Source organism: Hemitrygon akajei, unplaced genomic scaffold, assembly GCF_048418815.1.
Source record: "Hemitrygon akajei unplaced genomic scaffold, sHemAka1.3 Scf000084, whole genome shotgun sequence".
NCBI lineage: Eukaryota > Metazoa > Chordata > Chondrichthyes > Myliobatiformes > Dasyatidae > Hemitrygon > Hemitrygon akajei.
Window position 1 is genome coordinate 1724266 of NW_027331970.1, and position 144179 is coordinate 1868444.

General features: G+C 44.3%; 1 protein-coding gene and 1 long non-coding RNA gene across 2 annotated transcripts; both read left to right on the forward strand.

Moving 5' to 3' along the window:
• The first annotated feature begins 14097 nt into the window (after positions 1 to 14097).
• Positions 14098 to 82333, forward strand: LOC140722686 (uncharacterized). The gene is made up of 10 exons (XM_073037388.1): positions 14098 to 14116; positions 64032 to 64106; positions 65092 to 65166; positions 69326 to 69376; positions 73380 to 73445; positions 74053 to 74098; positions 78171 to 78282; positions 80580 to 80701; positions 81413 to 81561; positions 82198 to 82333. Exons 5-10 carry the CDS (start codon positions 73387 to 73389, stop codon positions 82331 to 82333), a joined length of 624 nt encoding a protein of 207 aa, XP_072893489.1. The 5' UTR covers positions 14098 to 14116; positions 64032 to 64106; positions 65092 to 65166; positions 69326 to 69376; positions 73380 to 73386.
• A 261-nt stretch (positions 82334 to 82594) lies between these two features.
• Positions 82595 to 88139, forward strand: LOC140722685 (uncharacterized). The gene is made up of 3 exons (XR_012097715.1): positions 82595 to 82689; positions 83769 to 83801; positions 87280 to 88139. It is a non-coding gene; the product is annotated as an uncharacterized lncRNA (long non-coding RNA).
• The last annotated feature ends 56040 nt before the right edge of the window (positions 88140 to 144179 follow it).

Here is a 144179-nt window from a genome sequence, read left to right on the forward strand (position 1 = left end):
TAACTTAAATATTTTTATTCATCATGTATGTGAAGGATGTAGGAAACAAAGTCAATTCAATCGCAAGGGGAGGAATGACGTCCGGACTTTTCGGGTTCGATGTTTCAAAATGCTTATAGTCAGGTAAAAGAGAGTAAAGGGAAAGCCCTTTAAAATCAAGGAAATTGTGATCGTATCACAGCTGCGGAAAGGGAGGATACTGCCTTTCAGTTGACTATGAGTGGAACTCTAAAGTAAGAATGGAAGAAACACTCGTTTGAGAGTATTCTGTACAGAGCTCCCATCACTAAAACGAAAACAACACCCAGAGACCGTGACAGATGGGGAAATAACTTTTGCACAGGTGATAAATGAACACGGCTTCACTAATATTCACAGGCAATTCCTCCTTTTAAAATGTTTAGATTTGACAGAATTTCTCAGGTGTTTCTAGGAAGGAGACCTGGCACAAGTAGCGGACAGGTGGACGAGTTGGTGTTGATAATAGGAAGTGAAGTGGGTCAGGTATCTGATCTCTCCGCGTGTCAGAATTCAGAACGATGGAGTACAGCTATTCGACAAACTTTACACTGGGATAGGAGCAAACAGTATAGAATGTATTTAATTGACACTGTTTGGTAGGAACGTGGGAGTCGAATTAAGGAAGCGATTTGTTCTTTGAAATGCACAAGAGAAATATGGAGATTGTCAATGGAGCACTTGACTGGGGTTCAGCATTGGCTTCTTTCCTTGAGGCGGGAATCGGATAGCCCCATAAAGTAACGCTGATTGATAAAAGGTATGGAAATACTCTTCAAGGAGAAGAAATAAATATACTTAAGGTTTTGGAAGGAAGGATCAGGCAGGGCAATGGAAAGTCACAATGTAGCCAGGTGGGATTTCACAATGGACTTAGAGAAATAAAAAAAGGGGACCTGAGAAGGCATGGGAGGGCCGCATTAGGGTAGCTGAAAGACAGGAGAATGAAGAGAAAGAGAGAGAGTTGGAGAGATCAGAGAAAAAAGAGGAAACATGAGTCTGGAGTGCAAGGAGTCAGTAAAAGTCATTTTATGATACTTTGCTTCGGTATTCACCAGTGAGGGAGACCTTGATGAATGTGGATACAGCGGAAAAAGGCAGGTGTGTTGCGGCATGCAGGTGTTTATAATTACGAGCTGGAAGTTGGTATTACAGGAATATAATCCATTTCCCGGTGCTAGAAGGTATGCAATCCAGGTAATTTGAGAAAGCGAGCAGAGATATTGCTGCGCTTTTGGACATGACATTTGCGTCATCACAGGCCACAGAGGTAGTACGGGAAGTTTGGAGAATGACAAAAGTTATTTCTTTGTACAAGAGAAGTAATAGGGATAGTCATGACAATTACAGGTCAATGCGTCTTCGGTCAGTAGTGGGCAAGGAACTGGAGAGGCTTCTTAACGGAAAAACGTATTCTGCTTGGGGACAGTCAGTACGGCTTTGTGTCCCTTATGAGCCAGAATAAATCATATTGAAAAGTGAAAAAAAGAACAGGCAGATGAAGGAGAAGAATCAATGTGGGATATATTATTTTTTGTGACGTATTAGACTGGGTTCCCGATGATGCACACTTTCAGAAAGGCAGGTGGCCTGGGATCTAGTGAAACCTGGCTGCATAGATTCTGAACTGTCGAAAGAATGAGAGGCCCATTAGTTCGTGGATGGAGTGTATACTGCCTGGTGGACAGTGGCTAGTGATGATCCGCAAGGATGGTAGAATCTATTACACACTTTACAACTAGATCTAGAGTCTGCTGTTATAGTGTTCTGAGAGACTTTAATTTGACCATTCTGCAGCATTTGGATAATTTACTAATTTGGGGCTGAGTTTGAAATCAAAGATCTGAATCCGGACTGAAACTGCACCCTATCTAAACTGGAATCACGTTTAGTTATTACTGGGTAGATACTACAATTGCATCAAAACATATTTTTTCCAATGGAACCCTGCAACTCAAAATCAGCATTCCAAAATATTCAGAAGCTTCACTTGATGCTTCCCAAGTGAGCCAGCCACCCGAAATTCCCAATTCTAATACACACAAATGTGTCTTAAATCAATTTACATTTGAATAGCGGGATTATCTTACCCGGAACAGATGCACTCATATCGCGATCCATTTAACTTTCATTTCTCATGCCCAGTGTGGAATCCGTTTCTCGCTTTGAATCAAATCTAAAGCAAACCGACACAAGAATGCAATCAAAATACGCAGGTAAGGCGAAACAAAAATCTTAGCTCCAATGTTTCTTCCTGCAAAATTGTTGCTGAAAACTGGCGTATATAGAACCAGCAGTTAATTCCTAGAATGAAAATCCTTCTCAAATATTCTAAAGAACAAAGGGAAATCAGATGTGGCGATTGAGGCTCTCATACATAAACTTTAGACAATTTCGGAAAAAGAAGCAGTCTCTGATACTCAAATGTTCCTGCAAATTTATTTCAAACCATGAAGCGTACATTTGCAGAAAGGGTAATACGAAAGATTGATTCAAATATCCGTTCAATACAATGCTAACAATCACACGACTGCCTTCCGTTCATTCACGCACGCATTAACACTGTTTCTCTTTCAACTGAACTCACAAATGTTCAGTCCTTGTGAAATATTCGATATTCTCAATCTGTTCACAATCTAAACAACTTTTAAGTGTTGAACAGTGATCAAGTAATTTATAATTAAAATCATACAACATTTAAGAAATCTCTTCGTGTCTAAAGAAAATGGACGCTGGAATTCATGTATCTTCCGCAGGTTAATATTCAACCTATTTAAAAATGGCGTCACCGCGTCATTAAATCTCCAGCGGCGTCCACTGTCTCTCACCAATCTCTGACCAAGGAGAGCATTCAGAGTAAATTAGCCTTTTGTTGCACAGTATCAAACTTAATGATCTCCGTCCCCACCACTTGAATGAATAGGTTTGGGCACTGTACTGGGAAAATTGCCCCACCAAAATCCAGTCCGGAATTGCTTTACTGATGGAGCGAAGGTATATTATTTAATGCGTTACCCCCCTTATAATCTCACACAGCACTTTGTAGTGTACACGTTATAACTCTTTACTGCGTCTCAATACCTCATTGTGTGTAAGGACAGAGGGATCAAACAATATTAAAGGCATTCCAGATTCCTGTGTGCTGCGAGGAAATCCTTTCCAGTCTAAGACAAATGGATGCTGTAAGTTATGTACTGTCCGCAAATTATTAGAAAAATATCTAGAAGATGACGTCACGATGTCACCAAATCTCCAACGACTTAAACGTTTTCTCACTCCCAATGACTGACCAAAGATAGGATTGCGATTAAATGAACAAATTCTTGTATATTATCAGCTTTCATAATTCCCATCACCACCGTTGAAGTAACATATTCGCACACTGTACTTGTAGCCTGGCCACAAGCGCTCCCCCCCCCCCATTCGTAACGATGGTCATTACTGCCTTAAAGATGGAGTGAAGGTAGTTTCCTTTATTATGTTACCTCCCTTATAATCGAAGGGAGGAGTTTAGGATGATAGCGCCTAACGAACAGTCTTTTGCTTGCATCTTCTGATTCAGCTCTATTTCTATCTTTAATATCTTTCTTCTTCCTCTTCTGAGTTCATTTGAAGACTGTGGCCTGGAGTTATAGGACATAGAAACATATGAAACCAAGAAAGGAATGGATAAGATAGAGGCAGGAAAGTTGTTTCCACTGGTAGATGAAACCAGAACTAGGGGACACAACCTCAAGATGCAGAATGTAGATATTGGCCAGAGATCAGGAGGAAGTGTTTTCCCAGAGAGTGGTGAATCGGTAGAATTCTGTGCGCAGTGAAGCACTTCAGACTACACCAAGAAATATATATAAGACCAGGTCGGATAGATTTTTGCAAAACAGGGGAACTAAGGGTTAAGGGGGAAAAACAGGTAGGTGGCGATGTGTCCATGGTCAGATTGGCCATGAACTTATTAAATGGCGGAACGGGCTCGATGAGCTAAATGTCCTCTCCTTGTTCCTATAAGTTCTTCTGTTTTTATGCTTGCCTCTTGCATGGTTGCGTTTGGTTAGCACGGCTAGCGGTATCCTCTGCTAACATCCAAAAGTAACTTAACGGATTCTTTCATTCTTCACTTAGTCCTCAATCCTTGTATTTTTGAAAAAGTAGAATGTTACGAATATAATTCTGACGCTTCATTAAGCAGCTATGTGCTGTGGTCTTTCGATATGTTCACATAGGGTCATATGTACCTTGACATTACTCTGCTCTCTAGTCATCAGTTGCCTCTAACAGCTCACTATGATTATCCGCGGGTAGTAATGTCCCAATATCATGATCAATATTCCTCAGATTCTGAGGGAAAAAAGGATGTAGTGCATGTGACATTATTCATTCAGATTTCTGCCCCTTTCTCTCTGATTGCAAATGCGGAAGGGGTTCGGATTAGTGACAATAGTACTAGGTTCTTTGGTTGTATGCTGGCAGGAGATGTTTGGAAATAGGCTGACTTTCATTACCATAGCCATTCGGAGCTGCGTCGCTGCGTCCACCACTGACCTCCTGTTTCAAATCCAGACCTGCTTATTATTTCTCTGTAAATGGTGATGTTGGCCCAGCAGCTTTCTTATCGGCTGCAGACTCTTCATTTGATCTTCAGTTTTACGTTCCTTTTCTGGTAATAAGTTCGATATTACACTTAGAATGAGTGTAAATCAGTAAATATTTTACTCGTCCTTCCACTTCGCTGTGAACTTTATTGCTTCTTATCACTCACTCTTTTCTTCCACAAGCACTCTAAAGCTGATTCAAATGCATTATTTCCACGGTCCTTGCACCCACCTTCCTCACAAATATGTAAACTTCTAATTAATGTTTACAACTTCTCTTCAAGACGGTTCATAACATCATGGCAAACATTATTGCTTCACTAATCAGTCCCGCTGTAATTTAGCTTGCTGCTGCAATTCTACCCAATTCTCAGTTAAACATACTTTTGCTCCGGCTTCGTTTCAGCTCCTTGCCTCACATCATCCCATGGGTAATCATCGAGGTCTTTATCACAGCGTTTTTATTTTCCTTCATACATTAATGACCAGCGATATCTCCGCACTGAGGAGAATTCCACATTACCGTGTAACAAACAGGATAGAGATCTCAGTACGGAAGCTGTTGAACTTTTCGGAGCAAGTTATTATTTCATTGTTTCATCATTTCATTCTAGAAGTTTTGTTGGGGATTATGGTAATATAATATATATATATTTACAGTATTTTTTTCAGAAGAAAGAAATAAGATTTACAGAGTGTAGCACATAGATACACCTCAACATAAAGTGTGTACATTCATATATTGTAATAAAATTGATCAAAATATTATAGCACATCCCATAAAGGTATGCCACTCCGTAATCAAAAATTTAAAGATAGGTTATATATCATAATAGAATATTTTATATAAAAATCAACTCACTATCAACTACCAAAGAAAAAAGCTGATGGATGATAATGGATAATTAGAAAAAAAACATATTTTCTTAAGAAGACAAGATAGAAATATACATAAAAGTCTGTGCACTGTTGAGCTTTATAAATTGGAAAAGTAATTTAGGAAAGGTCCCCAGATATCATAAAAAGGATTGTTTCGAATGTAAGACTGAGCAGCGGATCTTCTCTAAATTTAAAAAAGGCATAGTATCACGGAGCCATTGAAGATGTCTAGGAGGGATAGACTCGTCCCATTTAAGCAAGATTGCTCTACTTGCTAAAAGAGAGGTAAAAAATAAAACCTGTAGGTAAGGAGTATTTAAAGTTATATCTTCATTTGCAATAATTCCAAACAAGGAGGTAAGGGAATTTGGGTCAAATTGGAGCCTAAAAAGTCGTGAGAAGGCTTGGAATACTTCCCGCCAACACTTTTCAATTTTAGGACAAAACCAAAACATATGAATTAAAGAGGCATCAGCAGAGTTGCATTTATATCCAAGTGGAGAAACGTTCGGATAAAAACTGGACAGCTTCTGTTTAGAAATGTAAGCTCGATGAACAACTTTAAATTGTAAAGGGAATGACGAGCACAGAAAGATGATTTATTAACCCGTTTATGAATTTTATTCCATCTTTCATCAGAAATCTGACAATTTAGGTCATCCTCCCAAGCTTTTTTTTATTTTATCTAAAAAGTCTTGCTTAAAATCAATCAACAAGTTATAGATATCGGTAATAGAGCCATTAGCAAAAGTTTTTTTTAATTTAAAAGATCGTCCAGTAAATTTTTATCCCGACCTATAGGAAAGTAGTTGATTGGAAACATAAGAAACCTCTAATGTGAAGGTATCTGTAAAAATGTGCCTTTGTCAGTGCAAATTTAGTTGACAATTGGTCAAATGAAGCAACAGACCCTGAGATAAACAGGTCCCAAAACACTTAATACCTAGTTCATCCCAATCCTTAAAGACTTTGTCCGTCATGGAAGGGATAAAATAATTAAGGAGAATGGGAGGTGATAATGGAAAATACACTGAACCAAAAACATTTTTCAATTGAGATTAGATCCTTAAACTTTGCTTAACAATTATATCATCTGTTGTTTTACTTACTGTAAACGAAGAGTATGATCCAAGAAGAGAGACAATAGAGGAATTTTTTACAGAATTGACTTCTAAGGAGACCCATGATGGGCAATCTTAACGATAAATATAATAGCACCTAAAAGTAGTATACCTTATATTGGCAGCCCAATATTGTGTGGGGCTAATCCACCCATCTCTTTATTTCTTTGTAGGTAAACTTTACTTAAACGAGCTTGTTTATCATTCCAAAGATGTTAAAATTGAATCCAAAAAATCAAAGTAGGTCTCAGGAATAAAAATATGTACTGCCTGAAAAAGATACAAAAATTTAGGAAGAATCTTCATTTTAATCGAATTAATTCGGTCAATTAGGGATAACGAAAGAGAAGACAATTTAGAAAGATTCTTTTTCACATAATTCAATAAAGAGTTTAAGTTTTCTTTAAATAAATTCGTTAGTTTTTAGTAATTGTTACAAGTCAATATGTAAATTGACTTGTAACAACTTGGAACGAAAATTTGGCGTTTGATGACATTAGTTCATTTAAAGGAGGTAGCTCACTTTTATGTAAGTTCAGCTTATATCCTGAAAAAAACTAAACTGGAAAATTAAAGAAAGAAAGTTTCAGTGTTAGAGATAAAAAGTCAAATATCATCAGCGTATAACGAAATTTTATGAGTCATACCTTCCCTTGCCATGCCAGAAATGTCCTTAGATTCTCGAAATGCTATTGCTAAGGGTTCTATAGCTAAAGCAAAAAGTACTAAGAGGGCATCCTTGTCTAGTTACCCGCTGTAAATTAAAGGGCTTAGAAATTTGAGAGTTAGTAATAACCTGGCAGTAGGAGACAAGTGAATTAATTTAACCCAACGAATACAATTAGGCCCAAAATTAAACTTTTCTAAGGTCTTAGAAAGATATTTCCACAAAATGCTATCGAAGGCTTTTTCTTCATCTAAGGACAATATGCATTCTGATTTTTTTGGATGGTGAATATATCACATTCAATTACTGACGTATATTAAAATGTGAGCAACGATTTTTATTAAATCCTGTCTGATCATGTAATAGATGTTAAAATATTTTCAAGTCTTCGAGCTAAGAATGTGGATAAAATTTTTGCATCAATATTTAATAAAGAAATCGGTCGGAAGAAGAACGTTCAGCTGGATTTGTATTCTTTTTAAGAATAAGAGAAATAAAAGCTTCATAAAAAGATTGATGGAGTTTACCTAATTTAAAGGTCTCTGATAAAACAGAGGATAATAAGGTGTAAGTAACGTCGTGAAAGTTTTATAATACTCCCCAGGAAAGCCATCAGGTCCTGGGGTCTTACCAGAATGTAAAGCACGTATAGCCTCAGCCACTTCTTCATTAGAAATAGGCTGATCTAACTGTGTTACGCTATCAGCAGACAATGTAGAAATATTGATATTACTGAAAAAAAGCATTCATATAGGTATCATCTGAAGAAGAGTCAGACTGATACAACTTAAGGTAAAAGTCTTTAAATACGTTGTTAATTTCAGAATGGTCGGATATCTTAGTACCATTATCTATTAAAAAATCTGTGATTCGACGATTAACTGTCAAATATTATAAGCGATTGGCTAATAAACTACCTGTTCTATCCCCGTGAATGTAAAATCGAGTTTTATCTATCAACAGCTGTCGTTCAGTTGGGTAAGTCAGCAGAAGATTATATTTGGATTGGATCTCAATACGCTTATTATATATACTTGGATCTGGAGATAGGGCATACTTTCGATCAAGATTTTTTAATATCGCTGCTAGGTCAGACCTTTCTTTGTCAGCTTTTTTTTCTTTATATAGGTACAGCAAGAGATAATTTCTCCACGAATATATGCTTTAAATGTATCCCAGACTATAGTACTAGCAGTATCTCGTTTAAAATTTACTTTAAAGAAAAAATTAATATGGTTTTCCAAAAACTTTAGAATTTTTTTATCAGATAACAATGTTAAGTTAAAACGCCAACTTCTATTTGATACAGAGTAAACAGGTAATCTGAAAGCCAGAAGCTCCTCTTCTCATAGGATACCATTCACTTGAGGCCTTATCGTGCGGATAATGTTACAGCTATATAGAACCCTGGTCAGACCCCACTTGGAGTACTGTGCTCAATTCAGTTCGCCTCACACAGAAGGTGCGCAGGGGAGATTTACAAGGACATTGCACGCATTGGGGAGCATGCCTAATGAGAATAGTCTCAGTGAATTCGGCCTCTTCTCCTTGGAACCACGGAGGATGAGAATTGATATGAAGAGGTATATAAGATGATGAAAGGCATTGATCGTGTGAATAGTGAGAGGCTTTTTCCCAGGGCTAAAAAAGCTAAACCGAGAGGGCACGGTTTTAACATGCTTGGAAGTAGGTACGGAGGAGATGGCAAGGGTAATTGTTTGTTTTGATTTTTGTCAAAGAGAGTTGCGAGTGCGTGGAATGTGCTGCCGGCGATGGTGGTGGAGGCGGATACGATAGGGTCTTTCTAGAGACTTTTGGATATCTACATGAAGCTTTGAAAAATATAGTTCTATAGGTAATTCTAGGTAACCTCTAAACTAATTAGATGTTCGGCACAGCATTGTGGCCTACATTGCGCTGTAGGTTTTCAGCTGTTCTGTATTTCTAACCCAGCATGAGGATGCTCTGTAAGTTTCTACGCTGTTACAAATTAGTACTACGAAATCACAGACTGTATCCTTCATATGATTAAAGAAATTACATTTATGAATCTTAACTTAAGGATTAGTTTTTAAAAAAAGTGAACGATAAGGGCCCGCCGTAATTCAGCAAAGAATTGTGCAAAACTTGGAACTCACCTTGAACTTCACGTCACTGATGAACTAAGCCCTCAGTCAGCGTGAAAGCTCACACCACCTTCCGAACGTTACTCGTAATATATCTCGAACAATTGCTTCCCCAGCAGATCGTGTCCTATGACTGATTCTTTCTAGCGCCTACTCCCTTCTTCTGCCGCCGAACAAAATCCCCAAGACCAACCTTAGTGCTACTCATGTAAAAACTTCCCCACCTCCCCAGTTCTTCTACATCATATTTGAAGGCACACTTTCCACATTTTCGTTCTTATGATAATTTCACTCCGTTCTTATGGACCAGATAATTGAAAAACCTACATCATAGCAGTAAATATATAAACCAGGGCATTACATAATAAAAAAGTATCTCCCACCCCCCCCCCCCCATTAGATTGCTGAGTTTTAAAGCCATGCATAAGGTTAGGAAGGAACTCCAAATGCTCTGACTGTGACTAAGTCGTTGAAGAAATTGCAGGGATTAGTGGATTTGAATAGCTTTTCTCATCACTACAAACAGACATTTTTTTGGTGACCCTCTTGGTGGAGTCACCCAAACTCAAACCACAGCAGGAGTTTATACTCTTCAGGGCAATGGTAACATTAAGTGGTTCAATACGATTTCATAAGCTATAATTAATTAATTTAGTTTAATACTGTGTGTCTGACAATTGGTTTCTTGGAAGTATATATTTACAGTAGAAACACATTTAGTCGATAAGCCACCGCAAATGTTCAGACATCTTTGTTGAGACAAACTAACTCACTCAAATGGTTAAAAAAACAATTCATTAATTTAACCACATTCTATCACCACGGGAATTATTTCTCTGAAGTAATTGGTTTGCAAATAATTTAAGAATCTTCGTTTGAAACTCTTTCGAAAACTGTCCCTGTGGATTACCCAAATGTTAATTCAAAACCCCACGCGTGTGCTGTCTCATCTTTTCATTTCGGGAGATCGCCTGTAGCACAGGGGACACATCACTGGACAGAAAATGCCTGTAATGTTGGATAGGTACTTGAACCTGGAGAAAATACTGTTCGTGTTTATTGCCGTCATTGGAGTTCCTGGTAAGTAACTGCAACAATTCCTGCTTTGGTATTTCTGTGTATTAACCGGTTTGATCCTCTTTATGGGCATTTTACCAGTTTGCAACTTAATAATCATTGAACAAATGTCGGTCAGAGATATCGATCCTGTAAATTCAACATTCTGATTTTACATGCTTAATGAAAATGAAATTAACCCCCTGTCTCTCCTCTAACTCATGGGAGCGACTCGGTCGTTTCCCTGCCTTTAATAACAGGAACCAATGTTTGTGACAGGCAGCTCTCAGGAAAGGTGTGCACTCTGTGTTCACTGCTTCTGAGTTATTGAACAGAATGAACCCCTGTTGGTGTGTTTCACGTTTCCGTGTGCTGACTGTCACTGTCAGATTCTACCGTTTGTTGGTCAATAATTGCATCTGTTCACATGAACCACTGGCAAGGATCTGCTGCCGTGTGTTATCGAATTGAGCTGCGCTGGATAATTAAACCAGCATAACAGAGACACTCAGCCTCTGATTACTGTTGTCCGCACTGTCGCTCTGAGATCCGCCGAAAATTGAGGTACTGCTTCGTTCTGAAGAACGGTCTCTGCATGAAACGATGAGTACTTGTTGATTTCCATGAACCCTCCTGGATCTGATGATGTCCTTCATTATTCCGAATGTGTGGTTTCCCTCTTTATCCATTCTCGGCCCCAGCAGATGCTGAGATTGCAGAGCCCGGGTCGGTCACGATAAATTCAATAAAACTGTTCCCACCAGCGGCAGGAATCGGAATTGCACCCTTCGTTGCATTTCCCGCAGAACGCATTTATCCCCGTCAATTACCCACTTATCTTACCTCCACAAGGAAGAAGGCCGTTCACTGAGAGGGCGGCTCGAGAATTTTACTAGATTAGCAGCCGTTCACCGACTCTAGACTCCTGAACTGTAGCTGAAATCGGATCTCGTGTTACTTACAGGAAAATGTGTTCAGTAAACTGCCGTGTCAGTTTTCTTCTCTTTCTTGCTGTCCTACACACCCACACACGGACACACACACACACACACACACACACACACAAACACACACACACACACACACACACACACACACACACACACACACATACAAACACACTCACTCACATACTCTCTGACTCATCTCTTTTCAGTGAATGTAGTGGCGATTGTGATTCTGCTCCGGGGAAAGTGCGGTCTCTCCACCTGCACCACTCGCTACCTGGTGGCCATGGCAGCGGCGGATCTACTGACCATTATCACCAAGGTGATTATGTATCGAATCAGTTGGCATTATTTCCCGTGGAGTTTTCTGCGCATCACCCCGGTGTGCAGCGTCATCGATGTTCTGACGTACACATCCACACACTGTTCAGTCTGGTTTACCGTTATTTTCACATTTGATCGATTTGTCGCCATTTGCTGCCAGAAACTGAAAACAAAATATTGTACCGGAAAAACTGCGGCTGTGGTTATAACATCAACAGGCGTACTGTTTTGTCTGAAAAACGTTCCCCGGTACTTCGTGCGGGAACCATGGGTAATCATCGACAACGTACCGTGGGGCTGTGTAACCATGGGCAATTATTTCAGTGACCCTGGATGGGTTGTTTATGATTGGATCGATATGGTTTTAACCCCCTTCCTCCCTTTCGCTGTAATCCTGCTGCTCAACACTCTGACAGTTCGGTACATTTTAGTAGCCAGCCGGATTCGTAAAGGTCTGAAGGGTCAGAACAAGAGGGAGGACCGCAGTGACCAGGAGATGGAGAGCAGGAAGAGGTCTATAGTTTTACTCTTCACTCTCTCCGGCAGCTTCATCCTCCTGTGGATGACGTGCGTGGCAAACGTTATGTATTACCAGGTTTCTGGAAAAGGACTCGATTTCAGAGATTCTGAGTGGATCTTTCACTACGTGGCGTACTTGCTGAGGGATTTCAGCTGCTGCACGAACACATTTATCTATGCAGTGACTCAGTCGAAATTCAGGGAGCAGGTTATCGGCGCGGTGAAATATCCGGTCACATTGTTGCTTCCCAATCACTAACAAAGACGCATCCTGAGCTGAAGCCAAAGGGATCAACAGTGACTTTAATCCGGACTCTAGCTCCACGCGTGCCAACATAATTCCTTCCCTTCTTGCTTCAGCCCATCTTCCATAAACCCAACTGTTTTGTGTATTCTGAGGAGGTATCTTTCATTATGCACATTATCCCACAATCAATTCCATGAACTCACACTTCTTAACACTACAAAACTCCTCAGATTCCCATTTCCGCAGTGGCAGTTCACATTTGTATATGCCGTGATTCATTGAAATTCAGGGAGCAGGTTAGCAGCGCGGTGAAATATCTATTCACCTCAGTGCTTCAATTCAATAATAAGGGGACGTCCTGAACACAAGCTAGAGCCGACTGTAGTGTCTCCAGTCCAGACTCCAGTTCACATTCACCTTCTGATCTCCCAGGTGTTCTCCCCAGGCAAATTGTCCTACCGATCAGTATCTTCGGGACATTAGAATATGGAGGAGGTGTGGAGCAGGTTTTAGTGTAAAGCGAGTCAGTACCTCATTGACCCAGCAAGATGTAAGTCGTGGAACTATCTGAAATACTAAACACTCATTTGTCTATGGATATGACCATCCATACCCATTCGCACTCGCCAACCTCAATGTCTGACGTTCCCAGTGCAAGGCCGAGGGTATCTGATCCTCGATAACTGCGAATCACACCAGTCCACGCACCCACTTTAAATGACTGGGTAATGTGAAGTAACAGCTGGGCTTGGATAAATGGCGGTTGACCCCAACTGGACTGGAATGCGTTGAAGAGAATTGGAATTTAAATCCTTACGACTTCCTTCTTCAGATGAAAGCTAAATTACTTCTACAGCACAATAGATAGTAAACAATGTAACCCATTGTTACATTGTTACTTACCAAACCCTAACCCAGGCACAAACAGTGACATTGCTTCCCAAACAGTAAACCTCACGCGCTGTTCCTCAGGTGCAACATAGGCCAACTTCTCTGGGAGTTTCCTAACCCTCTGAGACCTCCGTACCCCGTATTGGACAGTTCCTCTTTCGTATGCCTTATCTTACACGGGGGTGACTTAAGGGGCGGGGATTCCGCGACCACTTTTACAGCAAAAAAAATGCATGCAAAATAACATGAATTTTATAGCCAAACTTCTGTAATTAAACTCAAAAAGAAACAAGGAAATTGATTTACAGATTAGTTTTTGCTGAATTCCCTGCAATTGTTTAGCAAAGGACTTGACATATCTTGTTCACACTTGAAGTGGGAGGAAGCTGGGGAAGGGCTTTGACTTGATTCCGAATGAGCAGGTGACTCTGTGCTGGGACGTTTAAGGTGAAACTCGTCTTGCCCCGGGCAGGACGGGACCTGCTGGGCGGAGCTTCGTATCTCGCAGAGCGTGGGCGGCTCGAATTCACAGCCTGGGACTTGCAGACTTTAACGAGAGGACGTCCGTTCCACTTTTGGGGTCGAGCAAGCTTTCCCGACCGATTAGATGCGATGGACCCCTACCATTATCCGTGGGCGCCAGGTTGGGGACAGCTGGGATTGAATAATAAGGAGATAACTTGTGAGATCGGCCCAGAAATCAACTGAGAAGATAAATGCGGACGTGAGGTAAGGTTAACGCAGCTTTTTATAGTTCTGCATGTGTTTCACCTCGTTCCCCTCAGGGATTCCCCTGTTCGCTGTACTCCTCCTCCTCAGCCCACGGTCCGACCCGCTCCGGTCGAAGATAAGAAGTAAGAACACAGGTAATAGGAGCAGAAGTCGGCCATCTGCCCCGTCGAGCCGGCTCTGCCATTAGTAAGGTCATGGCTGATCTGACCATGAACTCATCTCCACCTGCCTGCCTTCTCCCCATCACCCTGAATTCCCCTAGTATGCAAACATCTATCCAACCTTGTCTTAAATATATTTACTGAGGTATCCTCAACTGCTTTATCGGGCGGAGAATTCTTCACTCTCTGGGAAAGATGATCTCCATCCTAAATCTACTCCTCGAATCTTGAGACTATGCATCCTCATTCTAGTCTTTCCTAACACTGGGAAAAAAAAACTTTCCTGCCTCTATTTTTCCACCCCTGTTATATTTTTATATGTACCTATCAGATCTCTTCTCAATCTTCTGAATTCCAGCGAGTACAGTCCCAGGTGAATCAATAGTTCCCCGTAGTCTAATCACCACCCGCCCCCCATCTCAGGAATCAACCCGGTGAACCTCCTCTGCACCGCCACCAAAGCCAGACCCGACAGCTGTGTCAGGTGGGTGGAACCAGGACTGCGGTGTCCACCTCTTCCCCAGGCCGAGGATGTCAGTGGTTCTACCAGTCCTGCTGCATCCCTCTCCCACAGACGCGGTGTGGGGTCAGTCAAGGGTCACGGGGCACAATCTGACACTCGACTATTTGGGTCCCTTTCGTAGGGCAGTGTGAGGTGAGGGCCTCTGTCGGCCAGAGTTGAGCATCGATGTTGTGCCCTAGCTGTCTAGATACGCAAACCAGGTCAGTACGATACGGAGAGCAAGCTGTTGCCCATGTAGCAGGCTGCCCCGCTCCACGCGCATAATGAACAGCAAGGATCGGCAGAGATCCATACAGTTTGGCACCGGCAGCGTCGCAGCAGTTGCCAGTCAGGGTTGAAGTCAATTTAGGAACTGCAGCTCCGGAGCTTTCCCTCTGTGTTTACTATCGAATCCTTTCGCATGAGTAGATTCAGCCATAAGGTAGCGGAGGTTTGAGACCAGGGAATTCCTTCACGACGAACTGTCAACCGCGGCTGACGAGCCACATCTGCCCGAAACGGCAAATATTATGACTCTTGCCCGTCTCCTGTCAGTAGAAACTGTTCCGTCAGGGTCAGTAGCTAAGCCACACGTACAGGCCAGGAGCCGGACTTGGTTGTCAAAGGCAATTTAGGTGAACGCCATTGGGAGCATTTAATAGGCAGAGGGACCTTGTTCCTATTAACACCCTTGGCTGTAACAACCTGGAGGAATCAGGGCAGTGCACGGAACACGAAAAAAAAGAAAAAAGAGATTATAAACCCTCAGCATTTCGGGCACCAACTCTAACGGTACTAATTCACTCTGGGATTCGATATCACATAAATGTTATCTCTGTATCGATTTTGCTGCCATTCCGTGGAGAAGGAATGGTTAAACAATATATTAAACCAAGTTCCTTCAGTATTGATTGACAGCAAACTACCGAGCCGGCTGCTCCGATTTCAGCAGAGAGGCCGCTCCCTCTCCTGAGGAATGCGTGTGTTGGAATTTGCCCTGCGGGCAGGCAGCTGCTTGCTCAGAGATTCTGAGTCCCACAGGATAACAGCCTGCACCGCCCAAGTCAGCCAAAGGCCCCTCAGCTGTTTGGCTGCATGAATCGATTCAGAAAATATATCGAACAAGTGATAGAAATTTTAAGTGGGATCTCGGCGAGAATACTGCCGCTGCTGATGTTTGTTTCACAGTATTCATTCACACAGCATTTTTGTTGAAGTGTCTTTGTTTTGGAGTCAGGGATCCAGGAGTCACCGGCTGTCTTCTGCCGGCGATATGATGTGTTCGGCCGCTGTTTTTGTTTTGAAATTATTGGCACGGTTAGGATTTCCCATTGGTTTACCCAAGATCAAAGCTTCATTGTGGTGTGTCGGGGAGGTTTTAAAATCATCCCGGTGAGAGAGTAGGAACACAAGTTGTTTGTTGTCTTTGAATGACCGCGTGCAAACCACGAAAAGATTTAGAAACAATTACATTTACAAACAAGATAACATCTACCCCTCCCCCTTTTTCCCGTGGCCCTCTGTCTCTTTCATCAATCAACCTCCCAGCATCTGTACTTCATCTCTCCCCCTTCAGGATTCACCTATCATCTGGATTTTCTCTCCTTCCTCACTCCTCCTCCAATTTATAAATCTACTCCTCAGTTTTTTTTTCTCTCCGAAGAGTCTCGCCCGATATGTCGACTGTATGTTTTCCCTCAGTTGCTGGCTGGCCTGCTGAGTTCCTCCAGCATTTTGTGTGTGAAACAATATACCCGTCAGTTTAGTGCTTTGGTGAACCCCTTTGGTCGCATCCACTAAAGGGATTCATTTATCAGAAACGCGAGAAAATCTGCAGATGCTGGAAATCCGCATGCAGCACGCACAAATTGCAGTAGGAACTCAGGAGGCCAGGCATCACCTATGGAAATTCGTAAACAGTTAGCGATTCGACCTGAAAACTTTCATCAGACTCATTTTCTTATGTCTGTTCGCCTTTGTAACTTTTTGCTCATATTTAAAACATGTATTCCTTTGGAAAACAGGAGGATAGATATTAGCCCGTTGATAATCCACACCACGAATGACACAACAGGTGTCATAAGGAAATAGATTCCAAAAGCATTAGAAAACTAAATAAGCGAGAAAGAGATGATAAAATTTACAACTGTAAGATCAGAAGTACAGAACTCGACTCCTGAGAGCTGATAAACCCCAGGGACATAATGGTAATCAGTCCACCGATGTCGTGGAAATGTCTTTTATTTGAAAACTCACTCGATCACGGCTAGGTCCCGACTGCTTTCCTGGGCTGCGTAAATCCAGGGAAGACACACTGGTCCCGCCAAACCTGCGAGACTGATGCGGCGCACCCACCCCAAACCCGCTTTGTGTGAATGCTGTGTAATTTGCTACCCTGTTACAGCTCAATGCCCAGAAATAACAGACAACACACTGAATACGATTAAAGAAATTATATTTGTGAATCTTAACTGAAAGATTAGTAAAGATAAGAAAGATTTAAAAAACTAAGGGCCGCTTATAATTAAACAGTCAATGTGCACAAGTTGGAGCTCAGTTCATCGATCCTCTGTCGATCTGGGCACCTGTCTCCATCTAAGTACAATTTCCCCAATGCCTCCAGTCCTACCAGCGCTTCTCTCCAGCGTCTTCCCTCTTCACCTCCCTCCAAACAAAGGAGCCAGCTCACATTCCAAAGCACCTGTTATTTTTCCCCATAACTCAAACACTGCTTCTACAGAGAGAACATTACGTTAGCGGTGAAACATTTCCCAGGGTGTTACACTGTGGAGAGGGAATCTGGACCATAGCCCTTCACAGATCCACGCACCTATCTATAAGCCCACAAGACACAGCAGCAGAATTTGGCCATTTGGCCCCATCAACTCTGCTCTGGAATTCAATCCTGGCTGATCTTCCCCCCTCTGCCTCAGCCCCGACTCCACGGCCTTCCCCCCGTAACCTGTGAACAAGGAGAAGGAGATAAGTTTGTGGCCTAAGGTAGAAGGAGATAAGTTATACGGCTCTCGTTACATGCACATGCAGTACAACTCTTTGAGTGGTAGTGCAGAATGATTGAAGTAAATAACCCATCTCTTTCTACTGTCACGTACCCAGTGACTGGGTTAAAGAACCAGCAGAAATGGAAAACACTTTGGGGTCTGGTATTGCTATAAACTAATAGTGTTTATTAGTAAATTACTCAATACAGTAATATAAATGCAAATATATCAAACAGGTTAGCAATGATACAGATATAGATATATATGTATGTGTGGAAATAGGAACAAAACTAGGCTCTTTCAAACCTAGGGGTAATTGGATACAGTCTTACAATGATGAAGAGATTTCAGTTCAGTTTGTGGCATTTAATTGAGTAACGTTTGAGAGAGAGAGAGAGAGGTGATGCCGTCGATCTTCCGGTTGTCTTCCGAAGTCCTGTTGTGATCATCGACTATGACCATGATACGTACGACTGTTATCACCTAGGCAAGGATGGGCACACAAATAATTCAAATAATTCCCCACCATTTGCACCTTTTCACACTGTGAGCCCCTGATCGATTTCCCCCAATTGATCCTCCAAAACCCCAACTTCATGTGGGTGCACAATTATCGTTCAGTGTCTGACACTGTGTGTGTCTCCTGGTGTGTCTGTCTGTGTAACAGTGGATCTGCTCTTTATCTCCACATGCTGGACACCAGTTGTCCATCAACCTGCTCCTCCCACCGCTTTCTGCAGAAACCGTACAAGCAATCAAGTAACCTTGTGAAAGGTAAACAATCAGCAGAGGAACCATAACATCATTCTTTCGAGCAGTTTCACTCTCTCTCATTGCTCTGGAAGCCTCTCCCCCTCTCTCTTAAAAGCAGCACCGTTTATAGTGTCTGTTCTGGACCCCTTTCCATACTAGGGTGACACCCAACACCCCCTCCTTTTAAGAAATTTTTACGAAGGGAAATATTTCAGGTTAAAAGTGAATTACAGAGTTTATAACAATACATGAGTAATCATCAGATAACAGAGTAAAACGGGTACAGTTTCAAACTTAATATCTAGATAAATAATCGGCTATGATGTTGTCAGTACCTTTGACATGTCTAATTTCAAGGTCATATTCTTGCAATATCAGACTCCAATTCAACAACCTTCTGTTCTTATTTTTCATATTAGCCAGAAACACTAAGGGATTATGATCTGTGTAAGCTATCTGTGGCTTGTGGGCAGGACAAATATAAACTTTCCAAAGACAGAATAAGTGGCAGTAACTCTTTTTCCATAGTGGAATAGTTTTTTTCTGGTGTACATTTAATTTCTTGGAGAAATAAGTCACTGGGTGTTCAATGTCATCCTCACCTTTTTGCAATAATACTGCTCCAGCAGCCTCGTCACTAGCATCTGTTGCTATGGAGAATGGTTTGGAAAAGTCAGATGCTCTGAGCATTGGGGTTATAACACAATATAGTTTACAGTTGCTCAAACAATTTTCCCACAGCCATAGCGTGCTCTTCTCACGTGTCACTCCAGACCACTAAATCTTCGATATAAACCCCTGTGTTTTCTAAACCTCTAATTACCGAGTCAATCATCCTTTTAAATGTTCCTGGAACATTTTTCATTCCGAAAGATTAAACATTATATTCATACAGCCCTGAAGGTGTGACAAACGCTGTAATTTCTCTAGCCATTTCAGTCAAAGGAAAACACCAATATCCTTTTAGCAAGTCAATTTTCTGTAAGGTACATAGCTTTATCAATGCAATCATCTACTCTCGGGATAGGATCAGCATCTGTCTTTGTGATGGCATTGACTTTCCTGTAGTCAGTACAGGATATCACGTTACTGTCCGATTTCGGCAGAAGAACACAAGACGCTGCCAGTCTGAGGTAGATCGCCAAATGATACCAGCTGCAAGCATGTACTCAATTTCTTTTTTCCACCAGCTTGCTTTTCTCCAAGTTCATTCTGTCGGGATGAATTTGTTGAATTTTCCCATCAATATTTTTTGAAAATCATCGGACTTTCTGAGTCTTGTGATAACTACAGGGAGTTCAGTAAAATGATTTTGTCCTCCAGTACTAGCCACGACAAACTCCTCCGTTGTCATGACAGTACTCACTGGTGCGAGGTTGGAGTCATGACAACACCTGATCACATTTACATTCTGACTTGACCATTGCTCTCTGAGTAAGGTCAAAGGTGACACAATATGCTTAACTCTCAACTCTTTAATTATCCCCTGGAATGTTCTCGATGTAAAGTTACTACCCTGGTCAGATTGGATTTATTTAGGTAGACCCACCGGTGTGGAGAATTTGATAAGTGTTTTTACCTTGATGTTCCAGAGGGGCACCATTCCATGGAACCTAGACACAGCACACATGATGGTTAACAGATACTCGTAGCCAGCTGCAGTCTTTGGCAATAGATCCATTCAATCCATGACCCTGGAAAATGGTTCACCAAAAACAGGTATCAGCCTAAATGGTGCTTTTGGGATCACCTGATTAGGTTTTCCTACACCCTGAAAGATATGGCAAGTCCTGGACAAGTTCACAACCTTCTTCCTTAAATTAGGCCAGTAGAATTCCTTCAACAATTTCATTTATTGGCTTTTCCACTTCAAAGTGTCCACCTAAAGACGTACTATTAGCCACGTTTAAAATTTCAACCCTGTAAACTTCCGGGACCACCACTTGATGTTCAATAGCCCAATCCTCATCTGCAAGAACAGTAGGTGGTCTCCACTTCCTCATCAACACCCCATCTCTAAGATAAATTACTACTGACTCTCTCTGAACCTCCTCTTCTGTGAGAGCTCTCTCCTTTAAAGTCACAATTTCCAGATTTTTATTTTGCTCCTCTCTCTGCCTTTCTGCTTCCTCAGCTACCAGTTCCTTTATTTTTCACTCAGAACTCATGTTCTTACTTCATTTTATCTGCTTGAAGCTGAACCTTAGCCTCAGTAAGTGCTTTACCCTCAAAAAACATCTCCAACGCCTCCTCTTCGAATTTCCCCTCGGCTACATTATGTTGTGCTTTTAACAGCTGTACCCGAGCCCTCCTTTAATCTTTACCTTACGAGCAATTCCCATCACTACATCCCTCTTAGCCTCATCCAAACCATCACCATAAACATAGTAACCTCAAACTCCATTTCTGCTGTTTTTCCACGCAACCAAATCAAAATAAGGGAATGTACCCCATTCAATTCAAACAATCCCCCACACAATTTTGTTCAAAGCCCCGGACATCCGCCCCAATTTTGGACACGTCCACAGGGACGGGGTAAAGAACCAGCAGATATGAAAAACACACTGGAGTGTGGTATCGCGATAAACGAATAATGTTTACTAGTAAATTACCCAATACAGTAATATAAATGCAAATATATCAAACAGGTTAGCAATGATATAGATATATATGTATGTGTGGAAATAGGAACAAAACTAGTCTCTTTCAAACCCAAGGGTAATTGGATACAATCTTACGATGATGAAGAGAGTTCATATTTAGTTCAGTAACGTTGGAGGGAGGGAGAAAGAGAGAGAGAGATAGAGAGAGAGAGAGAGAGAGAGAGAGAGAGAGAGAGAGAGAGAGAGAGAGAGAGAGAGAGAGAGAGAGACAGAGAGAGAGAGAGAGAGGGGTGAGAGGTGATGCCGTCGATCTTCCCGTTGTCTTCCGAAGTCCTGTTGTGGTTACCAACTATGACCATGATACGTACGACCGTTCGACCGTTCTTCAGTGGTGGAATTATCACACAGGCAAGGGTGTACACAAAAATAATTCCCCACCAGTCACACCTTTTCACACTGTGAGCCACTGATCGATTTCCCCGAAATGATCCTCCAAAACTCCACCTTCACGTGGGTGCACAAAGCTCATTCAGTGTCCGACACAGTGTGTGTCTCGTGGTGTGTCTGTCTGTGGCCCACCGGATCTGCTTCTTATTTCCACATGCTGGACATCAGCTGTCCATCAACCTGCTCCTCCCATCACTTTCTGCAGAAACCATAAAAGCAGGCAAGTACGGTTGAAAGGTAGAAGGTGAACAATCAGCAGAGGATCCTTAACATCATCATTCTTTCGGGCAATTTCTGTCTCTCCCTCTCTCTCTCTCTCTCTCTCTCTCTCTCTCTCTCTCTCTCTCTCTCTCTCTCTCTCTCTCTCTCTCCTCTCTCTCTCTCTCTCTCTCTCTCTCTCTCTCTCTCTCTCTCTCATTGCTCGGGATGCCTCCCCCTCTCTCTTCAAAATAGCCCAGTTCATAGGGTCTCTTCTGGACCCCTTTCCAAACCCATAACACTAACTTCAATAATAAGTATACCGTCTTGGATACTGTTGCTGGGGACGGTTGCGTTTCCGACACCGAGACTGGTCCCTCAGCTCAGAGGGGAAGGTGGGAAAGTACATGGTACATAGAACATAGAACATAGAACATCGAACAATACAGCACAGTACAGGACAATCGGCCCAAAATGCTGTGCCGACCCTTAAACCCTACCTCCATATAACCCTCCACCTTAAATTCCTCAATATACCTGTCTAGTAGTCTCTTAAATTTCACTCGTGTATCTGCCTCCACCACTGACTCAGGTAGTGCACACAACGCACCAACCACTCTCTGTGTAAAAAACCTTCATCTAATATCTCCCTTGAACTTTCGTCCCCTTACCTTAAAGCCATGTCCTCTTGTATTGTGCGGTGGTGCCCTGGGGAAGAGGCGCTGGCTGTCCACTCTATCTATTCCGCTTAATATCTTGTATATCTTTATCATGTCTCCTCTCATCCTCCTTCTCTCCAAAGAGTAAAGCCCTAGCTCCCTTAATCTGTGATCATAATGAATACCCTCTAAACCAGGCAGCATTCTGGTAAATCATACCTGTACCCTTTCCAATGCTTCCACATCTTTCCTATAGTGCGGAGACCAGAACTGGACACAATACTCCAACTGTGGTCTAACTAGAGTTTTATACAGCTGCATCACTACCCCGCAACTCTTAAGCTCTATCCCTCGACTTATGAAGGCTAACACTCCATACACTTTCTTAAGTACCCGATCTACCTGTGAGTCAACTTTCAGGGATCTGTGGACATGTAGCCCCAGATCCCTCTGCTCCTCCACACTCCCCTGTATCCTACCATTTACTTTGTACTCTGCCTTGGAGTTTGTCTTTCCAAGGTGTACCACCTCAGACTTCTCTGGATTGAACTCCATCTGCCACTTCTCAGCCCACTTCTGCATCCTATTAATGTGTCTCTGCAATCGTCGACAATCCTCAATACTATCCACGACACCACCAACCTTTGTTTCGTCTGCAAACTTGCCAACCCAACCTTCTACCCATATATCCAGGTCGGTAACAAAAATCACGAAGGTAGAGGTCCCAGAATCGATCCTTGTGGGACACTACTAGTCACAACCAGCCAATCTGAATGTATTCCATCCACCACAACACTCTGCTATCTGCAGGCAAGCCAATTCTGAATGCACCTGGCCAAACTTCCCTGGATCCCATGCCTTCTGACTTTTGGAATAAGCTACCATGTGGTATCTTGTCAAATGCCTCATTAAAACAATGTAAATCACACCCACTGCACTACCCTCATCTATGTGCCTGGTCACCTCCTCAAAGAACTCTTATCAGGCTTGTTAGACACGATCTGCCCTTCACAAAGCCATGCTGACTGTCTCTGAGCAGAACATGATTCTTTAAATGCCCTTAGATTCTAAAAATCTTTTACATACATAAGACTCACTGGTCTATAATTACCCAGACTATCTCTACTAACTTTTTTGAACAAGGGGATAACGAGGACATAAGAATCCTAGCCAGAGGCTCAGCAATCTCTTCCCTCACCACGTGGGGCAGCCTGGGGAATATTCCATCAGGCCCCGGGGTCTTCTCCATCCTAATGCATTTTAACAACTCCAACACCTCTTCTCCCTTGATAACAACATGCTCCAGAACATCAACCTCACTCATATTGTCCTCACCGTCATCAAATTCCCTCTCATTGCTGAAAACCGAAGAGAAGTATTCATTGAGGACCTTGCTCACTTCCACAGCCTCCAGGCACGTCTTCCCACCTTTATCTCTAGTCGGTCCTGACATCACATAATTGAAGAATGCATTGGGGTTTTGAAGGGGCAGATTTTATTGAGTGTGTCCAGAACGGGTTTCTGTCACAGTATGTTGACAGGCCGACTAGAGGGAATGCCATACTAGATCTAGTATTAGGAAACGAACCGGGACAGGTCACAGATCTTTCAGTGGATGAGCATCTGAGAGACACTGACCCCTGCTCCCTGGCCATTAACATTATCATGGAAAAGGATAGAATCAGACAGGACAGGAAAATTTTTAATTGGGGAAGGGCAAATTATGTCTATAAGGCTAGAACTTGCAGGTGTGAATTGGGATGATGTTTTTGCAGGGAAAGGTACTATGGATATGTGGTCGATGGTTAGGGAGCTCTTGCAGGATGTTAGGGATTAATTTGTCCTGGTGAAGAAGTTAAAGAATTGTAGAGTGAAGGAACCATGATTAACAAGAGAGGTGGAAAATCTAGTCAGTTGGGAGACGGCAGCATATGTGAGGTTCAGGAAGCGAGGATCAGATGAGTCTATTGAGGAATATAGGGTAGCAAGAAAGGAGCTTAAGAAGGGGCTGAGGAGAGCAAGAACGGTGTATGAAAAGGCCTTGGTGAGTAGTCTAGAGGAAAACCCCAAGGCATTCTTCAATTATCCAAAGAAGAAAAGGTTTACAGGAGTGAAGATAGGACGGAATAGAGATAAAGTTGGGAAGATGTTCCTGGAGGCTGTGGAAATGAGTGAGGTGCTCAATGAATACTTCTCTTCAGTATTCACCAATGAGAGGAAACTTAATGATGGTGAGGACAATATTAGTGAGGATGATGTTCTGGAGCATGTTAATATTAAGGGAGAAGAGCTGTTGGATTTGTTAAAAAAAAAGGACGGATAAGTCCCCGAGGTCTGAAGGTTTATTCCCCAGGCTGCTCCATGAGGCGAGAGAAGAGATTGATGAGCCTGGATATTTGTGTCCTCGTTGTCCACTAGAATGGTACCAGAAGATTGGGGGGGAGGGGTGAATGTTGTCCCCATGTTCAAAAAAGTTCATAGAATTAGTCCAGGTAATTATAGACCAGTGAGCCTTATGCCTGTGGTGGGAAAGCTGTTCGTAAAGCTTCTTAGAGATAGAGTCTATGAGCATTTAGAGATTCATGGTCTGATCAGGGACAGTCAGCATGGCTTTGTGAAGGGGAGATCGAGTCTAACAAGCCTGATAGAGTTCTTTGAGTAGGTGACCAGGCATATAGATGAGGGTAGTGCAGTGGATGTTATCTACATGGATTTTAGTAAGGCATTTGACAAGGTACCACACGGTAGGCTTATTCAGAGAGTCAGAAGGTATGGTATCCAGTGAAGTTTGACCAGGTTTCAGAATTGGCTTGCCTACAGAAAGCAGAGGGTCGTGGTGGAGAGAGTCGGATTGGAGGATTGTGACTAGTGTTGTTCCACAATGATTTTTATTAACAACCTGAATGTTGGGGCAGAAGGGTGGGTTGACAAGTTTCAGATACACAAAGGTGGTGGTGTTGTGGATAGTGCAGAGGATTGTCGAAGATTGCAGAGAGACATTGATAGGATGCAGAAGTGGGCTGAGAAGTGGCAGATGGAGTTCAAACCAGAGAAGTGTGTGGTGGTACACTTCGCAAAGCCAAACTCCAAGGCAGAATACAAAAGAAAGGGCAGGATTCCTGGGAGTTTGGAGGAGCAGAGGTATCTGGAGTGCATGTCCACAGATCCCTGAAAGCTGTCTCACAGGTAGATAGGGTAGTTAAGAAAGCTTATGCAGTGTTAGCTTTCATAAGTTGAGGGATAAAGTTTAAGAGTCGAGGGGTAATTATGATCAGAGATTAGGGGAGACTGGGCTTTACTCTCTGGAGAGATGGAGGATGAGAGGAGACATGATAGAGGTACACAAGATATTAAGAGGAATAAATAGAGTGGACAGCCAGCGCCTCTTCCCCAGGGCACCACTCAATTCAAGAGGACATGGCATTCAGGTAAGGGGTGAAAAGTTCAAGGGGGATATTAGATTAAGGCTTTTTACACAGAGAGTGGTTGGTGCGTGGAATGCACTGCCTGAGTCAATGGTGGAGGCAGATACTCTAGTGAAATTTAAGAGACTACTAGACAGGTACATGGAGGAATTTAATGTGTGTGTGTGTGTATGTGTGTGTGTGTGTGTGTGTGTGTGTGTGTGTGTGTGTGTGTGTGTGTATGTGTGTGTGTGTGTGTGTGGTGGTTTATATGGGAGTCAGGGTTTATGGGTTGGCACAGCATTGTGGGCCGAAAGGCCTGTATTCTGCTGTATTGTTCCATGTTTCTTAGGCGACAAACCTATCAATCACTCCTGCAGATGTGCAAGATCCGTATGCTCCACGGTTGCTGGGCAAAGTATGTAAATGTAGGACGGGACTATGTTGAAAATTAAATGTGTTCGGTTCTCTAAAATTGACTCTTTCTACATCAGGCCCGGAACTTATCAATCACCACCCGCACCCCCCCCCCCACCCCCACCGTACAGCACATCGCCGGATACTGCTGCAGGTTAACTCAATCTGACAATTTACACAGGTACAATTAAGTGGCAATTATCAATCATCAAAATCTTGTTCTAAGAAATAAAGTCATGTAAGTGTAACACCCTGATTAACATTCTGTCTGCTATGCTGTAAGCATTTCAGTTTATCAATTTTGTGAGAGAAGTCTGTTTTATTATAAGCTTGTAGGGTTTGATCTGAGATAAGGGGATTTACTGTACAACTTAAGAATGTAGTGTCATCCAGTCAGGATGGGAGAATTGATAAGGGTTCTACAGAATGCTGTGAGGGCAGCTCTTTGTTGGTGGGAGCTGGGAGAATGCAGGAAGGAAGATGGATGAAGATGCCGTCCCTCTTGCGCAAGGTGCTTTATGCAAATGAATGTCTTCAGGAGGAAGGACCAATACTCTGGAAGTAGAGCCCTTTTGTTTGTCGTGGATTTCAAGCGGAAACAAATGTTTCTGGATGATTTGATCTCCACTGTGCACAGGTGACTGCTTAAGTATAATAGGTCATTTTTTTTCCAGCCCTTCCTTTGGTAACTAGGTGCTTAAGTTAACATTCGTAAATATACTTCTTTATAATTTGTATTCAGTGTGAGAAATGTTATGTCTTGCCAAAGGACGATTGCCGGGGGTAGAAAATCACACAGCATCCACACAAACCGGGCTGTGGGTGGGCGAGCGAGCCATCCCAACCTCATAGACTTTGCGGTACCACAGTTGTATCACGCTATACGTGCAAAGCCTGACAAAGGTGAGTTTCTCCCCACAGTGTCCAGTGGTTGTTAGCAAGTATTTTAGTTGACAACCCAAATCTCCTCAAACTCGGAGTCTAATAAAGTCCCTGAATTGCATTCTTTATACCTATATAATATTTTGTGTCCATGTTAGGGCGTCCGAGATATTGACACCCAAGAACTTTAAATTGCTCGCTCTTTCCACTCCTGACCTCTCGATGCTGTTTGACTTTGCTCCCTTTTGTTTCAGCCCTTCCTGAACTCCACAATCAGCTCTTTGGTCATGCTGAAGCTGAGTCCAAGGTTGTTGTTGTGGGACCACTCAACTAACTGGTATATCTTGCTCCTGTACGCCCTTTCCTCACAGACCTAAATTCTGCCAACAATGATTACATTCACAGCAGTTTACAGTTGATATTTGAGATGTCCCTAGCCACATAGTCATGGGCTTAGAGAAGTTAGAGCAGTGTTAAGCACACACAATTGTGCTGTGCCGGCCATTACCCTATATTTGCCATAGGCATAGGGCAATTCACAGGTTGTTGATCAAGCTCCCCTTCGGGCCACCATGCCCATTCTAGTACACAATACCATTCTATTTACAAACACTTCGTCCGCAGGCGGCAATGCCAATGTTTCTGTATGTTCACCTGGATAATGGGGATGGACAGTCAGAATCACTGCATACATACACTGTCTACGCCCCATGACAGCGTATTCCTGGTCCCAATACCCCTCACCACCATACCACCACCTCTGGGTGACATTGCTCACAGTCCCTCTGAACCTCTTGCACGGCCACGTCAATCTGTCCTGTGTACTATTGAGAACTGTGCTACAAGGGTGATCGTTCGCACTGTGTAACCCATCCATACTTCTCCCCTGCTATCGGTCAGAACACCCCAGTTCGTCTATTCCGGTCTACAAGGATCAATCCAGCCTGAGCAGTCTGCCTTAAAGAGAAGGGAAATGGACGATCTCGAAAGAGGTTCTGGAGTGGAAGAGGAAGAGTGTGGAATGGGGAGAAGCTGATCGGGAGTAAAGGAGGTGGAGGGGAAAGAGCTGGTGGGAGAGACTGTGCAGGAAGGGGACCGTGTTTTGTATGGTATTCAAAACAAACTTTTCACTCACCCTCCGTACCACGGGAACTGGACATGTGCCCCCCCTCAGTTCAATGGCTGTCATCGCTGGGAACTAAGCAGCCACCGCTGTGATTTCCCACTACTCTCAGCCTGTCACCTTTCCAGAAATTAAATTAATCCCACTGTCTGTTGTGTAATCATTAACCGAGTCTCCGCTTTTAACCTCACCAACATCTCCAGCACAGTGTTTTGTCAAATACTGTGTTCCTGTGGGTGACATGAAGGCGATGTGGAGGGCAAAGAGCGCGACAGATATCCATATTAACAGACGAATACCGAGGGATATGTGTGAGAGAGAGACAGAACGAGAGGGGGGGAGAGAGAGAGAGAGAGAGAGAATAGGGAAAAGCGAGGGAGCATTGATGAAATAGAGGCTGGAGGGACAGTGGGAAAGAGAAGGGAGGAAGAGCTGAGAGCGAGATATTGCAGTGTGCATTAGACAGATACAGTGAAGCACAAAACCCAGAGAGAAAGGGGAAAAGAACAATAGATGTAGTATGATTTCTTGTCTCTCATACCTAATGATTACAATTTCTCTGAGCTCTCATCTCCAGAGTTCACAGTTTCACTGCAAAGAACATGAGTGGTCCGCATTCCCTCTGTGTCGCCTTGCTCTACAAGGTGTGTGCTTGTCCGGCGCCTGTACATACCGAGAGATGACACGGGATATTGATATAAATGAGAAGAAAAACAACTCATGATTTTAGTGTCTCCAGCCACAGGTTTTGCATCATCCAATGGAGCTACCTTGTGCAAACAGAAGCTCATTAATTCACCGGGAGACACTGCATCAGTAGCATCTATACTAGTGGATCCAGAGAGCAGCTGAAGCCACCACCTACTTTGCCTATTGGGAAGACTGTTTCTGAAGCACCTGGCCATTCTGCTCAAAGCTTCCAACTCAGCATGAATCACATATGCAAAGCTGGCAAGGCATCTGCTAACTCGGTGATTCAATCACCCTCCCATTTATGAGATTACGGAGAGCTGCACCCTGCTTGCTGGCAATGAAATGGCAGTCACTGTATGGTACATTAAGACAGTCCATTCAGCCCATCAAAGCTGCTTCGTCAATCAATTATGTTTAATCCCAGATCACCTTTGATGCCCTGACGAATCAGGAAATTATCTTTTTTTTTTTGCTTTCAATATTTCACTTGGCTTGCACACCTGTCCGTGGCCGAGGGCATATTCCGCAGATTCACCACTCTCTGGAAAAACAATATCCTACTTAACTTTGTTCGAAAGTGATCCCTCTCAAATCTGACGTTGTGTCTGCAATTTCTGGAGACTCTGTATATGAAACATCGTCTCCACATCCACCTAAACAAGTCTTTTCAACATTTGGTAGGTTTCAATAAAATCTACTCGCATTCTTCTAAATTCAAGTGCATACAGAGCCAACACTCTTACATCTTAACCCTTCTTTCCCAGAATCATCTTCGTAATCTGGACTCCCCCCGATGTGAGCGCATGCTTTCTGAGATACAGGGCACAAAACAGTTGACAGTATGCCAAGTGCAAACAGTGCGGACTGTTGCTTATAAGTACTCAGCTAATCTCGCTGTTTTTATATTATATTCCACTTTGAAATGAATACCAACATCTGCCTTCTTTACGACCAGCTCATTTCTCAACATTGTATTCAACCTGCCAATTTTTTCCCATTCTTACAAATTTTTATATCCTTAGACCATAAAACCATTAGACAAAGGAGTAGAATTAAGCCATTCAAACCAGTAAGTCCGTCTGCAATTTCATAATGGCTGATCCCGGATCGATTCAACCCCATACACCTGCCCTCTCATCATTTCCCTTGATGCCCCACTTTCTTTCTGTAATCCCATTGCTTCTTCAGAGCTACATACCCCTCCAACTATCTTCATAACTTCTGACAACGTTGCTGCAAAGCCATCAATTTCTTTATCTAAATTATTGACAAAAGTATGAAAAGTAGATTTCTAATACTGGCCTCTGGAGAACACTACTAGTCACTGGCAGACAACCAGGAAATGCCCCCCTTTATTCCAGTCGCTTGCCCCTGCCTGTCAGCCATCCCTCTAACCATGTCAGCATCTTCCCTGTATTTCCATGTGATTTTATCATGTTAAGCGGCCTCATGCGTGGCACCTTGTGAAATGCCTTCTGGAAATACAAGTAAAGGATTGGAGGGTTGTGAATGTTGATCCTTTATTAAAGAAAGGGAGTAGAGATAGACGAGGAAATTATAGACCAGTGAGTCTCCATTCAGTGGTTGGCAAGTTGATAGAAAACATCCTTGTAGACAGGATTCATGAATACTTGGAGACGTATAATATGATTAGGAAGAGTCAGCATGACTTTGTCAAAGGCAGGTCATGCGTTATGAACCTGACTGAAATTTTTGACCATGTGACATTGATGAAAACAAGGCAGTAGATGTAGTGTATATGGATTTCAGCAAGATACCCCGTGCAAGGCTTATTGAGAGAATAAGGATGCATAGGATCCAAGGGGACATTGCGTTGTGTATCCAGAGTTGGCTTGCCCACAGAAGGCAATGAGTGGTTGCAGGTGGGTCACATTCTATAAGGAGGCCGGTGACCAGTGGTGTGTCTCAGGGATCTGTTGTGGGACCACTACTCTTCATGATCTTTGTAGATGATCTGGATGAGGAAGTGGAAGGTTGGATTAGTAAATTTGCTGATAACACAAAGTTTGGTGGTGTTGTGGATAGTTTGGAGGGCCATCAAAGATTACAGTGGGAGATTGATAGGATGCAAAACTGAGCTGCAAAATGACAGATGGAGTTCATCCCAGATAAGTGTGAGGTGGTTCATTTTGGTAGATCAAATAGGATGGCAGTATAAAGTATTAATCGTAATATTCTTGGCAGTGTGGAGGATCAGAGAGATCTTGGGGTCCGAGTCCATAGGGCACTCAAAGCTGCTGCGCAGGTTTACTCTGTGGTTAAGAAGGCAGACTGTGTATTGGCCTTCATCAATCGTGGGATTAAGTTTAGGAGCTGAGAGGTAATGCTGCAGCTATATAGGAACCTGTTCAAACTCCACTTGGAGTACTGTGCTCAGTTCTGATAGACTCACTGCAGGAAGGATGTGGAAACCATAGCAAGGGTGCAGAGGAGCTGTACAGGGATGTCACCTGGATTGGAGAGCATGCCTTATGAGAATTGTTTGAGTGAACTTGGCCTTTTCTCCTTGGAGGGACGGAGGATGAGAGGTGATCTGATAGAGGTGTATAAGACGATGAAGGGCATTTATTGTGTGGATAGCCAAGGCTTTTTCCCAGGGCTAAAATGGCTAACACGAGAGGGCACAGTTGTAATGTGTTTGGAGGTAGGTACAGAGGAGATGCCAGGTGTACGTTTATTTACACATTGAAGGTGAGTTCGCGGAATGGGCAGTCGACGACGGCCGTGGAGGCGGAAAACGATAGTGTCGTTTAAGAGACTTCTGGATAGGTATATGGAGATTAGAAAATTAGAGGGCTATGGGTAACGCCAGGTAGATTCTAAGGTAAGGACATGTTCAGTGCAGCGTTTTAGGCTGAAGGGCCTGTATTGTGCTATAGGCTTTCTATCTTTCTATGTAATGGCTTCTTTGAAATGTTTCACTGCTAAGGCTAAAGTAATGGCTTCTAAGTAATGTTCCCTGCTGAGGTAATTGTTTCTCTGTAGCAGCAATGTTTGGGTTATGCCTGTTAGCCCATCGGAGATTGTTGCTTTGTCTTGTGTATCAGGAAGGACGTTGTCTTCACGGTTATTTGTCGAGGAGAGATGAAGAGGGAGGACGCGTGTGAAGAGAGCGAGTAGACCACCAGGCGGAGTGGACTGGGATGTGGAAGTCCGAAGTTCGGCGACGCTCGGAGGAGACCGATGGTGGAAGAATGACTACTGAGTGAGCTCAAACGTGACTTTGACTTGACTTGGGCACTTTTTTTATTTTCAGTACTATATTCAGATTAAGATTCATAATGTTCTATCATTTAATTGCATATGGTGTACTGTCTGGTATTTTGCGTTGTGGGTTTGTAGCTGGGTGTACATTGCACAACATCCACACAACGAGATCACCCACTTTGGCGGGGCCGAAGGCCGACTCCCCTAGATGAACAGGAGCCGTGCGAGCCTGAGGGTTACATTTGTGCCAAAGTCATCCACCTCCCTTCATTATTTTTATGCTAATTGTTACGTCCTCGAGGAACCCTGTCAGATTTGTCAGGCAGGTTAGCCTAAAGGGACTATAATTTCCTTCTTTATTTTGCCTTCCTCCCTTTTTAAAAAGTGCAGAGACGTTTGCAATTTGATATTCCTCCGGAACCATAACAGAATCCAGTGATTCTTGGAAAATGATAACCACTGCATCCGCTATCTCTTCGGCAACCTCTTTCAGAACTGTGGGATGTCAGCCATATGGTCCACTTGTCCTATTTAATGTCCTTTGCATTTCTTTGGCGCTTTTTCCTTTATAATAGAAAAGGCACTCACTCATGCTCCCTGGCACTCACGGTCTTCGGGAACACTGTTAAAGTCTTTCACAGGGAGAGCTGATGTAAAGTACTCATGAGCTTCATATGCCATTTCTTTATGCCCCATTACTACTTCACCAGCATTGTTTCCAGTAGTCCAGTTTCAACTCTCACCGCACTTTTACTCTTTATATAACTGAAAAACAAACTGTTAGCATTCCACTTTATATTATTGGCCAGTTTGCCCTCATGTTTATTCTTTTGGATTCGTATGGCTTTCTTAGTTGCCTTATGTTGGATTTAAAAAAAATTCTCAAACATGCAGAGACCCTTCCTGCAGACCGAGAACCAAGTTCCTCGCCCAGAATGTCGACTGCACACTATTTCTAATTTCTGATGTAAAATCATCTAGTAACATGATGCAAACAACTTTGTTTTATGAATTTATTTGATTGTACAATTTGAGCCTAAGAAGGCAGAGTCATTTTTATCAGACAAAATCCAAATTGTGTAAAGCAGTGTTAACAGTAAAATAAAAATACAATGCGTTTCCCTTCCCACTCAACGCACTGATGTCCCCTTCTCCCTTCCGCAAACCTCCTCCTTCGACATATCGCTCTGGTTTGCTGCCCTGCTCTGGATGTTTTAATCTGGAAGTCCCGACGAGACATCAATCAGCCACACTGGCACAGCTCATTCCTCCTCAAACATTAGCGACTCTGAACTCCGCTCTCTCTGTGCGTATCCCAAATTTACAATCAAACCCCCAGACAAAGGATGTGCTGTTGGACTGTTTCCGAGTGAACATGTGAGATCCAACTTCTCCTTATCCGTACCACATGAGGAGGACCCTGCTGCAGAACTACATAAAACTGTCTCTGACACCATTACTGACCTCATCAGTTCTGGAGATCTCCCATCCAAACACAGATCCTTCGCCCACAACTGCTTACCTAGACCCAATACCCAAGATCCACAATCCCGATTGTGCTGCGTAGGCATATTATCTCTGCCTGCTCCTGACCCACTGCACTCTTATGCTCAAAGCTCGACTCGATTCTGTCCTCCTTGGTCAGTCCCTTCCAATCTGTATCGGTGAAACTTCTCATGCTCGCGATCTTCTTTCTAGCGTTCAACTCCCTGGCCACGATTACCTCATTTACACCATGAATGATCATTCCCAATGTACTTCTACCCCCGATCTACTACCACTTTCCTCTGTCTGTTAGAATTGGTCCTCACCCTCAACAATATTTCCTTTGGCTCCGTCCGCATTATCCAAGCTCGTGTGGTGGCCATTGACTACGTCCCTATTCCAAGCCTTCGCCAGAAATGTTCCCTGTCTTGTTCCTCCAGAACATTGATGTGATATGCTAACGGTCTGGAGCCGGCGTTCCGGTTCTTGGTCCAGGCCGCGGACTCCGGGTCTTGTAGCCTTTCACCCTTGAGCCTAATTAGTCACACCTGTGGATCATCTTGGCTTCTTGGGGCTCAAGGTGGCGCACCTGATGCCCATCGGCTGGCGGTGTATAGAGGGGCCTCTGGGACTGAGTGGAGTTGGGGGATTGTCCTGCTTATCCTGCTCACCCCTGGTTGTCCTGCCTATCCTGCTCACCCCTGGTTGTCCTGCTTATCCTGCTCACCCCTGGTTGTCCTGCTTATCCTGCTCACCCCTGGTTGTCCTGCCTATCCTGCTCACCCCTGGTTGTCCTGCTTATCCTGCTCACCCCTGGTTGTCCTGCTTATCCTGCTCACCCCTGGTTGTCCTGCATATCCTGCTCACCCCTGGTTGTCCTGCGTATCCTGCTCACCCCTGGTTGTCCTGCCTATCCTGCTCACCCCTGGTTGTCCTGCTTATCCTGCTCACCCCTGGTTGTCCTGCTTATCCTGCTCACCCCTGGTTGTCCTGCATATCCTGCTCACCCCTGGTTGTCCTGCGTATCCTGCTCACCCCTGGTTGTCCTGCCTATCCTGCTCACCCCTGGTTGTCCTGCTTATCCTGCTCACCCCTGGTTGTCCTGCCTATCCTGCTCACCCCTGGTTGTCCTGCCTATCCTGCTCACCCCTGGTTGTCCTGCTTATCCTGCTCACCCCTGGTTGTCCTGCCTATCCTGCTCACCCCTGGTTGTCCTGCCTATCCTGCTCACCCCTGGTTGTCCTGATTATCCTGCTCACCCCTGGTTGTCCTGATTATCTTGCTCACCCCAGGTTGTCCTGCTTATCCTGCTCACCCATGGTTGTCCTGCCTATCCTGCTCACCCCTGGTTGTCCTGCTTATCCTCCTCACCCCTGGTTGTCCTGCTTATCCTCCTCACCCTTGGTTGTCCTGCTTATCCTGCTCACCCTTGGTTGTCCTGTTTATCCTCCTCACCCCTGGTTGTCCTGCTTATCCTCCTCACCCTTGGTTGTCCTGCTTATCCTGCTCACCCCTGGTTGTCCTGCTTATCCTCCTCACCCTTGGTTGTCCTGCTTATCCTCCTCACCCTTGGTTGTCCTGCTTATCCTGCTCACTCCTGGTTGTCCTGCCTATCCTGCTCACCCCTGGTTGTCCTGCCTATCCTGCTCACCCCTGGTTGTCCTGCTTATCCTCCTCACCCTTGGTTGTCCTGCTTATCCTGCTCACCCCTGGTTGTCCTGCCTATCCTGCTCACCCCTGGTTGTCCTGTTTATCCTCCTCACCCCTGGTTGTCCTGCCTATCCTGCTCACCCCTGGTTGTCCTGCTTATCCTGCTCACCCTTGGTTGTCCTGCTTATCCTGCTCACCCCTGGTTGTCCTGCTTATCCTCCTCACCCTTGGTTGTCCTGCATATCCTGCTCACCCCTGGTTGTCCTGCCTATCCTGCTCACCCCTGGTTGTCCTGCTTATCCTGCTCGCCCCTGGTTGTCCTGCTTATCCTGCTCACCCCTGGTTGTCCTGCTTATCCTGCTCACCCCTGGTTGTCCTGCCTATCCTGCTCACCCCTGGTTGTGCTGCTTATCCTGCTCACCCCTGGTTGTCCTGCTTATCCTGCTCACCCCTGGTTGTCCTGCCTATCCTGCTCCCCCCTGGTTGTCCTGCTTATCCTGCTCACCCCTGGTTGTCCTGCCTATCCTGCTCACCCCTGGTTGTCCTGCATATCCTGCTCACCCCTGGTTGTCCTGCCTATCCTGCTCCCCCCTGGTTATCCTGCTTATCCTGCTCACCCCTGGTTGTGCTGCTTATCCTGCTCACCCCTGGTTGTCCTGCTTATCCTCCTCACCCCTGGTTGTCCTGCCTATCCTGCTCACCCCTGGTTGTCCTGCCTATCCTGCTCACCACTGGTTGTCCTGCCTATCCTGCTCACCCCTGGTTGTCCTGCCTATCCTGCTCACCCCTGGTTGTCCTGCCTATCCTGCTCACCACTGGTTGTCCTGCCTATCCAGCTCCCCCCTGGTTGTCCTGCTTATCCTGCTCACCCCTGGTTGTCCTGCCTATCCTGCTCACCCCTGGTTGTCCTGCCTATCCTGCTCACCCCTGGTTATGCTGCTTATCCTGCTCACCCCTGGTTGTCCTGCTTATCCTGCTCACCCCTGGTTGTCCTGCCTATCCTGCTCACCCCTGGTTGTCCTGCTTATCCTCCTCACCCCTGGTTGTCCTGCCTATCCTGCTCCCCCCTGGTTGTCCTGCTTATCCTGCTCACCCCTGGTTGTCCTGCCTATCCTGCTCACCCCTGGTTGTCCTGCCTATCCTGCTCACCCCTGGTTGTCCTGCTTATCCTGCTCACCCCTGGTTGTCCTGCTTATCCTGCTCACCCCTGGTTGTCCTGTCTATCCTGCTCCCCCCTGGTTGTCCTGCTTATCCTGCTCACCCCTGGTTGTCCTGCCTATCCTGCTCACCCCTGGTTGTCCTGCTTATCCTGCTCACCCCTGGTTGTCCTGCTTATCCTGCTCACCCCTGGTTGTCCTGCTTATCCTGCTCACCCCTGGTTGTCCTGCCTATCCTGCTCACCCCTGGGTGTGCTGCTTATCCTGCTCACCCCTGGTTGTCCTGCATATCCTCCTCACCCCTGGTTGTCCTGCCTATCCTGCTCCCCCCTGGTTGTCCTGCTTATCCTGCTCACCCCTGGTTGTCCTGCTTATCCTGCTCACCCCTGGTTGTCCTTCCTATCCTGCTCACCCCTGGTTGTGCTGCTTATCCTGCTCACCCCTGGTTGTCCTGCCTATCCTGCTCACCCCTGGTTGTCCTGCTTATCCTGCTCACCCCTGTTTGTCCTGCTTATCCTGCTCACCCCTGGTTGTCCTGGTTATCCTGCTCACCCCTGGTTGTCCTGGTTATCCTGCTCACCCCTGGTTGTCCTGCTTATCCTCCTCACCCCTGGTTGTCCTGCCTATCCTGCTCCCCCCTGGTTGTCCTGCCTATCCTGCTCACCACTGGTTGTCCTGCCTATCCAGCTCCCCCCTGGTTGTCCTGCTTATCCTGCTCACCCCTGGTTGTCCTGCCTATCCTGCTCACCCCTGGTTGTCCTGCCTATCCTGCTCACCCCTGGTTATGCTGCTTATCCTGCTCACCCCTGGTTGTCCTGCTTATCCTGCTCACCCCTGGTTGTCCTGCCTATCCTGCTCACCCCTGGTTGTCCTGCCTATCCTGCTCACCCCTGGTTATGCTGCTTATCCTGCTCACCCCTGGTTGTCCTGCTTATCCTGCTCACCCCTGGTTGTCCTGCCTATCCTGCTCACCCCTGGTTGTCCTGCTTATCCTCCTCACCCCTGGTTGTCCTGCCTATCCTGCTCACCCCTGGTTGTCCTGCCTATCCTGCTCACCCCTGGTTGTCCTGCTTATCCTCCTCACCCCTGGTTGTCCTGCTTATCCTGCTCACCCCTGGTTGTCCTGCTTATCCTGCTCACCCCTGGTTGTCCTGCCTATCCTGCTCACCCCTGGTTGTCCTGCATATCCTGCTCACCCCTGGTTGTCCTGCCTATCCTGCTCCCCCCTGGTTGTCCTGCTTATCCTGCTCACCCCTGGTTGTGCTGCTTATCCTGCTCACCCCTGGTTGTCCTGCTTATCCTCCTCACCCCTGGTTGTCCTGCCTATCCTGCTCCCCCGTGGTTGTCCTGCCTATCCTGCTCACCACTGGTTGTCCTGCCTATCCAGCTCCCGCCTGGTTGTCCTGCTTATCCTGCTCACCCCTGGTTGTCCTGCCTATCCTGCTCACCCCTGGTTGTCCTGCCTATCCTGCTCACCCCTGGTTATGCTGCTTATCCTGCTCACCCCTGGTTGTCCTGCTTATCCTGCTCACCCCTGGTTGTCCTGCCTATCCTGCTCACCCCTGGTTGTCCTGCTTATCCTCCTCACCCCTGGTTGTCCTGCCTATCCTGCTCCCCCCTGGTTGTCCTGCTTATCCTGCTCACCCCTGGTTGTCCTGCCTATCCTGCTCACCCCTGGTTGTCCTGCCTATCCTGCTCACCCCTGGTTGTCCTGCTTATCCTGCTCACCCCTGGTTGTCCTGCTTATCCTGCTCACCCCTGGTTGTCCTGCTAATCCTGCTCACCCCTGGTTGTCCTGCCTATCCTGCTCATCCCTGGTTGTCCTGCTTATCCTGCTCACCCCTGGTTGTCCTGCTTATCCTGCTCACCCCTGGTTGTCCTGCTTATCCTGCTCACCCCTGGTTGTCCTGCCTATCCTGCTCACCCCTGGGTGTGCTGCTTATCCTGCTCACCCCTGGTTGTCCTGCTTATCCTCCTCACCCCTGGTTGTCCTGCCTATCCTGCTCCCCCCTGGTTGTCCTGCTTATCCTGCTCACCCCTGGTTGTCCTGCTTATCCTGCTCACCCCTGGTTGTCCTTCCTATCCTGCTCACCCCTGGTTGTGCTGCTTATCCTGCTCACCCCTGGTTGTCCTGCCTATCCTGCTCACCCCTGGTTGTCCTGCTTATCCTGCTCACCCCTGGTTGTCCTGCTTATCCTGCTCACCCCTGGTTGTCCTGGTTATCCTGCTCACCCCTGGTTTTCCTGGTTATCCTGCTCACCCCTGGTTGTCCTGCTTATCCTGCTTACCCCTGGTTGTCCTGCCTATCCTGCTCACCCCTGGTTGTCTTGCCTATCCTGCTCACCCCTGGTTGTCCTGCCTATCCTGCTCACCCCTGGTTGTCCTGCTTATCCTGCTCACCCCTGGTTGTCCTGGTTATCCTGCTCACCCCTGGTTGTCCTGGTTATCCTGCTCACCCCTGGTTGTCCTGCTTATCCTGCTTACCCCTGGTTGTCCTGCCTATCCTGCTCACCCCTGGTTGTCTTGCCTATCCTGCTCACCCCTGGTTGTCCTGCTTATCCTGCTCACCCCTGGTTGTCCTGCTTATCCTGCTCACCCCTGGTTGTCCTGCTTATCCTGCTCACCCCTGGTTGTCCTGCTTATCCTCCTCACCCCTGGTTGTCCTGCTTATCCTGCTCACCCCTGGTTGTCTTGCCTATCCTGCTCACCCCTGGTTGTCCTGCCTATCCTGCTCACCCTGGTTGTCCTGCCTATCTTGCTCACCCCTGGTTGTCCTGCTTACCCTGCTCTCCCCTGGTTGTCCTGCTTATGCTGCTCCTCCGGTTTGCCCTGGCTTGGAGTACCATCGTTAAAGACGAGTTTTTCGAGTAAGTCTGGCAATCACCCTGGACGAAATTTCCTTTCTATCCCTTGCCTCAGTTGGGCAAGCCTGGCCGGGCTGTCATTGCCCGACGGGGGACTCTACCCCTTCCTACCCCTTGCTGCCATCGAGTTGTGCTCCACAAGCTACCCATGTGCCCTGCGACCTGCGCAGGGCCCGTGTTCCTTCCTCGGAGGTCTGGGCCCTGCCTTGAAGTTATGCGGCTCCCCCAGAGAACTCCTAGATCCTGCCGGACCTCCATGAACCTCCTCTGAACTCCGGAATCCTCCTTGCCTGAACTCTAAGCCTCTCTTGGAACCCCAGAATCACCTTGAACGCCATGTCCCTCACGCATACCACGGTCCCCACATCTTGTCTATCGTTTAGTTGTTCCCATCCTGCCCCTAGTACTTCAGTGTCTGCGTCCTGAACTTGTGTCCAGCCGCCTGTCCCCTTATGACATTGATGACTGCATCGATGCTGTTTCAGGCACCTGCTCTGAGGCCGTGAATTTCATCACATTGGCCACCAACGTCCACACTGACCTTAAGTACACTTGGTCCGTTTTAACAACTGCATTACCTTGCTCGATCTCTTTGTCTCAATCAAAGGAAATAAATTGCCGACCCTCTTCATTAGAAACATACCGGCTCCAAAAGTTACCTGGTCCATACCTCTTCACTCCTAGTTTCCTGTAAAAATGCTATTCCCTTTTCCCCTTTCCTTCATCTCATCAGTATCTGCTCCAAGAATGTGGCCTCCATTCCAGGCGATCAGAGCTGCCTTCTCTCCGCGGCCCTAAACATCGATTGCACTCTTTTCCACAGTTGCTGCCTGATCTTCTGAGTTCTTCCTGCATTTCAATCTATCAAAAATGATTAAAATATGTTTCCTTATTCGTCAATTGATATTGCACTCATCTCCTCCGATGTTAACACATCCCCTCTTAGTGGGACCAGATGGCTCACAGTACTCCAAAATTGGCCTGCCCAGCGCTTTAAAAAGTTTCATTCAGCCTTACTTCTTGTTTTATATTCTATTCCTCTTGAAATGAATGCTAACATCGCATTGACATTTTACAACACTGACTCAACCTGCCAATAAACGTTTAGGGGATTCTGCACAGATCGCAAACGTCACCTTGCTCCTCAGATTTTTTTTATTTTGTTTTCACTCCATTGAGAATATATTCTATGCCTTTATTTAATCTAACAAAATGTATCGCCATACAGGGGAAGACACTGCATTCAATTAGCTACCTCTTTGCCATTCTCCACATCCGTTCAATTCATTATGGAGTCTGTCTACTTTCTAAAAACTATCTACCCCTCAACGTATCTTTGCATCATCTGAAGACTTTGCCACAAAGCCATCTATTCCACTTTCACAGATCGTTCTTACGTATAACTTAAGTGGACCCAACACAGACCGCTGTGGAACACCACTAGTCACCGACAACCTACCAGAAAAGGCTCTCTTTATTCTCACTCTTTCCTTCCTGCAAAACAGTCATTGCTTTCTCTATGCTAGCATCGGTCATGCAATACCGTGGATCTTTACTTTTTAAGCAGCCTCATGTCTGATGCCCTATCAGAGGTCTTCTAAAAATCCAAGTGCACACCAGCTACCGATTCTGCATTGTCTATTCTGCTTGATAATCTCTCAAGGAATTCCAGTAGTTTTGTCAAGCAAAACCGATCCCTGAGAAAAAAACATGCTGACATTTGTGAGAAATCATGTTCACTCTAATAATCGAGTTAAACATCTTCTTAGACACTGAGATCAGCCTAATTGTCCTGACCTTTCTTCTGGCTCTCTCACTTCATGAAGCTTTGAGTGACATTTGCAATTTTCCATTTCTCCGGAAGCATGCCGGAATCAAATGACACATGAAAGATGACTAGTGTTGCTTCCATAATCACGTGCTCCACATATTAGGACCCTGGAGGGCATAATATCTTGTCCAGGAGACTTTTAAAAATTCGGACTTCAATATCGAAAGAACATTATCCCTTCCAATAGCAACTTCACACACATTGTCCCTGACACTCTCGAGTTTCTGAAATATTTCTCGGTCGTTTATACTGTATTTTTGATATTTCTGTATTCACCAGGTGGCCCTGTAATGCTACAGGGGACCCCTCTGTTTCTCGATGTCTCCCGATCTGCGCCAGGCTTTTGAAGCTTCCTTGTAGACATCTAGTCTGCTCAGATGACAGGGTATTGTTCCAGAGATGTTCATGTTCCCACATTTGTTAAATGCTTCTCCTGTAGTGATTATTTCATAAACTTACTGGGCTGTACTTTCCTCTAGGTATTACGGCATGTGCTTCTTGTCAGAATGCATATGCTCACATGGGCTATGAATTCCGCTTTCTTTGATGAAATTATATTATTAGAAGGGTTACCTAACCTCTCAGTATGTAACACCCCGGGAAAGGTTCCACTGCTAAAGTAATGTAGCAGCTTCCTGTAGCAACCTCCTGTAGCAGCTGGGTTTGAATTATGGTTAGCGATAACGGGAGTTTTCTAATGTGAACTGGATCTTTTGTCAGGAGTCACCGTAATTACATGGAGCAAGGGTTCGTAGTTGACATAGGATAGGTTAATATGCCTCTTGCAAGAGTTAAGTTTAATTATAATGGGCCACTTTTGTTTTTTGCTATCGTTATTTTCTTTTCTAAACCTTTAGTTAAGATCCATAAATATAAATCCTTTTATCTTATGCCGCGTGCTATTATTCCTTGGCACTGACTTTGTAAAGGGCAGCAAAGTGCATAGCATCCACACAAAACGGGGTTTGCAGTGGCAGAGCCCTTTCAATATCACGGGTTAGGCCAGACCAAAGTGTATATTAACCTAGACCTACTCAGCCAGGGAAACAAGCGGGGTTTCATGTTATTGTTTAATGTCTATTATTATTCTTCCCCCTTCGGTCCTCGGGAATATTAATCTAACTGTGCTGGAGTGTATTTTTTTTTTAGAAAGTTTGTCCTGTAACACCTTATTTTTCTTTGTAAATTTTCCAGATTGATATTGAGCCAAAATATTTTGTCAAATGAAGATGTTAATTCGGATATAACCATAGAATCATATAACAATTAGAGCATGGAAACAGGCCATCTCGGCCCTCCTAGTCCATGTCGAAAGCCTACTCTCACCTAGTCCCACAGACTTGCACTCAGACCATCACCCTCCATTCCTTTCCTGTCCACATACTGATCCATTTTTTAAAATGCCATAATCGAACCTGCCTCTACGGCTTCTACTAGAAGCTCATTCCACACAGCTACCACTCTCTGAGTAAAGAAGTCCCCCCTCGTGTTACCCTTAAACATTTGCACCCTAACTCTGAAATCATGTCTTCTTGCTTGAATCTCCCCTTCTCTCAATGAAAAAAAGCCTATCCACGTCAACTCTATCTATCTTTCCCCCACATAATTTTAATTACCTCTATCAAGTCCCCCCTCAACCTTCTACGCTCCAAAAAATAAAGAACTAACTTGTTCTTCCCTGTAACTTAGGTGCTGAAACCCAGGTAACATTCTACTAAATCTCCTCTGTACTCTCTCTATTTTGTTGACATTTTTCCTTTAGTTCGGTGACCAGAACTGTAGACAATACTCCAAATTTGCCCTCGCCAATGTCTTGTTCAATTTTAACATTACATTCCAAATCCTATACTTAATCCTCTGATTTATAAAGCCCAGCACACCAAACGCTTCCTTCACCACCCTATCCACATGAAATTGCACATTCAGGGAACTATGCACCATTATTCCTGGATCACTCTGTTCTACTGCATTCATCAATGCCTTACCATTTACCATGTATCTCCTATTTTGAATAGTCCTACCAAAATGTAGCACCTCACACTGATCAACATTAAACTCCACCTGCTATCTGTCAGCCCACTCTTCTAACTGGCCTAAATCTCTCTGCAAGGTTTGAAAACGTACTTCACTATTCACAACGCCATCTATCTTAGGGTCTCCTGCATACTTACTAATCCAATTTACCACCCCATCATCCAGATCATTAATTTATATGAAAAACAACATTCGACCCAGTACAGATCCCTAAGGCACACCACTGGTCACTGGCCTCCAACCTGAAAAACAGTTATCAATCACTGCTCTCTGGAATCTCCCATCTGGCCACTGTTGAATCCATTTTACAAATTCAATATTAACACCTAACAATTGAACCTTCCTAACTATCCTTCCATGTGCAACCTTGTCAAAGGCCTTACTGAAGTCCAAACAGACAACAACCATTGCTTTACCGTCGTCAACTTTCCTAGTAACCACTTCAAAAAATTTGATAGGATTTGTCAAACATGCCCTTCCTCGCACAAATCCATGTAGTCTGTTCCTAATCAGACCCTGTCTATCCAGATAATTATATATTCCGTTTCCAAAAATACTTTCCATTAATTTACCCACCACTGCCATCAAACTTACAGTGATTACTAGCTATATTATAGCTTGGATTACTCTTAGAAACCTTTTTAAACAATAGGACCACATGAGCAATTCTCCAATCCTCCGGCACCATCCCCGTTTCTAATGAAATTTGAAATATTTCTGTACGAGCCCCTGCTGTTTCTACACTAACTTCCCTCAAGAACCAAGGGAATATCCTGTCAGGACCCGGAGATCTATACACTTTTATATTCTTTAGAAGTGCCAGTACTTCCTCTTCTTTAATCATCATAGTTTACATAACTACCATACTTGTTTCCCTTATCGTACACAATTCAATATCCTTCTCCTTAGTGAATACCGAAGAAATGAAATTGTTCAAAATCTCCCCCATCTCTTTTGGCTCCACACATAGCTGTCCACTCTGATGCTCTAAGGGACCACTTTTATCCCTTACTATCCTTTTGCTATTAATATAATTGTAGAAACCCTTTGGATTTATTTTCACCTTACTTGCCAAAGCAACCTCATATCTTCTTTTATCTTTTCTAATGTCTTTCTTAATATTCTTTTTACCTTCTTTATATTCCTCGAGAACCTCATTTAGTCCATGCTGCCTGTATATATTGTAGATCTTTCTCATTTTCCGAACCAGGTTTCCAATATCCCTTGAAAACCATTGCTCTCTCAAAGTTTTAACCTTTCCTTTCAACCTAACGGGAACATAAAGAATCTGCACCCTCAAAATTTCACCTTTAAATGACCTCAATTTCTCTATTACATCCTTCCCATAAAACAAATTGTCCCAATCCACTCCTTCTAAATCCTCAAGTGTTAGCCTTTCACCAATCAAAAATCTCAACCCTGGGTCCAGACCTATCCTTCTCTATAATTATATAGAAACTAATGGCATTGTGATACATTGGTTATATCGGAAGTCTTCATTGCACATTTTGTTATGTTTACTAAAGAGCATAATTTGATAGATAGATAGATAGATAGATACTTTATTCATCCCCATGGGGAAATTCAACATTTTTTCCAATGTCCCATACACTTGTTGTAGCAAAAACTCATTACATACAATACTTAACTCAGTAATAATATGATATGCATCTAAATCACTAACTCAAAAAGCATTAATAATAGCTTTAAAAAAAAGTTCTTAAGTCCTGGCAGTTGGATTGTAAAGCCTAATGGCATTGGGGAGTATTGACCTCTTCATCCTGTCTGAGGAGCATTGCATCGACAGTAACCTGTCGCTGAAACTGCTTCTCTGTCTCTGGATGGTGCTATGTAGAGGATGTTCAGGGTTTTCCATAATTGACCGTAGCCTACTCAGCGCCCTTCGCTCAGCTACCGATGTTAAACTCTCCAGTACTTTGCCCACGACAGAGCCCGCCTTCCTTATCAGCTTATTAAGACGTGAGGCGTCCTTCTTCTTAATGCTTCCTCCCCAACACGCCACCACAAAGAAGAGGGCGCTCTCAACAACTGACCTATAGAACATCTTCAGCATCTCACTGCAGACATTGAATGACGCCAACCTTCTAAGGAAGTACAGTCGACTCTGTGCCTTCCTGCACAAGGCATCTGTGTTGGCAGTCCAGTCTAGCTTCTCGTCCAACTGTACTCCCAGATACTTGTAGGTCTTAACCTGCTCCACACATTCTCCATTAATGATCACTGGCTCCATATGAGGCCTAGATCTCCTAAAGTCCACCACCATCTCCTTGGTCTTGGTGACATTGAGACGCAGGTAGTTTGAGTTGCACCATATCACAGATTATCACAGATATCACAGAATAGGCAGATTTTCTTAAGCCTGAATTAAATTATTTGGAAAGTTTGCTTTGTAGTAGTCTGATCTGTCTTTGCTTTGACACCTAAATACCTATATAGTTCATAGTCATCTATCAGTTGTATCGCATCATGCTAATCGGTTTGAAACTCGACGAACTCTATAACATCTTTCTCTCTGCTTAATGCTCTGTACTTATTCTTCTAGATTATATGTTCCTAATTTTGGAAAAGAGTACAACTATTGTTTTAATTGCTTTAGCTTTACTGGTGAAGTAGCGTTTAATTTCAAATCATCCAGGAAGATTTGTTAAGGTATAAATTGTTTGGTTGATTCTGATCTGAAACCCTATGTTTCTCTGATTCAGTCAATTACAGACCGTGTTCAAAGAAAGTCCAAACCCGAGCAAGCATTGAGTGCCGTCGGGAAAATGCCTTGGTTTAATTTCAAATGCATGGGGAACCTGCGCCATCGTCTCTTGTGGGGTCGAACGTGCCGGGGAAATTCTTTACCGTGAGTCTACATGAGCGCACAGTTTTTCTGTAGTCATTGCTCTACGGAGGGTTGTAACCTGAGGTCGGTTCCTCACCTCTTGCCACTGGATCCGACCTGTGGATGGACAGTTCTACCCTGGACTCTACTCCATTAACACTCACTCAGCATCTTTACCGGAACAACAGAACAGGTGCAGCTCCGTGTAACCGCGGAAAAGCAATGACGACCAACCTAGGACTCTAATGATGCTGATAGTGATGATGTGGTGAGTGCGCATGCGGGTGAAACCAATGCTTTGACGTGCAGGAGTTACACATGTTTTGACTTGGTTTTCGAGAGAGAATATATTTTGTGAAAGGAGCTCGCTTCGTAGCTCTTATATTGGCCGTTGCCGAGTGTCGACCGTTACTGACGTGGCTGAATACATTTGTGTAAACCGACTATTCCGTTGTCGTCCTGGCCCCGGTCTACGTAGCAGGGAGAATCAGGGTTTAAGCGCTGTGTATTGGAGATGCGAGTTGGTGCAGGGAAGCAGGGTTGAGGAGGCAGGCTGGTGCAGGAAGACGGAATGGAAGGAGGGAGGCGAGGCAGGCAGGGTCGTGTCGGAGGCGGTACAGGGCAGGGAGGCCGGGCTAGGCAGGGATGGGGACAGGGCGGCCGATGTGGGACTGCAGAAGGAAAAGCCAGCTTCGAAGACCAGTGAGGCCGTAAACAGAAACACGGGCAGCATGGTCACCCTGTGAAAACAGAAGCAGTCACTACCCAGTATTTGCCATCAGCATAGGGTCATTGATCGGGTCATACAGCAGGCAGCCCTTCGGCCCGTTGGTTCAATTCTGGTACCCAACAGCTTCGTATTGATTTTGTATAGTGGCAAATAAGCACAATTTTTGTTTGTTCATCACGATATTAGGGATTGCAGGCAAGAGTATATCCATCCTGCCCCACCAGGGCACCGCAATCTGGCTCGAGAAACCCCAGCACCACCACAGCTAGCCCTACGGCTAGTGAACCTGTGAACCTCTCACCCCACATCTTAAATCTGTATGGTGTACTTTTGAAACATATCTGCAACATGGGATAACGTTCCCACTGTGTGGACTATCCATGCCCTCCAACGGTCCGAACAGCCCAACCAGCCTCCTCCATTCCAGAAAAAGACAGAAAACCTGCACGGAACTCTCTTAGAGAGAAAGGGAAGGAGGGTCCCTAGAGATTAGGCGGGAGAGGAAGAGTGACTGGGTGAAATCTGCCGAGGAGGATTTGCAAGGTTTAAGGGCGGATAGAGGGATGGGGTGGTCGGACAGAAGTTGCGGAGTGTTTGGTACAGTGCTTAAAACAATCTTTGCACTCTACCTCGTACATCAGATAAATCAACTTATCTACAACATGGAGTGCTCAAATCTCACCCGAACAGGGATATTTATTTGATTACTACAGCACCTTCCCAACTTCTCTGCCCAGACCAACTTACTTTTCTCTCTCTCCTCAGTTCTAAGGAAATGTACTTAATCGAAACTAGTTTCCCTTTCTCTGGTAAAGTGAGAGGGGTGAAAGGGGATGGGAAATTGTGAAAGGGAGAGGGTGCGTGGGATATTACAGGAAGATTTTCGTGGTGTAAGGTTGCATGTAATCATACAGAATATAAGGTGTTGTTTTCCACCCTCAGCGTGGCCTCCTCACGACAGTTGAGGTGGCCATGGATGGACATATCAGAATGGGATTGAGAAATGGAATTAAACTCGGTTGCCAGTTTCCGAACACGCTTGTTCTGGCGGACGGAACATAGATGCTTGGCAAATCCGTCTCCCAATATATGTCGAGTCTCGTTGATATACAACAGGCCACACCGGGACCACCGAATGTCAGTGAGGGGGGAGGTGCAGGGGCAGGTGTAGCAACTGCTCCGTTTGCCAGGAGGAAGATCGGTGGGCAGAGACGAATATACAATCCGTATGGAAAGCGGCAAAGGGCAAGAGTAACTATAACATGTTCTACCCTGCTGCATGTTCAAACACCATCCCCTGCTCTCAAGTCCTCAGTCGCCGCCGCATATGCTCTCAGGGTGAGGCTTTTCATTCTACTGGTCTTCCACTTCCATTCCCATTGAGGTATGTCCATCCCTGATCTCCACTCTGTCATGATGAAGCCACACTTAGGATGGAGAAAGAGCGTCTGATGTTCTGATTGGCTTGCCTCCAACCCGATGGCATGAACAGTGATCTTTGAAACTTCCAGTAATGCTCTCCAACACACACAAACCTTTATATTTCCCATTTCGGAAACATCTATGGAAACAAATAAACTGGAGTTTTCCGAATGAAACACTTCGGCAGGACTGGAAAACAGAAAACTGAGGAGTAGAGTAAAAAGTTGGGTGGAGGGGAGATAGAAACGCTGTGTGATAGGTGAATGCTGGAGGGGGAGTGATGAGGTAAATAGATGGGAAGTGATTGGTGAAAGAGGATGGAGGCCATGGTAGAAAGAAGAATAAAAGTTAGGGGAAACACCAGAGGGATGCGACGGGCGGACAAGCAAATGAAGTCAGAGAGGGAAAAGGCAATGGGAATTGGAGAAAAAGGGAAAGGGCCTGGGCACATTGCTGGAAGTTTTAGCCATCGATGTTCACGCCATCAGGTTGCAGGATATCCAAATGGAATATAAGGTGTTGTTCTAGTGGAGGAGTCCATGGATGGACAAATCTGAATGGGAATGGGAATTGGAATTTAAGTCGGTGGCCACTGCAAGATCCCGCTGGTTCTGGCAGATGGATAGTAGATGCATGGCGATGCGGTCTCCCAATCTACGTCGAGTCTCATCGATATACAGCAGGCCACACCGGGAGCAACGGGCACAATAAGTGACCCCAACAGACTCACAGGGGAAGTGTCGGCTCACATGGAAGGACTGTTTAGGTAAGGATCTGTGGCACTTCTTCTGCTTGTAAAGATAAGAAAGTGGCACACTGGGAGATCCGTATGGAGAGCAGAACGTGGATAAGGAGATAGGGAGAGGTGTGCTTGGTTGTGGAAGACGGAGGAACTGAGAGAAGGGGATGGCGTTCTACGCTGGTACTTGTTCTATACCTCGTCTGACACTGCTACTTGTAAAACACCATCCTATTCTCTCAATTCCTCCAGCAGCGCCGCATATTCTCTCAGGATGAGGCTTTGCATTCTATGGTCAGACATTTTAATTCCACTTCCCATTCCCACTGCGGTGTATCCATCCACAGCCTCCTCCACTGTCGTAATGAGGCCACACGTAGGATGGAGTAATTACATCTTATAGTCCTCTTGGGTTGCATCGAACTGATGGCACAAACATTGACTTTACATACTTCCAGTAATGCCCTCCAGCAACACCGCCTATCTATTTCTCATCCCGTTTTCCCTCTCTCACCTTATCTATTTGACTGCCCATCGCCTCCCTCTGGTGCTACTCCTCGTTATTTGTTTCTTCTATGTCCTTCTCTCTCTTTCACCAACCAACTTCCCAGCTATTTACTTCATCCCTCCCCCTCAGGTTTCACCTATCACCTGGCGTTTCGCTCTAACCTCAGGACACTACCACCACACCACGATTTATGTCGATGCCTCAGCTTTTTCTTTTTCTCCAGTCTTAGAGTAGTGTTTCGTCCCGAAACTACGACTGTACTTGTTTTTTCATAGATGCTGCCTGGCCTGCTGAGTTCCTCAAGCAATTTTTGTGATTCTGATTCTAATTGTTAATAACTACTCCAGAGGACAGACCAGTACCCCTCCCTAGGTAATCTTCACTGCCCTCTCCGAGACTAACACTGTCCACAATACACTCGGTACATCTGCAAAAAGGTCGCGCACAATTCGAACGAACTTTTCCCTCTTCACTGAGCAAGCTCTTTGGGGAGAAAGCCGAGCACCATCAGTGCAGTGAGTTAGCGACTGTTCTCCCAGGCTGGTTTTCAGTCTGTGGTGTGGTGGCCCTGCTCCACAAACTGGGCATCAGCACCCACAGATCACTTTCTATTTAATAAAGACATTGTCTTCAGCACCACGGTAGATGACCTTACAACCATCCACACGATATTCCATTGTCACCTTCCCACACACTTACCCGGCCGCTGCATATTCCATTTCATCATCCCAAGCGCTGCTCTGCGCTCACTCCTACACATGGTGAATGTCGTCAGAAACTTTGGTCCTTGGATCTGTGTCACTCCTCAGTTCATGGGTGACGTCGCTGTGTCCTGAACGCCATTGACCGTAATTTCCCACTCTTACAGACTGCCAACGTGCTGGAGGTGCATTTAGACCCAGTGTTTCTTTTGTGATCAATAACCCAGACCCAGGCTTAACTTCAACAACATCTCCGGCACGGTGTTTTGTCTGATACTGAGTCTCTGCGGGTGGGTTGAAGATGATATGGCAGGGTAGAGAGCGAGGTGGTTGAACATATTCCAGACGGAGACAGAGGGATGGGGACAGAACATGGCGAAATGGGGACAGGGGCCGAGGGACGGATGGGGGAGAGAGATGAAATTGCTCAATAGAGACTGCAGGAGTTGCGAGAGAGAGCAGCTGGAACAGAGATGTAGATGTAAGATTGTGTGAATTAGAGAGAGAAAGCACAGTTGAAGAGGCAAGGGGAGGGAGAGAGACTGACAGAAAGAGAGAGAGCGAGAGAGACAAGGAGAAAGAGTGAGAGAGATGATATTGAGAGAGAGGAGTGAGAGGAAATGAGAGAGAGAGAGAGAGAGAGACAGAGAGAGAGAGAGAGAGAGGTGGAAATAGGGGGCGATAAGTCCAGAATAACCCCTTGTTTCTAACATCCACTGACTACTGTTCCAATACTGAGACACTAAGTACTACGGCTTAGCTCAGTGCTGTCTTGCTGTACTGGTTGTGTGTTTGCCCTGAGCCTCTATATACGGCGAGATAACACAGGCTGTTGCTGTGCAGAACAGCCATTGCAGGAGACGGAAAAAAAAAGAAACTCGTGATTTTAAGTACTTCGCCCGCAAATATTGCATCGGGATGAAGGGGTTAACCTATGAGGAGAGATTGAGTAGCCTGGGATTATATTCTCTGCAGTTCAGACGAATGAGAGGGGATCTTATAGAAACATGCAACATTTTGAAAGGGATAGAAAAGATAGAAGTAGGAAAATTGTATCCATTGGTAGGTGAGACTCGAACTCGGGGACATTGCCTCAAGATTCAGGGGAGAAGATTTAGCAAGGACATGAGGAGAATCTATGGAATTCTCTGCCCAGGGAAGCAGTTGAGGCATCTTCACTAACTATATTTAAGAAACAGTTAGGTAGTTTTTTTTTAACATTGTAAGACAATTAAGGGTTATGGGGAAGAGGCAGGTCGATGGAGCTGAGTTTACAGACAGATCGTCCATAAACTTATTGAATAGCGAGACAGGTTGGATGGGCCGGATGGCCTACTCCTGCTCCTGTTTCTTATTTTTTTAATGTTCTTATGATCGTATGGAGCTACTTTGTGCAAACAGATGTTCATTGATTAACTAGGACACCGCCGCAATGTCACAAACATGAGTGGATCCAGACAACAGCTGACCTACTTTGCCTACGAGGAGGACAGTATGTGAGACACCTCACCGTTCTCCACAATGCTTCCAAATGAACCTCAGCCTCTTATGCAAATAGATGAAGACATCTGTGTAGTTAGAATCCTAGTTTGATCGTCATCACATTTCGGTCGTTACACAGAACTGGACCTATTCTGTTGTCGAGCTACTGACCGTCATTGTCTATAATCCGAGCAGGGTGAGTCTGGAATACAACAGTAAAATCACGGGTCAAATCCAGTGGCAGCAGTTCTGGGCACCGACCTCAGGTTAAATCACTTTGTATAGCAACCCATACTGCAGAACTGTGCGCTCATGTAGAGTGACTGTAAGAGATGGACCCAGCACCTTATTCCGCCCCCTAAGACGGCAGTGCAGGTTACCCATGCAATTCCCAGCGCCACTCTCAGACTACTGGGGTTTTGACTGTCTTCAAACCCGCTCTCTAATTCAACTGAAACAGAGGAATATAGGGATTCCGTTCAGAAGCAACCAAACCAATTACATCTTAAAACACCTTCCTGATGATTTGAAAATAAATGCTAGTTCACCTTTAAAGCTAAAGCTATGAATGCAAATAGTAGAACTTTTTTTGAAAAAAAGTCTGACATATAGATTGGACTAGATAACCACAGAACATTAAGCAGAGGGGAAGATGTAGTAGAGTTAGTTGAATTCAAAAATGAGTACCATGAGATGATACAACAGATGGATGAACATGAAATATATACAATAGGTATTTAGGTGTCTACAACAAGCAAAATGGATCATATTCCGACAAATGAAAAAAGCGTTCCGTATAATTTACTTCAGGCTTTCGAAAATCTGCCGAACAAAGTTCAATAGTAAATTTACAACAAATGCAAAGAACGCTTCTGTGATATCCGTGTTAACGTCTTTGTTTTAGCAACATATTTCGGCCGAAATCATTCTCGAAAATTTACAAAGAACAGTAAGAACTGAAAAGGATCACATTCCAAAACACCCGTTATCTCTAAACATATCCTATACCCAGCTTCTACAGAATGGCCATTACATTAGCAGTGGAACCTTCATTTCAGAAGGAATAGAATATAAAAGCAAGGCGTAATTTTGAATGAAGCTTTATCGAGCGCTGGGGAAGCCGCTCATGCAGTACAGTGAGCCGTTTTGGTCCCACTATGAACGGATGTGCTATCATCAGACAAGGGCAGTGCAGCATCAATAGCAGAGGAAGCGAAAACATATCTTTGAAGGATTAAAATACTGGAAGAACTTAAAAGGCCAACCTTATTGGCAATCTTTCCAAGAGCAGAAGAGTATCTTATAAAACCTCAGCAACATCTTGTTGTTTTTATATTATATTCCACTTTGAAATGAATCAAAACATTGCACTTTCCTTCTTTATGACAACTCAATCTGTAAGTCAACCTTCACGGAGTCTAGCAAGTCGTCTCTTCAGGCCCTCTGCTCCTCTCATGTTTGAATTGTCTTAGATAACATTCTGCACGTTTGTTCCTTTTGCCAAAATGCATTTTCATTCCTTTCTGAAAACTGTATTCCATCTGCTATTTTTTTCGACCATTCTGCCAATTTGTATATTCCTTAGACCATGAAGGCATTAGACAAAGGAGTAGAATTAATCCATTCAAACCAATGATCCCGTCTATCATTTTATAATGGCTGATCCCGGATCGATTCAACCCCATACACCTGCCCTCTCACCATATACCCTGATGCTCAAATTTCCTTCCTCAATCGTATTGCTTCCTCGGCACTACCGACCCATCCAACTATCTTCAGAACATCTCTGAACGTTGCAAGAAAGCTATCAATTCCATTATCTCAATCATTGACAAGCAATATGAGAGGTAGCATTCTAAATACAGGCCCCTGAGGAAGATTGCCAGTTACTGGCAGCCAACCAGATAATGCCTCCTTTATTCCACTTGCTGACTCCTGCTATTCTACAATCCCTCCAACCACGTCAGTATCTTTTCTTGAATGCCATGTGATGTTATCTTGTTATGAAGCATCATGAGTAGCACCATATCAACTGCTTTTCAAAAATCCAAGTAAAGGACATCCACTGCATTTCCTTTTCTCCATACTACTTCTAACGTCCTTAAAGAACTGTTTCAGATTTGTCAGGCACGATGTCCATTGACAGAGATCATGCTGTTTTTGACAGCTTTATCATTCATCTCCAATTACCAGAAACATCATTGTTATTACTGGACACCAAAACGTTCAAAGCTACCTAGGTTAGTCTATAAGTCTTAAAATGTTTTTCTTTATTTGCCTTCCTCCCTTCTTAAAGTGTGCAGTAACATTTGAAATTATACTGTCCTCCGAACCCATACCAGAATCGAGTGATTCTTGAAAGATCATAACCAATGCATCTGCTATCTCTTCGGCAACATCTTTAAGAGCTTCGTGTTGTACAATGTATGCCTTTTCGTTTCCCTGGCACTTTTTCGTTTGTAATAGCAAAGGCTCTCACTCGTTCTCCCTGTCTTCCACAGTAAGGTCTAATGCAAAGTTCTCATTCGGCTCATATGCCATTTCTTTTCCCCCTATTACTACTTCACCAGCATCACTTCCAGAGGTCTATTTTCAGCTCTCACCTCCTTTTTACTCTTTTCGTAACTGAAAAACAGACTTTTAGCATCCTACTTCATGTCATTGGCTAGTTTGCCCACATATTTAATTTTTTTGATTATTTTGAGTTTCCTGGCCACGTTTTTGGATTAAAAAAAAACACAATAACTTATTAAACATGATGCGACCCTTCCTACAGTCAACGCTTCAGTCCGAGAACCAAGTGCCTCTGCTATAAATGTCGACTGTGCAATATTGCTAGTTCCTAAATTAAAATTTTCCCATAGAATGCTGCAAACAAACTTTGCTTTTCGTATTTATTTGTTTGTGCAATTTGAGCCTGAGAAGGGAAGGTCATACATTTTTTAACACACAAAGTCCAAATTGTCAAAGTCAGTGTTAACAGTAATAAATACAAGGTGTTGCTCTTTCTAGCCGACACACAGATTTCTACTTCTCCCTTCTGCAAAACTCCTTCCACATATCGCATTGGTTCGCTGCCCTGATTTGGATCTTTTAAACCCTAATTCCCGACGATACATCAGTCAGGTACACTACCACGCCTCATTCCTCCTCATGTCTTACCCACTCTAAACTCCGTTCTCTCTGCGCCTATCCCAAACTTACCAAAAAAAACCCCAGACAAAGTTTGTGCTGTTGTAATGTTTCGGACTGAATTTGTGGAGTCCAACACCTCCTTATCCCTACCACATGAAGAAAGCCCAGCTCCGCAGTGTCGCAAAACTATCTCCGACACTGTTACTGACCTCATCAGTTCTGCAGAGCTCCCATCCACTGTCATCAAACTCACAGATCCTTCGCCCAGATCTGTTTATTTTGCCCAATACCCAAGATCCACAATCGCGACTGTTCCAGGTAGGCCCATTTGCTGCCTGTTCCTGACCCACTGTACTCCAATGCTCGTACCTCAAACCGATTCTGTCTTCCCAGATTCAGTCTCTTACCAGCTACATCAGCGAAGCTTATCGTGCTCATGATCTCCTCTCTAATGAGCAATTTCCTGACCACGATTGCCTCATTTTCAGCGTGAATAACCACTCTCAATACGCCTCTACCCTGATCCGCCACCACTTTCCTCTGTCTGGCAGAATTCAGCCTCACCCTCAATATTTTTCTTTCGGCTCCTTCTACTTTATCCAGGCACAAAGGCTGTCTATGGGCTTCGTCCCTGTGCCAAACTTTCCCCAGAAATGTTCCCCATCTTGTCCTCCAGAACACTGATGACAGCATTGATGCTTTTCATGCACCTGCTCTGAGGCCGTGAATTTCATCACATTTGCCACCAACGTCCACACTGACCTTAACTACACTTGGTCCATTTTAACAACTCCCTTCCCTTGCTCGATCTCTGTGTCTCCATCACTGGAGATAAATTGTCGACCCTCTTCATTAGAAACATACCGGCTCCAACTGTTACCTGGTCCATATCTCTTCCCTTGCAGTTTCCTTTAAAAATACCATTCCCTTTACTCCTTTCCTTCATCTCATCCGCATCTGCTCCAAGAATGGGGCCTCCATTCCAGATCAGAGCTGCCTTCTCTCTGCGGCCCTAAATACAGATTACACTCTTTTCCACAGTTGCTGCCTGATTTTCTGAGCTCTTCCTGCATTTTAATCCTTCAAAATTAATTAGTAAAATATAATTCACCTCCTTTACAAATGATACTGCACTCACCTTCTAGCACATCCCTTCTTAGTGAGACCAAAACGGGTCACAGTACGCCAAAAACAGCCTGCCCAGAGTTTTCTGAAGTTTCATTCATTCTTGCTTTTATATTCTATTCCTCTTGAAATGAATGGTAATATCGCATTGGCATTTCGCAGCAGCGACTCAACCGGCCAATAAACGTTTAAGGAATTCTAAAATATTCCGTGCTTTTATTTAATCATACAGGAGAAGACACTGCATTCAATTCCCTACCTCTTTGCCCATTCTCCCAATCCGTCTAAATCATTGTGGAGCCTGTCTGCATTTTCAAAACTATCTTCCCCTCTACCTATTTTAGCATCATCTGAAGGTTTTGCCACAAAGCCATCTATTCCACTTCCGCAGAATGCTAGAACATAGAATATAGAACATAGAACAACACAGCACATTACAGGCCATTCGGCCCACAATGCTGAGCCGAACCTTAAACCCTGCCTCCAATGTAACCCTCCACCTTAAATTCCTCCATATGTCTGTCTAGTAGTCTCTTAACGTTCACTAGTGTATCTGACTCCACCACTGACTCAGGCTGTGCATTCCACGCAAGAACCACTCTCTGAGTGAAACATCTTCCTCTAATATCCCCCTTGAACTTTCCTCCCCTTACCTTAAATCCATGTCCTCTTGTAGTTTGCAGTGGTACCCTGGGGAAGAGGCGCTGGTTGTCCACTCTATCTATTCCTCTTAATATCTTGTATACCTCTATCATGTCTCCTCTCATCCTCCTTCTCTCAAGAGAGTAAAGCCCAGTCTCCCCTAATCTCTGATCATAATGCATACTCTCTAAACCAGGCAGCATCCTGGTGAATCTCCTCTGTACTCTTTCCAAAGCTTCCACATCCTTCCTACAGTGAGGCAATCAGAAATGGACACAGTACAGCAAGTGTGGCGTAACCAGAATTTTATAGAGTGCATCATTCCCCTGCGACTCTTAAACTCTATCCCTCGATTTATGAAAGCTAACACTTCATAAGCTTTTGTAACGACACTATCTATCTGTGAGGCAACTTTCAGGTATCTGAGGACTTGTACCCCCGTATCCCTCTGCTCATCCACACTCCCAAGTACCCTGCCATTTACTTTGTACTCTGTCTTGGAGTTTGTCCTTCCAAAGTGTACCACCTCATACTTCACCGGTCTGAACTCCATATGCCACTTTGCAGCCCAATTCTGCATCCTATCAATGTCTCTCTGCAGTCTTCGACAATTCTCAATGCGATCTACAACACCAGCAACCTTTGTGTCGTCTGCAAACTTGCCAACCCACCCTTCTACACCCACTTCCAGGTCGTTAATAAAAATTTCAGAACCGATCCTTGTGGGTCACCACTAGTCACAACCCTCCAATCAGAATGTACTCCCTCCACCATGACCCTCTGCCTTCTGCAGGCAAGCCAATTCTGAATCCATCTGGCCAAACTTCCCTGGATCCCATGCCTTCTGACTTTCTGAATAAGCCTACCGTGTGCTACCTTGTCAAATGCCTTACTAAAATCCCTGTAGATCAGATCCACTGCACTTCGCTTATCTATATGCCTGGTCACCTCCTCAAAGAACTCTATCAGGCTTCTTAGGCACGATCTGCCCTTCACAAAGCCATGTGGACTGTCCCTGATCAGTCCATGATTCTCTAAATGCCCATAAATTCTATTTCTAAAATTTTTTTCCAACTGCTTTCCCACCACAGGCGTAAGGCTCAATGGTCTATAACTACCCGGACTATGCCTACCACCTTTTTCTGAACAAGGGGACAACATTCGCCTCCCTCCAATCCTCTGGTACCATTCCCGTGGACAACGAGCACATAAAGATTCTAGTCAGAGGCTCAGCATTCTCTTCCCTCGCCTCGTGGAGCAGCTTGCAGAATATTCCATCAGGCCTCGGGGACTGATCCGTCCTAATGTATTTTAACAACTCCAAACCCTCTTCTGCCATAATATCAACATGCTCCAGAACATCAACTTCACTCATATTGTCCTCACCGTCATCAAGTTCCCTCTCATTGATGAATACCGAAGAGAAGTATTCGTTGAGGACCTCCCTCACTTCCACAGCCTCCAGGCACATCTTCCCACCTTTATCCCTAACCGGCCTTATCTGCACTCCTGTCAACCTTTTCTTCTTCACATAATTGAAGTATACCTTGTGGTTTTTCTTTACGAAACTCGCTAAGTCCTTCTGATGCCCCTTTCTTGCTCTCCTCAGCCCCTTCTTAACCTCCTTTCTTGCTACCCTATTTCCTGAATAAACCCATCTGATCCTTGCTTCCTAAACCTCACGTATGCTGCCTTCTTCCATCTGACCAGATTCTCCACCTCACTTGTCACCCATGGCTCCTTCACACTACCATTCTTTATCTTCCTCACCGGGGCAAATTTATCCCTAACATCCTGCAAGAGATCCTTAAACATCAACCACATGTCCATAGTACATTTCCCTGCAAAAACATCTTCCCAATTCACACCCGCAATTTCTAGACTTATAGCCTCATAATTTGCCCTTCCCAAATTAAAAATCTTCCTGTCCTCTCTGATTCTATCCTTTTCCATGATAATGCTAAAGGCCAGGGAGCGGTGGTCACTGTCCCCCAGATGTTCACACACAGAGATTTGTGACCTGATCCGTTTCGTTACCTAATACTAGATCTACTATGGCATTACCCCTAGTAGGAATGTCAACATACTGTGACAGAAATCCGTCCAGGATGCACTTAACAATCTCTGCCCCGTCTAAACCACATGAACTAATCAGTTGCCAATCAATATTAGGTAAGTTACAGTCACACATGGTAGCAACCCTGTTATTTTTGCACTTTTCCAAAATCTGGCTCCCAATCTGCTCCTCTGTATCTCTGCTGCTACCAGGGGATCTATAGAATACTCCCAATAGAGTAACTGCTACCTTCCTGTTCCTGACTTCTACCGATACTGACAGAGAAGATGATCCTGCTACATTACCCACCCTTTCTGTAGCTGTAATAGTATCCCTGACCAGTAATGCCCACCTCTCCTTTCCATTTCTCCTTCTCTATCCCTTTTAAAGCATTGAAATCCAGGAATATTGAGAATCCATTCCTGCCCTGGTGTGGCCTTCACATTATAATTCCATGTATTTATCCAAGCTCTCTGTTGATCACCTTTGTTCCTGATGCTTCTTGCATTGAAGCACACACACTGTAGCCCTTCTACCTTACTACCTTTACACCTTTTATTCTGTTTCCCTTTCCTCAAAGCCTCTTCATAAGCTGGATCTGGCTTTACTCCAAGCACTATACTTGCAGCTCTCCCATGACATTTATCCTCCTCCACCTCACTATCTGCTCTAACACTCTGTATCCCTTCTCCCTGCAAATCTATTTTAAACCCCACGGCGCAGCAGTAGCAAAACATCCCGCAAGATGGTAGTCCACTTCCAGTTCAGTTCAGGGTAGTTAAGAAAGCTTATGGAGTATTAGGTTTCATAAGTCGAGGGATAGAGTTTAAGAGTCGCGATGTAATGATGCAGCTATATAAAATTCTGGTTAGGCCACACTTGGAGTACTGTGTCCAGTTCTGGTCCCCTCACTATAGGAAGGATGTGGATGCATTGGAAAGGGTACAGAGTAGATTTACCAGGATGCTGCCTGGTTTAGAGAGTATGCATTATGATCAGAGATTAGGGGAGACTGGGCTTTACTCTCTGGAGAGATGGAGGATGAGAGGAGACATGATAGAGGTATACAAGATATTAAGAGGAATAGATATAGTGGACAGCCAGCGCCTCTTCCCCAGGGTACCACTGCTCGGTACAAGAGAACATGGCTTTAAGGTAAAGGGAGGGAAGTTCAAAGAGGATATGAGAGGATGGCTTTTTACTCAGAGAGTGGTTGGTGCGTGAAATGCACTGCCTGAGGCAGATTCAGTAGTGAAATTTAGGAGACTACTAGACAAGTATATGGAGGAAATTAAGGTGGGGGGTTATATGGGAGGCAGGGTTTAAGGGTCGGCACAACATTGTAGGCCGAATTTCCTGTACTGTGTTGTATTGTTCTATGTTTTATGAACTATTGGAACTAATCAGGTGCCAGTCAATATTAGGGAAGTTAAAGTCACCCCTGATAACAACCCTGTTATTTTTGCACCTTTCCAAAATCCCAATCTGCTCGTCCGTATCTTTGCTGCTCCCAGGGGGCCCATTGGATACTCCCAGTAGAGTAACTGCTCCCTTCCTGTTCCTGACTTCTATCGATACTGACAGAGAAGATGATCCTGCTACATTACCCACCCTCTCTGTAGCTGTAATAGTATCCCTGACCTGTAATTCCACCCTTCATCCCTCCCCCCATCCCTTTTAAAGCACTGAAATCCAGGAATATTGAGAATCCTTTCCTGCCCTGGTGCTAGCCAAGTCTCCGTAATGGCCACTACATCATAATTCCATGTATATATCCAAGCTCTCAGTTCATCACCTTTGTTCCTGATGCTTCTTTCATTGAAGTTCAGGCACTTTAGCCCTTCTACTTTACTACCTTTACACGCTTTTTTCTGCTTCTTTCCTCAAAGCCTCTTTATATGTCAGATCTGGCTTTATTCCATGCACTATACTTGCAGATCTCGCATGACCTTTATCCTCCTCCACCTCACTATCTGCTCTAATATTCTGGTTCCACTCCCCCTGCATATCTAGTTTAAACCCCTCGGAGAAGCACTAGCAATCCTTCCCCCAAGGAAGTTAGTCCCCCTCCAGTTCAGCTGCAACCCGTCCGTCGGAACAGGTCTCACATTCCCTGGAACAAAGCCCAATTGTCCAGAAACATGAAGCCCTCCCTCCTGCACCAACTCCTTAGCCACGTATTTAGCTGCATTATCTTCCTATTCCTGGCCTTACTAACATGTAGCTGGTCCTGTCCTTCAACTTTGAACCTGACTCCCTAAATCTTCTTTGTAGGACCTCCTCCTTCTTCCTATCCACGTCATTGGTCCCTACATATAGCACGTCATCCAGCTGCTCACCCTCCCTCTTGACAATACTGAGAACTCGATCCGAGATATCGTGGGCCCTGGCACCTGGGAGGCAACAGACCATCCGGGATTCTCGATCTCTTCCACATAACCTCTCATCTGTCCCCCTAACTATCGAATCCCCAATCACTACTGCTCTCCTCTTTTCCCTCCTTCTCTTCTGAGCCAAGGGTCTAGTCTCGGTGCCAGAGATGCAACCACTGCAACTTGTCCCTGGTAGGTCGTCCCGACCAACAGTATCCAAAACGTTCTTACGTATAACTTAAGCGATCCCAACGCAGACCGCTGTGGAATACCACTAGTCACCGACAGCCTACCAGAAAAGGCTCTCTTTATTCTCACTCTTTCCTACCTGCTAAACAGTCATTGCTTTTTCAATGCTAGCATCTATCATGTAATACCGTGGATCTTGACGTTTTTAGCAGCCTCATGTCTGATGCCTTATCAGAGGTCTTCTAAGAATCCAAGAACAGAACAGCTACCGATTCTACATTATCTATTCTGCTTGATAATCTCTGAAGGAATTCCAAAAGCTTTGTAAAGCAAAACCTTCCCCTGAGGAAAACTTGCTGACACTTGTCAGAAAATATGTTGACTGTAATATTCAATTTAAACATCTTCCTAGACACTGAAATCAGCCTAATTGTCCTGTCCTTTCTTCTGGCTCTCTCCCTTCCTGACAGTTTGAGTGACGTTTGCAATTTTCCATTTTTCCGGATCCATGCCAGATTTAATTGACACTTGAAAGATCACTATTGTTGCTTCCGCAATCATGTGCTCCACGTATTAGGACCCTGGTGGGGCATAATATCTTGTCCAGGAGACTTTTAAAACTTCAGGCTTCGATATCCAAAGAACCTTCTCTCTTCCAATGGCAACTTCACACGCATTGTCCTTGACACTCTCGAATTTCTGACATATTTCTTGGTCGTTTATTCTGTATTTTTGATCATTTTTGTATTCACCAGGTGGCCCCGTATTGCCACCAGGGGCCCCTCTGTTTCTGGGATGAGGTCTCCCGATGTGAGCCAGGCTTTGGAAGTTTCGTTGTAGACATCTAGTCTGCTCAGATGACGGACTAGTGTTCCAGGGCGGGTCATGTTCCCCCATTTGTTAACTTCTTCTCCTGTAGTGACTAAGTCATAAGCTTTCTGAGTTGTTCTTTCCTTTAGGTGTAATGGCGTGTACTTCTTGTCAGAATGTATATGTTCACATGAGGTATGAATTCCGTTTTTTTTTTTATGAAACTATATTATTAGAAGTGTTATCTGACTGTTTAGTATTTAACATCCTGGAAGAGGTTCCACTGCTAAAGTAATGGTTTTTCTGTAGCAGGTGAATTTGGATTATAGTTAGCGATAATGGGTGTTTTCGAAAGTAAACTGGATCTTTTGTTAGGGTAATTGTGATTAGATGGAGCAAGGGTTCACAGTTGGTCAATATGTCACTTGGAAGAGTTAAGTTTAATTATAATTGGCCCTTTTGTTTTTTTTCTATCCTTATTTTCTTTTCTAAACCTTTAGTTAAGATTCATAAATATAATTCATTTCATCTTATGCCGCGTGCTGTCTATTATTTCTTGGCACTGACTTTATAACAGGGCAGCAAAGTACACAGCATCCACATTGAACGGGGTTTGCGGTGGGAGAGCTCTCTGAGTATCACGGATTCGGCAAGACCGGGGTGTATATTAATCTAGACTTACGCAGCCAGGGAAACCAGCAGGGTTTCATCTTATTCTTTAATGTCTGTTATTATCCTTCCCCTTCTGTCCTCTGTAATGTTAATCTGAGTGTGCTGGAGTGTACATTTTTCGAATATACCGGAAGTGTTTATTGCACTTGTTTTATGTTTACTATTGAGCTTTGTTTGCCAGATTTTCTAAAGCCTGAAGTAAATTCTGTGGAAAGTTTTGACTCTGTAGCAGTCGGATTTTTTTTTTGCTTTGACACCTAGATACCTATATATTTCATTGTCATCTACCTGTTGTATGGTATCATGCTAATCGGTTTTAAATTCGACTAACTCTATTACTTCTTTCTCACTGTTTAATGTTCTGTACTTACCTTGTCCAGAGTAACATAGAAACATAGAAAACCTACAGGACAATACAGGCCCTGCAGCCAACAAAGTTGAGCTGAATATGTCTCTACCTGAGAAATTACTAGGCTTACCTATTGCCCTCTATTTTCCTAAGATCCATGAACCTACCCAAATATCTTAATAGACCCTACCGTATCCGTATCCACCACCATTGCCGGCAGCGCATTGCACGCACTCACGCATATGTTCCTAATTTTCGAAAAGGGATCTGCTATTGTATTAATTGCTTTAGCTTTATTGGTGATGTAGCGTTTAATTTCAAATCGTCCAGGAAGGTGTGTTAAGGTAAGATCACTTGGTTGTTTCTGATCTGAAACCCTATGCTTCTCCGATTCAGTCAATTACAGAGCGTGTTCGCAGACAGTCCAAACCCTAATCGGCATTGAGTGTCACCCGGAAAAAATGCTTTGGTTTAATTTGAAACGCATGGGGTACCTGCGCCACCGTCTCTTGTGCGGTCGAACATGCCGGGGTCATTCTTCACCGTGAGTCTACATGAGCGCACAGTTTCGCAGTCGGCATTGCTGCACGGAGGGTTTTTATCTGAGGTCGTTTCCTCAACTCCTGCCACTGGATCCGACCTGTGGGTGGACAGTTCTACCCTGGACTCTACTCCAATAACAGACACTGAGCGTCAGAACGGACAACAGAACAGGTGCAGCGGAAAAGCAATGACGACCAACCTGGGACTCTAACGATGTTGATGCCTTCTCTCATTTGCTTAAGTGATTCAGGTTAATTTGGAAGCTTTGTGGAAAACTGTGAGGGGTCTCACATACTGTCCTCACAGTAGGCAAAGTAGGTGGCGGGTTCAGCTGCTGTCTGGATCCGCTCATGTTTGTGATATTGATGTGGTGACCTAGTTAATTAATGAGCTTCGGTTTGCACAATGTAGCTCAATTCGATGATGCAATATTGTGGTTGGAATACTTAAAATCAAGAGTTGTTTTTTCTTCTCCTGCATTGGCTGTTCTGGATAGCAACAGCACGTGTCATCCCTCCATATATAGAGGCTCTGGACAAGTGCACACCCAGTACAGCAAGTCGACACTGAGGTAAGCAGTAGCACTTAGCGTCTGACAGTAGAGCTCTAATCACTGGATGATAAAGACAAGTGATTATGCTGAACGTATTGTGTTTTCTCTCTCTCTCTCTCTCTCTCTCTCTCTCTCTCTCTCTCTCTCTCTCTCTCTCTCTCTCTCTCTCTCTCTCTCTCTCTCTCTCTCTCTCACCCCCTCTCCCTCCCCCTGTCCCTCCCCCTCTCCCTCCCACTCTCCCTCCCTCTTTCTCTCTATGTCTCTCTGTCCTCTCTTTCTCTCTCTTACTCACACCGTCTCCTACCTCTCTATCTCTGTTCCGGCTCCTTTCTCTCCTACTTCCTCCAGCATCTGTCTTACAATTTCATCTCTCTTTCTTTCTGTCTCTCTCCGCCATTCGTCCCTCCGTCTCTGTCCCCATTATGCAATATCCCACACCCAGCCCTCCGTTTCTACTGGAATATATGTATCCACCTCGATCTTTACCGTCTTCATCCCATCCAAAGAGACTCTGTATCAGACAAATCAGCATGCCGGAGATGTTTGTGAGGTTAAACCTGGGGCTCGGTTAATAATTACACCAGGATCACTGGGTCTACATGCATCTCTGTCATGTGCGCAGTCTATGAGAAGAGAGAAATCACGGTCAGTGGTGCTCAGGTCACAGCGACGTCAGCCCATGAACTGAGGGGTGTCACAGGTTCTATTACCAAGGTTTCTGACCACACTCACCAGAGTGACGGTATGAGCGAAGGGCAGGGGGTGGGATGATGAAAGGGGATATGGAGCGGCTGAGTGAGTGTGTGGGAAGTTGGCAATGGAAAATCCTGTGGATTATTATAAGGGTATCTACTTTCGTACAGAAGACAGAGTCATTATTAAATGAAAAGAGATATGTTGGTGGTGATGCCCAGTTTGAGGAACTGTAGCACCATAGGCAGAGATGAAAGATACTTAAAATCACAATTTGTTTTTCTTCTCCTGCATTGGCTGTTCCGGATAGCAGCAGCCTGTGTCATTTCTCCGAATCTAGAGACTCTGGACAAACGTACACCCAGTACAGCAAGTCAGCTCTGAGGTAAGCCGTAGCACAGAGTCTCTGCAGTGGAACTACAGTCACTGGATGATAAAGACTAGGGATTATGCTGTACGTATTGTCCTCTCTCTCTCTCAATTTCATATCTCTCCCCCTCTCTCTATCCCACTCCATCTAACTCACACCGTCTCCTACCTCTCTATCTCTGTTAATATTCAGTATTTTTCCCACTTCCTCCAGTATCCGTCTTACAATTTCATCTCTCTCTCACTGTCTATCTCGCCGCCATTCGTCCCTCCGTCACTGTCCCCATTATGCAATAACCCGCCCCCAGCCGCCCGTTTCTACTAGAATATATGTATCCACCTCGATCTTTACCCTCCCATATCATCTTCATCCCATCCAAAGAGACTCTGTTTCAGACAAATCAGCGTGTCGGAGACGTTGGTGAGATTATAGACAATAGACAATAGACAATAGGTGCAGAAGTAGACCATTCGTCCCTTCGAGCCTGCACCGCCATTTTGAAATCATGGCTGATCAATTACTATCAATACCCGGTTCCTGCCTTGTCCCCATATCCCTTGATTCCCCTATCCATAAGATACCTATCTAGCTCCTTCTTGAAAGCATCCAGAGAATTGGCCTCTACTACCTTCCGAGGCAGTGCATTCCAGACCCCCACAACTCTCTGGGAGAAGAAGTTTTTCCTTAACTCTGTCCTAAATGACCTACCCCTTATTCTCAAACCATGCCCTCTGGTACTGGACTCTCCCAGTATCTGGAACATATTTCCTGCCTCTATCTTGTCCAATCCCTTAATAATCTTATATGTTTCAATCAGATCCCCTCTCAATCTCCTTAATTCCAGCGCGTACAAGCTCAGTCTCTCTAACCTCTCTGCGTAAGACAGTCCAGACATCCCAGGAATTAACCTCGTGAATCTACGCTGCACTTCCTCTACAGCCAGGATGCCCTTCCTTAACCCTGGAGACCAAAACTGTACACAATACTCCAGGTGTGGTCTCACCAGGGCTCTGTACAAATGCAAGAGGATTTCTTTGCTCTTGTACTCAATTCCCTTTGTAATAAAGGCCAACATTCCATTAGCCTTCTGCACTGCCTGCTGCACTTGCTCATTCACCTTCAGTGACTGATGAACAAGGACTCCGAGATCTCTGTGTATTACTCCCTTACCCAACTCTATACCGTTCAGATAATAATCTACCTTCCTGTTCTTACTCCCAATGTGGATAACCTCACACTTATTCACATTAAACGCCATCTGCCAAGTATCTGCCCACTCACCCAGCCTATCCAAGTCACCCTGAATTCTCCTAACATCCTCATCACATGCCACACTGCCACCCAGCTTATATCATCAGAAAATTTGCTGATGTTATTTTCTATGCCTTCATCCAAATCGTTAACGTAAATGGTAAACAGCTGTGGTGCCAATACCGAGCCCTGTGGCACCCCACTAGTCACCACCGGCCATTCCGAGAAACACCCATTCACCGCTACCCTTTGCTTTCTATCTGCCAACCAGTTTTCTATCCATGTCAATGCCTTCCCCCCGATGCCCTGAGCTTTGATTTTACCCACCAATCTTCTATGTGGGACCTTATCAAATGCCTTCTGGAAATCGAGGTACACTACATCCACTGGATCTCCCCCGTCTAACTTCCTGGTTACATCCTCGAAAAACTCCAACAGATTAGTCAAATATGATTTACCCTTGGTAAATCCATGCTGGATCGGCCCAATCATATCACTGCTATCTAGATATGCCACTATTTCATCCTTAATAATGGACTCTAGCATCTTTCCCACCACCGATGTCAGGCTGACAGGTCGATAGTTCTCTGTCTCCTCCCTCCCTCCTTTCTTAAAAAGTGGGATAACATTAGCCATTCTCCAATCCTCAGGAACTGATCCTGAATCTAAGGAACATTGGAAATTGATTACCAATGCATCCGCAATTTCCAGGGCCACCTCCTTTAGTACCCTAGGGTGCAGACCATCTGGACCTGGGGATTTGTCAGTCTTCAGTCCCATCAGTCTTCTCATCACCGTTTCCTTCCGAATGTTAATCTGTTTAATTTCCTCTGTTACCCTATGTCCTTGGCCCATCCATACATCTGGGAGACTGCTTGTGTCTTCCTTCATGAAAACAGATCTAAAGTACTCATTAAATTCTTCTGCCATTTCTCTGTTCCCCATAACAATTTCACCCAATTCATTCTTCAAGGGCCCAACATTGTTCTTAACTATCTTCTTTCTCTTCACATACCTAATAAAGCTTTTGCTATCTTCCTTTATATTCCTGTCTAGCTTGTGTTCGTACCTCATTTTTTCTCCCCGTATTGTCTTTTTAGTTAAGTTCTGTTGTTCCTTAAAAACTTTCCAATCATCTGTCCTCCCACTCACATTAGCTCTGTCATATTTCCTTTTTTTTTTTAATGCTATGCAATCTCTGACTTCCTTTGTCAACCACTGTGGCCCCTTTTCCCCTTTTGAATCCTTCCTTCTCTGGGGGATGAACTGATTTTGCACCTTGTGCATTATTCCCAAGAATACCTGCCATTGCTGTTCCACTGTCTTTTCTGCTAGGCTATCCTTCCAGTCAACTTTGGCCAGCTCCTCCCTCATGGCTCCATAGTTTCCCCTGTTCATCTGCAACACTGACACCTCCTAGCTGCCCTTATCCCTCTCCAATTGCAGATAAAAGCTTATCATATTGTGATCACTACCTCCTAATGGCTCCTTTACTGCGAGATCGCTTATCAAATCCTGTTCATTACATAACACTAGATCCAGAATAGTCTTGTCCCTGGTCGGCTCTCGTACAAGCTGTTCCAAGAATGCATCCCGTAGGCACTCTACAAACTCCCTATCCTGTGGTCCAGCACCAACCTGATTCTCCCAGTTCACCTGCATGTTGAAATCCCCCATAACTACTGCGACATTACCTTTGTCACATGCTAATGTTAACTCCCTATTCAACTTGCACCGAATATTCATGCTACTGTTTGGCGGCCTGTAGACAAGACCCATTTGGGTCCTTTTGCCCTTACTGTTCCTCAGTTCTATCCACACAGACTCTACTTCTCCTGACCCTATGTCCCCCCTTGCAAAGGACTGAATCTCATTCCTCACCAACAGGGCCACCCCACCCCCTCTGCCCACATTTCTGTCCCTACGATAGCACATATACCCTTGTATATTCATTTCCCTGGTCTGATCTCCCTGCAGCCACGTCTCCGTTATCCCAACAACATCATAGTTACCCATTCGCACCTGGGCTTCAAGCTCATCCGCCTTATTTCTGACACTTCGTGCATTCAGATATAGAATTTTTAACCCATTTCTCCTTTCTCTGTTTGAATTGCTGCCTATTGTGCTTAACCCAGCTCCTCGAACTCCCATCAGGCTATACGCCCCTAGAATTTTGTTATCCTTCCTAAATTTACTTATTCGTTCAACACATTTAACTCCATGTTCCGTCAGACCATCCCTCTGTACATGAGTCCTCCTTATCACTTGTTCCGCCCCACCTTCCTCTACTACACACTTAATATTCCGGAACCGTGTAGTCCCCACCTGTCCTTTATTCTTCCTCTCGCTATCCTGTCTCACATTCTGGATCCCCGCCCCCTGCAAATTTAGTTTAAACCCCCCCAAGAAGCACTAGCAAACTTCCCTGCAAGTATGTTAGTACCGCTCCAGTTCAGGTGTAAACCGTCCCTTCAGATCAGATCCCACCTTCCCTGGAACAAAGCCCAATTATCTACAAACCTGAAGCCCTCCCTCCTGCACCATTCTCTCAGCCACGTATTAATCTTTATAATCCTTCTGTTCCTTGCCTCACTCGCACGTGGCACAGGTAGCAATCCTGAGATTGTTACCCTGGAGGTCCTGCTCTTCAGCTTCGCACCCAACTCCCTGAACTCCCTACGCAGGACCCCCTCACTCATCCTACCCACGTCATTGGTCCCTACATGGACCACAGCATCTGGATTCTTGCCCTCCCTCTCGAGAATAACCTGCACCCGATCTGAGATGTCCCGGACCCCAGCACCAGGGAAGCAACATACCATCCGAGACTTCCGATCTTCCCCACAAAATCTCCTATCCGCCCCCCTGACGATAGAATCCCCTATCAATACTGCTCTCTTCTCTTCCCTCCTCCCCTTCCTAGTCAAGGGTCCAACATCAGTGCCAGAGACAGGACCACTGCAGCTTGTTCCTGGTAGGTCATCCCCACAAACTGTATCCAAAACGGTATACTTATTCTTGATGGGAACGGCCACAGGGGTGCTCTGCTCTCTCTGTCTGCTCCCCCTGCCTCTCTTCACTGTCACCCATTTGCCTACCTCCTGTCTTTTCTGTGTGACTGCCTCCCGATAACTCTTATCTATCTCTGCCTCTGCCTCCCGAATGCTCCGCAGTTCATCCAGCAAATGCTTCAATTCCCTAACTCGGTCTGATAGGAGCTGCAGCTGGATGCACCTATTGCAGGTGTGGACATCAGGAACAACTGTGTTGACCCTGACCTCCCACATACTGCATACGGAGCACACCACTGCTCTAACCGTCTCCCCCATTACCTGATCCTAGATTAGTCAGAATTCCAGATTATACCTGGGACTCGGTTAATATCCACGCAACGAACAGTGGGTCTACATGCATCTCTGTCATGTGCGCAGTCTATGAGAAGAGGGAAATCACGGTCAGTGGTGCTCAGGTCACAGCGACGTCAGCCCTTGAACTGAGGGGTGTCACAGGTCCTATTACCAAGGTTTCTGACCACACTAGCCAGAGTGACGGTATGAGCGAAGGGCAGGGTGTGGGATGATGAAAGGGGATACGGAGCGTCTGAGTGAGTGTGTGGGAAGGTGGCAATGTAAAACCCTGTGGATAGCTATAAGGGCATCGTCTTTGGTGTAGAAGACATAGTCATTATTAAATGAAAAGTGATCTGTTGCTGGTGATGCCCAGTTAGTGGAGCTGTTGCACCATACCCAGAGAATAAAGATCACCATAGGGGAGCAGTCGCTAACCCAGTCTATACCTTGTACTTCTCCCCGGGCACGTCGACGCGTCTAATTTCGCGCATTGTATTTTGTTGATGTACCCGTCGTATTTTTGACAGCTTTGGTGAAAATTCCCGAGGGATGGAAACTGGTTTCTCCTCTATTGATAACCAGAATGAGAATCACAAAAAAATGCTTGAGGATCTCAGCAGGCCAAACAGCATCAGTGAAAAAAAGAGCTGCAGTCCGAGATTCGGGACGAAAACACTTCGGCAGGACTGGAGAAAAAACAACAGCTGAGGATTAGATTTAAAAGGCGCCGGGTGGGGAGAGCGAAACACGAGGTGTTACGTGAAAACTGGAGGGGAGGGAGTGGTGATAAAGAAATTAGCTTGGAATGTGAAAGAGACAGGACCATTTAAGACAGAAAAAAAATATTGTAGGAGCACCAGAGGGTGTTATGGGCGGTCAAGGAGATATGGTGAGAGAGGGAAAAGGAGATGGGACATAGAAAGTGGGGGGGGGGGGTGGGAGTAGGGTCGGCGGTTTGGAGGGCATTACTGGAAATTTGAAAAATCGATGTTCAGTTTTTCAGGTTGGAGGCCACCCGTACAGAATATAAGGTGCTGTTCCTCCATCCTAAGTGTGACCTCATCACGACAGAGGAGGGGGCCATGGATGGACGTACAGCAATGGGAATGGGAAGCGGAATTAAAATGGATGACCACTGGAATGAAAAGCCTCATCCTGAGATCATATGCAGCGGTGACGTAGGAATTGAGAGAAGGGGATGGAGTGTTTACATGTAGCAGGGTTGAACGAGGAATAGTTCCTCTAGCTCCCCACCCCCCTTCCATACGGATCGCCCCTACGTGACTCCCTTGTCCATTTCTCCCTCCCCACTGAATTTCCCTCCCGGCTCTTATCTTTGTAACCGGAACAAGTACTACACCTGCCCCTACACCTCCCTCACTAACATTCAGAGCTGTAAACAGTCTTTTCATATGAGGCGACACTTCACTTGTGAGTCTGTTGGGATCTTTTACTGTGTTCTGTGGTCCCGGTGTGGCCTCGTGTACATCAACGAGACTCGACGTAGATTGAGAGACGGCTTTGAAAAAGACCTGCGCTCAGTCCGCCAGAACAAGCGGGATCTCCCAGTGGCCAGCGATTTTAATTCCAGTCCAATTCCTGTACCGACATGTCCATCAATCACTGTCGTGATGAGGCCACGCTTAATTCCTTTTCACCATTTCCCATTCCGTTCCCCCGCCCCTCACCTTATCTGCTTCCCGCCAATCGCCTCTCTCTGGTAGTCCTCCCCCAACCCCCCACACCCCATTTTTTTTCTTTCTTCCATATGGACATCTGTCTCAGAATGAAGACCATTGTCGCTCCCGGTGAGGCCTCCAGTATATTGACCAGACTCGACGTAGATTGGGAGACAGTGTCGCCAAGCATTTACTTTCCGTCCACCAGAACAAACGGGATCTCTCACTGGCCACTGATTTTAATTCCAATTCACATTCCCATTCCGATATGTCCATCCATGGCCTCCTCCGCTGTCGTGATGAGGCAACGTTTAGGTTGGGGGAACAACACCTTATATTCCGTTTGAGTAGGTGCAACCTGACGGCACCAAAACCGATGTCCCCACGCCCCCTCCCCTTGTCACCATTTCCCATCCCCCCTTTCCCCCTCTCACCTAATATCCTTGCCCGCCTGTCACCTCCCTCTAGTGCTCCTCCCCAATTTTGTTTTCTTTCTTCTATGGCCATCTGTCTCTTGCACCAAACATTTTATCCCCCCATAGATGCTGCTGCTTCCTAGAGTTCCTCCAGCATTTTGTGTGTGTTGCTCTGATTTCCGGCTTCTGCAGGTTTTGTCTTGTTTGAGAATTCGGGATCATATTTATTATCACTGACATTCACTGTGTGACGTGAAGCGTGTTTTTGTAGCTGCAATACAGTGCAAAGACAGAAAATTCCCAATAAGTACATAAGTAAAGGGAGATTGATAGATAGATAGATAGATAGATAGATAGATAGATAGATAGATAGATAGATAGATAGATAGATAGATAGATAGATAGATAGATAGATAGATAGATAGATAGATATATAAACCGACCGACAGGTGTAGATCAATAGATCGATAGATAAATGGATAGACAGATGGACACGCTCCAATGGGCAAAGTCTCAGCAGGATGGAGTCAGCGAGGATGTTTTCCCTGACTCAGATGTTTTGGATCAGGGACCTGCTCCATCATCAAGGGATGACATTGACAATCAATCTCAGAATGAAGTGTATCATCGATAACATATTTGGTGCAATTTCTTCTTCTGTTCCAACAGCACAGCGTGAGAGTGAAAAATTGTAAATTGCAATAAATAAATACTTATGGCAGACAGGAGCTGTCAGGAGAGGAAGGGGAGAGACATTAGATGAAGTACATTTCATTAGAACTGAGGAGGGAGAGAAACGTAAGTTGGTCTGGGCAGCAGAGAAGGTGGGAAGGCTCCTGAGAAATGAAACATCTCTGCTCGGCTGAGATTTGACTGAATTGGTTTATCTCATGTACGAGGTACAGTGCAAAGCTTATTTTTACACTCCGCACCAAACTCTCTCCTTCTGTCCGACCAGCCCTACCCTCAACCCACTCTTACACCTCCTTACCGTGTTCGTCCAATTCCACTCAATAACTTTCCTCTCCCGCCTATTCTCTCGCATTCCTTCCTTGCCCATCTCTCTGACAGAAACTCTGTCTTTTCCTGGAGTGGAGGAGGCTACCTGAGGTGTTTTAACCGATGAAGGGCATGCATAGTTCACACGGCGGGAACGTTATCCCATGTAGCAGAGGCTTCAGTAGCACACAATATAGATCTAAGAGGTGGAGTGAGAGGCTCACCAGGATTGTTAAGTGATCGGAATCAATTAGGGCTGGCTCTCCTGCTGTCGAGGATGCTAACCAGAATCCGCTGCGGTGCAGTGGGAAGGATAGTGCTTGGGTAGAGATACACTGACACTCCATCCCCTGTATCGAGATGAGCCAGTTAAAATTGTGGAATTATAGCCAATGTACGAATTATTTCGGAATACAATGATGTTGAGTACTAGAACTGGCTCGGCGGGCCGATGGGCTGTTTGCTGTATAACCCTGTGAATGGCCTTATGTCCATGGCAAATACTGGATAGTGACTGTTTCTGTTTCTCATAGGGTAACAATGCTGCCCGTGTTTCTGCTTGTCGCCTCGCTGGCCAGCGTGGAAGGCTTGAGCAAAGAGTAAGACGAGAATCAAATTCCTTTCCTGCCGCAGTCCCACCATCTGCCGCTCTATCCCGATTCCTTGTATCCCTGCCAGTGCTGCCTCCGTGTGCTGCACTGCCTCCGACCCGGCACTGCCTGCCTCGCCTCCCTCCTTCAATCAGTTTTCCGGGACCAGCCTCCCTCTCCAACCCGGTTTCCATTCACAAACTCCGCCTCTTCAATCCATATCGCTTAAATCCTGATTCTCCCTGCGACGGAAACCGAGGCAAAAACCACAACTGAGTAGTTGGATTAAACATTTGTACCGAGCCACATCAGTAACGGTAGACACTCGGCAACATACAATATGAGAGCTACGAACCGAGCTCCTTTAACAAAATACATTCGCGCTCCCATCCAGCACGGCGTCCTTCTACAAACCAGCCTCTCACCAGATAACATCCCCCATGTTTATGGCACGGCTCTCTTAATGTCGTACCTTGTTACACTGTCGGGTTTGATCTGAGAGCCCTTCTCTTCTGATGGCACACATCAGAGAATCCACTGTTTTGTGGAATGTGTGGGATGCTTGTTTGCATTGTCTATTGAGCTTCTGACTCTCTCATTGTGTTTTTGTTTCCAGTCGTTGCTTGGGATATGATGTCCTCTGCACCACTGCGGATTATCAGGTAATGTGATCGCTGACTGTTACTTTTCCTTTCCTCCTTCCCCCGGACGTCCTGTCTCTCCTTCAGCTACATCCGTTTCCCAGAGAATCTCCCTTTCACAGATCATTGCTCACTGTTGACATCTGAGCCTCTATTTACCCGACACCGCCACGTACAGATTCCCTTCCACGTCATTCTTCCTCAGGCCGTAGGGACGAATTGTCTCCGCTCCGCCGTCATTGGTTCTGAACCCTGGAGCTGCGTATCCCTCAGCACCCGGGGAGTCAGACGCAGCTGGAGAACTGCAGCCTGCTGACTACCCACCCTGGCCCCACTTCCCCCAGGGAGGGAAGGGTGAAGGGTAAATTAAGGGCTATAAGAAAGATGTGTCTTTTGGAGAGGGTACGAAGGAGCTTTACTGGGATGTTTACTGAATTAGTGGGTCCGTGCTCCAGTAGGAATTTGCGCACATTCGGAATGCTTTCTTTGCAGCGGCGGTAGCTGAGGAGATGTCAGTAAGGGTTTAAAAGTTTGATAAGTAACGCTGGCATGTATTGTACGTGATAGGCGTTAAAAAGAAGTATGTAGGAGGCCGTCAAATGTGATTTCTTTTTGTCTGTACATGGAAGGACTTCAAAAACAACATGTTGAGACTACAAAACTTCTATGTGCTTGTCAGAACAAGAGGGGAGGGTAACAAATGCAGAGAAACTGTCGCAGGGGGGACAGGAGGGTGGACCCAAGTGCAGGACGCAGGCACTGAAGTACTAGGGGCAGGACAGGAATAACTAAAGGATAGAACCAGATGGGGAGACCAGGGCGTGCGAAAGAGACAGGGCATGCTAGGTAATCCAGGGGTTCAGAAAGAGCTCGTGGCAAGGCAGGAGGGCCGCCTGGGCGGCCGCATCACTCCTGGGCAGGGCCGCCTCCCGGGCGGGAACACGGTGTCCGGGGCAAGACGCAGGACACCTGGGCAGGTAACGGGCACAACCCATCAGAGGTGAGGGGTAGGAAGGGGACAGATTCCCCTTGCCGGGCAACGGCAGACCGGCCTGCTACCAGACGGAGGAAAGGGATCGGAATGGAACTTGGTCCGGGGTGACTCCAAGGCTGACTCACAGAACCTGAGGATGAGACCATGGATACTCCAAGCCGGGACGACCCGAACGAACAGAGCCGATCGGACGAAACACCTCGGAACATGGCAAACCAGCTCGTACAAGACAAAACAGGTTTAGAGCAGGGAAACCCACCCACCCAACCAGACTTGGTACCAGAGTCCCTTATATCCACCTGCCAGCTGATAGGCAACAGGTGCGCCTCCTTAAGCCAAGATTATCTTATTTGGCTTAAGGGCGACAGGAGGGATGGCTGCAAGACCCGGAGTCCGGTATCCGCGGACCGGATCATAACCTGGAATGCTTGGGCCCGAGCAGAAACATTTAAATCATCCTTTGCAATTGGAGAGATACCAGAGGAGGAGAGGACAACCAATTTTTAAGACTATTTTTAAGAGTTTAAACATAAACCACAAAATTCTACACCGCAATTTCTGACATCAGCGGAGGAAACGTTACCTAAAAGTATTCCAAGGGACCTGATGTAGGAGTATTTGGATATCAGTTGACTAAATAAGTACTGTCGGCCTGGCGTCGTGCCTGGTAGGTTATTCCTAACCAAATTATCGAGTTTTTTGAGGAACTTACCAGGAAAATGTATGAAGGTAAGGCATTGTGGGAGACACCAGATAGTGGCAGTAGATAGCTCCCTCTCAGATTGTGACCTGGGCGTATTAATGTGTTATAGGCTGTGCTGTGTTTGTTGTTGTTTTATTTCATCTATAGCAACGCAGCTGATGATAATGTGGTTAACTGTGTCAGCAAAATGCCGAAGACACCAAGTCTGGGGGTGGAGTGGGCAGCGAGAAAGACTATCTTGGCTCCAGTGGGATATACAACAGCTGGCAAAATGCTCTAAAATATGGCAGGTGGAAATTAATGCAGACAAGTGTGAGGCTATACACTATGGCAGGACTAAACACAGTAAGCCTTACACGGTGAACGTCAGGACACTGAAGAGTGTGGTAGAACAAAGCGATCTGCAATACGGTCCATAAATCGTTGAAAGTGTCGCCATGTGTAGATAGGATCCTAGAGAAACCGTTCAGCACATTGGCCTTTATTAATCAATGTATTGAGTACAGGAGATGAGATGTTGTGTTGAAGATGTTCCAGACGTTAGTGAAGACCAATTCAGACTATTGTCTGCAGTTGTGGCCACCGACATACAGGAGAGTTGTAATTAAGATTGAAAGAGCACAGTGAAAACTTACGAAGATATTGCTGCGTCCAGAACATTTGCACTTTAAGGAAATATTGAAAAGGTTTTGTCAGTATTTCTTAGAAGACAGAAGATTGAGAGTGGTTTTGAAAGATGTTTACAATATTACAAGTGGTGTCAATTGAGTAAATGCAAGCAGGCTCTTTCCACTGGTGTTGCGTGGGACAACGACCAGTGTCCTGGGTTGAGTGTGAAAAGCTAAAAAGTTATAAAGGAACAAGAGGGGAAACCACTTCACTGAGTGGATCGTGAGAGCATGGAATAAGCTCCCAGCTCAGGCGAGGCATGCGAACTCGATGTGAACGTTTAAGAAAAGTTTGGATCGATATATGATGATAGGGTTATGTAAGTCTTTGGTCTCGGTGAAGGTCGATTGGAGAAGCAGTTTGAATGGCCATTGCATGGATTAGATGTGCTGAAGGGCTTGTGCTGTACTTCTCTATTTCTCCGTGAGATTGTACGGACAAGGTTTGTCACCCCGAGTGCGCTGAATGCTTCGAGTGTGCGATCTACGTTGATAGACCATAAGGCGATAAAGTATATCAGCAGAAGTAGGCCATTAGGCCCATCGATACTGCTCTGCCATTCAAACATGGGGTGATCCAATTCTTCCAGTCATCTCCACTCCCCGGCTTTCAGCCTATACCCTTGGAAGCACTGCCTAATCAAGAACCTATCTATCTCTGCCTTAAATTCACCCAATGACTTTGCCTCCAGAGCCGCTCGTGGCAACAAATTCCAAAGATTTACCACCTTCTGCTTAAAGTAATTTATCCTCATGTCAGTTTTAAAAGGACTTTCTTCAATTTTGAAGCCGTGCCAAATTGTTCTGGAGTCCTCTACCATGGAAATAACTTTACCATATCTAATCTGTCCAGGCCTTTTAACATTCTAAATGTTTCTAGGAGATCCCCCTTCATTCTTCTGAACTCCAGGGAATACAGCTCATGAGCTGCCAGACCTTCATCATAAGGTAACCCTTTCATCCCTTTGATGCTGGTGGAAACAGATACATTAGAGATTTTTCCATGGCGTTTATACAGGCACCTGAAGGAAAATGTTAGGGTACGGTCAATGTGAAGAGAGAGGGACTTAGTTTAGTCAGCCAGATGATTACAAATTTAATTGACCTGACACAGTACTGTGTCAGGCCGGTCCCTCTACTTCTCTATGTTCCTGTTCTATGTTTGATTTGTCACAGCTACCTTGTTCCAGACAGTGAATCCGTCGTTATCATGTGCGCCCAACACATTCTGAGGATGTGCTGCGGCAGTTCACATGGATCATCACGCTTCGGGTGCCAACATATCTTCCCACAAATGACTATCCATGACCAATACGTCCTTGTAATATGGGAGGATACCAGAGTACCCGGAGGAAACCCACGCGATCACGGGGAGAACGGAGAATTCTTTACAGCCGAGAATGATGATGTGGACGGCGGGGAATTGAACCCATTTGCGAGTGCTATAAAACTCTACTTTGGTTGTTACAATACGCTGCCGCCTTGCCAGGGTACCTTCGGACCACGAAGGGACTATTGACACATGTGCAGAGTACCGAGTGTACCTGCTCAGAGGTACTTGTGCCACTTTAAGACCTTACGCTGCTCAGTGCCATGACATTCTATCCGTCGCTGTGCTCACTTCGTTCTGCCTCGTCGTGTGCCATCCTTGCTCCTCAATCACGAAACGCACATCACCGAACCCCTCTTACAACTCCGCATAGTAAGAACTCCATTCTCTGTCAACAGGTCCGCCGTTACAATGACTCGGTCTGGGTTGGAATACACGGCAGCTACGTCCACAAAATTGCAACTGATAGCGCACCGCTGTACCGATATCTCACTGGGCGAAACTTGGAAGGTAGGAAAACGGCCAATATTGATGACATCAGAAACAATCTGTCGACTGTCAACTGGGGCAGACTGTTCCAGACACATATGTATTTGATAAGTTGGAGTATTAGAACATTGTCGTCGAGAGAGTGCAATGCTTTTATGTAAAAGTCTAAGATGATAAGTGTAGAAAACCGTCGTTTTCTGGAGATGTGGAGGCGCTTGGTAAGAAAAAGTGGAGATGTGTATCACGTATAAGCAGATAGCAACAACATATCTATTATGGAGTAACCTTAATGCAATGGAATAGTTTTTTTTAGAGAATCAGGAGCGACAATGGAGTACATGAGATTTCCCCAACAGACAAGGGGAGGGAATGATTGGGATGATTGGGGATACTAATACTGTATGGAGACATGTGGAGATAAAAGAAGTGGGGAGATCATAAATGATTTTTCTTTTTCATCTGTATTTAGTCAGTAGACCACTACAGAGTCTATAGCACAGAGGCAAAGTGACAACATCTTCACAGAGAAGGACGTGTTTGTTGTCCTGTCGCAACTTAGGGATGCAAGTGGAAAAGTGGTAATGTTGTTGCTGTAATTAGTTGAAGGTATTCTAAACAAATGATACATAAGTATTTGTTTTAACATGGATGAAGTTTAATCAGCTTAGTTTCCTGCCTCTAAGTTATCGAGGCCGTTGCCACTAAAGTTGATGAAAGCAAGGCTATGGACATTGTATACATGGATTTCAGTATTCCAGTTGAGAAGTCCACATGGGCGTTTGGTCAAGAAGTTTCGATGCATTCAAGATTAGGTAGTAATTTGAATTAGACACTGGCTTTGCGGAGCAGCGAAGTACATTGTTGCCTCTCTGGCTGGAGACCTGTGACTAGTAGAGAGCCGTAGGGATTGATGCCGTGTCCGTTGTTGTTTGCCATCTATCTAAGGGATCTGAATGATAATGTGGTTAACTCGATTAGTAAAATTCAGGGACCACACCAAGATCGGGAATGCAGTAGACAGTGAGGAATACTGTCATGGCCTGCAGCAGGATTTGGGCGAGCTGGAAATTGTGCTTAAAACGGCAGATGGAACTTAATCCAGTCAAGTGCGAGGTTTTTCACTTCGGTCGGACCAACCATGGTAGATCTTAAACAGTGAAAGACAGGGCACTGAGGAGTGCGGCAGAGCAAAGGGATCTGGGAGTACAAGTCCATAATTGATTGAGAGTAGCATCACAGGTTGATCGGGTCGTAATGCAAGATTTTTGTACATTGGTCTTAATAAATAATAGAATTGAGTAAAGGAAATGGGAAGTTAAGTTGTCTGAAGTGAGATTTAAACAAGATTGAAAGAGGGCAGAAGAAATTTTAAGGGGCATTCGTGGTCTTGAGGACCTTAGCTATGAGAGACTATTGTATTGGCTCGGACTTTAGTTCCTGGAATACAGAATATTTAGAGGAAATGTCATAGAAGTTTAAAAATTATGATGGGTATAGATAGGTTGAACCATTCAGGCGTTTTCCACTGAGGCTAGGTGTGAATACAAGCAGAGGTTAAGGGTGAAAGGTGAAAAGTTTGAGAGGATCCGTCTTCACTCAAAGGTTATGGCAATGTTTAAAGACCTGGCAGCAGAAGTGGTGCATGCGAGCTTGTCTTCAAAGTTTAAGTAAAGTTCGGACACTTACATAGATGGGAGGGGTATGAAGGGATAGTGTCCCGGTGCTGGTCGATGGAAGCAGGCAGTTTAACTCGTTCAACACGGAGCAGATAGGCCGAATGGCCTGTTTCTGTTCTGTTCTCTTCAATGATCCGCTGACTCCACGACTTGGAATGAACTGGATGAGGCAGTGTAGGTTGGGATATTAAGCTCACAGATGACAAGAAGCTTTGCTGACTTGGAGATAATGTAGAGAATTGCTGTCAGCTGCAGCAGACAGTGACAGGATGTGGCAGTGGGCTGAGAAATGGCAAGTGTTGTTAAAGGCCGACAAGTGTGAAGTTAGATTGTAGAAGGAAATCTGGGATCCGCACCATAGATCCATCTAACCTGCAGCAGAAATTGACAGGGTTATTGAGAAGGCGTGTGGTGTGTTGCCCGGGGTGGTGTCAGAGGCAGGCACAATAGATCACTTAGGAAACTCCTTGATAAGCATATGGAGGTCTGTGTGGGAGTGAAGATTCTGATTGATCTTAAAATAGGTTACAATGACGTCATAACATCGCGGAAAGTAGGGTTCTATTTTGGAACTAATGCTTAAGTACATTAGTGTTTCCAAAGAACTGTATGAAGTATTATAACATTCTACAAAACCCTTAGAGATGTGGATCCCATACACTGGACAAGTTCTCGTTTCATTGACCGGTTTTCGAGTGCTTGCAATCTACATTTTGCTTCCCGAAGAGCTCAGAGACAATCCCCCAACAGCAACCGACACACGAGTGAGTACCAGCTGAAAGCTGTCAATACGTTCTATTATGTCTGACCCCCCACCCCTCCCCAATCTCTAGAGAGGCAGCTGTTCAGGAAGGAGCCCTGTGGAATAGTCTGATGGTTACTTCTTTATCAGCTGCTGAAATCAGACACAAGTACTTGACCAGGAGGATGAACTTGAGTTGGTTCAGGCGTTTGAGATTAAGACCCAGAGATCTGTCAGCACCGAATAATGTCAATGTTTTCCAGGAGGGTGTTGGAATTCGGCACCTCAAGATGCTTTTGCTGTCCAATATGAAGGAAGAGTTTGGGGTTACTTAAATGCACACGGTGCAAAAGGACGAACATAGCATGATTATCTTAACGGGAAATCATGCCTGACAAATATGCAGGTATTCTTTGAGGAAGCGACAGGCCGGTCTGAAAAAAGGCGAGGAAGTGTGATCAATCAGTGTATCTGAATCTGAACCTGAGGTAGATGCAGTGAGCCATGGTGGGTGTGTCTCTAACGGGTTGTTTCTGTTCCGGGATGCTGAAGGGAGAAGAGGTGTAGGGGCTGCAGGGGAAAGTATCGCGGGTCCGGAAGCTGGGCGGCGAGTGGAACTGCAAAGTGATCTCAGATGTGACTTGACACTTGATTGAATGGAACAGGGCCGAGAGAGGGGGGCTGGTGAACTGGAATTTCCCTGTTCCCATTTTACGGTGTTTGCATCTTTCAGTTGTTTATCACTCCTTTCCCGATGATGGATGTGATTGCCAGGATGATCCTTTTGTATGCCATGACCGACGCAAGTGATTTCAACCGCACGCTCACTGAGCAGAATGTCCCTGTCAACAATTCCAACTTCTTCGTGTATTCCTGCTTTGGGTAGGTCACACAGCGAGGCGTTTAGTTGGGTCTTTTGTGCGATCATTGGCCAACGGGCTGAGGATTATCTCTCACAAGTGTTTTACAGAAGAAAGATTACCAGGCAGTCTAATTAACACTTTCCTAGAATGTGCTGTAACCATGTTTCGGGAGCCAACATATCATATGCACAGCTTCCTCATCAGAACCCACAGTTTCCCAATATCCAATGACAGCAGCATGCCTCCACACAGGACAACCCCACTCTCGTGGTGTGAGGAACACTTACTCCGAGGGTGAATCCATCACTCTCACCACGTCACCAATAGCAAATATCTTAACCCCATGCAGATACAGCACTGGAAAGTGAAACACGAGATTTCACCCAGGTTAACCAACAACCACTCTTCCCTCTCCCAATCCCTGTCCCGGGCAAAAGATCTGAATTTCATTGCTGGTGCTCCGAGACAACGGAGAGCATAAAGCAGAGCCACCATGTAGTGTCCTGTTTTAAATGCCCAGACACAGTTAGTCAGCATCTTTGCCCCACCCTCCTGCAAAGTCACTTCATGCACTGTCAGAATCAGACCATTATCACTGTCCCATCTAAAGACAACACCTCGCATGAAGGCACCATGAATCCCCGTGTTGTGCGAGGCGGCATCGTGTCCGTCCTGCTGAGCGAGCAGTGAACCACGTCTCCGGGTTCACCTCGCTGCACACGACTGAGGCTTCTTCAGATTCTGACGCCAAAAAAACAATTAGCGGCCAAAGGCTCGGAATTGGCGACTAAAAGCATGAGGAAGATTGTCTCTGTGAGCGAGGCGATAAATAAATCAGAGGCAATGTATCATTAGGGTCCTCACGCTGACAGAGGGGTGGAAACTCTCCCGTGGTGAACCCCATTCCTCACGCTGCTCTTTCAAAGGGAAGGGACCGTTTGAACGACTGTCCTCGACTCTAAAAGTGAATGGCTGAATGCTGTTCGATCACGGAGCCCTGCAACAAATTCTTAAGCTTTTCAAATTTTCCGGACAGATTTCTCAGTCAACATCTCCCCTGTACAAAACACTGCTGGCCTGAGACTGTTTTATCACAAGACACTCCAAAGTTTCACCCTCAATAATGACTCAAAAATCTTATCAGCAGGTAACGGTACACGGACGATTTATAATTAGCTTTCGATAAGATCATGAGATGTGGGAGAAGTATTGAATCATTCGGCCCATCGAGACTCTACACCATGTTATCTTGCCTCATTTGTTATCCGGCTCGGCTCATTTCTCCTGTTTTAATCTCTGTACTTTGTTACCTTTACGAATCAAAAGCCGATCAAACTCCACCTTAAATAAAATCATAAACATGGCCTCCACATCCATGGCAATGAATTCTTCAAATTCAGCATCTTCTGATCCTCATGTGCTGTGCTGTACTACAGCATGTTCTATTAAGGTGGGGGGTTATATGGGAGGCAGAGATTAAGAGTCGACAACAACATTGCGGCCGAAGGGCCTGCACTGTTCTGTACTATTCTATCTTCTATGTTCTAGCGAAAGGAATTCTTCATCCTCTCTTAGGCTACGCACTCTGCTCCAATCCGCAACCCCCATAGGAAATGTCCTCTCTTCATCTGCTGTATCCAGGCCGTTCAATGGTCCATGGTTTTCCAGCTCATTGTTCAAAACTACATCTATCGTTGAGCTGAGAGTCTCTCGCTAATTTTATACCTTCATCTTATCCTTGAAACAGTCTGTAGCTTTAGGTAAAAGAGTGTAAATGGATGTGGAATGTTCTGTGTGTGAGCGGGGCGGTAAATGAACCAGAGGTGCTGCAGTATCGGTTGATTGTCCGTGCCTACGGAATGGTGGGAACGCTCTGGCGCCGTCAGAGAGAAGACTCGCTTATCACACTGCTCCTCTGAGGGGTGAAACGGTGTGAAAGGCTACACTGTGTGTCCCAGGAGAGAAGCTCGGTCAGTGTTCCAGAGAACTCTCCGGTTCAGGCATCAATAGAGGGAAGGAATTTGGTGGGATTGTTGAACTTGATGTTGACTCCTCAGGGGTCAGTGTGCCCAGAGGGAAGGTGGGCTGGTATCCCGGCGCTGCCACTGAGCATCTTTGGAAGGGTTCAGGCGTCGGGTGGCAGTGATAAGGGAAGAGTTGGTCACAGTTAACTGGTTGATGTGCGGTCTCTAATTCTTTGTTTGTTTTTTCCACAACCACGATTAGGGATTCAAGGGTGCTCCAAAGTTTGTCGCAAGGGTAAGTGCAGGGGACTGTTGTGACTGTGATCGGGTCAGTTAATGAATCAGAGACGCTGCAGTATCAGGTGGGTGCTCATGCTGACGGTCGGTCAGGAACAGAAAATATGGAACACTAGACCTCTATGTTCGTCCTTTATCCTTGATTGTTGCCGACTCAAGACCTTTATTCCTGAGAACCGTCTTTTTTTTTCTATTATCCATGTGTCTAAGTGTTTCTTAAATGTACCTGATAGATATGTCTCTTACCGGACTCCTGACACAGCGTTCCACACACCCACCATTATGTGTAAATACATACGCCAGGCAGCCCCTATACCTCCGTCTAAATACTTTAAAATTATATCTCCTGATAGTTATTTCCACACTGGGAAAAATGTCTTTGGCCATCCACATGACCTATGCCGTTTATCTTGTACAACCCTATGCATTCGCCTTTCACCCACTTCGCTTTAAAAGGAAAAGCCATAGCTCGCTAAACCTATCCTCATATGAATATCCCTCTAGTCTAGGCAGCATACTGGTAAATCTCAGTTTTTCAGCTTCAAAAGCTGTTACATACTTCCTGTAATGAGGCGACCAGAATTGAGCACAATATCCCAAGTTTAAATGAGCGGCAACATTACTCGCGGCTTTGAACTCAACCCCTCGATGACTGAGGCCAACATCTCATACAGTTTCATAACACCCTGTTCAACTTGCGAGTCAACTTTGATGAGTCTATGAGCGTGAAATTAAAGATGACTCTGTTCTTGTACACTGATAATGAACCTGTCATGAACCCTGCATTTTGCATTCCAATTCGACTTTGCAAAGTGTATCCCTTCACACTTTTCCACATTGAGCTCAGAGTTTGCCAATTCTCAGCCCAACTTCGCATTCCTCATTGCCCTGTTGTAACCTACATCACAATCCACACTATCCCGAAATGTCATCTGGAAATGGACCCGCCTAATCACCCGCTTCCCGAACAGATTTCTGCGAAACTCCACTGGTCACAGACCTCCAAGCGAAATACCCTCCACCTGTTACCACACTCTGTTTTCTGTGGGTAAGCTAGTTCTATCTACAGTAGCCACGTTTGTCTGCCGCCCATAGCTGAGAACGTTTTCCTAAAATCATCATCAGTGTGCTTTGTCTAATAATGAAGAATTTGATTCCGTTCCTGAGACATGTCCTGCCCCTCTCACACCCATGATCAGACTATCGTTCTTCAACTGTCAAGAAATACTGTCGAAATATATCCTCCAACAGTTTGACAGCACGTAAGGTGGGCCTACTGATCTGGAATTCCCAGCGTTTTCCCTGTTTCTTTCCTTGGTCAAAGGAATAACAGCTGGCAACGTCCAATCCTCTGATACTATTGCAATAGCCAGCTGACACAGAAAGGTCATTACCGAAGGCACAGCAGTATCTTCCGTCACTTCCTGTAGAAAACTGGGATACATCCCCTCCGGCAACAGGAATTTATGTACCCTAATGTTCTCGAAAATTTCAGCTCATCCTTTTTCTAAACATCGATATATTCAAGTATATCAGCCTCTTCTACATCATGCTCACATTTGAAAAATTCCCTCTCAATTGTGAACACTGTAAGAAAATATACATTAAGTACCTTCACTATCTGGGCCGACCTCAGGCGCATATTTCCTCTGTTATTCCTGATCGGTCCTACGTAGTCATCCGTCTGATCTTCACATAGGTGTAAATGGCCTTTGGGTTTCTAAGCTCCTGCCTGGCTAACTTGTAGTTCATTTGAAACCTCTCTGATCCCTGCTTCCTACATCTTAAGTCTGCTTCTTCCTCTCTCTGGACTATCTCTTATCAACCATGACTCCTTTACTCTACCATCGCCGACCCTGTCTCAATGGGACAAACCTATCCAGAAGAAAATGCTAGCTCTTCCTTAAAAAAAAAAATCCACAGTTCAGTTGTGCATTACCCTGTGTATATCTCTTCCCAATTTACTTTTCCATCTTCCTGACTAATAGCATCGTAATTCGCTCTCCCACCAATCAACTGATTTATAAAACCGTCTCTTCCTATCCTCATTCAATGCCAGGGTAAAGAATAGGAGTTGTGGTCACTGTCTGTGATAGGAGGTCTGGCAGTATCGCATCGGGAAATATGGCAGGTGACCTGGTTCATTGGTCTAATATGGCGTTTCCTTCAGATGTACTGCCACTAATGAGTCGAAACCACTTATGTGTTCCTCGAACAGATTCTGCCAATCTAAACCTTTTTCTCTAAGGAGGTTCCAGTCAATATAAGGGAAGTTAATGCCGCAATAATAAACGTCTTTATGCTTACATGTTTCCAAAATCAATCTCCTGAATTATTCCTCGGTCGTTATTTGGCTATTTAACTGGTCCGTCTGCTTCATACCTCCAATAGCATATCTACTCTTCCGGATTCTGCCTCCATTCACATTGACTCACTGAATGATCCGATCACGACTCCTCCATTTGTGCTGCTGTGAGACTATCTGACTCTTGCACTTTCCCCCCAGTCCCGTTTGTAACACAGAAGCTCTGGAACATCCAGAACCGATCCCTGCCCTTGTAACAGCAAAGCCTCAGTTATGGCCATAACTCCGTAGTTCCATGTACTGAGCTGCTCTCGAAATACAGCTCCCTTGTTCCCACACTTCTCGCATTAAAATAGGCGCAGTACAATCCAACCTACTGTCTGTAGGTTCACCGCCTCCCCTTCCTCACAATGTCCCAATACGCCACTGTTTTTTTCCTCTGACATATCCCATTCCCCTCCCGAATTATATTTCCGTTCCCCGCCACGTCTATAAAACCTGTCTGCAAAATTTCCCTCCAGTTCATGAGGCGAAGTAGTTACCGAAGCGGGTTTTGGGATACAGGATCCACCTCTATTAGGAAAGGTTGGAGTGATTAGGCATAGCCAGGGTGTCTTTGTAGAAGGAAAATCACGTTCCATAAATTTGATCAGGTGTTTTGAACAGATAAACAAGAGGTCTGACACGGTCCCAAATTGTAAGATAGCTGAAAGGTGACATACAATGGATCCCTCTGGATAAATGTAGGTGGATCGGTGGGATTGGAAACACAGACAGAGAGATGGTGAAGATGTCTGACCCGTTGCCCTGCAGCGGTAAAATCATTGGCACCCAGAGTTGGGATGTCACCTTACAACTGTTTATCATGTTGTTTAGACTCCACCTGCAGGATTGTGTACACCTGTGGTCACTACAATATTGAAGGGATCTGATTTTGGTTGTGAGGGCGGAAACAAAGAATCCCATGGGCGTAGGAAGTCATACTACAGACACGGGAGTTTCTAGCTTAGAAAATTCTAGCAATAAGTCACCCGTTGCTTCTGTGACGCCGCTGTTTTTTTTTTCTTTGGAGGGGGACCGGTTTAATGATGAAGAGAACAATACTTTCAGTAAAGGGACTGCTCTTCCACACTCAGGAACATTCCCCTCAACTCTCTGTTATATCTTTCAGTCAGGAGATATGGTTCGTTTCCACCGGCGGATTCGACTGCCCGGCCCCGTGAGACCAACGAGGACGCTTTGGATCCTCCGCTTGCTTCCTGTTAAACGCCGCTTTCTACATGCTCTCCACTGTTAATTCACTCCCAACACCGCCACTCAGTAATCTCAGCAGTGGCCTGTTCACCCGTGGGGTAATGCCAGACATCGAATACCCGTGACCAACCCGTGTGGGATCATCACCTACTCTCACAGGGGCCGCAGAGTGGCTGTATTCGGAGCCCAGTTCTGGGACGTTGGCAACTGTGGTCCTTCGGCTGACACAGGACTATCTGACCTTTGTAATGCGATGTGGTCCAGAAATGATATTACCTTGTCGGCCTGGTTCGATTTGTCACGATTACCAGACAGATTGGACGTTTCCTAAGATCTCTTTCATTCCCGGCGTAACAGTACGATAGAGAACACGTCCAAGACCGCGAGGAATCCCAGACTGACGTTTGAGGTTCGAGTGGATGTCTGTGTCTCTTATGCGAGTGCACGCCGGAATGTCAAGAGACATGGGCCACTTTTGTCGGACCGCGCGGGTTTTCGGCACCAGAGCTGTGTAAATACTGGGCAGAACAGCCGGCGGATGATCCACTTCCTGTGTTGATGTAACTGTAAACACTCTCGTGTACTCTGATGGTAGCAGGGGTTCTAATATTTCTTTTTCCACAGCATGTGGCAGCTCCTTCTCGGAGCTCACTACTGACCACACTGCCTTTCTGACATCTGTCCCGCGGTGGTATCACAATTTCCCAAATTAACTGCATGAATCAATAAAGCCAACGCTGTTTGCATTAACTTGGTCTGCATCTCTTGTCAAACGCTCGCTGCTGTCAAATCCGACTGTTCATTGGGAAGGTACATTCAGCCCCACCGGGAATAACCAGCTCCTAGGGCAGTGAAAACAGCATGCTGACACACCCACACTAACAGCTCACCCCTCTTCCCTTCCAACACTGAGCCACTCTGTGGAAAACTGTCAGCTGATCGTGACGCCGCCTGGGGTGCGGGGAGGGTCGTGTGGAACCGGAGCGGTACACCGTCAGGGAAAATGCGAGCAGTCACATTACTAACGTGGGCCTACAGCCCAAATGGTCTCTCCCAACATATTGGTATCACATGCCGTGAGGTTAGATAGGTCTGAGTTGACGGCTCGGATAGTCAGAGCGCAGGAGGATAACCTGTCCGTGGGGTAATGCCAGACTTACCAGCCATACGCACAACATTCCCCCTCTTAACCACCTCCATCCTTTCGCACGGCTGTCAATCTACTCGGGGCGAAGCACCAAGCCCATAACGGTATCTTGCAGAGAGACAGTGACATCTGGAATGGGAGGTGTGAGAATGAGAGAACAGTGATATTAAGAATCAGCATGTGGAGAGGGGGCATTCGATGAGATGCCAGGGAGGGGCGTGGTGTGTATACCGGTGGAGGTGATGTTGCTGTCGGAGGGGGTGATAAATGTTTAGAGAGAAAGGATTGGGGTGGACGAGGGGCTCGGAGACGTAATCAGTAACAGATCTGAGAAGGGAGCTGTGGCTGGGCGTGACTGTGGAAGTGATGGGGGGGGGGGGCGGGGGATGTGGATGAGTTCGGAGAGTCTTATGACCGAGGGTCCCGGGAGGGAGCGCCGTGTGTTTGACGGTGGGGATGTCAGAATCAGGTTTAATATCACTGGCACATATTTTTGTCTGCATGACATTTGTTGTCTTATGCAACTAAGACAGAAAATACAAAGTTATAAAAGAATAAATTACATTGAGAAATATATATTAATATTAATTACGTATTTTTCAATATATACGTAGTTCATAAAGGGAGGGAAATTATGTGGGTGTACGTACGGACTCATTTTATATTCAGAAATTTGATGGCGTAGGGTAAGAAACTGTATTTGAAATGTTGAATGTGGGTGTTCAGGCACCGTTACCTCCCCCTGACGGTAGCAATGAGAAGAGTGCGTGTCCTGGGTGATGGGCATACCTAGTGATCGATGCCCTATCTCTGATCGTCGCCTGTCGAAGATGCCTTTGGAGCTGGAGAGGACAATGCCCGACATCAATTTCGCTGAGACTGCAACTTTCTGTAGCCTTTCCGATCCTGCGCAGTGGCCCCCTGAGGAATGGGTGGAGCGTCGGAGGGTTGATCACTGAGAGTTCAGGGAGGAGTAGCAGTTCTGGGAGATTGACTGTCCACCCATCTCGTTAACACAGTGAGGGACGCGGAGCACACAGGCTGCCTGCGAACTGCAATGGACCGACCCTGTGGTTGTTCCGCTACTCACAGCAGAGCAAAGCACAGGAGGCCGAACGGCCCCTAAAATTAGCGCTGGCAATCTGCATGACCATGGTTAATCCTCCCATGTCTCAGCTCCTCTCCATGCCGGACCCCATCGCCCACAGCTCCTCCATCATTTAAGTATGCACCCGTCTCCACATTAACTCGTGGATGCAGCTGCATGAGAGAACAAGTGACCCCGTGCCGCGCTCAAGCCTGAAACTTGTTCCGCTCTAAACCAATGTGAAGTGCCACCCTCGCTATCCATGCCCCTTGTCCAATTTCTGCTGCGTTCTGCAATCATCACTCAACTCCCTCCCCGGCAAATACCTTGCGCCAAATCCCTCCCGTTTCCATCCTCTGCTGACACTCTGCGATCAGACGCGTCCTGTCGGGTTATCTCCCAACTGACCCTTCCGGTCTAGCTCTGTTTTAGACAATAAGACCGTAACATATACGAAAAAAGCTCTAAGCCAGTTGGATCATCGAGTCTGCTCCGATCTCTCTCAGCCCAATCTTGTCTTCTCGTAACCCTTCATGCCCCGATTAATCAAGTATCTATCAATTTCTGCCTTTTGTATATCAAATAACCCGGCCTCCACAGATGTCTCCCTAAAAATAAAGATCCCGATAATCCATCTCTCCCTCCTACACCAGTTCCTCAGCCACACATGCACCTGTCAGATCATCCCATCCTTACCTTCACTGGCGAGTGCACAGGCAGTGGTCTAGATATAACTACCTTGAATGTCCTGTTTGTCTGCTTTCTGTCTAGCTCCATAAAATCTCTCTTCAGTGTCTGCTTATTTACCCGTGTATGTTATCGGTGGTCAGATGTATCTCGGCTTCTGGTTGCTCACACTCCCCCGTGAGAATGCCGTGGAGCGATCAGAGACTTCCCTGACCCTGACGCCTCGGAGAAACATACCGTCCAGGTGCCACTGTCGAGTCGACAGAATCTAGACTCTATTCCTATGACTATTTCATCTTCCATCACCACCGCAGTCCTCTTCATCTCTCTGCTCTTCCATGCTACCAGAGTGCCAGACACCAGATCACTGCGACCACCTGCTCCCCACCCTGGAGCAGATGTGTATATCAGGAACGCTGGAGATATCCCGGAATTCCCACATCTAACGCACAGAACAACTCCGGAGAGATGCTGCTGACATTAAGTTGCTGCACAAACACTTTTATTTCCGGGGTAACGAAGACCAAGTTCAAGCAACAGTTCAACAGTGTAAAGAAATGTCCGTTTCTGTCAATTATTCCATTAATAGATAAACATAATATCTAAGTTCTTCCCGGAGGCAGTCGCAGTGTTTTCCATCTTGACATTATAGAATTGGCGCTCATCAGAGAACATGGCAGCAGGTAGAATAAAACTAGTTTAGAATCCGGGAGTGACAGAGCACGGCAACAGAAACTTCGGCGAACGCAGCTCCCGAACTTCACTTCCTACCGATTACTAAACTCTTCCTCCCTTTTATTTTTCTTTTTTCATTATATCTCCGGTATCGTCAGAACCACAGCACGTTCGGTAATGAATCCCATACCCCAGTGTAAATTTCCATCGGTCAAGTGACCGACAAAGCCGTAGCTTCCTGTGACATGGAGGAAAAGGAAATGCTAGTGGAAATACTGCCGTCTCGAGGCGAACTGGCTGAGCACTCCTGAGAACAGATCGGGCCTGGTTCCTGCTCGGACTGAGTGGGCAGCACGGCAAAGAGATTTAGCTGATTGCACTCTACATCGGCACGCCCTTCAACACGCTATGAGCAGACAACATCCACGTGCACAGAGGTCCTAACTTCAACGTTCGGGTTTACTTGTCTCCAGTGAGTTGGTATCAACTTTCTAATGTGTTTACCTGAACAGGTAATGACTCAACTAGCTCCTATTACCATCTATTACCACCTGCTCTCACCATGCAGAGGTCAGACCGCCAATCTACAACAGCAACCACTTTGACAGCGGGATCGATTGTAACTTTGACACTGATGTTGGCAGATTGGAGAGGAAGTGCATTCACACCGGGTAAGGTTCGATTTGAAGTGAGTATTCCTGATGTTGAGGCAGTGATACCCCGTCGGCAATTAGTGATGAAGATATCCTCAGCAGGCAGAGAAACAGTGCGCTGAGTCCAAGAATAGGTGGAGGGTTGGAGACAGGAGAATGTACCGTCGGTACTGGGTGGGGAATTCTCGCCGAAAAGGTGTGCTCGGAGACAGAGCTGAATGTGAAATAAACTTACCGTCCCAGCAGCAGCTCCACCCGAACATCTGAGAAGCTCCAGTGAATTGTTTATGAAAGTGTTTGCAGAAGTACCTCACAGACTAGACGTATAATATTATGTGATGCGTATAACAATGACGTGGCATTACATTTTCCACTGAGGTGGTATACTTCGATTAATCCCCACGCGGAACTGGGACAACCATGCTGCAGAGAGTGAGAGACAGAATGGAACCAAAATCACCAATTTAGTAAAACGACCGTGACAGGACTCGAACCTGCAATCTTCTGATGACTTCGATTCAAGCACCGAAGTGAGACGCCTTATCCATTAGGCCACACGGCCACATTCTGTGGGAAATTCCAAGATAAGATCATGGGGAACATGCTGACTGCTGCCAGGAGTTTCCACGTGTAGAATGGTTTCCTGACCGAACTAAAAGTACTGGTATGCAGTGTTGTTATCCCAGGTGAACATTCGATCATTGTTCTTAATATCTCTCCATTCATTCCTGCTTTACGCTGTACATTTAAATTCAATATTCTCTTTCTGTCACACAGAAAGGAATTGTAAAATGCCCACACCACTGTCTTTTACGGTCGCGTTATATTCTGTGATGGAATAATTGAATAAGGCCCACCACATTTAATACATTATTGATAGAGTGAACTCGATTTTTTTTTTAGATATTTCAGTCGTTGGTTTGTTAATCTAGAACCGAACAGCCATGTGTTTGTGTCGTGTAAGCATTGGGGTGTTCGGATTGGCGACTGCGCACAGCCGGAGGTGCCCTTCAGCGTGTCTGTAATACAGTAACTATCGAGTTATTGCATTTGCTCAATACACGGAAAGTCGTCATTCTAGAGCCAGGTGGCAAATTCTCTTAATATCTGTTCACTTGAAAATGAGCAATATGACAACAAAGCTATTGAAATTTTATTTAATTCAAAATAGATTTATCTCATTGTACAACAGAAAACAGTCACGGGTCCTCCGAGTGGCGGAGCACTGAATGGAGCCTTTTGCCACAGCATGTCCATAGCGCCGAAGGTGCCTGCATTAGCTATTTCAATGTTTCCTGTGGTTGGCACAAATCTCTCTACACTTTCCCTATCCACGTCCATGAATTCTAGTAATCACAGAGAGCAAAGGAAATCGACATAGAATCTGAAAACAAATGTGTGAATCTCCAATCAAAAAAGCAAGAAGTGGCCGAGACGTTCAGACGATGCACAGCTAATCCATTGTGCACTGCACGCCTGGGTTCGAATCCCAACTTCGTCGCGCCTTGTTTGTCTGGGAGACCATCTTTGAAGCAATCACTTCCGAGCCTCCGCCTTTTGTCCCAGGGACGCCAGACAGGTTGGTATGTGAGTCATGAAAAACAATATTCACCATTAGTTCGTCACCGAACTTGGCCACAATGCCACAAGGCATAGAAACAGAATTATAGTATTCGGCTCATCGATGTTTCTCCACCATGCCATCATGATTGATACATTATCCCTCTCAAACCCAATTCTCCTGGCGTTTTCTCGTCACCTTTGACAACCTTACTAATCAAGAACCTGTCACCCTCCGCTTTAAATAAACCCAATAAGATGGACTCCACAACGAGCCATGACAATGAATTCCACAGATCCTTTATTTCCGCTGCAGAATGTCCTCCTCATCCCTGTTCTAAAGGGACGTTCTTATCTGTGTCTGTGCCCTTAGCACTGAAACTGAACGGATTGTCATATAAAGAGCGTCTATTTTCACTGGGTCTCTATTCACCGGACCTCAGAAGAGTGAGAGGTGACCTCATTGAAATATATCGAAGGCATGGGAATGGGGAGGCCTGGAGGAGTTAGATCAGCCCATGATTTAATGGAGGAGTAGCCTGGATGGAGTGAATGGCCTGCATCTGCTCCTATATCTTATGGTCTGATATCAGCATTTATTTTAAGAATATGAAAACACGGATGTAAGGATGTAATGTTGAAAATATATGAACACTGGCGAGGTCCAGCTTCGAGTTCTGTGAGTAGGATTGGGACCTTTATCTTAGTGCTGAGACTGAACAGAGGGTCATATGAAGAGTGTGTTGTCACTGGGTGTCTGTTCACCGGACCTCAGAAGGCTGAGGGGTGACCTCGGTGAAATCGTTGAAAGCTATCGAGTGGTGAAAGTCCTTGTTAGAATGGGCGTGGCGAGGATGTTTTCTATGTTGGGAGAGTCTGAGAACAGACGACACAGCCTCGGTAAAATGGGGCGTCATTTTAGAACGGAGATGAGGAGGAATTTATTTAGACAGAGAGAGAGAATCTGTGAAATTCTTTGCTACCGGCTGCTGTGGAAGAAAAGTCTTTAATGCATATTTATGACAGAGGTTGATAGATTCTCGATTGGTCAGAGCATGAAGGGAGACGGAGAAAAGACAGGAGATTGGCACCGGGAGGGAAATTGCTTCAGCCATGCTGAAATGGCGGTGCGGACTCGACATGAGACCCGCAAATGGCCTAATTCGATTTCTACATCTTATGCTATTAGGGTCGTATGGTCCAAAATGCTAGAAGAACTCAACAGGTCAGACAGCATCTATGGAAATTAATAAACGTTCAACGTTTCTGTCCGAGACATCACAAATTAATTACCGCCTCGTCGAGCACTTCAGATCTGTCAATAAAAGGAAGCATTTTTCAGTGGTCAATCATTTCAATTCCCATCCGCCATTTACGTCCCGGCATGTCTGTTCATGTCTTCTTGTTCTGTCATGATGTGTCCACTCTCAGAGTGGAAGAGCAACACATCACATTCCGTTTGTGTAGCCTCCAATCCTATGGCGTGAATATGAATTTCTCCAACTGATTGTATTTCTCCCTCTCCTCCCCCTCTCCGCCATTTCCCTATTCTGACATCTTACCCTTTTCCTCACTCATTATCACTTCCCCCTGATTCCCTCCTACTTCCGGGTTTTGCCATGAGGCACTCTCCCCTCTTGTATCAGATTCCTCCTTTTCCAGAACTTTGCCTTCTGCACTTTTCACTAGCCGGGCACTGGATTTCGTACATTTTTCCCAACCACCTGTTTCACCTATCAGCTTCGAGCTCGTCCTCTCTCCCCCGTAACAACGTCCTTATTCTGGAATCTTCCCTCTTACTTTCCGGTGCTGCTGAAGAGTCGCGGCCCGAAAAGTCAACTGTTTATTGACTTCTGACTTGTTGAATTCCACCAGCATTTTGTATTTCCTCGTCCCTCACCTGGTAAACCGGGCTCCCATCTCGTTTCGCACCAGTATGAAGCAAAGCAGATCAATCACCACGCATGATCCTCGAATTTGCACCACTGCATTACATTTTTACCAACAGTGGCAATTGTTTTGCAGATGCACAAAAGTTGCAGCGTTGTGGATAGTGAAGCATTCTCTTCTCTCCAGTCCTCCATCTCCACCGCCTCTGCTCACACGAACGATGGAGATTTTCCTTGTTTTTTTTAAAAAGTGGTTTCCCTTCCTCTACAACGAACGATGCCCTTACCGCATCTCATCATGTCACGCATGTCTGCTCTTACCCCACCCACTTGCCCCTACTAGGAATAGGGTTCCTCTTGTCCTCCCCTACCACCCACCAACCTCAGCGTCCAGCACATAATTATCTGTAACTTCAGACACCTCCAACGGGATCACGGCCCAAGGCAGATCTTTCCCTTAACCCTCCCCTACATGTTCTGCTTTCCCCAGAGATCGCTCCCTACCGGACTCCATTATTCATTTGTCCCTCCCTATTGATCTCCCTCCTAGCACTTACTCTTGCAAGCTGATCATGTGCTACACCAGCCCTTGCACTTCCCCCGTCACTACCATTCAGGGCCCTAAACAGCCCCAATGCGATGCTATTGCGTATGATCAGCCATGATCACAGTGAATGGCGGTGCTGGCTAGAAGGGCCGAATGGCTTACTCCTGCATCTACTGTCTATTGTCTATTGTCTGTTGTTATGCCTAGGTATTTCTAAGGTAAGGACATGTTCGGCACAGCTTTGTGGGCCGAAGGGGCTGTATTGTGCTGTAGGTTTTCTATATTTCTATGAGATCGAAAACTTAGGCAGTGTTGATGCCTTTGTGATTCAAATGCTATGAAATGCTGCTTGCATCACCCCCTCAAACATTGTGCTCCAGACTGTAAACACGCTTGGTGTGGAAGAGGAAGTTCTTCCTCAGATCCTCTTTAAACCACACACTCCTCTGCTCCATGTGCATCAGATCCATGTCTACCTGAGCTAGCTCCATTTGCCTGCATTTTGTCCATATCCCACTGAACCGGTCCTATCCACGAACCTGTTAAAGTGCCTTTTTAACCAGGATATGTACCTACTCTACCATTTTCTTTGTTAGTTTTTACCACATAAACATCAACTCTGTGTGAAAAATGTTGTCCCTCGTGTTTCCTTAACATTTTTCTCCACACCTTAATTCTCTGCCCTGCACTCTCTGTTCTGCTGAAGGTCCTCCCCAGTCTTCAGTGTTCTTTCCCTACCACATGCTTGGTATTGTTTCAGTGAAACCTCCAGTCCTCCTTCACAAACAGGAATATCTGAATTTGCCATACTTGTCCTTCACCCTTAGCGGAATATGGTGAACCTGAACTCTCACTACATCGCCCTGAAATGACTCTTATTTCCCAAATGTGAAGTTACCTGCAGGTAACATCTCCACGTACACATCTACCAGATTCTTTGTATGATAATGAAATGTGCCTTCATTTCCAGGCTATTCTTAACTTTCTGCCCCTTTGCAGATTAATGGCCTACTTCTACAAATAGTTGATAGAACTGTGCACAATTCTTTGTGGTCTCAACAATGACTTAAACATTTTCAACATGCGTTCACTGACACTTCAGCCACTCCCTGCCCTGTATGAATATGACTACCAAGGCACAGGTACAGAAAGCCGTCCGGGGCGCATTTCCAGAATTCCAATTCTCACCCTTTTAAACAAGGGTGATTCAGTTAATTTTGTTGTAATGCCCAACTGCTATAACCCAGTTCCCATGTCATCTCTGTGTGATTTACAAAGAGATATATTTCTCCATTTCCCACTAACTAATGTGATACTTAAAGTATAATTCCAGCAACATGAGTGCTATTTTATTTATTTCTAAGCTCTACTTGCCTGGCTTCATGTGAGGAAATTTGTGAGACATCCTACGTCGGTGATGCTCTGCTTGATTAATAATGCAATGATCCTCCCTCCCATCATTTCATCCCTTACAGTCACAGGAAAACCATCTTTACCAGCTTTCTCTAATTACCTGGATTATACCTTCTAGCGCCGGGAAATGGTTTCTATTCATGTATTCGCACTTTCCAAGTCATAATTCTAAGCGTCTGCAGGACTCAGCTCACCTGCCTTTTTTTGCAGTATCCACATTCATCAAGGTCTCACTCACTGGTGAGTACCGAAGCAAAGTATCATAAAGGACTTTCACCGCCTCCTTGAACTCCAGACACATGTTTCCTCTTTTGTCTCTTATCTCTCCCATTCTCTGTCTCGTCATCCTCCTGTTTTTCACTTACATTAACACGGATCTCCCATGCCTTCACATGTCCCCTTTTAATTCGTCTAAGTTCATTGTTAAATCCCTCCTGGCTACATTCTGACTTCCAATAGCCCTGCCTAATCCTTTCTATAAAACCTTAAGTATATTTATTTCTTCTTCTTGAAGAGGTGTTCCATATCTCTTATCAACCAGGGTTACTTTACCGGGCGTTCCGAATCCCGCCGCAAAGAAATAAGCCAATGCTGAACCCCAATCTAGTGCTCCATTAACAGTCTCCATATTTCTTTTGTGCATTTGAAGGAATGTACCAATTATGTACAGTCCATATTGTCTGCTGCTATCCCAGTGTATGGTATGTCGAATAGCTGTGCTCTATCGTTCTGAAATGCTGACACGCGGAGAGATCAGTTACCTGAGCTTTACAATTTCTAGCATTAGCACAGGATGTAATGTTCTTTCGTCCACCTGCCCGCTCCTTGTGCCAGGTCTCCTTCCTGTACACAACTGAGAAATTCTGTCATATCTAAACATTTTAATCAGAGGAATTATCGATGAATATCATTGAAGTTTAAGTTGCCAGTGACAAAAGCCGTTTCCTGTAAGAACCTGTGCAGAATCTATGCCCCGATCTGTCACTGTCTCTGTGTGTTCTTTTCGTTTTGGTGATGTGAGCTCTGTACAGAATACTCTCAAATGAGTGTTTCTTCCCTTCTTATTTCTGAGTTCTACTTATAGTCTAGTAACATACAATCTTTCCTCCCTTTCCGCAGCTGTGATGCTCTTTATGTGTTTAAAAGGATTCCCTTTGCTCTCTTTTCTCTGACTATAAGCATTTTGAAACATCTGAGCCACGAAAAGTCCGGAAGTCATTCCTCCCCTTGTGATTGAATTAACTTTATTTTTTACATCTTTCACATCTATGAGGAATAAAATTCTTTAGGTTATGTATCTGTCTAAATGTGCAATTTGAAATCCTAGTAATTTACAAACGTTTGTATAATAAGTTATAAGAAACAGAACAGTCAATGTAACATAGAACACACTCAAGTCAGCGTGAGTTAATCAGTTTGATGGCCTGGTGGAAGAAGATGTCCCGGAGCCTGCTGGTCCTGGCTTTTAAGCTGCGGTAACGTTTCTTGGATAATTATGAAATCTCTGAGATCGTTTGGAGTTTAATCATTTCAGGATCACCAGGCATATGATTGTTTGAATTTACGGCATATTTGCCAAGGTTACCGATTTTTTAAACTGTTTTATTCTAAAACTCCGCTGAATTGCAGTTGGAGTGGGCGTTATCTACACAGATGGCCATTTAACGTAAACACATACTTCATTCCATCCTTTAGTTCTTGTCTGAATTTCCTCTGGGTCAGTGTATAGACACTCGTATTGGTGCACACACTGAGAGTTTGCAACATGTACCCATATTGCTGTAGAATATATACCGGGGAATTCAAATATTTACCCAGGTAATAGTAATTTTCCACTTGCCGTTTCACGGAATGAGCTGTATTGGGCATCCAAAATAAAAAGAAATTAACTGAAATTGCAAGCAATATAATCATCGATTTTCTGCGGTAATCAACCTCGGTATCCTTCTGTTTATCGCTGCTCTTCCGGAGTCCTCTGCGGACTCTATTTGCCGCAATGATATGTCTTACCGTTAACCGATTGAAGATAAGAATTAAGCCGATTGGTAGCAACGGTGTTAAAATGCCATCTAGTATTTCGAATCATTTCCACCCGGGTAAAATAGCGTATTGATGTGTGAGGGCGCAACACCACGGCACATTGTCGATGATGACATAAGGTTCAACAGTAAAATAAAACGGAACACTTTTCCCGCAACTCAGTATAACCACCGTCACCATGACAACCGTTGCTGCTCTCTCAGTGCAGTATCGATCCCGCAGCTTTCGACAACATATTGCGATATAACGATCAAAAGTAAAACTGACCATAAACCAAACAGAAGAGTCCCTCGTCATAACAAATAATACATCTGTCACTGCGCATACAGGAGTGATTAGCAGGAATATGGAATAAATATAGATATTGTTTGTCTGTTCCACTAAAGCGAAAAATATAACCACCATCAGATCCGCTGTTGCCATTCCAACCAGGTAACGGGTGATGCATTTGGAGAGTCCGCATTTTCCCCGAGATAGGATCATAATCGCCGTTAAATTAACTACAAGCAATTTGGAGAGAATCAAATAAAATCAACACAGAATTATCGTTAGCTGCAAATGTCTGAATTCCCACCTTTTTTTCCCCAATTCTACGCAGGATATGATATATTTTTAAGTGAAAAGCATAAACTCAATTTGCGTGGACTCTGTCCGTGCACTCCGGCTGGACAATAACGGACAGAATTAGCACTGGGTTGCCGACTTTCCTACAGATTAGAGCCGGGCACCTGATTTCCTGGACTCACGTACAGGGGAAGATCGATCACTCCATAAACAACACTATTTCCATTATTTGAGGTGAAATAGCTGAAAGGTTTATTTGTAGTGAAATCATGAGATTTAATCTATAAGTGTCAATTTAACGTTTTATACAAGAACAGACCTGAGTATCGATATTCGACTGGCCGGTTAGTTGAAGAAGCTTCTGATCTGGAAATGTGACCACTGTCGGTTCAGAAAGCCGAACAAGGTGAAACTATGTAATTATACCAATATCGTCACCGACATAATTGACAAAAACAAACGAAAAGACATCACTAAGAAACAATATGGAAGCTGAATAACAAAACTATCAGATGCTTGAAACCTGAATTCCAGAAACACATTTCAGTCGAAGTTAGCTTCTGTGCTCAGTAAAGGTCCAAAAAGTGCAAATGAACGAAAGCAAGATAGCGACAGCACCATACACAGAGTGACCAGCTCCAGTATCTTCCCAGGGATACCGATCGCTACAATTGTCGGATAGAAAACGCTGGCGAAGTAGAAAATCGTTGGATATCCCATATTCCGTCAGAGGCAGCGTTCAGTCTAAATGCTTATGTGGTACAGAGATATATACAGTTCAGAGTAATTCCACTGATGTAACGAGGGTGGTTATGATATCTGTCGCATGAGCTCAACCAGCTACATAAACAGTTACATTAAAGTGTATTTCTAACTCTGTAAACCTGCCATAAATTCGGATCCCCAGTGGCTGTTATAAGTTATTAACTTTTAAACAAAAGATAATACGAACGTTACCAATGTACTTTCCAAGACATCTGACGTCAGCCGCTGAAATGGGATATTTTCTGATCAGTGTTGTTTCTAACGTGGACAATCATCCTGCACAACCAACATGGGCAATCAATTTCAAACGGATTTAATTTCTCGCATTCAGCGGACCACATTCGTTTCTGACATTGAGGGCAGGATATCAGCTCGGTCAATAAAATAGGATACAATTTATTGAAGGGGAAGATAGGATCTTTTTTATTTTTGTCGCTTGTTTTAGTAATTTCGATAAGCTTCAAAATGCCCAGCGATAATTTGAAAGGAAGAGTTCGGGAAATGAGCAAAGTGAATGCACGCGGATTTTCCCCAAACACAGTCTATACAATAGACTCTATAGAGAGGGTGTGTGGATACTAGAGAGGGAGTGCAGAGGAGATTTACAAGGGTGTTGCCTGGAATGGATGTCGTACCTTAGGAGAACAGGGCATTTTCTCCTTGTAGTGACAGAGGATGAGAGGTGACCTGACAGAGCTGTATAAGATGAAGAGGGTGATTGATCTCGTGGATAGTCTGAGCATTTCCCCCCAGGGCCGAAATGGCTAACACAACAGGGTATAGTTTTAAACTGCTTTGTAATAGGTACATAAGCTATGCCAGGGGCAAGTCTTTTTCACACAGAACGTGGTGTGTGCAGTGAATGCAGTGGCTGCAGCGGTAGTGGAAGCGGATTCAATAGGGCATTTTAAGAGTATTTTAGACAGGTGCATAAATGTTAGAAATATAGAGGGCTAGGCGCTCGGGAAGGTCTAAGGAGTTTCTTGAGTATTGACATCATCGGCACAACATTGTGGACCGAAAGGCCTGCAATATGGAGTATTTGCAATATGTTTTATATTCCATCGTTAGACTGAATCTACAACTAGAGGTCATATGCTTGGGGAGAAAGTTGAAATATGCAAGCAGTTTATGTAGTAGAAGTTATTCAGTCGGAGGGTCAAGCGAGTGTGGATGGAAATGCAGGCGGAAGTGGTAGGTACTGATTCAATTGTATCACTACAGTGAAGTTTGTGTAGGTACGCGGATGAGAAAGGGACGGAGGGAGCAGATAAATGGGGCGAGGTGGAAGATCACAGAGGGATGAACTAGATGGACAGAAGAGCCTATATCTCTGTAGTAATAATCTGTGTCTTCATGAATATCTCTGTACCATTTCACCAATCTAATTATTTGCAGAATAGAGGGTGTGTTCAAGAACACCTTTCAAGCTTATTTCATTCTGCTCCTGAAACGTACACTACTCTGTGCCTATTGTGGAACTAGTACCGATGGGCAGCCCTCGGCTTATTGGAAAAACAATGTTTCACCACTCTGCATCCAGTGTAGAACTTGTAGCAATATGCAGCCCTCGGTTGACTGGAGAGAGTCTCACGTCTTTATCCATCGTGGAGCTGGTCTCGATGCGCGAAGTGCGGAACTGGTATCACCACTATGGGCTGACTCACCACTCTGTATCCATTGTGGAACACGTACTGATCCGTGACCCTCGGCTTCTTTGAGAATATCTTAGCGCTGATAACACGCTCTTCCCGCTCAGACTTTGAATATGATTTGTGAGGCCGACTGCGCTAATCTCTCCGTGTGATACACTTTTTCTTGTAAATTGCTTTCTATCAGTAACTCGGAAACTGTTGACATTCCCTGCGACAGCAATTCATTTCAATTCCTACTCCGCCATTTCATTGTGCACTTCGCCATTAATCAATACATCCGGTTCATTGGTCAATACATCAACAATCGTACCAGTTTTGTTGATTTCTGTGATATTTGTGTTGTTACCAAGGCATCATTTATTATCTCTCTCCAAATGCTCCTCCGATGGCAGTGATCAGCTTCTCTTTTACAGGATTACAGCCTTTCCAGTGGCGAATGAGAAGAGGCAGAAAAGAACAGTGATGAACGCAGATGTATTTCTCGCAAAGCAGGTTTCTGAGTCACACGGGGAATCTGAAGTGGCGAGTTCCCCTGCAATTGTGGTCATTGGTCCAAACGCTGGAGATGCTGCCTGGATGAGCACACGTACACGTTCATTCGCTAATGCAGAAAGCATGGATTTTGGAAGGTGAATGCGAAGCGATAGTGTTCCACAATGCGGTACCGGAATCTATATTGGGTCTCACCAATGTGGAATGAGGGAGGACATGTTGATGCTGGCAGTTGTCTTGTAATGCTTGCAGCGATAATAATGCCAGAAAGGAGATAAGTAGGGAGGGATAGTGGACAAGGGAGCGACGGGATACTTGCGGAAACCGCAGAAGGCGCAGGCGGCTGTGTAGGGAATTCTATCGTCGTAAGATTCCCATTGAAGACGTAGGAAGTTACGGATGAGTAATGCTGGAGTTGTGTTAGGTAAAAACATGAAGATCATTTGTTTTTCTTTCTCTCCAGCCTTACGAAGGATGTGGAAACGATAGAAAGGCTGCAGAGGAGATTTACAAAAAATTGTCTGAATTAGGGAGCATGCCTTATGAAAATAGGTTGAGTGAACTCGGCATTTTTACGGAGCGACGGACGATGAGAGATGACCTGATAGAAGTGTATAAACGGATGAGAAGCATTGATCGTGTGTATAGTCAGAGGCTTCAGAGTCCGAGAGTAACTGGATAACTGCAACTGGATATGAGAACATATTGCTTACGTATTTGTTTATCAATGTTCGCTCCCTTGCAGCAAATAAAATGTAAACACACAAATTACAAACTGCAGAATCAATACCACAAATGTCTTATCATTGATGACATTTGAAGTACCCTGCACAAATGGAGATGGGTATCTGTCAATTACTACTGTAAATTTGTCATCTGTCAATAACAATTACTGACACACACTGACAATGGCATTGCTGATCATGCTGATGACGACAATGGTAATCCAGTCCGATCACTGACCAGATTAATCATACTGTTGTCTCTGCAGACATACCAGTTACAATCAGTTACGAATGGGCATTGATTTAAGGTGACGAGGGAGAATTAATAAGAATTGCAGGGACCACTTTTGACCAATGACGTGAGTAAGTGTATGGGACGAGTTGCCCGAGGATATGTTTGAGGTACACCCTTTCAGAACATTCAAAATGTAATTGGACAGATCACGGATAGGAACGCTTTAACGGGCTAAGGTCAACAAGGGAGCAAATGAGGATAGCTTAGATAGTAAGAGCAGCTTGGGCCGCCGTTTCTACATCCGTTTGCAAAGACTATTTACTTTAAGAACTGGAACATTAATAGCCTTTGCGATTCTGTGCATGAGCTGCGCTTCGTTTCCGATTTCGATGTCACCTGTGGCAGTTGGATTTCTGTGGTCTTTCATGTAGGGCAAATTATGCAAAATCACAACGTTTACAAATGAGGTTATTTTGCTCATCAATATATACAAGGTGAGCTCGAAGTACGGGACTGATGCATCTGGATAAATCCTGTCCTCTACCCGATTTCTTGCATCCAAGGGAGTAGCATAAGGTCCCATACTCCGGAACGCTTTTTTTTTAACACTGTGGTGTGGGATCATGAACGGGTTCTGGTACAAAGAAAATATTTTACAATTCGTTTCTTTTTTTCCCCCTTTCTGATTCAACAGCTATTTGACTTTACAATGGAATAACGCACCGTGGAAGTATTGACGTCCGTAAAAGCACAGATTTAGCAGGATGATATGCAATCTACTCATCAACTACTTGAAGTAAATCAAGGAAAGGTAGATTGTAAAGAATACCTATCGGCCATTCAGTGATCTGACCCATTGAATACTGGAGGGAAACCACCTGAAGAAAGCTAAAGCACATTTACGCCTACGCCACTTTATCTTACTTCCACTAGTTTTCTTTACCAACTTTTAGACATAACAGGCCAACAAAAAATTAGATTCTTGACAAACTTCATATTTCCTTTAAAGCTCGTAACAGAAATAAAACGACATATTGCGTTCTTACTTCTACGTTAAATGTGGTGCCATCTTCCGTGATACGCTTTCATACAAGTTCTGATACGTTTTGTGTGTAATTCAAAAATATCTAATAATAGGAGCATTTTTCCTCACAGATTTTGCTCAACTACTGTTCAAATCAAGGGAAAACATTTCATGGCATTTCATAGAATTTAATTAACTTCATTTCAAGTGTGGCTGAAATATCACCAGAGAAATGTTTTCTCCATTTAGCACGCTTGCCGTTCAATCTGTCAGGAAATGCAGAGGAGGCCTGAGCCAAAATCAGAGCAGTGGAGCGGATTCAGCGGGGAACGATAACTTCCATAACAGATCGGAAAATAATAAAGCAGAATAACACCAGAAGCCACAAAGCAAGGGACAAGGGAAATTAAACGCCATTTGCAACCAGATAAACGCTATTCAGGTCGAGTGAAAGCCAGAAACTACTGGTAGAGGCCGACATGTTCGATCAGTGAACAAGGATGGTGGTTGAGATCAGAGTTTAAATGGGCTGCATATCATGTGTAGATAGATAGATAGATAGATAGATAGATAGATAGATAGATAGATAGATAGATAGATAGATAGATAGATAGATAGATAGATAGATAGATAGATAGATAGATAGATAGGTAGATAGATACTTTATTCATCCCCATGGGGAAATTCAACTTTTTTTTCCAATGTCCCATACACTTGTTGTAGCAAAACTAATAACATACAATACTTAACTCAGTAAAAAATATGATATGCATCTAAATCACTATCTCAAAAAGCATTAATAATAGCTTTTAAAAAGTTCTTGTCCTGGCGGTTGAATTGTAAAGCCTAATGGCATTGGGGAGTATTGACCTCTTCATCCTGTCTGAGGAGCATTGCATCGATAGTAACCTGTCGCTGAAACTGCTTCTCTGTCTCTGGATGGTGCTATGTAGAGGATGTTCAGAGTTTTCCATAATTGACCGTAGCCTACTCAGCGCCCTTCGCTCAGCTACCGATGTTAAACTCTCCAGTACTTTGCCCACGACAGAGCCGGCCTTCCTTACCAGCTTATTAAGACGTGAGGCGTCCCTCTTCTTAATGCTTCCTCCCCAACACGCCACCACAAAGAAGAGGGCGCTCTCCACAACTGACCTATAGAACATCTTCAGCATCTCACTACAGACATTGAATGACGCCAACCTTCTAAGGAAGTACAGTCGACTCTGTGCCTTCCTGCACAAGGCATCTGTGTTGGCAGTCCAGTCTAGCTTCTCGTCTAACTGTACTCCCAGATACTTGTAGGTCTTAACCTGCTCCACACATTTTCCATTAATGATCACTGGCTCCATATGAGGCCTAGATCTCCTAAAGTCCACCACCATCTCCTTGGTCTTGGTGATATTGAGACGCAGGTAGTTTGAGTAGCACCATATCACAAAGTCCTGTATCAGTTTCCTATACTCCTCCTCCTGTCCATTCCTGACACACCCCACTATGGCCGTGTCATCAGCGAACTTCTGCACATGGCAGGACTCCGAGTTATATTGGAAGTCTGATGTGTACAGGTTGAACAGGACCGGAGAGAGGACGGTTCCCTGCGGCGCTCCTGTGTATGGAACGGGTGGCAGATGAGGTGGAGACAAGGACATGTCAGCATGTGCAGGCCTGGTAGAAGCACCAGAACCATCACCCTCCATGGCCGGATCCTGTCGGGCTTAGCCAATCCGGAATAGTCCAGTAGAACTCAATGATGAACTGTTTATCAAAATTGCTGCTATGAAGGAGGAGGTCACGGGTTTGGCAAGCGAGACAGAAGACACTGATTCCGAAAAGCTCGTGAATCATTTACTTACCAACAGCAAGAACTGTGGCATCCCTGCAGAAGAAAGAAAGATCCTAATTTCCTTGGAGAACGTCCTTTATCTGTTTTGTATTTCAATCTCTGCCAATAATCTGCCAATTTCAAATGGGATTTTGAATTTCATCTGGATGTCAGGTGCTTTGCAGCATTTGCAGCGTTTACGTGCCTAAAAGTTATCTTTGGTCATTTTGTGCATTTGTTTTAATATTGTTGTACTTAGGATGAAGTTTTGGCATCTATTTGTGCTCCGAAAATCGCAAAAAATAAAATAAATCCGGAATTACAGGAATGTGAATTTTCGTAACCTGGATATTATAAGCAGAAGACAATCAATAATATTGTTATTCACTCCATCGGGCAACCTCATGTTACTCAGTCTGACATAATCTGGGAATCATTTTCGCCATGTTTTCAGGTCCCGACATCTCCTGCTGTACAGGTGTCATTGAACAAATCGGAAACCTGCTCACGCACTTCACTTCCTGTGCAAACATCGGTATTGAAGTATTGAAAATTCAGAGAAGAGCCAAACACTTGATAATGTCTCCCTGCAGGATTATTCTGACGTTGACCAAGAAAAATATATTTCATTTCAGGTTGCCGTGTCTTCGGATGTGTTCGGTTTCATTTCATTCCCGCTGTTACAACTTGCACCATTCTATCAGGAATGCCGAATCAAAAAGAGTCACAACTAACAAGGTAATTACTGTCTTCCTGGCCTGTTGTATAATCTATTGACTGTATCGAGTGGCTATACATAGTTTAATGGATGAGGAAAAGCGTTTCAACGAGCAGAATCAAAGGAAAGTGAATCCTACGGCAATTTTTTCATCGGCGGCACCGTGGATCATAGTCAGAAACTTAAGTCAGAGTAAAGAAGAAACTAGGTAGACGTGTGTCTTATCATAGTTTCTTGGAGAACAACAAAATTCAACAGTCAGCAATCCAATTGCTCTCCATTTAATATCAAAGATTCCAGACAACGTAAAATATCAAATTCTTGTTCTTCAGACATCCAGGGAAAGAGAAGCGTACGCCGAAGGACGGGAGTCAGTACGAACTTTGGAACCCGAAAGCGTCCCCCTACTCGGCCCTCACATTCACAAACAGCAGCAAAGAATTGACCGCGCCCTCCACTAGTTACTGCAACAAAACGCACCGTCACCCTCCACCTACCAACCAAGCAATAGCTAAGCCCCGTGGGGGGGGGGGGGGGGGGTGCGGAAAACATTATCTGCGGTAAAAGTAAAATACTTAATGTCAAAAAGGATAATTCAACATTGCTCAGGAGTTCTCTCCCTCTCTCTCATGCGCAAAATCTCTGTCTCCATTCTCCATCTATTTGCATCATCTCCACGATTCTCCTTAGCTCATGGGTATACTTACTTACTTAATTTACTTTACTGTCTCCAAACAATTGATACCGGACCGTACAATCATCACAGTGATATTTAATTCTGCGCTTCGCGCTCCTTGAAGTACAAACGTTTGTACAAATCGAAGTAGATATAATTAAAAAAAATACATTATAAACCATAATTAGAAAATGGAGAAGGGAAAGTAAGGTAGTGCAAGTCAGGTCTAGATATTTAGAAGGTACGGCCCAGATCCGGGTCAGGATCCATTCAGCAGTCTTATCACATTTGGAAGGAAGCTGTTCCCAAATCTGGCCGTACGAATCTTCAAGATCCTGAACCTTCTCCAGGAGGGAAGAGGGACAAAAAGTGTATTGGCTGGGTGTGTCGTGTCCTTGATTATCCTGGCAGCACTGCTCCGACAGCGTGCATTGTAAAGTGAGTACAACAATGGAAGATTGGTTTGTGTGATGTGCTGGGCTAGGTTCACGATCTTCTGCAGCTTCTTCGGTCTTGGACAAGACAACTTCCATACCAGGTTGTGATGCACCCCAGAAGAGTGCTTTCAACGGTGCACCTATAAAAATTAGTGAGGGTTTTAGGGGACAGGTGAAATTTCTTCAGCTTTCTCAGGAAGTAAAGGCGCTGGCGGGCCTTCTTGGCAGTGAACTCTGCTTTGTTAGACCAAGTCAGGTCATTTGTGATATTCACCGCAAGGATCTTAAAGCTATCTGAATTGGAAAGCGAGAAAATTTTCCTGGAAGAATATCTGTCCGACGTACAAATTGTTGCAGAAATTTATTATTACTTTTCTTTTATTGTTTCCTCATCTCAGCAAACCAAAGCACGCGCATTTCTCAATTGCTAGAAGCAGGTATAAAGCTCGGCAAAACCACAGTGGTCTTAGGGAATCGCCCTGGAAAAAATCTAGGTTCATTCTGATAGATTTTTTTATTGTCATTATTTTCAGTGTAAATCTACATCAGCACTTCAACAGATGTCGAATGAATTTCATAAATATTGTGATAAGTTTATATATATTACAAAATTCTGTTAACAAGGAGTGTGGGACACAGTAAAAATCTTCTTTGTAGAGATTGTAGAAAGACTGAACAATTATGCATTACCTCCAGACTTAACTTACAATTATGGATCTTTTTTCAGTTGTTCTTCAGTTGCGAAGTGCATGATTTTAGTTTTAAATATTCAGACGATTGTAAACAAGACATATGACCATATTTTGATGAATCATCTGTGATTTCCCCTTTGGGTAATATATATGTTTTACCATCTGTTGAAATACAGTTACTTTTTCAGGATATTTATGAAAACTTTTGACATGCGTCAATAGGTACAGATGAAGGCAAATATATTTTATATCAATATTTAAGAATATTATCACTGCCAGCTACATTTTTACTTCTAGGTATATTCTATAACATCTTTCAAAATATCCATTGCAACCAGGTAATGCGCATGTCTTCATTCCTGTGTATGCGTTCTGTCTCTCCCTAATCCTGCTACTTCTCGATTTTGCGTAATGCTGTTTCATCCGATATTAGACGAAAAAAGAATTATCTCTGTGTTTATTCAATTTTTTTATGCTGAGAATCGTATAGTTTTGATTCACCGTATTTAGCATAGATATCTTCCCTAAATCAGTTGCACTGTTTTTGAACTGATAAATTTGTTTTCTTCGTCTGGTGCATATCAAGTTCTCTTTCATCTAGTTTTGTATGCACCAGGTTTCGGTTTTAATGTATTACAATTTCCAAAATGATTTTCTTATGTTAACCTTCTATTGACTTTATATCTGCTTAGTTTTTCCTTAGCCTTTTCTTAAATTTCTTTATCGTGTTGTGCATTCTATACTACATTCGGGGACTAATTCTTTCCTTAACGTTTAAATTCTGTTGCTTCCTCTCTTCTGCCATTTCGGTGTCCTCATTTCTTTACTTCGTTTTGAGTTCCTATAAATGAGTGTCTCTATTTTGGGGTCATTGTACTCTACCGGCGTTAATGCTGCGCATTATGTAACTGTGTGTTGGTCTTCAAATGTGTCAAGTTTTCCTGTACGTAGAGGTAACATAATATTATTGAGAGTGCTTAATAAATTTTGCAATTTACAATGACGTAATTTGTTTTCATATGCAAAATCTTTTGTTGGGTCTCGTGTAAGGTTAAATATTAAGATACTCTGTCTTTTCTCTAGGCATCATCTGCACTCGGGAAGATTCTTCCTATGAGTGGCTACTATTGGAATTGTTGTACTTTCAGCAGTGCTTCGGTTGGTTTCAACTTCATTATTTTCCTGAATATCATTGTTGTGGCCTTTGTTTGGCCTCTTTCTAGCTCTTGTGCAACTCCAAATTTTATCTGAATTAACATGTCTATAGCGATTATTATTATTTAATGATTTTGCTCCACGTTGATGTGATATTCGTTGTGTATTTGCTTGTATGAACAAATATTCCTCGTTAAACTGTTGATGGAATCTATGCTGTTAGATCAGTCTCAAATTCCATTAAAGTTGTCCAATAGGCATTCTACAAATTCTCTATCTTGAGGTCCACGACTCACCTAGATTTCCCGATCCACTTTCACCGTATTTCATTGGACGCTCAGCTCGCAATGACAGACATCCTTTAGCGAAGTTTCAGAGATGACCATAACGTCATAATTGCCAATCTGTAACTGAATTTTAAGATCGTCCATTTTATTCGTTATGCTGCGTGCTTTCAAATATAACACTTTCAGACCAGTATTTGTTGTTTTCTGTTTTAACTGCACCACGCCTCTATTGCCCTGTAACTCATGCTACTGGTTGTGATTAAGCCTCATCTCCTACCAGTTCTTTCTATAATCTCTGTTGCACGCTATCCTTGCTTTATTTCTGTTTTCCTCTTCCTCAGCCCTATCACTCCGGTTCCCATCCTCTCTGAAATTCGTTTAAACTCTCCCGAACAGATCAATCTAATGTTCCTGCTAAGATATTGACTCTGTGGTTTCTGTTGTAACTGGTCCTTTTTGCACAAGTCGTGTCTTCCCCAAAAGAGGCCCCGATGATCCAGGAATCTGAAGCCCTGCCCCCAAAACCAATCTCTCAGCCACACATTAATTCGGCTGATCCTGAGATTACTACCCTCGAGGTCCTGCTTTTCAGCTTCGTACCTAACTGTCTGAATTCTTTCTTTTTCTCCTCCCTTTTCCTATATTTGTTATTGGCACTGACGTAACCAAGACTTCTGGCTGGTCACCCCCTCCCTTCAGAATGCTCTGCACCCGATCCGAAACATCCCGTACCCTGGCACCTGGGAGACAACACGCCATGCCGCAATCTCTCTCAGGCTGACAGAATCTCCTGTCTGTACCCCCTCACTATGGAATCCCTCTGTCATCTTCCGTCTGGCCCCATTTAGAAAGATAGAAACAGAGAAAATAGAAAATAGAATACGTACAGCACAATACAGGCCCTTCGGCCCACAAAGTTGTGACGAGCATGTCCCTACCTTAGAAATTACTAGGCTTACCAATATTCCTGTATTTTGCTAAGCTCCATACCTATCGAAAATTTTCTTAAAATGCCCTATCATATCCGCTTCCACCACCTTTACCGCAGCCCATTCCACGCACTCACCAATCTCTGAGTAAAATACTTACCCCTGACATCTCCTTTGTATCTACTCCCCAGCACCCTAAACCTGTGTCCTCTTGTGGCAACCATTTCAGCCCTAGGAAAAAGCCTGTGACTAACCTCACGATCAATGTCTCATCATCTTGTACACCTGTATCAGGTCACCTCTCATCCTCCTTCGCACTAAGGAGAAAACGTCGAGTTCACTCAACCTATTTTCATAAGGCATGCTCCCCAATCCAGGCAACGTCCTTGTAAATCTCCTCTGCACCCTTTCTATGTCTACCACATCCCTCCTGTCGTGAGGTGAACAAAACTGAGCATAGCACTCCTAGTGCGATCTGACCAGAGTCCTATATAGCTGCATAATTTCGCTCGGCTTCTAAATTATATTCCACGATTGATGAAGGCCAATTCTCCATACGCCTTCTTAACCACAGAGTCAACCTGCTTTGGGCGTCCTATGGACTCGGCCCCAAGATCCTTCTGATCCTCCACACTGCCAAACGTCGTATCATTAATACTATATTCTGCCATTATATTTGACCTACTAAAATGAACCACTTCACACTTATCTAGGTTGAACTCCATCTGCCACTTCTCGGCCCTGTTTTGCATCCTATTAATGTTCCGCAGTAACCTCCGACAGCCCTGCACACTATCCACAACACCTCCAACATTTGTGTCATCAGCAAACTTACTAACTCACCTATCTTCTTCCTCACCCAGGTTATTTATAAAAATCACGAAGAGTAAAGGTCGCAGAACAGATCCCTAAGGCACCCCAATGGTGACCAACCTCCATGCAGAATATAACCTGTCTACAACCACTCTTTGCCTTTTGTGGGCAAGCCAGTTCTGGATCCACAAAGCAACGTCCCCTTGGATACATTACCTCTTTACTTTCTCAATAAGCCTTGCATGGGGTACCTTATCAAATGCCTTGCTGAAATCCATATACTTTACATCTACTGCCCTTCCTTCATCAATGTGTTTAGACACATTCTCAAAAAAATCACTCAGGCTCGTAAGGCACGACCTGCCCTTGACAAAGCCATGCTGACTACTTCTAATCATATTACACCTCTCCAAATGTTCATAAATCCAACCGCTCAGGATCTTCTCCATCAACTTAACAGCCACTGAGTTAAGACTCATTTGTCTATAATTTCCCTGGCTATCGCTACTCCATTTCTTGAATAAAGAAACATCGTCAGCAATCCTCCAATCCTCTGAAACCTCTCCCGTCCCCACTGATGATGCAAATATCGTGGCCAGAGGCTCATGAATCTCCTCCCTCGCCTCCCAGAGTCGCCGAGGGTACATCTCATCCGAACTCGTACCTACACTGAAATGATACCATTGAATCCGCATCTGCCAGTTACGCTTGCAGTTCCTGCCATACTCCCGCGACCCTCTGAGTCAATAACATCTACTACATACAGTTCTTGCATATTTCAACTTCCTTCCCAAGCCTATGAACTCTAATTGTAGATTCACTTAAAGGGGAGAACATAGAATATAGAAATCTATAGCATATTACAGGCCCTTCGGTCCACATGCTGTGCTGACCATGTAACCTACTCTAGAAAAATCTTGCACTTTCCCTAGTACATAGCCCTGTATTTTTCTATGTTCCATGTACCTGTCTAAAAGGCTCTTAAAAGACCCTATTGTATCCGCTTCCACAACTGCCGTTGGCAGTGCATTCCATGTGCACACGACTCTCAGTGAGAAAACCTTACCCCTGGTAACCCCTCTGTTCCTTACCGCGCAGTCCACTTCATATCTGTCTGTATTAAATGTCATCTGCCATTTTCAGACCATTTCCCAGCCAGTCAACATCAAGTTACAAACTTGGATAGAGTTCCTAGTGGGAACAATACCCCCAACCTAGGAGTGTTCGGTAACTCTTCTGATTGAGTTATCTACATCGACATCTAATTCATTAGCATACACGATAAATAACAACGGGCCTAACACCAATCCCTGTACTACACTTCTCAGAGTCAAAGAATCAACTATCCCCTCCCTGCTAATCGAGATAAGAAAGTTCATCAATCCGTCCGCAAGCCTCAGCTAAATTCGTGTGGGCGCGTAACATTTTTTTTTTTTATCGTCAAAGGTCCCTGGAATGTTGCTCTAGATCTCGTTTATATGTTCAGAAGAACAAACGCACAACGTGTTTTATTGTGATAAATGTCACCTTGTAATACTGTGACTTTCGTCATTCAAATGGCTCGAAATGTCCAGAAGAAGCGACAGAAAAATATGATCCTATCTTCCCCCGCAAGAAAGTGTACTCTATTTCACCTTCCAAACTAATGTCCCGCCCTCAATGTCAGAAGCAAATGTGCTTCGCAGAATGTGACAAAATAAATCTGTGTGAAGTTGATTGTTCGTGTTGATTGCTCAGGACGATTGCCTACGTCAGAAAGAACACTGATCAGAAAATGTCCCATTTTAGCAGCTGAAGTCAGATGTCTTGGAAATTACATTGGCAACGTTCATATTATATTTGTTTAAAAGTTAATAAGTTGCAAAAACCTTTGGGAAAACGAGAAAAACACTTTAATGCGTTTGTGTAGCTGGTCGTCCCTAATGCGCCTCATGTGATAACCACACTAATTGCCTCAGTGGAATTTTTCTGAATTGCATATAACTCTGTAAAACCATTCACCAGTCCAAATGAGCAGTTGGAACCTTCCGTACACCTGAACGCTGCCTCTGACGGAATATGGGATATCCAGCGATTTACTACACCGCGGGCATTTTCTATCCTGCAATTGTAGCGATCGGTATCCCTGGTAAGGTAGTAGAGCTGGTCACCGTATTTACAGTGCTGTCGTCATCTTGCTTTTATTCCGCTGCCCTTTTTGGACTTTTACTGAGCACAGATGCTACCTTCTTGTGAAATGTGTTTCCCGAATTGAGGATCCAAGCATCTGATGGTTTTGTTATTCAGCTTCCAGATTTTTTTTCTGTGCGATTATTTTTATTTATTTTGTCAATGACGTTGATGCAGATATTGCCATAATTCCATAGATTCACCTTGCTCGGCTTTCTGACAGTGGTCGCATTTCCAGATCGGAAGCTTTTTCAACTGCCCGGCCAGTCGAATATCGACACTCAGGTCTGTTCTTCCATAAGCCGCTAAATTATAATTTATGCATTGAATCTCATATTTTCACTACAAATACTCCCTTCAGCTCTTTTACCTCAAACAATGGAAATTGTGTTGTTTATGGAGCTATTGAACTTCACCGGTGCGTGAGTCGTGGAAATCAGTTCTAATCTGTCGGAAAGTCACCAACCCACTACTAATTCTGTCCATTATTGTCCAGCCAGAGAGCACGGACAGAATCCGCACAAATTGAATTTCTGTTTTTCACTTCCAAAATAATATCATACCCTGCACAGCACTGGAAAAAATGGTGGACATTCAGACATTTTCATGCAACGATAATTCTGTGTTGATATATTGTTTTTTTTTTCTCTCCATATCTCTTGTAGTTAATTCAACGGCCATTTTGATCCTATCTCGGGGAAAATGCGGACTCTCCAAATGCATCACACGTTACCTGGTTGGAATGGCAACAGCGGATCTCATGGTGGTTATAGTTTTCGCTTTAGTGGAACAGACCAACAATATCTACATTTATTCCAGATCCCTGCTCATCACTCCTGTATGCGCACTGACAATGGTGTTATTTGTTGTGACAAGAGACTGTTCTGTTTGGTTTACAGTCAGTTTTACCGTCGATCGTTTCATCGCAATATGTTGTCGGAAGTTTGGGGAACGATACTGCACTGAGAGAACAGCAACGGTCATTTTGGTGACCGTGGTTTTAGTGAGCTGCGGGAGAAATGCCCCGTTTTACTTTGTTGTTGAACCTTACGTCATTATTGATAATATTCCGTGGCGTTGCGCTCTCACACGTGAATACGCTACTTCACCCGTGTGGAAAGGAATGGAAATACTAGATGGCATTTTAACACCGTTGTTACCAATCGGATTAATTCTTGTCTTCAATGGATTAACAGTAAGACATATAATTGCGGCAAACAGAGTCCGCAGAGGGCTTCGGAGGAGCAGCGATAAAGAGAAAGATACCGAGGTGGAAAACCGCAGAAAATCGATGATTTTATTGTTTGCAATTTCGGCTAATTTCATATTATTTTGGATGCCTTATGCTGCTCATTCCCTGAAATGGCAAACGGAAAATTACTATTACGTGGACAGATATTTGAGTTCCCCGGTATACATACTACAACAAACTGCGTATATGTTGCAAACTCTCAGTTTGTGCAGCAATACTTGTATCTATACACTGACACAGAGGAAATTCAGACAAGAGCTGAAGGATGGAATGAAGTATGCTTTCACGTTAAATGGTCATCTGTGTAGATAACGCCCACTCCAACTGAAATTTATTTTAGAATGAAGCAGTTTAAATATCAGTAAACTTGGCAAATGTGTCATAAATTCAAACAATCAAGTGCCTGGTCATCCTGAAATGAATAAATTCCAAACTATCGCAGAGACTTGACAATCATCCGGGAAACAGTACTGCAGCATAAGAGCCAGGAGCAGCAGCTTCCGGGACAGCGTCATGCCTCAGGCCATCAGACTGATGAACTCACGCTGAACTGAGTGCCTTTCGATGTTACATTGATTGTCCTATTTATTATAAATGATTATAAATTACCGTATATACCGGGGTATAAACCGACCCGGAGTATACGAAGAACCCCCACTCTCCGCAATTTAAAGGTTAAAAAAGTTACTTTTTCATGTTACCTTTGTATAAGCCGACCCCTTTTGTAGAGGTTTTTGATTTAACCAGTAACAACCACAAGATCTCGCATGCTGGTACCCAGCTTTGCAGGATCCGTAACCTGGAAATTTTGTGAACTAGTACCTGCTAAGAAAACAGGCCTATACATTGAAGAGCATTATAGGCGAAATCGTGATAAATAAATCAGGGAGGGAAATTTTGGATTAAGTCTCCAATGGTAAAGAATCCTCTGAAATGTAACCCCATGACAGCATTTAGCGTTAATCGTAATCTCAATAAAACATAACACGGGGTGGTGGGATCAGTACGTGTACTCAGTATTGAGTTTGCTACCACCATGTACAAAATATTAAAACGAATGCGATATGATGATGGCTTCAAGCTGAAGATTGTTGATTTTGCTAAAGGAACCAATAATTCTGCAGCTGCTAAGAAGTTTAGTGTAAACGAGAGAGAGTGAGAGAGTGGAGAAAGGCAGAGGACACGCCGAGGGAAATGCTAAAGACGAAATGTGCAAACTGCGGGAAGACATGCCTGTGGCCAGAACTGGAAGAAAAAGTTTTAGAGTGAGTGAATCACCAGCGATCGTCCGTATACATTGTTACCAGAGAAATGATTCGAGTTCAAACGTTGAAATGGGACAAATAACACCGCGAAGTCAGCGAAAGTTTCAAAGCTACATGAAGTTGGTGCATCCGATTTATGATTAGATATGATCTTGTGTTGAGACAGAAAACAAGGATTGCTCAGAAAGTTCCCACGGGGTGTTGTTTATGTTCAAGAACGCTGCTGGGTGGACGAAGTGGGTTGCCTGACGTGGGCTAAAGAGGCGTGGCGTCAACTTCCCGAAGGTTTCGGGAAGGAGAAGTCGCTACTTGTCTGGGACGTGTTCAAAGCGCACTTGTCAGGTGAGACTAAAACAGCATTGAAAGTTGAAAATACGGACATTGCAAACTTTCCCGGTGGTTTGATCTCCGTGCTTCAGCCGCTAGATGTGAGTTTAAACAGACCGAAGAATTCTTATGTCGACAGTGCAACCAATTAGACCCAGAAACAGCCAATAAATACGACCTGTCTTCCATGTATTCGTTTTTCTAACGTTGGCACTCCCTGTATAAGCCGACCCCTAATTTTAGGACCAAACTTTAGGGCCAAATTCTTGGTTTATACACTGGAATTTACGGTACTAGTATTGCACATTGCAAATTTAGATGGAACCGTAACCTAAAGATTTGTATTCCTCATGTATGTGGAGGAAAAAATGCCAATGCAAGCACAAGGGGAGGAATGATTTCAGGACATCTCGGGGTTTAGATGTTTCAAATTGCTCGCATTCGGGTAAAGGAGTGTAAAGAGAAGCCTTTGAAACACAGGGAGAGTGATAGCATCACAGCTGCGGAAAGGGAGGACACTGTGTTGAGATTGTATGTTAATAGACTGTGAGTGGAACTCAGAAGTAGGAAGGGAACAAACACTGCCTTGAGAGTATTCAATACAGAGCTCCCATCGCCAAAACGAAAACAAGACACAGAGACAGTGACAGATCGGGAGATAGATTTTACACAGCCTTTTATATTGACATGGCTGTTGTCACAGACAAGTTAAACGTCACTGAAATTCCTCTGTTTAAAGGGTTTAGATGTGACAGAATTTCTCACTTTCGTACAGGAAGGAGACATGGCACAAGTAGCGGGCAGGCGGTTGAGTGAACAGTTCCTCTTGTGCTAATACTAAAAAGTGAAATGGGTCAGGTAACTGATCTCTCCACGTCTCAGCATTTCAGAACGACGGAGCACAGCTATTCGACATACCTTACACTGGGAAAGGAGCAGACAATATCGAATGCACTTAATTGGTACTATTGGTTAGGACCGCGGGAGCCGAATTAGGGAAGCGATTTGTTCCTTCAAATGCACAACAGAAATATGGAGATGTTAATGGAGCATTTGACTAGGGTTCAGAATTTGCTTCTTTCATTGAGACGGGGATCGGATGGCCCCGTAAAGTAACCCTGGCTGATAAGAGATATGGAACAGCTCTTCAAGAAGAATAGACAATAGATGCAGAAGTAGACCAGTCGGCCCTTCGGGCCTGCACTGGCAATTTGAGATCATTGCTGATCATCTACTATCAATACCCGGTTCCTGCCTTGTCCCCATATCCCTTGCTTCCCCTATCCATAAGATACCTATCTAGCTCCTTCTTGAAAGCATCCAGAGAATTGGCCTCCACTACCTTCCGAGGCAGTGCATTCCAGACCCCCACAACTGTCTGGGAGAAGACGTTTTTCCTTAACTCTGTCCTAAATGACCTACCCCTTATTCTCAAACCATGCCCTCTGATAGTGGACTCTCCCAGCATCTGGAACATGTGTCCTGCCTCTATCTTTTCAAATCTCTTAATAATCTTATATGTTTCAATCAGATCCCCTTTCAATCTCCTTAATTCCAGCGTGTACAAGCCCAGTCTCCCTAACCTCTCGTCATAAGACAGACCAAACATCCCAGGAATTAACCTCGTGAATCTACGCTGCACTTCCTCTACAGCCAGGATGTCCTTCCTTAACCCTGGAGACCAAAACTGTAAACAATACTCCAGGTGTGGTCTCACCAGGGCTCTGTACAAATGCAAGAGGATTTCCTTGGTCTTGTACACAATTCCCTTTGTAATAAAAGCCAGCATTCCATTAGCCTTCTTCACTGCCTGCTGCACTTGCTCATTCACCTTCAGTGACTGATGAACAAGGACTCCTAGATCTCTTTGTATTTCTCCCTTACCTAACTCTACACCGTTCAGATAATAATCTGCCTTCCTGTTCTTACTCCCAAAGTGGATAACCTCACACTTATTCACATTAAACGTCACCTGCCAAGTATCTGCCCATTCACCCAGCCTATCCAAGTCACCCTGAATTCTCCTAACATCCTCATCACATGTCGCACTGCCACCCAGTTTAGTATCATCAGCAAATTTGCTGATGTTATTCTCAATGCCTTCATCTAAATCGTTAACGTAAATGGTAAACAGCTGTGGTCCCAATACCGAGCCCTGTGGCACCCACTTGTCACCACCTGCCATTCCGAGAAACACCCATTCACCGCTACCATTTGCTTTCTAACAGCCAACCAGTTTTCTATCCATGTCAATGTCTTCCCCCCTATACCATGAGCTCTGATTTTACCCACCAGTCTCCTATGTGGGACCTTCTCAAATGCCTTCTGATAATCGAGGTACACTACATCCACTGGATCTCCCCCGTCTAACTTCCTGGTTACACCCTCGAAAAACTCCAACAGAATAGTCATGCATGATTTACCCTTGGTAAATCCATGCTGGCTCGGCCCAATCCTATTACTGCTATCTAGATATGCCACTATTTCATCCTTAATAATGGACTCCAGCATCTCTCCCACCACCGATGTCAGGCTGACAGGCCGATAGTTCTTTGTTTTCTCCCTCCCTCCTTTCGGAATCGGAGCAAGAGTGAGGCGAAAGCCATTTTGAATTTTACCGGTTTTCATCGGAGTTGAGAGAGGCGGGACTGCGCAGGCGTGTGACGTCGGGCAGTGAAGTGCGGGAGATTTAAAAGGAACACAGCCCGATACAGCGGGCAGCGTCGTTGCGGGCAGTGGAGTGAGCCGGGAGTCGAGTCTTAAGGGCTTTGGCTCAACGGGCTTCGGCGGAACCGGGCGAGGCGAGGAAGACCGGAACTGCAGCGCTCTCACAGCTAGTTGCTTGGTAAGTATTGGTAAGTAGTCCTGCTTCCTTTTACACTTATAACTTTAAAAGTATTGTTAAATAGTGTGATAGTTAGCTGTATTGGGGCAAAGGGTTCTTGCATAACTAATACTAGTACATTAAATTAACTATATAGCATGGAGCAGGTGATGTGTTACTGCTGCGAGATGTGGGAACCGGTAGACCCCATTGAGGGACACGGCGACTACATTTGCAGCAAGTGTTTGTTGCTCGAGGAACTCCAGCTTCATATTGATGAGCTGCAGTCCGAGCTTCAGACATTGCGACACATCAGGGAGGGGGAGAGTTACCTGGACTCTGTGTACCAGGAGATAGCCACACCTAATAGATTAACTAATGCAGAATTGCAGTCAAGCACAGGTTGGTGTGGCTATGAGTGAGGCAAGTAGGGGAATCCAGGAGGTAGGGCTGGAGGAGATGCAGGCCTTGCTCTTGTCCAACAGATTCGAGGCTTTAACTCCCTGTGAGGGCAGGAGCGGGGACTGTGGGGAGGATGATGAACCTGCCCATAGCACCGTGGAGTGGGGGACCATTCCAGAGGGGGGAGTCAATAGAAATGTTGTCGTAATAGGGGACAGTATCGTCAGGGGGTTAGATAGGCTTCTCTGCAACCGAGAGCGAGAGTCCCGAAGGCTATGTTGCCTGCCTGGTGCCAGGGTTAAGGACATCTCTTCTGGGCTGGAGAGAAACTTGCAGTGGGAGGGGGAGGATCCAGTTGTCTTAGTACACGTCGGTACTAATGACATAGATAGGACAAGGAAGATGGTTCTGTTACAGGAATATGAGCAGCTAGGGGTCAAATTAAAAAACAGAACCTCAAGCGTAATCATCTCTGGATTATTACCTAAGCCTCGAGCAAATTTGGCTAGGTTAAATAAAATTAGGGAGTTAAATGCGTGGCTCAAAGACTGGAGTGGGAGAAGTGAGTTTTGCTTCTTGGGACACTGGCACCAGTACTGGGACAGGAGAGAACTGTTCCGGAAAGACGGGCTTCACCTGAACCGGGCTGGGGTTAGTGTCCTGGCGAATCATATAACTAGGGCTGCAGAGAGGTCTTTAAACTAACTGGTGCGGGGTGGGGGGGGGGGAGGATTCTAGAGAGCAAATAATTAAAAAGACAATGGAGAAGGTAATGGATGTAGGTAAAAGTGGAGGAATAAAAAGACAGAGTGTGTCAGGAGGGGAAAGAATGTACGGAGATAAGCGTAAAGTTGTATAAAAGGAAAAGGTAGGAAATAAGTGTCAAACATATTTGAAAGTCCTGTATTTGAATGCACGTAGTATTAGCAATTAGCAATAAAATTGATGAGTTGACGGCACAAATAATTACGTATGGTTATGATATTATGGCAATTACGGAAACATGGCTGCAGGGTGACCAGGACTGGGAATTAAACATACAAGGGTATTCGACAATTAGGAGAGACAGGCAAGAAGGAAAAGGAGGTGGGGTGGCTATGTTAATAAAGCAAGAAATCACTGCAATAAAGCGAAATGATATTGGCTCAAAGGATCAGGATAACGAAACAATTTGGGTAGAAATAAGAAATAGTAAAGGGAAAAAACAGTGGTGGGAGTAGTCTATAGGCCTCCAAACAGCTGTAACTCAGTTGGTCGGAGCGTAAATCAGGAAATAGTCTGGGCTTGTAATAAGGGAACAGCTATAATTATCAGGGGATTTTAACTTTCATATTGACTGGACTAATCAAGTCGGACACGGCAGCCTTGAAGAAGAGTTTATTGAGTGTATTCGGGATGGGTTCCTTGAACAATACGTTACTGAGCCGACAAGGGGGCAAGCAGTCTTAGATCTGGTCCTGTGTAATGAGACAGGACTAATAAAAATTGTCCTAGTAAAGGATCCCCTTGGAATGAGTGACCATAACCTGGTCGAATTCCATATTCAATTAGAGGATGAGAGGGTTGGATCTCAAACAAGCGTACTGAGCTTAAATAAAGGAGACTATAATGGTATGAGAGCGGAATTGCTTAAGATGGATTGGGAAAATAGATTAAAGGGTAGATTGGTACTTGATCAGTGGTGTATATTTAAGGAGTTATTTTACAACTATCAAGAAAAATATATTCCACTGAGGAAAAAAGGGTGTAAAAGAAAAAATAGTTATCCGTGGCTAAGTAAAGAAATAAAGCAAAGTATACGACTAAAAAGAAAGTTATATAAGGTAGCTAAATCTAGTGGGAAAATTGAAGATCGAAAAGCTTTTAAAGATCAGCAGCAAATAACAAAAAGATTGATTAAGAAGGGGAAGATAGATTATGAAAGTAAATTGGCGAAAAACATAAAAGCAGATAGTAAAAGTTTTTATATTTACATAAAAAGAAAAAGGGTGGCTAAAGTAAATGTTGGTCACCTAGGAGATGAGACCGGGAAATTAATGGTAGGGGACATGGAGATGGCGGAAACGCTGAACAATTATTTTGTATCAGTTTTGACAGTAGAAGACACTCAAAATATCCCAACACTGGATAAACAGGGGGCTCTAGGGGGAGAGAAGCTAACTACGATTCAAATCACCAAGCAAATGGTACTTGATAAATTAATGGGACTGAAGGTGGATAAATCCCCTGGACTGGATGGCTTGCATCCTAGGGTCTTAAGTGAAGTGGCGGTCGGGATTGTGGATGCATTAGTGATATTTTTTCAAATCTCGCTGGACTCGGCAATGGTCCCAGCAGATTGGAAAAAATGCTAATGTAACTCCTTTATTTAAAAAGGGCAATAGACAGAAGACTGGGAATTATAGGCCAGTTAGCCTAACATCTGTGGTTGGCAAAATGTTGGAATCGATGATTACGGAAACAGTAACAGGGCATTTGAATAAACATAGCTTAATAGGACAAAGTCAGCACGGCTTTACAAAAGGGAACTCATGTTTGACAAATTTGTTGGAGTTCTTTGAGGACATAACATAGAGGGTAGATAAAGGGGAACCAGTAGATGTGGTGTATTTGGACTTCCAAAAGGCGTTTGACAAGGTGCCACACCAAAGATTATTACTTAAAGTAAAAAGCATGGGATTGGGGATAATATTCTGGCATGGGTGGAGGATTGGCTTTCTAACAGAAAACAGAGAGTTGGGATTAATGTTTTATTCTCAGACTGGCAGTTGGTGACTAGTGGTGTTCCGCAGGGGTCGGTGTTGGGACCCCAACTCTTTACAAACTATATTAATGATTTGGAGAAAGGGACTAAGTGCAACGTATCGAAGTTTGCTGATGACACAAAGATGGGAGGGAGTGTAATGAGTGCGGAGGACATTGAAACCCTGCAGGGGGACATAGATAGGCTGAGTGATTGGGCAGACATTTGGCAGATGAAATATAATACTGACAAGTGTGAGGTCTTGCACTTTGGCAGGAAAAATAATAGAGCAAGTTATTATCTAAATGGAGAGAAACTGGAAAGTGCTTCTGTGCAAAGGGATCTGGGGGTTCTGGTGCAGGAAACACAAAAAGTTAGTATGCAAGTGCAGCAGGTGGTCAAGAAGGCCAATGCAATGCTGGCTTTTATTGCTAGGGGGATGGAGTATAAGAACAGGGAGGTCTTACTGCAGTTGTACCGGGTATTGGTGAGACCACACCTGGAGTACTGCGTGCAGTTCTGGGGTCCATATTTAAGAAAGGACATACTGGCTCTCGAGGCAGTGCAGAGAAGGTTCACTAGGTTAATTCCGGGGATGGGTGGGTTGATGTATGATGAGAGTTTGAGTAGATTGGGACTCTACTCACTGGAGTTCCGAAGAATGAGAGGCGATCTTATTGAAACATATAAGATTGTGAAGGGGCTTGATCGGGTGGATGAGGGGAGAATGTTCCCAATGATTGGTGAAACTAGGACTAGGGGGCATAATCTTAAAATAAGGGGATGCCGTTCCAGGACTGAGATGCGGAGAAATTTCTTCACTCAGAGGGTAGTGGGGCTGTGGAATTTACTGCCCCAGAGAGCTGTGGAAGCTACTACACTCAATAAATTCAAAACGGAGATAGACATTTTCCTGGATAAAAATTGCATCGGGGATACGGTGAGCGAGCAGGTAAGTGGACATGAGGCTAGGTTTAGATCAGCCATGTGATCTCCTGGACCAGTTTTCGATTGGCTGGATGGGTCGGAGAGGAAGTTTCCAGATTTCTTCTCCTCAATTGGCAACTCGGTTTTTCTTCCCCGGGTGATCACATGGGTTTGGGCGGGATGAATAATAAAATCAAATGGGCGGCATGGTGCCCTGTTGGTTGGCACTGTTGCCTTGTGGGATTCGGTGAAAACTAGAGTTAAGATTGGATCAGCGATGATCTTGTTGAATGGCGGAGCAGGCTTGAGAGGCCGATTGGCCTACTCCTGCTCCTATCTCTTATGTTCTTTTACTGGCCACATGGTGTGTTACTGAATACTGACCATGCAAGGTGCCCAAACCTTTGCTTCGGTCCCTTTGCCTTTTTTGTTATTTTCAAACTATAAAAGATGGAAATTAAAAAAGTAATCTTTATTATAATATTAGAGAAATATGTCATCTATAACTTCATGCCTTTTGGAAATCAGGTCATCTTTTACTAGCTTAGCTATTCACAGCAACAGGAATTTTGACCAGGGGTGCCCAAACTTTTACAAACCACTGTGTGTATATATATCACAAAATAGATAGTGGGATTTAAAAGCGAAAATTTGTAGAGCGATCGCAGACTATGGCAAGAGAAATCAGGTTTCATCATATCAACTGGGACTGCCCCACTGTAAAAGTTTTGGATTGAATATAATTCATCAAATGAGTTTACAAAAGTTTCCTTAATTAATCTATCCACTGTATGTCCCACATATAGACAATGTGTCCGATTAGGCAAGATTACTGCTTAAACGACAGAAGAATGCGTAGCGGATCACTTTACATCTAGTGATCTTAGCTCCATTAGTATCAAGACAATTAGGGAGAAGGATACTGCAAGGTCTTCTCTTCGGATTGAGATTCTAAATTGCAGAAAAACCTACATGATGCCGTCGGAAACAATCTAGCAAATGTGGGTTGGGATAGTTTGGTTACTACAAAGTGGAGCAACGTGGGTGGCAGAGTTGCAGAACTGAAATTGTGAGTGTTCTGTGTCTGTATGTTCCTGCCAGATAAAATGGCAAGGGTAGCAGGTTTAAGAAACAGGCACACAATGGTGGAGGAACTCAGCAAGTAGCTTCCAATGGTGGAGGCACCCTCCAAGGAAAAGAGAAAACAGTGGATGATTCCGGCCCCAGTCCAATCATCAGGACTGGAAAAAAAATAAATAAAGAGAAAGTAAATAGGGTCGTGTCAGGGGAAGAAGTAGTTCAAAATTGTAGCCGATCGGGAAAACCAGTAAAGGTTCAAGGGTGGTAAAATGCAGGGAAGCTTGTTGGTGAACGAGATAAAGGCCTGGAGAAGGAATGAATGTGATATGAGAGAATAGATGACAATGGTAGAAAGGGAAGTGGGATGAGCACCAGGAGGAGGTGATGGTCAAATAAGGAGATAAGGTAGGGGATGCAAACCGGAATGGTTGAATGGTCAATGGTGATTGCAGGAGGTTAAAGTAAGTTGCGAAATCGCTGTTCGTGTCATCATGTTGGAGGCTACGCAGACGTGATATAAGGTGTTGCTCCTGCAACCTGAGAGTGGCTTCATCGCGGCAATGAAGGAGGCTATGGAGGAGGCGACGGAGGAGTCAGGTAGAGGAGAGAAACAGTTTGGGTCCATTGTCACGAAAGAGGGGGAGATATTTAAGCATCTCCTGATGGAGAATGAAGGTGTTCTGGAATTGAATGATCATGGTGAATATTAGACGATTAGGGCCAGGAAACCCAAAACCAATGAAATAATACAGAGCGCGTGGAGTGCCACTGATGCAGGTAGGAAGGTGCTGAGTCAGGGGCGAAAAAATGGTGTAGAGGTGTGAAGATATAATTTCAGTGAGGAGGCAACAAGCAGAAGCAATGTTTCTACCTGGACAAGCAGTTTTATGAATCTTGATCAGTTCAGTTCAGTTCAGTTTAAGTTTATTGTCATTTAGAAACCACAAATGCAATGCAGTTAAAAAATGAGAATTCTCCAGAATGATATCACGAAAGCACATGACAAAACAGACTACTGAAGAAAATCCACATAACATTTGGTAATTCCCAGTCCAGAGTTCGGAGAGTCCTTCTGTGTATTAATATCGCGCTACCATCTTAGCACGTTCCCAGAAAGGAGCTCGAAACCAATCAGACAAAACAAGACTACCCGGACACACCAAGTCAAGATACAGCTCTACCACCCAACAAATCAAAAACTAAAGCTACAAGACCTACACAAAACCGTATAGTTACATATAGTTATAGTTAACATATAGTTACAACAGTGCAATAGACAATAGACAATAGGTGCAGGAGTAGTCCATTGGGCCCTTCTAGCCGGCACCGGTATTCACTGTGATCATGGGTGATCATACACAATCAGTACCCCGTTCCTGCCCTCTCCCCATATCCCTTGACACCGCTGTCTATAAGAGCTCTATCTAACTCTCTCTTGAATGCATCCAGAGACTTGACCTCCACTGCCTTCTGGGGCAGAGCATTACACATTTCCACCACTTTCTGGGTGAAGAAGTTTTTCTGCATCTCTGTTCTAAATACCCTACCCCTTATTCTTAAACTGTGGCCTCTATTTCTGTACTCACCCATCAGCGGGACCATGCTTCCTGCCTCCAGTGTGTCCAATCCCTTAATAATCTTATATGTTTCAATCAGATCCGCTCTCATCCTTCTAAATTCCAGTGCAGACAATACTATAATTGATAAAAGACTAACTGACAAAAAACACATAATTATAACATATAGTCACACCAGTGTAAAGCAATACCATAATTTGATAAAGAGCACAATGTGAGCACGGTAAAAAAGTCTCAAAGTCCCCGATATCCCATCTTCTCACGCAGACGGTAGAAGGAAGAAAAACTCTTCCTGCCATGAACCTCCGACGCTGCAAACTTGCCGATGCAGCACCCTGGAAGCACTCGACCACAGCCAACTCTGAGTCCGTCCGAAAACTTCGAGCCTTCGACCAGCCCTCCGACACCGAGCACCGAGAACCATCTCTGCTGAGCGCCCCGGCCGCCAAGCAACAGGCAAAGCCGAGGATTCTGGCCCTTCCTCTCCGGAGAATTTTTCGAATGCACAGCAGCAGCGGCAGCGAAACCGGCATTTCAGAAGTTTCACCAGATGTTCCTCCGTGCTTCTCACGTCCGTCTCCACCAAATCAGGATTGTACACGGCATCATACTTGACAGATAACAGATATTCATCCCGGAGTGCCAGCTGCGCGCTGCGTCGCTCCGCCATCCTTCCCTATATAAACACGAAATACCGGATGAGAGGCAGATCCCTTCAGTTAATAAAGTCTGTGATAGTACTGAAGAAAATGGGCTGGTGTTTTTAGTGGGATTCGGTTCGACAGATAAGTAAGAGGGGTCTGAGGTTTGTCGCTGGGCCTCAGCTAGGTAGAGGTCAGTACTCCTGTCTACGACAGCATCCACCTTGTCTGTTGGTTTGATGGTGAGTTTGGGTTTCATGCAGAGAGAGTGAAGGGCAGTGCATTCCGAAGCAGTGAGTTTGGAAGTTGAGAGAGGAGTAGTAATGTCCAGAAGGTAGGTATCTCGTTGGCAGTCAACAGTGAAAAGTTTGAAATCAGGTAGAAGACTAGAGCGGGTTGTCCAGGAGAAGGAGGTGGGTTGGAGACGAAGTAAGGAGTCATTGGTGCCGAATGTAGAGTGAAATCTTAGGGAACTTTGTTTTTCAAGAGACATTGAGACCCGAAAAGGGAGAAGAAACAGGTGCCCCCTAGAAATTTGCAGCTAGGATGTACTTGAAAAAGTATAGCGAAAGCAAGGGAATACTTAAGAGGGAAACCACAGGAACGAAAAGAAAACAAGACGTTGTCCCAGCAGAATGGGCGAAACGGAATCCCATGGGCTTCTACAGATAGACTAAAGGCAAGGAAGATAGGCGGACAACTGGAAGATCAGAGTAGGGCGAATAGAGATGGCGGTGTTCTATAATGGATTTTTTGAATGTGTATTTACTAGGGACACGGAAGCAGAGACTCGGGAAGGGAGGCAATGCTCGGAAGCACCGAAGGTGATTCTGTGTAACATTGGGAGATTGTCTCGGACTGCAACTGCAATACTTGCGATTGCAATACTCTGTTTGTCAGTAATAATGTCAGTTGCCGCAGGTCTGTTACCCCGGTCTGGTGGTTTGCCAGTCAATAAGGGAGCAGTATAGCCTCAGATGAAGGGTGAACCAGGCTTATAATCCCGGCTTGCCTGTTGGTGCAGACATGGAGTGCGACGCGGAAGCGCTACAGCGTGACTGAGCTCGGCTGAGCCCTGGCTTTGCTGGTCAGTGCTGCTTTCCCGTGTTCCAGCATTGGAATGACGGGCTGTATCACATTGGTCTACTCACTGCCACGATACTGCACCATGGATTGTTTGACATTGTCGCTCAGCGTCTTCAACTACATATGCCTGGTTGAGCTATTTCTTTGTATGGGTTGATTTCATTTTATTTGAATAGAATTGCCGGGGTCCAAGCAAGGGTCTTAAAGTCCTGAAGGATTAGAGGTTGGGTAATGTTACACGGCATTCTAATTTGTATTGGACTGCCGAGGTCGAAGCAGAGGTATTAAGGTCCCAGAGGAATAGATGTTGCAAGTCATTCTCTATTTATACTATATATTTCATGTTGCATTAGGTTATAATCCCGAACCAAAAAGTACAATAATATTGTCAGTTTCGTGCCAAGATACAAATACTCATCTCTTGTGAGATGCTTTGTATATAATATTTGAGCAAAGTAGCTGCTAAAAAACTGATTCAAAATATACAGATCTGGATATTGATAGAAAGTGATTATTAACACCCAATGGAAGAAAAGAAACACATACATCAGCTCCTTGCGGTAGCCCAACGGCAGAGTCTCCAATAGAAAATGAAAATAACCTATATGCTAAGTGTTTTGTGTGGATCTCAGTCCAGGCACCTACCGACCTCCCTGTAAAAACCCGGCCACTCAGATCTCCAATAAAATTATCCCTACTCGTCTTAACTTCATGCCCTTTGGTGCACAACATTTCAACCTTGAGAAAAAGCAATACTCTCTGTGAGTAAAATTTATAACTCATATAAATATATCTCCAATGGGAAATAAAAAACAACAACTTCCAACCTCTCGTTTCAGTACAAACGATCTAATTCTGGTAGCTTCCTCAAAAGCTCTTCTGCACACTCTCGAAATCCCGGACATCCGTTTTATAATGGGGTGACAGTAAATGAAAGTGACCACACTCGGGTTTGATAAAGTTTCATAATAACTTACAGAACGTTGAACTCAGTGCCTCGACAAATAGACTGAAGCATGTCATTTCCCTTCGTCGCCGCTCTGTAACTGCACAGCCGCTTTAAGGCAACTAATGGCATGGACCCCAAGATCGCTCTGTTAATCAACACTCTACAGGATTTTAAGTACGGCACCCGAAGATGTGCGCCGCACATCTGGCACCTGTGTTTAGAGACTGTTTCAATCTCTCCCGCTCCCAGTGGAGAATACCCTCCACTTCAAAATATCCACCATTGTTCCTGTACCTAAAAAGAGAAAAGTAACATGTCTGAAAGACTGGCGTCCTGTCGCACTCGCGGCAATATGCTTTGAAATAGCTTTGAGACGCTGGTCAAGGACCACATCTGCAGCACGATACCAACCACACTGGCCCTCCTACAATCCGCCTACCAACACAACTGAACGACAGACGACGCAATAGCTACAGCGCTACCCAACGACGAGAGATGCTTATGAGAGAATGCTGTTCCTGGACTACAGTCACCATAATTCCCTCCGCTCTCGACAAGAAGCTCAGAGACGTCGACCTTTACCCTGCCTTATGTAGCTGGATCCAGGACTTCCTGTCAGATCTCCGGCAGGTGGTAAGTGTGCGCTCCCTTACCTCTTCCGCTCTCACCCTCAATACAGTTGCCCATCAGGGCTGTGTACTAAGTCCCTTCCATTTCTTTCACTATATCCAAAATTGTGCCGGCACCCATCGCTCCATTCTGTTAATTAAATTTCATTAAATACTTCATTGATTGGGATAATCTCAAATAATAATGGGGCAGACCACAGAGAGGAAGTCATGGCCCTGCCACAGTGGTGTCAAAAAAAAAAACAAGCTCGCCCTGAACGTCGCGAAATCAAAGGAGCTGGTTGTGGACTACAATGGAAATGGAGACAGGCTAATCACTATTGACACCAATGGATCTGTGCATGAGAGGGTGAACAGCTTTAGGTTCCTCGGTAGAATCATCACCGAGGATCTCACGTGGACCGTACTAACCGGCGGCGTGGTGAGAAAAGCACACCAATGACTCGTTCACGTCAGCCGTTTGAAGAAGTTTGGTATGGGCTCCAAATTCAAAGAACTTTCTATATGAACACAATTGAGAGCAGCCTGACTGGCTGCATCACCGCATGATATGGAAACTGTTCTTCCCTCAGGACTCTGCAGAGAGTGGTTTGTGCAACCCAGCGCATTTGTAAATGTGAATTTCCCAATTTTCAGGATATTTACAGAGACAGGAGTGTAAAAAGCGCCCGAAGGATCAGTGGAGACCCGAGTCAGCCCATCCACAAACTGTTCCAGCTGCTACCATCCTAGAAACGGTACGACAGCTTAAAGGCCAGGACCAACAGGCTTCGGTAGAGCTTCTTCCACCAGGCCATCAGACTGATTAATTCATGCTGACGCAACAGTAATTGTATGTTATATTAACTAAGCTGTTTTACATCATATTAATTATAAATTACTATAATTGCACATTGCACATTTGAACGGAGACGTAACATAAAGATTATTACTCCTCGTGTACTTGAAGAATTTAAGTAAAAAAGCCAATTCAATTCTTGCCGTAACAGTGTGCGAGCACTGTACATTTGTCCGACCAAGGTGCAACAATTAAAATTTTACCGGATTAAACTCCATCTGCCATCTATTCGCCTACAAAGTCCACTGTTTTCATTGCTATTCATCTAACCTAACCACAACACCACCAGGTTTGACTGCATAATTGCTGTCCCACCCATCTGGATTTTATTAAGGATATTTGAATATATTACAAATCACAATGATTTTTTGGAAGATCTCTTTCCTCTGAAGTGAAGGGAGAGTATGTGTAATGTGTTGGGATCCCCTTAAAATGGAGGAAATTGTAGAAAATGATGTTTTGAATGAGTATATCAATGCGATCATAGGTGAGAACATAAGGAACTCTTTACCTATTAAGGCGCCGGGCGGATGGGCCGGGAGTTTGCTTTTTCCTATTTCCTGCCCAATGCTCTCGTAATTTGTGCTGCTCTAATTTAATACTCAACCATAAGGTATGTACATTATATAGCTATCTTACAACTATTTGAACGTCAGGTACTCTGACCACTATTCCCTAACTGCTCACCCACTGAACGGCCAGTCACTATCCCAGAGTCATTCACTAATTCCAGATCCAGTACAGACCCTCCTCTTCTTGGATTATCTATATATTCATTTAAGAAACTCGCCTGGATGTGCTACAAGACTCCTCCCCAGCTAAGACACCATTAATCAGAACGCCCAGTTTTAATTAGGAAAGCTGAAGGCCCTCATGTCAAAAACCCTATTGCCCTTCCACTTCTCCTTAATCTGCCTGACTAGGTTTTCCTTAAAGTCCCACTGTATGTTTTGTGATTGTAGTAAAATACGACCAGAGTGACTGCACCATTCTTTAGATTATCAACGGAGACTCAGTGTCCGAGGCATCATAATGCCCCCTCTGAGAGTAGGTGTGTTGACCCTGATCAGTAAGGCAGACAACCCCAGTAACCTCCCTCTGTAACGGCCACAAAATCATATTTCGATGTCTTGAACCATTTTCCAATTTTCATTCTTTTACCAATATTATTCCGAGCATTAAACTGCAGACTTTTCAATCTATCCATGCTATCGTACAAATTACTATGTTCTGGTCCTTTTTACTTGCCCGGGTATCCATTTCCTTTTCAAATTTCCTGTTAGCATTGATAGTGGATTGGGATACGAGAGGATTGTTCATGAGGCACCAACAGTTCACTCGTGGTCGTCTACACAAGCATTGATATAGCCAGCGACAAATGAGGCATATCCGTCGACGTCTGTGTCTTCCCGGTTTGTTCCATCCGTTTGAACAAATAGTTCAAATAGTCAATTCAAGATAATACTGAAGCATAGCGATTGCCCCATTAACCAATACAGATATCGTCCTATTGACCGTTTTCAGTATTTTCAGCAGGGGTTAGTATGGTTAAATTAACATTGTGAAGATGTGGTCAGAAAGGCCAAGATCAGGTTTGTATGAACATGGTCGACTTTGTCTGTTCCTACTATGTCCATGGTGACGTGTTTCTATTTGGAAGTTTGGTACAATATTCAGTATAAGTAACGAAAATCCTAACGCAGAAAACACTTTTCAAACCACTATCCAGGAGTCTCTTTCAACTCCCTATCGAATCCGTCTGCAGCACTGTCGGCGATAGCCCATTCCACGCACTCATCACTCTCTACGTAAAAGAAAAATTACCCTTGACATCTCCTCTGTATCTACTTCCAAGCACCTGAAAACGGTGCTATCTCGTATTAGCCATTTCAGCCCTGGGGAAAAGCCTCTGAATATCCACACGATCAATGCCTCTCATCATGTTATACACCTCTATCAGGTGACCCCCGAGTCCTCCGTTGCTCCAATGAGAAAAGGCCCATTTGACTCAGCCAATTCTCATAGGTCATGCACCCCATCGTGGGAACATCCTTGTAAATCTCCTCTACGCCCTTTCTATAGTTTTCACGTCCACCCTGTAATGAGGCGCCCTTAACTGAGTACAGTACACCAAGTGGGGTATGACCAGTGTCCTATGTAGCTGTAACATTACCTCTCGGCAATTAAACTCAGTCCCACGGTTGATGAAGACTAAGACACGATATGTCTTATTCACCACACAGTCAAACTGCGCAGCAGCTTTGAGGCCCAATGTACTCGAACCCCAAGATCCCTCTGATCCACCAGAAGTATTACTATTAATACTATATTCTGCCAACGTATTTGAATTACGAATGAACCACCTGACAGTTATTTGGGTTGAACCCCATCTGCCACATTTGTCGCAATTTAGTGCGAACCTTATATGCATTTCCCTTCGATTTATGCATTCCTTATCTTTTCTTGACAGCCACTGTTGCTTAATCTTGCCAGTTGAAAAATTCTCCTTCTGTACTGTGTATCTATCCTGCTTCTTGTGAACTATTTCCAGAAACTTCAGCGACCTCTGTGCATGCCTTCATCCTTGCCAGCATCGTCACACAATCGACCTGGACTAGCTCCTATCTCATGCCTCTGTAACTCCCTCAGTTCCTTTGCAATATTGATTTATGAGACTTATGCTTCTCCCTCTCAATTTGCAGAATGAAGTTATGATCACTCTATTCGAGGGGTTCAATAAGATTAAGCTACCTAATAAGGTCTGAGTTATTACCTATACGTAATCTTGGGTAGACTTTCCCTCATCGCCGCCAGAATCCTCTTGCTATCCAGCTCCGTAAGCTCTACGCTCATGCCTCAGTAATTCAGTTTATTCCATTGCGATGCTAATACAAGTAACTTATGCATCTCCCTATCAAACTGCAGTATGAATTCAATCATATTATAATCACTGCCTCCTTAACTTTTCTTCAAATTAAGCTTTTTAATAAAATATGCCTCAATACACAACACCACATCTAGGATATCCTTTCAAGTACAAGCTGCTCGAAACAGCCATCTCGTAGGCATTCAACAAATTCCCCCACTGGCAATAGGACAACACCTCATTTTCCAAATTCCCTTGCATGACAAAGTTCCCCATTACAATTTTGACAATATGTTTAATATTTGCCTTTTCCAGAACATTTTGTAATCTCAACCCACCATCTTGGCTACTATTTGGAGGCCTACATATGATTCCCATAATGCCTTTTTAACGCTTGCAGTTTCGTAATTATACGCATAAAGATTCAACATTCTCTGTTCCAATATCACGTCTCGCTAAGAAGTCATTCCATCTCTTTCCATGCACACTACCCGCACCTGTGCATTTCTGCCTGTCCTTTCGATAAAAAATATAACCCATGATGTTAAGGTCCCAACTTGGCTTTCCTTTCAGCCGCAACTCAGGGATACCCACAAGTCCATACCGAACAATCTCTAATTGTTCCACGTGGCCGTCTACCTTTCTTTGTGCATTTCAATACAACACCTTAATATAGTCATGCTGCATTAACTTAAATCTGCAATTGTACCCAGAGCAAGGAATTAATTCAACTCGTGGAACTATTTGTAGAAGATATAAAGTTTAACTGTGGACTAGATAAGGATAGAACATTAAACAAAAATAGTGCAATAACATAGAGTTAATAACATATTAAACAGAGCAACAGTACTTAATACCTTTCGATGAATACAGAAGTATATGGGACATAAACAGTTTAAGAAAATAGATCAAAGTCTGGTAAAAGTAATCCTTTCGAAATAAATTACTTCAAGTCTTAAGAAAATCTGCCAAACAACACTCAATAGTAAACATTTAAGAAATGCAATAGATACATTCGCTACCAATATTAATATATGCTTCTGGCATTATACCTTTTTTCGAAAGCTATCTGGGGAAAATTTGCAAAGAAAAATTAGAACTGAAATTACTAAATTTAGAAAACAACATTTACACTCGAAAACAATAAGATTAACGCTACCTAGGACAGGTCAAGGAAGATGAATAGCAGGCCAAATAATTGCATAAGTCAGATAGATACATTTTTTTAAGCGATGACTTTTACAAAGTCAAAAAGTGCAAATTGTGTTATCATATTGACTATAAAAAGCAGAAATGCTGGCAGAACTGCCGACACTCAGCACCCACCACAACCACCACCAGGAAGTCCTGTCCGACAATTAGCATGCAATATTAAACAGAACAACCTCTGTTAATGTAATATCACCAATGTCCAAATTATTGGTTAATTAAATGCAATGCGGTTTCTTCAAAAATAAAACAATCGGGGTGAATAGTTTGTTCAAACAGTTCAATTTTTTGTCCCAAAACGGGAAGTGTAATATCAATTTTTTTTCAGAAGCAGGTATTGAATTGTCTGTAACGTTCTTGAAGGGTTAAAATTTGTTACTCAATCTCACAATGAAAAATATATTGACAATTGTTCATTCAGGCCTTTGCGAAGAACCTCAGGAGGATACTAATTGGCTTAACGAGCGTTCATTGCTTTGTGTAACAACTCATTCAAATAAAAAACCTGCGTCGTTGGAACACGGCAAACATCTGATCACAGTCACGGACAGAAAATGGGATATCCTGCAATTTTCATCATCGTCCGAATTTACTATCCTGTACTTGCGGCTGTCGGTTTCCCTGGTAAAATAACGAACCTGGTTGCTCTTTGCGTGGCTCGTCCCGTGTATTAAGTTTTCGACATCGATGCTCGTCGTATGTTTTTGTCAGATACTCACTCGATTGTACTATTTCAGAACCGTGAATTGTGAAGAAAACTATGCTACTTATATAATCATAATGGAATAATTTTCAATGCCTTTCCATTAATTTAAGTCTGATAAACGTCAGCAGATAATGGTAATTTTTATCCGAAAACAGAGAACACTTGATTGAGTAGAAAGCATAAACGATCAGATTTCAATGTAATGATATCGCCTGTTATAGGAAATCTGGTCCAATCGGTGCAAAGAAGTTCGCGGTTTGTCATTTGAAACCTGCCCACTGATGATTATACTCTGATTTCGGGGAGTTTCGGAAAATGTATGCTCATTATATCTTGAAGTTGTACTGAAGGGGCAGATAGAATTGAGCCTCTCGATTCCTGGCACCGCATCGATTGATTAAATTAAATGTTATTGCCATCTTTTCCAATCTCACTGCAAATAGAGTTCATGTTTTCTTTTCTCATTCCCGTCTGGGAAGACTATAACTGAACTGTGTTCACGCATGTATGTGTTGTGCTCGGAGAAGAATAATGACCCGAAGTCCATTATTTTGCATCATAATCACAGGCAACTTGCAAATGTGCGCCGACTTACAAACTGGCATGATATTTTGCCAAAGATTCGCATTCCCGTCAGTTACGTAACAATGTTTTCGTGAAACAACTATTAAGAACATTTCTTCTGTGTTACCTTGAGAAGTACCACTTGTGATATAGTATCTTCATTGTCTCTAAATTTATACTCAATTTGCTTCTCTCTTTTAAATCTCCGTAGTTGTCTCTCAAATATTTATGTGTCCAAAAACTAGAACAGGTTAGTATTCTAATCAGTGTCTGCCGCCTTTTCCCCACCACTGACTCAGTGCATGCCAGTGTGAGATTTGTACCTTTGCACCTACAGCATATAATTTGTCTCAGTACCTTCGTCACCCATTCTTTGTGCTTTGTTTCCATTTTCCAGTTTTGTAATCTGAAAGATTATTGAGTGTAACGACCTTTATGGTCGGGTATTACTTTTAAATTCTAACTGATTTCTCGTTGACATATCAATCCCATGAACGCTCCTCTGATCTTCTGATTTTCTTCTAGCAGCGCTTTCTGCTTCTCGCGTCCCGCGCGATGACCCCTTTCACTATTTACATTCTTCAGGACATATCAATCAAAGAGCAAAAACTTGCTTTAACAACGGTGATGTAACATTCTTTCCCCGAATATCCATGAAGGTCGGCTGACGTGTCGCTTTCTTCCACATTACCCTGATATCTCTCCCCAGACGCTGCACCTTCATGGTGTTTTCCAGAAACAATAATTAATTACATTTCTTGTAAATGAGACTCAACTGAGGTCAGTTAATTTAAACAATATAACAATCTCAGATAATATGAAATATATATTTTTTTAAAACATTTCAATTTACGTTACTTGTAATTCATTAAATTTATTAAACTTTAGAATCTGCGCTGAACGCAGGGGCAATCAGGAAAAAATGTCAGCCCCAGGCATGCGCCCAGCCGGTCAGTTGTTTATTATTATAGGTGATCAATCTCCGTCCGTTGGAAAGTAACCCCAGATTTGTTTATCATTTATTTCAGTTAATTTAACGGCGATGGTGATACTTTTCCGCGGAAACTGTGGTCTCTCTAAATGCATCACTCGCTACCTTATGGCCATGGCGGCAGCAGATCTAATCGTCGTTTTCATCGCAGTCATAATGCTTCAAATTAATTTTATCTATATGTTCGCTGATTTCCTGTTCATATCACCGGTCTGTTCTGTGATTCTTGTTCTGCGGCTCGCAATTTCGGACTGTTCCGTTTGGCTCACGGTTGTTTTCACATTCGATCGCTATGTCGCCATCTGCTGGCAAAGCCTGCGGCAGCGATATTGCACCGAAAGAACAGCGACTGTGGTGGTGACTGCAGTGAGTGCAGGAAGCTGTGCGAGGGCTATTCCATTCTACTTTGCCGTGGACCCAAGGCGATGCGTCGCCGCTCCTGAATATTTTACATCACCTTTCTGGAGAGCCTACCAGGTACTTGACGGTATTGTGACTCCGGTCCTACCCATCTGCTTAATTCTGCTGCTTAATACTTTAACTGTTCGAAACATATTATCTGCTAATCGAGTTCGCCGGGACCTCCTCAAAAGTAATGTGAATAAGAAGGATCCAGAGGTGGAGAACAGGAGGAAGTCAATAATTTTGTTGTTCGCTCTGTCAGCCAATTTCATTTTACTGTGGACACCCAATGCCATACACACAATGAAATGGCAGGCTGTAAATTATACCTACACAGACAGATATTACACCTCACCGGTCTACATCCTACAGCAGCTTGGGTATATGTTGGAGTTCCTCAGTACCTGCACCAACACGTGTATCTATGGCCTAACACAGAGGAAATTCAGGGAGGAGCTGAAGAATGGGGTTATGTATGTGTTCACACTAAATGGGAGGTTCAGTAAATAAAATGTAATCCCTAATCGTTTATGATTGAGACAATTCCTTCCTATTTGTAACGAAGAAGGCTGTTTCCAGAGTAATCTGTTTTAGTGAGAGTGATGGATTCCACAATTCAGTAGAGTAGGTGGCAGACTTTTCACTGCGATTCTCACTGCAGCATATTAATTCATGATCATAATTCCAATGATCACGGCGGGTGAAGAGAGAGGTCACGGCAGCTGTTAGAATCTCAGCAAGATTGTATCAGTTACACAAACAGTAGACAGATGGTACGGAAGTGAAAACCCATTGCGCTTAAGAATCTATATCAGCCACTCAATCACAAATTCTCTGTTGCAGTCTGCTTTGGCAAGGATTTTGTGTTTATGTTTTCAGATTTTCTGCATATAATCGTTATAGAATTAACGGTATCTAACGTGGAAGCAAGCTCAGGGGTTTGGTGCGTGAGACAGAAGTCATTGATTACGAATAAGCATATTATTCATTGTTTATAAACAATTAAATATTCCACCAAATACCGAAGTCCCCTAGTTACACAGGCTGCAAATCTAAACATTCCACAAAATATACCTTGCTAAGAGTGCGTGTGGGCACACGGTCCCAATGGTTCTACAGCACTGTTCGCGAGCTCAGCTTGGAGAGAAGACCCTAGAGGCAAAAGAAAAAGAGGTCCAGCCTTCTGCATGTGCAGTTCACATACACTTGAACTATCTAAAACCGGACACCGATACCCTGACACACAAGGCAACCGATGAAAATAAAAAAAACAAACTACTGCTGTCTTGAAACGGGCCAGTCGATTACCGGCATTGTAGAAGCGGCTTTCAATATACAATGAAAATCCACCTCACCCACCCCACCCCCCCCCCCACCCCAACACAGCCCTCACTCACCACATACCACAATTCCTATAGTTTTCCTGCGAACATGTCGGTGTTCGGGTGCTCAGGTGTGGCGGAGTATGAGAGTTCCATTCCAGGCAGGTGAGCCACATGGATATTGCAGTTCGCTTACGCTTCACATATGGTATAATTGTGTGCATTTTTGTATGGTGATGGGGTGTGAATGCTGTCAGATGATTTTCAAGTAGGGATAGAAATACAGTGTTTTGAGCGTTTTTAGAAAATATCACTTAGCTCTCTTTAGTGCCCAGTAAATGAAACATCCGAAGGCGACGAGAAAGTCTACGGCGGAATATGTTGTCAGTACATGCAGTATGCAAGGAGAACGAGATAGAGTTACAGAGTTAGAGCATGACTCTCCTGTACAGTCTGTACTTCTGGGGAAGATAAGCAAGTCGTTTAGATTGGGATTGCAGTATATCTAAACTCACCTGTGTGATATGCCTGTTTGAGACACTGCAATCTCAATGCATTGAGACTGCAGAGTCTGCAGGAACTACATGGCGGACTGCCCTATCTAAGGTGAACACAAATCATTCAATAGCATAATTCATGTCAACAAAAGACCAGCTATACACTCTTCAGTCACCCCCTAATCCGGGGCAGGTCAAGGATACATTTACGGCAAACAGCAGCCTCAATTAGAAAAAAAAATGATTACAAAAAAAAAGACAGATGGTGAAATTACTTAAGCAGTCTTTGTGCGTTCTCACTGTGTCCACATGGATTTTTATCAAGGTGCCGCCGTTTGCTCCTTAGTCCAGACACTTAGCAGTTGTTTGGTTAATTGGCTATTCTCAATTGTACTGACATCGCAATAGGGTTAGATCAGAGAACTAGTGGTCGGCGCGGCTTGAAGGGCCGTAAAGGCGTTTACCGTGCTCTGTCTCAATTGTACTGACATCGCAATAGGGTTAGATCAGAGAACTAGTGGTCAGCGCGGCTTGAAGGGCCGTAAATGCGTTTACCGTGCTCTGTCTCAAATGACAAATAACAAGCAAATGAAGTAGATAATAAATGCATGCATCCATACATACAGACATAATGTATAATGATGGCGGAGATAATGAGAGGGTCCTCCAGTCAGATTGACCTCAGTTTCAGAAGATTGCCCTCCGTAAGAAGTTAAGAAGTTAAGATTCAACCAAAGAATGAAATTAATCGTTATGACCGAGTATGGAACAACCTCCCTCACGTATCTGTGCTACCGGAGGACTGGCAAATATCCAGTGCTGTTCGATTAGTCAAGAGGTGAGAGAGGAATAACAGAAACATAGATAACCTATAGGAGCATAAAGGCCCTTCGGCCTAAAAGTTGTGCCTAACATGTCCTTACCTTAGAAATAACTAGGGTAAGTTCCATGCATCTATCCAAGGCTTTTAAAGACCCTATCTTATCCGCCCCCACCAACTTTGCTGGCAACCCATTCCACGCACTTACCACACTCTGCGTAAAACACTTACCACCGACATCTCCTCTGCATCTAATATCAAACACCTGAAACCTGTGCCCTCTTGTGGCGGCCATTCCAGCCCTGGGAAAAAACATCTGACTATCTATAAGATCAATGCCTCTCATCATCTTATACAACTCTATCAGGTCACCTCTCATCTTCCGTCGCTCCAAGGAGAAAAGGCCGAGTTCACTCTATCTGTTTTCATAAGGCAATCTCCCCAATTCAGGCAACGTCCTTGTAAATCTCCTCTGCACCTTTTCTATGGTTTCCGCATCTTTCCTGTAGTGAGGTGATCAGAACTGAGCACAGTACACCAGGTGCGGTTTGAACAGGGTCCTATTGAGCTGCAACATTACCTCTCGGCTCCTAAATTCAATTCCAAGATTGATAAAGGCTAATACACTGTACGCCCTCTTAACCACAGAGTCAACTTGCGCAGCAGCTTTGTGCGTCCGATGGACTCGGACACTAAGATCCCTCTGATCCTCCACACTGCCCAGAGTCATATCAGTAAAACTATATTCTGCCAACATATTCGACCTACCAATATGAACCACTTCACACTTATCAGGGTTGAAATCCGTCTGCCAATTATCAACCCAGTTTGGCATCACATCAATGTCCCCGCAACCTCTAAAAGTCCTCTGCAGTATCCGCAAAACCCCAAGCTTTGTGACATCAGTAGACTTACTAACACATCCATCCACTTCCTCATTCAAGTCAGTTATGAAAATCACGAACAATAGGAGACCCAGAACAGATCACTGAGGCGCCCCACTGGTCACCAAACTCCATGCAGAATATGATCCGTCTACAAACACTTTTTGCCTTCTGTGGACAAGCCAGTTTCGGATCTACAAAACAATGTCTCCTTGGATCCCATGGTTCCTTACTGTCTCAATAAACCTTGCATGGAGTACCTCATCAAAAGCCTCGCTGAAATCCATACACACTACATCTACTGTTTTTCCTTAATCAATGTGTTTATTCACATCCTCAAGAATTTCTATCCGGCTCGGAAGGCACAACCAGCCCTTGACAAATCCATGCTGACTATTCCTAATCATATTATACCTCTCCTAATATTTATAAATCCTGCCTCTCGGGATCTTCTCCATTAGATCACCAACCACTGAATTAAGACTCACTTGTCTATCATTTCCTGGGATATCTGTACTCACTTTCTTGAATAAGGGAACAACATCCGCAACCTTCCAATCCCCCGGATCCTCTGCCGTCTCCTTTGATAATGCAAAGATAATCACCAGAGGCTCAGCAATAATCTCCCTGTCCTCTCACAGTAACCTGGGGTACATCTCATTCGGTCCCGTGGACTTATCCAACTTGATGCATTCCAGAAACTCCAGATATCCTATTTCTTAATATCAAAATGCTCAAGCTTTTCAGTCCGCTGCAAGTATTCATTAAGTAACTCTGCTATTTCCTCCGGTTCCATACACATTTTACCTCTGTCACATTTGATAGGTCCTACTCTTTACGTCTTATCCTCTTGCTCTTCACATACTTGAAAAATGCCTTGGGGTTTTCCTTAATTCTGCCCGCTAAGGCTTTCTCATGGCCCCTTCTGCCTCTCCTTATTTCCTTCTTAAGTTCATTCCTGTTAGCCTTATAATCTTCTAGATCTCTAACAATACCTAGCTCTCTGAACCTTTTGTAAGTTGCTCTATTATTTTTGACTAGATTTACTACAGCCTTTGTACACCACAGTTGCTATACGCTGCCATAAATTCCATGTCTCATTGGAACGCACTTATGCAGAACTTCACACAAATATACCCTGAATATTTGCCACGTTTCTTCCGTACCTTTCCCTGAGAACATCTGTTCCCAATTTAAGCTTCCACGTTCCTGCCTGATAGCCTTATAGTTCCTCTTACTGCAATTAATCGTTTTTCAATCCTAGTTGTTCCTATCTGTCCCCAATTCCATTGTAAAGGAGATAAAATTATGATCATTATCTTCAAAATGATCTGACACATGAACAGTTTCATTTCCCAATACCAAATCAATTATAGTCTCTCCCTTTGTAGGCCTATCTACAAATTGTGTCAAGTAATCTTCCTGAACACACATAACAAACTCCGCCCCATCTAAGTCCCTTGTTCTAGGGAGATGCCAATCGATATTTGGGAAATAACAATCTCCCACCATGACAACTCTGTTATTATTACACCTTTCCAGGATCTGTTTCCCCCATCTGCTCCTCAATATCACTGTTAGTATTCGGTGGCCTATAAAAAAGCACTCGACAGAGTTATTGTTTCTAAACTCCATCCTAGAGACTCCGTAGACAATCCGTCCATGACGTCCACCTTTTCTGCAGCTGGGACACTATCTCTGATCAACAGTGCCTCAATCTTCTTTCTGAAACTTCTAAAACCCGGCATTTGAAGTAACTATTCCTGTTCGTGAGCCAGCCAAGTCTCTGTAACGGCTACTACATCATATCAAATTGCTGATCCACGCTCTAAGCTCATCCACTTTGTTCACAATACTCCTTGCGTTAAAATAGACACATCTCAAACCGACGGTCTTTGTTCGTCCCTTCTCTATCACGTGCGTATCCTCCCTAATACACTGTCTCCAAGCATTCTCTATTTGGGAGACAACCATATCTTCCCCAATCTCTCCAGTTCGGTTCCCACCCCCCAACAATTCTAGTTTAAACTCTCCCCAGTAGCCTTAACAAACCTCCCCGCCAGGACATTGGTCCCCCTGGGATTCTGGAATAATCCATCGTTCTGCATAGGTCACTCCTGTCCCAGAATCCTGGAAGTCATAGATTGGTGAGCCTCAGTTAGGTGGCGGTTTGCCATAGTTGTCTTGGGTGGAGATTCACTCCTGATGATCCTCGCCCTTCAATAAATTTAATAAACCACACACGTTCAGCGAACAACCTCTCTCCGATTAAACCAAACATTGTTGCAAATTCGAACAGCATCTGTAGAAAGAACTTCACCTTTCTGATGGAGTTTGCTTTACTAACGGAGAGAAATAAAATGAGAACAAAAAGTAGCATAAATCTTAATTTTCTTTTGTCTGTTCCAGTAGAATATGTAAAACAGTCGATACATATTTTTCCAAAGTTTTCAAACATCCACTGATGGTTGAATTATACATGACCATCTCTTCAATAGAGTGTCCAGGATTATCTAATACATGACGTCACGATAACAGGAGTGACACGAATACATTTCTATTCAGCAGTTAGTTAGTATACAAGAGAATGTGAGCATGAGATTAAACAAGACAAGATAACATAAGACTTAATTTATCCCGGAAGTAATTATTGTTGCAAGGTCACTCAGACAGAGGGATATAATTTATAAGATGCACATTAAAAAGTAACTGTGCAAACTACCGATGTGCAATGAAACCAGAAACATTCATAGTCCAGAGGGAGGAATTATAGATTCGTATAGCCACACAGAGAAAGTATTTCCTGTGGCGTCCAGTGTGCAGCTCAATGAACCCATTCTGCTACCAAGGGTGCTCCTCTATTTGTCAAGTATGTCAGGGAGGGGTTGTGAGTAACTGTTCATATTGCCCAAGCTTCTGCAGATTCCACGGCTCTGACACAACCACCAGGGAATTCAGTTCCATCCCCTTATCAGAAACAATCTTCCTTACGGTGTTATAAATCACTTGGCGTCAGCTGCTGTTCCCCTGTTGCCTCAGCAGACTAGAGTCACTGCCACTGGGTCGCAGAACATCTACAGCGCAGTACTGTGGACGGTGAATGAATGGAGCCTCCTAAGGACGTACAGCCGGCTCTGCCTCTATCCCTTCTGGTACAGCG

Coding starts and splice junctions, on each gene's coding strand:
- LOC140722686 (XM_073037388.1), top strand. CDS start 73,387: ATGCTGCCCGTGTTTCTGCTTGTCGCCTCGCTGGCCAGCGTGGAAGGC. Junction 74,099..78,170: donor GCACCACTGCGGATTATCAG/GTAATGTGATCG, acceptor CTCTGTCAACAG/GTCCGCCGTTACAATGACTC. Junction 81,562..82,197: donor TTCGTGTATTCCTGCTTTGG/GTAGGTCACACA, acceptor GTGTTGTGCGAG/GCGGCATCGTGTCCGTCCTG.